The sequence below is a fragment of the Histomonas meleagridis genome (genome assembly GCF_020186115.1).
Source record: "Histomonas meleagridis strain 2922-C6/04-10x chromosome Unknown contig_111, whole genome shotgun sequence".
In the NCBI taxonomy this organism is placed as follows: Eukaryota; Parabasalia; order Tritrichomonadida; family Dientamoebidae; genus Histomonas; species Histomonas meleagridis.
This window is the reverse complement of record NW_027150756.1, coordinates 135138-263078: the sequence shown is the minus strand read 5'-3', so window position 1 is coordinate 263078 and position 127941 is coordinate 135138. Positions and strand designations below refer to the sequence as shown.

The window sequence follows — 127941 nt, the reverse complement described above, 5'->3', positions numbered from 1 at the left end:
CCATTTCAAATATTTAGAAAAAGCTTCCATCAAATATTGTTCCATCTTTTACACTCAAGCAGGGTTCTCAGATTTTCAAGTTTAAAGCCATTACTTTATGCTTAGCCAGACATGTAATGTATAAGGACAGCAACCAATTATTGTAACTGATTTTGGTATTATAATATTTATTCGAATGTATAATCTCAAAAAAAAAAATGCATTTGCAAATTGAGTCAGCGACAGTATGAATATAATGTTGAACATGTGGATGGAATTGGTATTGTTTGAATGCAAGACATTATATTTTCAGTAACTTTCTATTTCAACTTAAAATGTTGGCTGAGAAGGCCGTTATGAACTCAAGTTCAATGAACTTTTTTTATATTTATCTTTTTCTTCATATTCATTTGAATTAGCTATAGTAATGTTTTTTAATTGTTGAAAAATATGTTTTGGTTATTCCGTTAGAGACTTACCAAGAAGATCTTCTATAAAATTGTTAAATTTACAAACCGAATTCTTAACGGTCAAAGACGCTTCACCACCCGCGAAAACCAACCGTTTTGCACTCATGTCTGATCCAAAACAGGAAAACAAGTCCAAAACAGAATTAAAAGTTGTTTTTCTGGGATCTGCTGGCGTTGGGAAAACATCTATAATAAATAGTTTTATGTATGGACAATTTACGAATCAATACGAAATTACAATAGGTGTAGACTATTTCACAAAGCCAATAAAAGTTGGTGAAGAAACAGTAAATTTACAGATATGGGATACAGCAGGACAAGAAAAATTTCATTCTCTAATTCCAACTTATATTCGTGACACATCAATTGCAGTTCTTGTTTATGACGTGTCTAAACCACAATCTTTTGAGTCAGCTAAGGAGTGGTACGAAAAAGTTTTAGAATATCGTGGAAATGAAGCAAAGTGTGTTTTAGCAGGAAATAAAATTGATCTTGAAATTAAAGTAGAAGAATCATCAATACACTCATTCACTGAGTCTACTCAAATGGAACATATACAAGTATCGGCCAAAACAGGTGATCATATACACGAACTTTTCGAAAAGATTGCAAAAGAATCAAAGAGTATTGTTCCACAAGACAAAGGAGAAGTTGTCACTGTAAACGCCAAACAAGTTCAAAATGATGGTCAAAAGATTTGTTGCTAGTTATCTCATTAAACATTAACTTGTATAACCTAAAAATTTAAACTTAATATTTTAAACCATAGCATTTCAGAATTTTTACTTATACAATCTGATAGTATTAATAATGAAATTCTTTATAATTTATGAATAGGTTTTAAAAATTATGATATTCCGATTTCACAAGAGATAGCAGTCTTTATAGAAACCTTGCATAAGTTTGGAATAATATTCACATCGCAAAACTTGAGCAAATTATAATCATTTTGGTATGTCACTTTTTTATTTAACTTCTTTTAACGTATTCAAAAAAGTGACTTGACTAAAATGAAATTGATTCATGACCCATTAATTCCAGAAAATTCAATTAAACATTGTTTGGTATTAGAACTTAGATCTCAAGGTATTGTAGACATGATAATATTTTATGAAAATCGTGCAATTATTGCATCATTATTAATCTCTGATAAGCAAATTTCATTTCAAAACCATCAAACATTCTCCATAGAAGTTCCGCTTCTTTGGGTTGAAACTCTAAGCAATAACTATTTAGTGAGTTTTACAGAATCATCAATACTTACAATTTCAGAAATTGGGCTATCATTAAAAAAAGTTTCTTCCTTATCAATAGGGGAAATTACTAAAAATTCACCAGAGGAATTTACTTTTTTTTCAATTACAAATTCCAAACATTTTATTTGTATCTCCTCAAAATCAGATCATTGTTTTATTATTAATATCACCAATATTACAAATCCACAGATTGCCACCATTTTTTTTGATCAACAAATCATTTTGAACCTTACAAGCATCAATGATAATTATTTTATTTTATATACTGAAAGCGCAGATAACTCACATAATCTTATAAAACTTGATCCAGTCACAATGAATGTTATTGAGCAATTTCCAGCACCTGAAGGTTTTAAGAATTTTATTCATAATTCACAAGAATTATCATTTTATTCATCCAACTCATTAAATATCTCTGACATAACAATCCAAACCAAGTCAACGATCACATTAGTTTCGCAATACCTCGAAAATTTTGTTTCATGCTTATTAGAAGATAATTCACTTTTTGTGTATGACACACAAACCAAAAACACGATAACGATTCAAGAAGTTCCTAATTTTAATCGACTATGGCTTTTACCAAATAAATTTATTCTTTTAAGCGGAAACAATTGTTGTAATTCTATAATTTCATTACCGAAATCTAATTCAAATCGATCACAAAAGAAACAAATTTTTTATAAGTCGTTATCTATTAAAGAAATTGGAAATTGTTTTACATTTATTAATGGTATAACAACTAATGGAAATTTATATGGATTAACGCCACAAAAAGAGTTATATCAAATAAGTCAAATCGTTACATTTGATAATTTAGAAAGAGAAAAAATTCAAATTCAAGAACAAATCACTGAAAAAACAAAAGTATTATCATTAAAGTCATTAATAATTCTGTCTTCTAAAAACATTACTCAAATCATAAATGGGAAACAAAAGATTACAAATAAGAAAACAATTTCATTAATTACATTTAATAATCAAAATTTACAGATATGTAATGATGGAATATATTTAATTGATGGAAAACAATTAATACAATTTGATCAAAAAGTTGTTTGTCTTTCATCAAATAAAAATGTGTTAGCAATCGCGTTAAAGAATTGCAGAATTATATTTTTCTTACGAAACATTGAGACTAAATCTGAGTTTTCATGTGATTTAAATGAAATTAATTCGATCGATGTAAGTAATAATTTCATTTGTGTTGGTTCTAATACAATAATTTCGTTATATGATTTTTCTTTTATTAAATTACAATTGTCATTTGAGGTTCCTTCGCCTATAGTATCGATATTATTTATTAATAATGGAACTGAAATATTTGTATCATTAAAAAATGGCGCAATTATTCAATATTTCGTTTCATCTTCAATTGGATTTTTAAATGAGTTTTCTTATGTATATTTCGGTAAAGAAAATTTGGAATTAATTAAAATTAACAATAATTCGTTTTTAGTTTTGGATGAGTTTTTATATGTATATAAAGATAATAAATTTTATAAAACAAATATTACTAATTATTTATCTATTTGTTTAACTAATGATGAAAATACTAATTTAAATTTAGTTATTCTTTATGATAATAATTCGATTGAAACAATTCCTTTTGATTTAGATAATATTGGATTTAATGTTATAAAAATACCTTCAATAAAAGCAACAAAATTAATAAAAAATGAATTTTATACATTTGTAATTAATGAATTAGAAAATGAATTTGTCATAATAAATGTAAATAAAAACATAATTTCTAATACGCAAAATGGAAAAGTAATTTCATATATATCATTTAATGATTATATTATAATTGGTTGTATTAATAAATTATATTTATATCATTTTACTGATACAACAATTGATTTAATATATACATATGAATTAATTGATAATAAAACACCTTTAGCATTAACATATTCATTAAATAAATTAATAATTGGATTTGAAAGTTCAATCCAAATTGCTAAAATTATTAATAATAAAATTGTTCTTTCTGATTCATTTATATCAATGCCATTTCCAACGACATTATTATGTTCGAATGGTTATATTTGGGCTGTTTTAGGTAATAATTTATTAATGACATTAATATATAATCCTGAAACAGAACAAATCGAATATGTTTCTTATGGTAAATATTCATTTATTACAAACATTTGTATAATCGATGATTTAACTGTTGCTATTGTTAATGATAAAAATAATATTATAATTGTCCGAATTAAATCTGATATAGCACATGGATTTTATAATAATTGTCATATGAAATATGAAAATTTAATTGAAATTAATATGAAAAATAACATTTCCGCATTAATGAGAATTAATGACATTTTATGTTATATGAATATAAATGGTAAAATTGGTGCATTTATGGTATATAATAATTATGACAAATTTAATATGTTAAAATCAATTCAAGATAAAATCCGTCAAAATTATAATGAAATTGTCGGATTTTCTTGCCTAAACAAAAATTCATTTGCACAACAAATGGATGTGTTGGATTTGGAAGTGATGGACTTAGAATATAAATACACTAAAGAATTACAAGAAAATGATACAATACGATGTGTGTATCCAAGTCTGGTAATAAGACAAAGAAATAAATTTATTTTTTGATTATATAAAACTTAGAATTTGTTATTTTTCATTTTTTTTAGTAGATAATTTGGATAAAAGTTAAAAATAAAATTCCACTTTTTGTGAATAATTGATTTAAATCGACTTTTGAATTGAGGAAACGGTTTTTATAAAAAAAATTAGACCGATAACCAATGGAATTATCAACAAAACAACTACAAGAATTACTTCATAACTCATTCAACGTTGAAGGAGTAGACCAAGATTCCATTGAAATTCCACAAATTATGAATGATTTTATATCAACTTTAAATCAAGATCCAACATTAAATGATTCTACAAGAATTCCTTCTGCTTACATTGAAACGCTTGCTAGTATTCTAAATGTAGCTCTCATTTCATGTACAAGTACACTTGGTAAAGTCAAGACAAATGTTCAAAATGGACTAATACAAACTTCAATTTCTGGTTGCTCCCTTTCCATTTTCCTTACGCTCTTAAAGTTCCTTATGGATATTGTTCCTGTTTGTCTTGATGACATGAATCAAAAACTTTTAGCATTACGCTTGAATCCAAATCCAGATGCATTTCATTCGTTATGTTTTAAGTTATTCAAGTTAATGCAAAGCATTAAGACCTGTGCCTTGGTTTGCGATGTTGAATCCAGTCGATTTTCCTCAGTTGTTCAAGTTCCACCGATACGATCAGATATGGAAAAATTCTGCAACGACCTCATCAGCATGATCTCCTTAGCCGATGCGATCAAAGCGGGCATTCTAGAGCGTCATTCCACTGCTTTGAACGAAGTCCAATTTTCACAAATGTTCACAAACATCAAAAACTTAACGCCACAATACAGCAAAGTCTTTGAGAACTTAAACAATGCCGTCAAAAGTAATTACGTCACTACACTTACAGAAGTACCTTTTAGTCAATTTCAACATTTTATTCATATTCAAATTCATTACATTACATTATGTATCTTCTTAAGTATTAACACCATTTTACTTAATACGCAACAAGTTCAATTACTATTTACACCATTATCAGACTTGGCAACGAATGTATTTAATGTTGCATCTTCTTTTTATAAAATATCTCGATTTCGAAGTAAGTTCCAAGAAGAACTTTTGGTAATGAAGAATTCGTATTCCAAATTCGACGAAAACTTACGAAGTGTTAAAAAGATATTATTTGAAAGTTTTGTAAATGATTATGTACCAGCGCAAAGCTTTTGTAACATATTGTTTGGTGAAGAACTCGAAAAAATCGGAAAAATTTCAGTGATGTTTGAGCCGAGTTTGAATAACTTTATAAAAGGAGTCGAATCAGATAAGAGATCATTGATATATAAAAGTATTTCGATCGAAACAATTATAAACGAAGTTACAATACTTGGAAAAGATTTGTTGGATTCGATTAATTTGATGAAAGAAATTTTTATGAAAAATGAAATCGACAAATTTAATGAAAGTGTCAAAGTTATGAAACAAAAATTCGATGAATTCATTAATGTTTTAGCAAATGAAATTACAAAACAAAGTAAATCATCTGAAAAGAAACGTTACCAATTGATGATCGACATATTAAACTTCGCAATGAAAGAATTCGATTCGTGTGTCGAGAAATTAAATGGAAATAAATCGAAATATTTCCATAATATTGTCGAGTTATCAATTATCAACTTACAAATATCATTTTGTTGTTTAGATATTGATTATATTTATTTGCCGACTTTAAAGGAATTGAAATATGAAGTTTGGAATAAGTTTTTAAAGTTCGATGAATTATATTACAACGAAATCAAAGAAATTTTGGAAACCGTTACAAACGATGACTTAACCGACGAACAAATTTCAATCAACAAAGAAATCATTTCAAATATTTCAGATATCTTAGAAAATCCAAACAAAGACAACACAAAAGAGTTTTACAACCAAATTTCACAGGTTTACATTTTGTTAATCACACTTTATACACAATATCAAAACGAGAAAATAGATGAACAAATTAAATTCATTTCATTCTTCTTATGGATCTTAAAACGTACAATCCGTCTTAGCTTTTATCATTGTTGTGAAATCTTTGAAATTTTAGGGTCAAATTCAATTGTAATGTTGAATCAATTAATTGAATTACAACCGACAAATAATTTAATCAAAATTCAATTCACTGTTGTAGAGCAAACAAAGCTATTGAAATCATTTGAATTAAAATTGAACGACCATAAACAACAGCTCACTTACTATTGTTTTGATTATGAAGACCTCTTAAAAGACATAACACAAATGAAGAACACATTTCTAGACATATTTAAAGACAGTTTAGAGTTCAAGAACATCACATATCTTCAAGATATTGTTGAATCGAATTATCAAAATGCACAAGAAATCATCGAAGAGTTAAACACATTCGATCAATATTCGAAACTATTCTCAGAATATAAACCAGAAACGCCTAACAAATTCTTTTCTGGTCCATTCATTACATACATATTAAATGATGTCACACAATTCATTTCGACGTTTTTAAGTATATCACAGAACAACAACAAAAAGGAGATCTCGATTCAAGGTCTAATGTTCTCATATAAGTTATCCGATTATTACCAATATTTCCCACTCCTTCAAGAGACTATTGATATTTCGCGTCTCTTCAAAATGTATTCGATGGAAATACCGAAGTCTTCAGCAGGTTTATCAATTGGCGAACTCAGTGAGAAGCAAAACATTAATTACATGTTACAAAAAATAGTGAAAAACATACAAAACTTATTACCTATTGCTGAAATAGTTACGAATCAAATGAAGAAATATTTCGCTGATGAAATTAAGGCACAAAATACTAAAGCGAATGAAAAACAAATCAGTTTCGATGAAGCAAATGAAGTTCTGAAGAATACTTCTCAAGATAGTCTCGAACTTACGCTACCTGAACTTGAAGAAATGTTTAAGCCCGAAATCAAAACAACTACAAACGCTTTCGATATAGAAATAGAAACGAAAGAAGAAGAAGTGAAAGAAGAAGTGAAAGAAAAAGAAAAAGATGTTGAAGAAGTTGTTGTCGAAAAGGAAGATAAAGAGAAACCTGTTGTTCTTGATATCCAATTCCCTCCTTCTTATGATGGATTTTTGAAAGTTCCATTTCAATTTGTCCCATTTCTCGCTAACGATGTCGAATCTGATATTAAATCATTCGACGACATTCCTGGTTATATCATTACCCCTCCAATTGAAGGGTTCGAAGACGAATATGAAGAAAAGGAATTTCCTCATTTCGATGATGTACATTTTGATGTGCAGTTAGAACGTAAACCTCTCAAATTTACGGCTATGATTGAAAGTGAAATGCCACCGAAAAATGTGTCACAGATTAACATACCTCCGCCTTCTTATGCTCAACAACCTGTTTTTGATCAAACGCCGAAGATCACAAGAAGATCTTCTCAGCCTAATAATGCTTTGTTGGGTCTGCCGCCTCCTGATTCTCCAATTAGAAGAGGTTCATCTCCAAAGTTTTCAATACTACAACCTCCAGAACCGCCAATTAACCACCAAAGAAATAAGTCTCAAATGCCATCGCCACTTTTTGACGATGGAGAAAATTTGCCACTGTTCAATAAACGGTCGTCGCCTCTTAGAAAAAGTGACGACTTATTCGGAGCGAGAGCTCCAACACCGCCAAGTGAATTTGATGATTCTCCACAAAACCCAATCTTTGATTTTGGTGGCTTGAATAACAAGACAAAGAATGATGAAAAAGTATCGAAATTTGACTTTAGTTCCGCATTTTCTGATTTTGGGAGTGGAAATTCTAACAAAGGAAACACTGAAGGAAAAGTCTCCAAATTTGATTTCGGTTCTGGATTTTCTGATTTTGGTAGTGGAAATTCGAATGATAAGGGAAACACTGGAGGAAAAGTCTCCAAATTTGATTTTAGCTCTGGATTTTCCGATTTTGGACATGGTAATTCTCAAAACAAAGGAAACAATGAAGGAAAAGCATCAAAATTTGACTTTGGCTCTGTATTTCCAGAGTTTGGCAACAACGCTGGAGGAAAATCGACGGTTAATTTCAGAGAGCCATTGAAAGTTCCGGCCGATTCACCTTTTTCAAAGTTTTTGATGAATGGCAACGACAATTCAATGTTTCTGAAAAATGGCAACGATAATAATAACGGTGTCTTCTTTATCCCACCAGGAGAAGATGACGAATACAATGAATATGACTACGACTATGACTATGATACATTCGACGAAGACTCTGAAGGTGAATTAGAATCAGACGGATTACCTGTTGAAGTTTCCAAAGATTTGTCATTAGTCGGAATTGTTCAGGAATATTTGCACTGCTTAAAGGATGACTTGAACATAATTCGCACCAGTCTACAGGATTATTCGCCTGATGAAGATAATTCATATTCGATACAAAAAGCATTGGATACTTCGCTTAGAGTAGAAACGTCAGTCGAAAACATCGAAAATTCAGCAGAGTAAACGAAACCAATAAGCAAATTATATTTCATGATTCACAACTGATAGCCAATGACTGATGATGAAAAAAATATTTTTATTACACTATTTTTTTTGAGTATATATTATAAATATAGCATTTATTAACATTTTGGATAAAGATAGATTCATTCTGCTCACCATTTCAGTTTGTGCGATAGGACGATCGGAATCATCAGAAATTTCTGTTTGAAAATTTAAATGAAAGAAAACTTTTCATGTGGATAAGTTGCTCATTAAAGAAATTTATTTCATTGATCCATGTTTGGCTTTGCAAAAGAACTAGATGTGCATGACCACAATGAAGGTTTTTTGTAATAATATAGCAGAAAGAGTCAAATTCATTGTCAATGATCTATCGTTATATTCAATTTTGAATGATTGGACGTGTAAACTTCATAATTTACATCGTTCTCTCACTCATTAATCAATTAAAGTTTGGCCGAATGAAAATAAACATCAGAAATATTGTGATAAAAGTGACACTTTCAGAAATGAGCAAAGTTCCACGTTCCCAACTCCATGCAGAAACTGCTACACTTACTTTTCTTCTATCCTCTCAATACTGGAAAAACTTCAAAAGAAACATAAAAGTAGAGCATACTTTAAATGACGGTATATATTGCACCGATTTGGAAAGAAATCCAATAACAGAAGAGATGTGCAAAAAACTAACAGACTCAATCAACGAAATACTTAAGAGCGATCAGCCCATTGAAATTGTCACAGTGAAGCATTCTAAACTTTGCAAATATTTCCAAGAACGAAATCAAATCGATAAAGTTAATGTGTTAAAGACATGGCAAGATCATGAGATTTCATGCATCAAGTACGAGGACTTTCTTGATTATATCATTGAGCCATGTTCAACTGATAAAGATCGACTCAAAATATTCGAAATCAGAAAGTATGCAGATGGTCTTGTTTTACGTTCGCCAACATTTTTCGCAGGAGATGTAATTCCAGAATTCAAAGATCCAGAAGTACTTCATCAAATGTTCCAAGAATATTCAGAATGGGCCAAACTTCTCAAGTGTGAGTATGCTTCAAATCTCAACCAACTGATCTTTGATCGTAAAGTAGATGGAATCAAATGGGTTGCTGAAGGTCTTCATGAGCAAAAACTAGCCACAATTGCAGATCATCTTGTAGCTAATTTCGACAAGAAGAAGATCATTACCATTGCCGGTCCATCATCCTCTAACAAGACCACATTTGCCAAACGTCTTGCAATCTCACTTCGTGTTGTTGGCTATCAATCAGTCATCATCGAAATGGACGACTACTTCAAGGACAACTCCGAGATCCCATTCGGCCCCGACGGTCTTCAAGATTTTGAGCATGTTTCCACTCTCAACATCAAACTTTTGAGCGAGCGAGTTAACGATCTCCTCAATGGCAAAACCGTTCCGCGCCGCAAATTCATATTCAAAAAGGGTGTTGGCGAAGACAGCACCACTGAGTTCATCACTCTTCCACCGAACTGCTTCCTTATACTTGAAGGTATCCACGGACTTAACCCTATACTTCTTAACGCATTTGGAGCAGATAGAGTTTGTCCAATATATGTATCTGCACTTACCCCAATTAATATAGATGCTACACATAGATTCCCAACAGCATCATTACGTTTGATAAGAAGACTTGTCCGTGACTTTAAGTTCCGTGGTCATTCACCACGGAAAACTCTCCAAAGATGGGTAAGCGTTCGTAGAGGAGAAGAAAATAACATATTCCCATTCCAGGCAAACGCAGAGCTGTTCTTTAACTCGGCATTGGTTTACGAGCTGCCTGTTTTGTCCATTTACGCAAGAGGTCTTTTGGCTGAGGCTTCAATTCCGGGGCCTGACGAGGACCCAGATGACCCACAGTCGCAAGAAGTAACTAAGGAGGCTTTGAGGCTACAAGGATTCCTAAACTTCTTCTACCCACTCTCAGTTGAAATCGTTCCACACACTTCTTGCCTTCGCGAGTTTGTTGGCGGTTCTGATCTAAAGTACTAATAAATGATTCAATGATTTATTATATAAGCGGACGTTTATTTTTGGGTTTTTGCAAGAACTTTTTGTGTAAAATACTCAAAAAAAATTTATGGATCTTTTCAATATCAATGAAGGAGTTATCACCAAACTTTGGATAATTTTGTTAATATTTAAGTTCTGAGATCTGATATCATTTTCTTATTATTGGAAGAAGAGGAAAGTGAATAGAACAATTAGGAAAATGTAAATTAATTCTAAATGAAATGCTATATCAGACAGAAAGAGTTTACACATCTGGAAATGAAGCTGAGATTGCTGAGAAAAATCATTTCACTGAAATTGCTGAATTAATTAAAAATCATATGAACACACACGATAATCAACACAGGAACACTGAAGAAGTTCCTTAAGTTATTTACAAAAAATTAAGTATGTTCCATTATGATTGAAAATATATAATAAGCTGAAGAAAAAATTAATGAAAATCGATTTTTAATTACATTTTTCTTGCCATGCATTTTAAACAAATGCATTTGTTTTATCTTCTCAAAAAAAATGAGACGTAACACCAATAAATTTTCCCACAAATGCAAACAAAATAAACAACTATCAATAAAGTTCATGGAATAGAAAACCATTGATTCAGAAGAAATTTAGTTCAAAGTAATGAAAAAAATGAAAGAATTTGATAAATTTATCAAAATTGTAGAAGGAAAATGCAAAAAATTTCCCAATTGTTGTTTAATAATTTGAGGTTGATAATTATTTAAATTGACATTTAAATCATGAACGAGATATTTGTGAAAATGTGACACTTTTTCATAAACCGAATATACGTTATTCAATGAGCTACAGCACTTATGCACCAATTTTCAAAATTCCTGATGGATTCCCAGAGTTGCTCGCTGAACTCACAACAGAAATTCTAAGAGAGCAACCCGAAGATGCAGTTGGAATTTATAAATTTGCTTTACAATTTTTTGAAAAGAAGCAACAAAGTGAGCAAGAAGAAGCAGCAGAAGGGGATAGCCAAGAAAATGAAAACAGTGGAGAATGATAAATGTATCACATCATTATTATTTAAATCATATTTTAAATCATAATTTATTAAAATTCTGAGTTTATGTTGCAAGCAAAAACTTTAATAAAGACATTCTGTTGTAGTGTTATTTTTTATAATTTTCATAAAAAATTCTTTTTTTATTCGATTCGAATGGAACTAATAAACATATTGTCTTCCACATATATAACTTTAATTATTATGCACATAGCATTCCGGTGATTTACCTATAAGTTGATAACAGTTGGTTAATGCAAACGATAATTTTATTATTAGCAAATAATTTAGCATTAATTATTTTTTTAAATATTTGACAATTATTCTATCCAAACTTTCGAAGATTATAACAATTATGAGTAAACTTTTGCTCGAAATTTAAAGTTCGAAAATTTTGTATTAGAGATATTTCAAAAAAGAGTTTAATAATTTTCATGTTTAAGCCCGATGATGCAGCTTTTTTGAGAGTTTGCAAACTTCATTCTCATTCAGTAACATCTGTTGTCCATAGCCGATACGATCCTTAGTCTTTGAATTTTTGAGTCAAACGATAATTTTCTGTAGCTGTTCAATTCAACATGCGATAATATTTGAAAGGACGAAAATTATGATTTTTGTTTTGTTCACTTATGAAAAATACCATCAAGCTTAACAACAATGTTGAAATGCCTCTTTTAGGATTTGGTGTATACTTAGTCACAGATCTAGAAGAGTGTGAAAAGTCCGTACTCTTTGCTTTGAAATCAGGATATAGAATGATTGATACAGCCGCTGTTTATGGAAATGAAAAAGCTGTTGGTAAAGCTATAAAAGAAAGCGGCATTCCAAGAGAAGAAATTTTTATTGTTTCTAAAGTTTGGATTCAAGATGCAGACTATGAAAAAACCAAGCAATCATTTGCTAAAACCTTAGAAAATCTTCAAACAAACTATCTTGATTTATACCTAATACATATGCCTTATGGTGACTATCATGGTAGTTGGCGAGCAATGGAAGAATTATATTCCGAAGGAAAAATTAGGGCTATAGGTGTTTCTAACTTCTTAGAAGACCGCTTAGTTGATTTAGTCTTGACCCACAAAATTGTTCCAGCTGTCAATCAAGTTGAGCTTCATCCATTTTTCCAACAAAAGTCGCTTCGAAAAGTTATGGAAAAGTATCAAATTAAACCAATGGCATGGGGGCCATTAGCACAAGGTAAAAATGATATTTTCAAGAGCCCAATACTTAACTCCATTAGTGAGAAATATCATAAGACGCCTGCACAAGTCATTTTAAGATGGCTTATTCAAAGTCAAATCATTGCGATTCCAAAATCAGTTCATGAAAATCGAATTCAAGAAAACATTAATATCAATGATTTCAATCTTTCAGATACTGATATTGAACAAATTGAACAAATGGATACAGGTAAATGCCTTATCTTAAATATCACAAGCCTTGAAGAGGTTTATAGACTTCATGGAATGCATTTTGAACAATAAACAAAAACTCGAATTTTTTAAAAATTTAATATATACAAACAAATGAAAGTTTTATTAAGGTTCTGTTTGATGGTAAATTTTTGTCTTTGGTTAATTGATAAGTTCGTTAAACTTCGAATTCAGAGATTGTGAGAAACAGAATAATCTTAAATTGAATTTTGGATTAATGACTTCTTTTATGTGCACGTATATGTAACTCAAAAAACATATAAACATAACCAAAATCAAAGAATCTAATCTTTGTAATGTTCTGTATATGTTTATAAAGCCAAATACGCATAAGTACTTCATTGAAACTTCATGTCCGTTTACGTTAATATTTCGATGAGTGTTCTTCTTAAGCCAATATGTAAAAATATAATAACAAAAAAATTCATTAAAATAAACAATGGAAGGCAAAAACAATGAACATGATATCATTCCCACAAATCCCAAAAGAAGAAATACAAAGTAATCAAATGGCTTATTGGCAAAATCTGTTGATTCAATGGAAAATGAAAAAAAGAAAATTCCTGATATTATTGTAATAACTTGAGCACATGGAGGTCCGATATAATATAATGATGTAAATATTCTCCACCATTCTTTATGTTTGAAAATTAAATCAAAATTGAAATATAATTGAGTTGGTGTTAAAACTTGGAAGTAAACCAGAAGTGAAAAAGCAATGCTGATGATCATATTTATCTTTGAAATCGGAAATGTTGAATTTTTCCAAATCATTTATCATATTTGGGGTACCCTAAAGAGTTTTATACAACAATTTATAATTTTTTATTGATTACATTCTCTATTCATTCTCTTGAGAATTTGATTTCATATTTAATTTTTGTTCTGATACGTTTGCTGTGGAAGAAACATATTTTGAATCTTTCATTGTACCTGGTTCTGAGGTGCCTTGACCGATAGCCAGAATTGAGAGCATATTTGGGGTGTCCCTATTACCTCCAATGATGTCTGAATCTTTGAAGTTTTTAATTGGAAGAAATTCTGGATCAACATGTGGCCTTTCTCCCTCTAACGTATATAACGATGATTCAAGGAGTTCTGTTGGTTTGGTAACAAGTTCGGTTGATGTTAATTTTGTTAATTCGCAATCAAAATTAACAGAAGTTTGTGAATCTGTACCTTTACCTGAGAGTATTTGTGCTAGTGCTACTTGTAGAGAAGCTTGATCAATTTCCCTTCTTTTAATAATTTCAGGCTCGTCAGATAATTGAGGATCTGGTTTAATGGTATGGTCATACGTAAATGGATCAGGAGGAGGAGCAAAAAATGGTGGAATATGATATCGTTTACCTTGTCCTGGATTTGAAACAACAAATGATGTATTAGCGCGAAATGGATATGTTGATTTTTGTTGTTGATTAGATGTTGAAACTGCAAAAAATTTAGATGGAACTGGAATAGGGTAAGGTTCAACAAGAAAATCGAATTGAGGAACACTACTTCCAGCATTTAAAAAAGAAGAAAGAGAATCAACTGTTTCTTGAAACTTATTGAGACCTACAAAAACATCATAACCATTTGAATCTGTTCTTCCGCAAAATGTTGTAACATCAGCAACAGATCTTCCATAATCAAAAAGCCTGTCTATCACAATTTCAACAAGAATTTCTAAAGATGTCTTGGAAATGGAAGTAAATCCTTTGTTTTGAGCTGTTCTTGCAATTATTAATTTCACTATATGTCTTGTAAACTCGTCCGACATTAGTGTTCTAACTGAAAAATTACGACCGTTTACTTTGGAAACAGAAATTCATGAACAAAAGAAGGTATATAGAAAATTTAAAGTGCATGTTTTAAAATTTAAATTTAATTTTTGTGTCTATCATTTGTTATGTGTTAAAATAGATTTGATTGATTTAAGATCTGATTTAATTTTTCAAATTAGGTCTATTTCAACAGAAAAATATGCTTTACCATGAGTAAATAAATTTATTTAAATTCAACCAAACAAATTTTTTTAACCTTATTGCAAAATTTTACATTTTTAATATAAAATTTAAAAAGGAAAAATGATAATTATTTTTAAAGTATTGAAATCAATTCCTTCTTCTTATCCAAATTGTAATTTAGCTATTTCCATCCAGTAAGTAATTTTCATAATATCCATTAAATTATCAACAAAAAAGATGGGTGGGGCTCCGATTAACGTGCGAAAAAGACGTTAAATCATTTCACATTGTGCACAAATATCAAACGGTTTTTAGTATTTGTGCAAAATTATGAAAATCAAAGTTTCAAACTATTTGTTTACTGATTTACCTGCCCCATGCTGGTGCATGTTGTGAGTATTGGAAGGCTACAGTACAATTGCATCTTGAGCAAAAATTTCCTGCACGAAGACGATTACCATTAGCATCACGACCACAGCTATTGCAGTATGTTGTTCCGCAACGAGGACATGTCTTCCAATTGTTACCAGTGTGGCAATATGGGCAACCCATTCTAAAATATGAAGTGACAAAAATTCAACCGTTGTAACCAGTTTTTGAATGGGTGGTTGTGAACTCATAATTCTTTTGGCATTCAATTTTCAATATCATATAAAAAAACAATTCACCTGTGATACGTTCGAAGTTGTAAATCAATAATTATACGCTTATAAAAGCAGACACTCAAGCCAAACACCTGATCAAAAAATATATATATCTATATACAATATTATAAAGATCAAAAAAATCAAAATTCGTGTGCAAAATTGTGTTTTGAGTCGTACTTGCTTTCGAAAGCAAGATATATATATATATATATCGATACAGAATTATCGTTTTAATTATGATGTTCAATAAGAACGAAATACATCGTTACGATCTATTATATTTTTAGGAAGAGGTGGTGAAAATATGGATGGCAAACGAATAAAATATGGTGATGAAAAAAGAAGTTCTCTGTTAATTTCCAGATAGTGATCGATTGTTCAGAAGATGCAAGAAGATATCCTCGCTCATCAGAAGCTTGTAGTGCAACAAAGCTAAAATCTGTATGTATGATAAGTTTTTTTCGTCGTCATCAAACATATCATTAAATGAAGATCTTTTGCTAGGAGAAGCAATAGTTGTGTATTTGGAACAGAAATAGATGCATCTGGAGGTTTAAAGGTAATAGGACGAATTTTTTCTAAAGGATGAAATAATGTAAATAAAATTGGAAAATTCAAATTCTGTGACATGGATGATTCAGGAGACCTAAGGAATAGAAGTGATTTGTGGAGTGGAAATATTTTTGCAATTTGAAATGGAAGAGGAATTAATTTAATTGTTCTCCTGAAATATTAAATAAAATAAAGCCGCTCTTGTGGTTCCGACTCTTGGAGATGTCCCTTCAGAAAATGTAATTACTTTTTCGAGCATATACACTTAAAATATAAATAAAATTTTATAGCAAAAATTATTTGGCTAGATTCGGATTATTTGAGTATATGACTCTTATTCATATAAATTGAATATTTCATAATTTTTTGATGATTTATATATATTGATGTGCACAATGACATCGTTAAGTATGCTATTAGGTTTTTTCTAAAACAAATATTATTGATTTTGAGAAAAAAGTACATTTATTATAAAAACTCACATGCCAAAAGATCATCAAGGATTTAATAAACTCACCCTCTTTTTTTCTCTCAAAAATTTTATATAAGCATTTATATATACTAAATTTAATTAATTTGAAATATTTAGAGATTTCTTCTGCTGAATTTCGAGAAAAAGTAGTATTTTGCTTGACGGTTTAAAAACCGTGATTTACCATTCAAATATTTTACGGTTGCAAACTTTTTAGATGGAAAATAATCGTCGGTAGAAGAAAATATGTTATTCATGCATATTCTAACAACTTTTTCTCATAACTCAGCAGAAGAATCTCAATAAAACTTTGATACCATTTCAACCAAATCATAATCATATTTGAAAATAAAGAAGAAAAAAAAGGGTCAATTTTTTTTTATACTTGATTTAAATATTGCTTTTTTCGTTAAAAATGAAATGTGCATCTTTTGGTGTACTAAGAATAAAAGCAAGAAATCATGATTCCATATATAAATTTATCAATGCCACTAAAAGGTTTAACTTTGTTAGGTTGCTCAAAAGCGAATTCATAAAAACAGTGATCAGACACAGGATAACTAATTTTGGAAAAATTATAAAGCTTGATGGCACTTTTTATGAAAAATTTAAATGGTTTATTATACTCAATTTAAATATATTCATGATCATAAAAATATTTGAAGATATCATTTCGATGAAAATGTGAAATATTTTCATTTTTAGTTAAAGAAGGAATGAAAATCAATGATGATATTATTAATGAAGCTGTATTAACAGGAAATTTATTTCGTTCAAAATATTTTCTTAAATTCAATTAAATCTCAAAAAATATTTTAAAATTTTCAATGGAACTTGGAAGTGTTGAACTTGTCAAAACTATTTTAGAAAAAGAAGGAATGAAAATAAATGCTAAATACAAAATAAATTTTAATAATTTTTTATTTCCAAATAATATTTGGAAATTATTTAAATTATTTAGAACAGCACTTATAAAAGCATCACAAAATTGTCATACAGAATAAGTTAAATTACTTCTTGAACAAGAAGGAATTGACAATGGAAATTCATATAAATAAATTGAAAAACGTTTTAAATTTATATGTGCATATATAGTTTATATTAAGCAAAGTCATCATATATTTGAGTTCTATTTTTCATATTTCATCTGATAGTTTGGTATTTCTTTACAGGAGAAACTTTTTGTCTTCGAAGACAACAATTAATTGCCACTGTTTTTTGGATGACAGCGCATAGAAATGAATATCTTTGAATTAAATTACATTTTTATTACCAAAAACAACATAAAGAAGATACATTTATTGTAAATATTATGTTGCCCGCCTCTTTGCCCTTGGCTTTGTTTTCTTTTTAGTTGCTGCAGAAGCTGCTATTCCTCCAAGCCCAGCATTTCCAGCCCATTCGAATTTCTTAATTGCCGAAACACCGATTGATGTTATAATAATGATTAATATGCAACCGACAAATTGTGATAACATCAACATATCCAAATTGTCTTTCATGTAGGAACAGAACAAGAATTTTTCACCTCTCATTTCGTTCTTTGAGAATTCACATTGTTTCATTGATTCGAGATTTGCCAAATTTGTAGATTTGTTCTTAGCCTGCGCATACAATGCATTCAGATCAGTCCTGTTGGCACTAATTTGTTGGTAATAAGGGTCTGTGATGTTGAACCAGTATGCCTTTGATGCGTTTGTGATGGGATAATATTCGACCATTTTGTCATTGAATTCATTGACTGAGTTAACCGCTAAAATTACATAGTGGTCCTCAAAAACTGGGTAAAGCGGTGAATTCACACATGGGACAAAGAACTGAAGTCGCATAGGGATGTTCTCAACAGTAGAATCATCAATGTAGAATGAGATTTCATCACAGTATTCATATATGATTTTGCTGCCTGCAAAATGGATTCCGGTTGAAACAAAGAAGAAAACACATGCAATCGCATTCAAAACGACCATAATGATCATGAAACATCCACGGTAAATACTTCCTGCAACAATACCAAAGGAACATGAAACTGTGGCAAGAATAAGATTGATTAAAATGACAGCCATACGAGCATCTTCAAATTTGTTGATAAGATTTCCCATAATTTGAGATTGACCTTTGGCATAACGAACTGAAAAACGAAGATCTTGTTCGAATTCATTACGAAATTTGTTATAAAGACTATTACTTGTTGTTTGTGGAAGTGTTGAAATAAACTGTGTCATGTTCTCTTCAAGCTTTGTTGGCACTTGATCAAAGACATCAAAAACTTTTCGTAAAGAGACATGAAAATCTGTATTTGCAAAATAACCATAAATAAGAATGCCTTCGAAAAGGAATGTAAAAACAATGATTCCAATACGTGCTGAGTTAACAACTGTTTGTGAAAATCCTCGACGTGGTAATTGTTTTCCTCCACAACAATTGCAACAATATCTAAAAATCAAAATAAGAATATAAATCAACAACAAAAGCACTCCAAGAACACTGAACAACAAAATGTACATAACTGATGAGTCAAGATAATCGTCGTTTTCTAGATCAAAATCTGGGTTGATTAAACTGAACTTACGAGTAAATCTTGGTATTGATGATATTAACCAATCTGATACAGAAGTTATAGCACCGTCGGACGGAATTCTCCAAGATTCTCCATGTCTATCTACATAAATATCACCAGGTTTCGAATGACCGCGGAAAACAGCAATAGCTATGAAACCAAATACTATAAAAGAATAGAAGAAAAGAAAGGGTTTTAAAGGCAGCTTCATATTATTGTATTTTGAAGTATTGAGGTTTTTGAGATAGTTTTAATTTTTCATTGAGTTTATACAAATTAATTTAATGAACCGGTGACGTAGATTTGACAATGTTTGTTAGGTCTATGTTCTATTGAAAATTGACAAAATGTAAAAAATATTTGCCACGACGATAACCGTTGTCATCCTTAATGTCGAAGCCAACAGAAACTCAAATCGATGAAGATCTTTATAGTCGCCAAATTTATGCTTTAGGGATTGAGGCAATGAAGAGAATGTCGAACTCTTCTGTTTTGATTTCTGGAATGGGTGGTTTAGGTGTTGAAATCGCTAAAAATGTGATTCTAGCTGGTATAAAAAATGTAACGATTCATGACACGGAAAAAACAACAATGGAAGACCTCGCTTCCCAATTTTATTTGACTGAAGAAGATATCGGTCAAAATAGAGCAATGGCTTCATTATCAAAATTAATCCAATTAAATGAATATGTTTCTGTTTCAGCTTCTACAGTTGAACTTACAAATAGTTTCTTGCAACAATTTAATTGCGTAGTTTTTACTACACCAATGAAAGAATCTCAAATTATTGAATACTCTAACTTTTGTCATGATAACAATATCAAGTTCATAATGACTGAAACAAGAGGTGTATTTGGTTCTATCTTTAATGACTTTGGAGATAACTTTTTCGTTCAAGAACCATCCGGTCAAAAGCCAACCAGATTTCTTTTATCAGGTGTAACCAATGATAAAGAAGGAGTTGTTGTCATCGGTGATCATGAAGAACATGGTTTATCTAATGGTGATCATGTTATATTTGATCAAGTTGAAGGTATGACTGAATTAAATGGACGTGAATTTCCGGTTAAGGTGATTGATCAAAAGTCTTTTTCCATTGGTGATACATCATCATTTCATCCATATACATGTGAAAATGGCAACGGTTATGGCAACCAAATTATCTTACCAGTTACAATGCATTTCAAGCGTTATACCGAAGCCATTAAATCCCCTGAATGTATTAACGCAGACTTCACAAACTTCGGGAGAGAAAATCAAGTACTTTTGGCATTCACAGCTTTACACCGTTATTTGGACCTAGGCAAAAGTGACATCGATTTTGACAGCTTTATTCAGTGCGCAAAAGAAGTTAATAATGAATATCAAATAGTCGAAATAATAGACACAACATTACTTAAAGAATTTGTCCGTGAAAATGCAGTCATTTCACAGACATCATCAATTTTCGGAGGTATAGCAGGTCAAGAAGCTATTAAATCAGTATCATCTAAATATACACCAATCCAAATGTTCTTCGAATATAGCAACATAGAAGCATTGCCACCATTAGAAGATATCCAATACATCCCACAAAATGATCGATATGATCCATACCGATTAATTTTTGGAAACGCACAACAAGAGAAAATACAAAACTTACGATACTTTATGGTAGGCGCTGGTGCCATTGGTTGTGAAATCTTAAAGAATTGGGCATTAATGGGATTATCAACTGGACCAAATGGTAAGATCTATGTAACAGATATGGACCAAATCGAACGCTCTAACCTCAATCGGCAATTTTTGTTCCGGAATTCTAACATTGGTCAATCCAAATCAATGGTTGCTGCAAATTCTGTCCTAAAGATGAATCCATCTCTTAAAATCGAACCACAACAAAACCGTGTAGGTCCTGAGTCTGAAGATATCTATACTAATTCATTTTATGAATCATTAGATGGAATTTGTAACGCATTAGATAACCAACAAACTCGTCTTTACAATGATTCCCAATGTATTTATTACCAAAAGCCATTATTAGAAAGTGGTACATTAGGACCAATGGGACATTTCCAAATCATTGTCCCATTTTTAACTAAAAGCTATGGCAGCTACATAGATCCCCCGACCAAAGGTATTCCTGAATGTACATTACATTCATTCCCCACAAACATCAACCACTGCACCATGTGGGCCAAGGACACATTCTATGGTTTATTCACACAAAAACCGTCGAACATTAATCAATACATCAAAGACAAAGGCTATGTGAAAAAAATGTTAAAATCTGATCCAGGCACATTGTTAGAGACATTAGAGTCGGCTTATAAATATTTAGTTGAAGAGAAGCCTCATAACTTTGATGACTGTATCAAAATTGCGCGAATCAAATTTGAAGAATTATTCAACTTTTATTATCGAGACTTATTATACCAAAACCCACCAGATAAAGTCGAGAACGGACAACCATTTTGGACTGGTAGTCGACGTATTCCAGAGATTCAAAAATATGATGCCAACAATGAATTTCATGTTGACTTTATTAAATCAGCAGCATTCTTGTACGCCAAAATTTATAACATTAATGAAATTGATTTTAATAATATAAATATTAAAGCAAATGAAGTTGAAGTACCTGAATGGAAGCCAAGTAAAAACATCATAAATACTAATGAAAATGATGATGATACAAAGAAAAAGAGAGTTAATTCCAACAAGGCATTTCTTAGTAAGGTACAATCATTATGCAAGAAATTAACTGACGTTAGAAACAATGATTCCCTGTTAAATGTCCAAGAATTTGAAAAAGATGATAACACTAATGGTCATATTGACTTTATTAGTGCAGCTGCTAACTTAAGAGCCATTTCATATCGGATACCAACAAGTAATAAACTTGAAATTAAGGGCATTGCTGGCAATATAATCCCTGCTTTGGCCACGACAACATCAATGATCTGCGGTTTTGTAACCTTAGAAATGCTAAAAGTGCACAATATTTCTAAGAAAAACTTGGAAGATTTCAAAGACGGTTTCATCAACATTTCAACGGCGTCTTTTCAATTTATTCAGCCGATGAAATGTGATATGAAATACATCAAAGAAATTGATTACCACTTTTCTATGTGGGACAAGTGGATAATTGAAGGCGATTTGACGGTTGGAGAATTCAATGAAAGATTTGTTGAAAAGTATAAACTAAGGCCAATGATTATAATGATTGGTACAACAATTGTTTATGCAAATAATAACTTTTTGTTGTCGAAAGAAAGACAAGAGGAATATGCAAATAGAAAAATTACAGATGTGTATGTGAAGGAAGCTGGAATGAAACTGCCTGAAGAAAAAGGTATGATACAAGTAGGTGTTATCATGGAAAGTGATGAAAACAGAAGAAATGTTGAAACGCCAACAATTTACTTGAAGTTTAAGTAAAATTTTGATAATATTTATCATCATTCAAATTCGCTCCTATCGTCACTTATCGTTGTTGCTATCGTTTGATATAAACCATGCAAAAGTCGATTTTTGTCACTTTTTGGAATGAAAGAATAAATTTATCTCGTGCTCATCATGATATTATTCTTAGATTTATATTAATCATAGATGTAACTATGTACATATATTATATATTCATAATATCAAGATCGTAGGATGATCGCTATATACGATGGGTGGAAATCGCAAGTTTAATATATAAACTGAATTTATAAATTTGGGCTGTTCAAAAAGTTATCAAAAGTGACACTAATAAACTATACAAAATATAAGTAAAAAATGCAAAACATTTTTCCAATGTCAATCAAATATAAAAAAGATATCGATTTAAAAAATAACCGAATTCAAGCAATAGCAGCGTTTAAAAGTCTAGGTATGTCGCAACATGAAGCTAGGCAGCAGAATTTTCATGGAAAACATATCAGTCATGATTTGATTATAAAAGTTCATACTTCTATTGATAATGGCCAGGATTACATGTGCCATGCTAAATTTCTAGGAAGACCGAATTCAATGAATGAGAATAAATTATAAATTATTGATGATATACTCAGTAAAAATGGAAGACATACTTTAGTAGAAATAGGGGATGAAATTTATTCGCAAACAAAAACACGAGTATCAAAATCCACATTATCCAAAGCTTTAAGTTTTATTGGTTACAAATATAGGCCGCCAAAAAAGGGCTCAAACTTATACGAAATTCAAAAATAAAATCGTTTAAAATTCTGTCGGTCTTTGATTGGAAATCAAATTGAAGTTGAAAAATTTATTTTTTCAGATGAGAGTAGATTTTGCCGAGAATCAGATAAAAAATACGTCTGGTACAGATCTGGGAGGAATAATGAATCATTATATTCTAATATCTATTGTTTGTAACTTAAACGGAGAATGCATAAACGATCAACTCCGAATGAGCAAAGAACATCGCTTCACGAATGATCCTGTCATCCTTGATGAATATTTATCGTATTCTAAGTCTGAGATGATCGCAAACTGGGACCCAAATCTTCCAAGCTTCTACGAAATAGAAGGTAAGGAATTTACTGAATCCGAACAACAATATATTTCGAAGAAATTAGCGAAGTGGAACAAAAAAACCCCACCACCATATGGACGGTGGTGTACTAAGTTGGGGAGACCGAAAAATGAGATTGAATATCTTTGATCGAATTTTGTGTCAAAATTAACAAACTCTGTCAGCATGTAAAAGCATTTTAAAATATTTTTAATATTAAAATTTATTCACCAGTTTGACGAGAATTGCACATCTTAGTTAGGTAAAGTCATTATGTGTTTGTTTATGAATTTTTGGATCAGAGTTTGAGATTAAATCAAATTCACGATGAGCTTAATTCAATGCCTAAACATCAGACAAATAAAAGCAATTTTTTGAGCATTGGGTAAATTTGTTGTTTATTTTGATAATACAAGTGATTTTAGTGGATAAAGTTCGAGTCAAATGCAATGTAAAACTTTTTGAGTATTTTACAAAACTAAAATGGATACAGAAGATCCAAGCGGAAGATACAGAATTCTCGAAGAAACACCAATGCCAGGTCCATACGTACGCAGAAAATTGGTTTCAAAAATTGGTAGTAATCAATGCACTGCACACTGCGTTCATAGGAAAGCAGTTTTATCAACAAGATTTATCGATAAACTTCGTGCCGAATGTGAAGTTCTTGGATCTGTTCATCACAACCTTATTCAAAGTTTTATAGAGTCTACTTTTAATTCTGTTTATTTTCAAATTGTTGAATCTGAAGATGTTAATTTAATTCATCATTATAGATCTCAATTCCCTCTGAAGGAATCTTCTGCAAAAATCATCTTTAATGACCTACTTGTTGCTGTATCACATTTGCATTCTAATCAAATTGTTCATCTTGATATTCGTCCTGAAAATGTGTTCATTGTTGATGGAAAATTCAAACTTGGCTGCTTTTTCAATGCTAAGTTTCTTCCTGACGATGGTTTTGTTTCAGGTGCTTATGGAACTCCAAATTTCCAAGCACCTGAAATTTTCACCAGCGAAAAATACGATGGCAAGAAAGCAGATGTTTGGGCATGTGGCATTTTTCTGTATAGTATTTTGTCTGGTCATATTCCTTTTATTTCCAAACCAGATGATCCTCCAAACCTCCAAATTGCGAGTCTTGGGGAACAAATTGTTAAGCACAGCATCGAGTTCCCACCATATTTCTCCGATAAAGTTAATGATCTTCTTGAGAAAATTTTGGTACATGATCCTGCAAAAAGGCCATCAGTTGACGAACTTTTGAATCATCCATGGCTCGCACAAGACAGAGATGAGAATGACATTGGATTAGGAGAAGTTGAAAAAACATCAAATAAATTCATTATTGAGTCGCTGAAGACACTTAACGAAATCGAAGAAACAATTCGCAGATTCTTCGATGGGCCTGACACGAACTTGACTTCCGCAGGCGGGAAATCAAGGTTCAAAGTCTTCGTAAGAAAACCGTTTCAAACCGGCTTTTCCATTCAACTTTTGAAAGACGAAGTTTACGACGTCTCAATCATCGAAATCAAAAAACTGAGAGCGGACTCGGTCGAAGAGTTCGAGAACATATTGCAAAATTTCGCGCGTGAACTTGCAAAAGATGACTTAAAATAAATTCATAAATCATTGCGAAATAATTCCAACTCTCAATTGATATGTAAACAATTCGATAAAATTTTTTCTTGGTTATTAATAACAAATCTTTGGATTATTCACTGTATAGTGTTAAATGACATTTGTTGCGCACAAATTTAATTTAAGATTTCATAACGTGTAATGCAGTAAGAAAAAACTTTTTTACCTTTATTATACCATACAAGAGAATAATGATGAAGATAATGAATTTAAAATTTCGGAATTTTTTGCTAAATTTAGTCAGTGTGCTCTGACTCTAAATTTTTATTGTAACAATATGTGTCTCAGTTAATTGCTGCTTCAGTAGGAAGTTATAAACATTTAAAATGAAAATGGATAATTATTTATTTATTCACCTGTGACAATCCTATTTCCTTCGGTTACGAACAACAATGAGTTCCTTGGATCTTTGCTATAGTTGTCGAAGTGCCATATCAAATAACCAGATAAAGCTGCTGCAATGAAAATTATCCATACAACTATATTCACCCAGAAAGTACTCATTTGACTAAAGGAAGCTGCCTTTTCAAGAAAGATGAATTTAACTGTATATCCTTGTTGAGTATAATCGGAAATATTTGAAATTGGATCAGAAATTAAGTTCAATGAAGCTCTTAATTCTGCTAATTCTTGTGTAGTTCCAGTAACCTTGTAAGATGTATAGTTAGAACCATCTTCTCTTTCACCACTCTCGCGCATTACATAAACAGTTTTATTTATATTGTAATTAGAAGGTTCAACAGCATATGATGTACCTTGTGTGTTCATCTCGTATTCCATTTGATAAAAGTCGGACACAGAAATTGTTATGTATTTGGGTGCTGTGAGGCTTGCAAGATAAAGAAAAACAGTTAGCATTGGTCTAAAAAGTGTCAAAACGGTTTTTATCATAAACGTTTGTCACTTTTCATTGGATGGAAGAAACCAAAGAAGAAGGAAGAGAGACAAGATTGGAATTATTATCGCAGTTAGATGCTTTAAAGGAATTAAATGATTGTATTCGCGAAGAATTACAAAATGTTGATAAGATATCTGACACAAAAATTGATTGGAATGGATACATACCTCATTTGTTTGTAGTAATTTGCATTGCCTGCTTAGTGATAAAGCACTTGTACATATGACAATTGTTTTGTTTTATCAAAGAATTTTTTTGTATATTTCAAAATTTCACAACTTTTTGCAAAACATTTTTGCAAGATTATTTGTGATAGGGATATAATATTTTGTAAATTATATACATTAAAAGCTTGTTATTCAGTTTCATTTTCATCATTTTTTGCACTTCTGTGTTATTTTTCACATAACATTTCGAATCACTGTCAAAACCGCAAAATGTTTGTTGTTGTTTTAGTGTTTCAATGTGTTTCTAAAACAACTGCAGACTTATCACCACCATTTGAACCAACAGAGGAAGGAAATATTGGTTATTGGGAAGTTGGTGGCTCTTCAGTTATATACAAAGACATGATTATGCTCACTCCACCAATACAATATAGAAAAGGCTTTTTATGGACTAAAGTGGAAGTTCCAGAATTTCCTTGGTCTATTTCATTTAAGATTGAATTTGGCGAAGGAAATGGTGGAGGTGGATTTAACTTTTTAATAGTTAACAAGTATGGAACTTCTGGTCCAATTTGTGGTGGGCCTTCAAAATTCAGAGGCATCTCCTTTGTAGGTTTAATAGATCATTCAACAGAACAACAAACTCTTCAAATGAGTTTAATTCAATCTTCTGGAGAAAAAGCATATTCTCTTGAAAATTTTGATCACCCAGATATATCAATTCCTTTTCAAGACAACACTCCAATTTTGTTTACCCTTAATTTCAACGATAAAGAAGTTTCCGTTAATATTGATGGTAAACAATATTTTACTCAACGCCTTAATGTCAGCCTTTATGAGCACTACATTGGCCTTACTGCCGCGTGCAATAAATATTACACGCAAATTAATCTTTATGAAATATTATTTAAAATCGACGACTTTTCAAGCAGAGTATTAAATTTTGAAGAACATCAACACACACTTGGGAACCATAGAAATCATGGACATGTCAAACATCCACATAAATCAGGGTTCCGAAATCCAATTTTCAACAAAACCACATCTGAGCTTCAATCCTTCAAACGCTTGAATCCGTCAGGTGTTCCTAATGTTACGGAAACCCCAGAATCAACAACAGATCGCGTTTTCGATGTTGTCGATGAGGTTAACCACGCGTCATTTGACGTCGCATCGTTCTCAGATTTGACTGAGTTTGTTCAGGAAAATCTTTTGATGTATTCACAAAAGTGGCAGAAGCGAACGATCAAAATTGTGGAGCGGGTACAAAGTGCGCGCGACGTTGCAGGCGCAGCAATGAATTCGGCGCAGAAGATGTTGGACTTTTTTAACTCGACACTGAAAGAAAAGTTTTTCAAAACTTATGATCAGATTCTGAACTTGAAAGCAATCTTCGAACAAATGGATGAAGAAGGAATTGACCATGAAAATGTAATATCATCGATCGCTAAAAGCGCTGATAAATCTCCCGCTATGAAAATTGTTGTGTTCGGATCTGTTGTAGAAATGGTTCTGTTGTTTGGATTTTTGGTGATTATGAATGTCCCGTCAATAAGAAAGAGAATAATTGGATATGCGTATTGAACTTTTTGTTGTTGATAAAGGATATATTATAATTTTTTATAACAATTGTTATAAATTATTTGTGAATGTTCTATCGTCGTGCTTACAAATGATGTAAACTATTCAATGTATGACTTTTTTATAATAACGATAAGTATTTTAGCTTCGTGACTTTTTATAATTCTTTAATGAACATTGGGATTAATGTATGAACTAACTTAACCCATAAAATATATCATTAACACTAGCAATTACAATGTATTTCAATAATATCTTTTAACATAGGTAAATCATACCATGCAAATTATGTTCCACAAATCATTATTGTTTACTCTAGTTCCTCTCAAGCATTCCCAAATTCAACAATGTTGGTATGATGAATTCGAATATGTAAATACTATTGTGCATCTATTTTTCCATAGACATATTTTAATTTTTTGTTACTCAAGAATTAGGTATGAATTATTTGAACTGACTTTTTTTATATTCCTTTAAAGACAAACATGAAATAGAAAACATATTTTATTATGAACATTTTTACATGTATTGCCCTAAGCATGCTTAGTGACTAAATGGGAAGCACATGTTTCCAAAGATATCATAGAAATTAATTAGGAGCATAAAAATTATATCATTGATTGTGTTTAATTCAAAGAAAAATATGGAATTAATTCACTTGAAGAAGTATCAAATGTAATAATTAAGAGAATATCATTTTAATTTTGTTCCTTCATCACGATATGACAGTGTTATATTTTCACATGAAGGAGATCTATACTTATATAATGTTTTTTGGCATTTTAATAACTACCAAAATGAATGTGAAATGTAATTAAACATTCCAGAACTTATTCATATCATTCACTGCCTCATATAATCGGTTTAAAAGATGTACCCATAAACTTTATCAAAAAGTAATTTTACTATTTCCATATTATTATTTCTAACTGCTATATGAAGTGTTGCTTCAAATTATTAAAACATATTTTAAAGACAAAGATAAGCAATAGTAATTCACGCATAGAAACATCACAACAATCAATTGAAAGTAAGGTAAATAACAATAAAACAGTTCCTCTTGTAGAAGCACAAAACTCTATGAAACCAAGGTAAATAATAACAATTCACAAAATATTTTAAAATCACTTTCCTTTAACATGTTTATTTTTTGATAAGAGATCTCTTTTCGCACAGCAAAACAAATTTTTCTTTCAAACCATTTTGACAAGCAGCTTTAACCGTAAAAATTTCACTGAAACAGTTCATCTTCAGAATTTTGAGATAATTACAAATCTTTTTGTATGTAGATTTCGGTTGAGTCACTTGACTGTTGTAATCATGATTGTTTCAAAGGACAAAACCAAATAGACATTTAAAAAGTTTGTTACATCACCTCACCCCGGCCACCTATTTGAGTAGTTTACATATTCACATATTTTTTTGGAGAAATGGGTTTTATGTTCTCATTGTTTTTGTTTCACACATTGCAAGCATATGATGAAAAAACACAAACACTAACATTGTCATTGTTTGGTATATCTATAAAGCAATATCGAGCAGTAGCGAAACATATAATAATAATGAATAATGTCACTGAGATTCCAAGTTATGCATTCTCTTTATGGAGAATTATTACTGTAGATCTCAGTGACTCAGTTACATCGATTGGTTTCAAAGCATTTTATCACTGTTCATTATTAGAATCGATTAAGTTTAGTAATAACTTAAGAACAATTGAAGAAAGTGCTTTTGAAACATGTTGTTCCTTAAGTAATCTCACATTACCAAATTCGATTATTTCTCTTGATTCCAATGCATTTCAGAGATGCGAATTATTAAACACAATCACAATTTCAAAATCAGTTACTTATATTGGAGAAAATGTTTTTTCAAATTGTATTAAACTTCAATATATAAAAATATCAAATGAAAATCAAAATTATAGCAATTACAAAGATGATGGAGTCATTTATAGTAAAGATATTAGTTCAATCATATGTTATCCATGTGGAAAATCAGTAAATAATTATGAATTGCCAAAGTCAGTTCTATATATTAAAAGTTATGCATTTAATTCATGTAATGAGTTCAAAACATTTGAAATTTCAAATTCAGTTCTTTCGATTGGTTCAAATTCTTTTAGTTTTGTAATGAATTTGGAAAATGTTTTAATTGGAAATAATGTTCAAAGAATCGAAGATAATGCATTCGAATTTTGCTTCTCATTAAAAAATGTTACAATTCCAAAATCAGTTAATTACATTGGAACTAATGTATTTATTCATTGTGATAAAATTCAATTTATTAAAGTTGACAAAAATAACTTAAAGTATTCTAATTTCGAAAATGATGATGTTCTTTATGACAAAAGAATAAAAAAATTAATTTTATATCCAGTCGATAATCCAAGAAAAACTTTTGTAATTCCTAATTCAGTTATTTATATTGATGATTATTCTTTTAATAGTTGTAGCAACTTAATAAATATTATAATTCCAAATTCAGTTACATCAATTGGAAAAAGAGCTTTTATGAATTGCAATCATTTAGAAACAGTTGAAATCGGAGAAAATGTTAAAACAATTAATGAATCAGCATTTACGGGCAGTTATAATTTGAAAAATATTCAAATTCCAAAATCAGTTACTTTTATTGGAGAAGAAGCATTCCAAAACACTGGATTATATTTCATTAATGTTTCATTAGAAAACGAAAAATATTCCAATTTCAAAAATGATGGTGTTCTTTATGATAAAGATATAACAAAATTAATTTGTTATCCAATAAAGAAAGAAAATGAAGAATTCAAAATACCAAATACAGTTACTTCAATTGGAAAATACGCTTTTAAATATTGTTTAACATTAACAAAAATTATTATTGGAGAAAAAGTAAATTCAATTGGTGATAACGCTTTCTTTCATTGTAAAAACCTTCAAAACATATCTTTTTATGGTGAAGTTGAACCAAAGTTTGGAGATAGCGTATTTACAAGAATGAAAGCAAAATATGTAATAACAACAAAAAATTATAATGGAACAAAATTCGGTCCATTAAATGTAATAAAAGAACTTCAAGTTGAAGAAGGGAATAATGATATTACAAATAATTGTAATAAAAATAACGCAGTTTTTGCAATTACTATGGGATGTATTGCAGCTTTGACAGTAATAATTGTGGTTACTGTTTTGGTAATTAAGTATAAGAATAAAAGAAGCAAGATTCCTGAAGAATCGCAATTGATTCAAGAAGGTCAAATGAATTCATTTACCAATTGAAAAGATCAGTAAAAGGATTCCTTTGACCAAACATATTTTTGAAAACTACTGTGAGAGAGAATGTAATTTGTTGCATTGTTTTTGTATAAGAAATCTTTATAATGATGATAATGTGACCACTGACATGTATTTTTGTTTTGTCTGATATTCCTCATATATGCTAGCAACGTTGGAATGACATTAAGGATCATTTTCAATTCTTCTGAGAGGAACGTGGAAATTTGAGTGTCACTTTTCCCAAATCGTTTAAAGAAGTTGTTTTTTTCATGTATTTTCACTTTTTCTCAAATTTCAAAAAATGATAAAAGATAATTATCTAGATTTAACGATTAAAATTTCATGACGATGGTATTTTTGTATCTCCAACAGATACCATTATCAACATAAAATTATCGATGAAAAAATATCGTCGGATTTGAAGTTTGAGTCCCTCTTATATTAAATCATTAAAAAATTGTTAATTTAAAATTCAATGAATAAAAACTCACTTCGTCCTCATAAAAGAATTAAGGGAAGATTAAAATTATATATATATATATATATATATATGTATATATGATGCTAATATTTATTGGAGCTCGCTGTTGATATAGCGCGAAGCGATAGCTTCAATTCTATCAAAAAAAAAAAATTCACGAGCAAATTTCGCCTCAAAATTTCAATTCATTCATAAAAAGTGAAAACTTTTAAGATGTTTTTGATCGTACTGCATTTTCGAAGTTGTTGATATCCAACTCCGAAGCTGATGAAGACGTTTGTTGTCCCATCCCAAATTGGCAAATACTCACTCTTAGAAACGATTGGCGCAGGTGCATTTTCATATGTGAAGCTTGCATTGCAAAATGAATCAAAGCAACATTATGCCTGTAAGATTATTCCTATAAACACGCTTATAACAAATGACTTATGGGAAAGGACTGAAGAAGAGATACGGGTTAATCAACAAATGTACCATCCAGGGGTTGTTCAAATAATTGATCTTCTTAAAGACGAATTTAACATATATATTTTTATGGAATACTGTCCAGGTGGTGATTTGTATAAGTTTCTTATTGATCGTGGGAAAATACCAGAGCCAGAAGCTGCAAATCTTATCTATCAATTGCTAAATGCTATACAATACATCCATTCTATAGGAGTAGCCCATAGAGATATCAAACCAGAAAACATTCTGTTAGATCAACAAGGAAGAATCAAAATATCTGATTTTGGATTATCAAAATTTGTCGGAAAAGATGGCTTAGTCACAACGCCGTGTGGTTCATTATGTTACACATCTCCAGAATGCCTTACAGGTAAACCATATGATGGAAGAATTTCTGATCTTTGGAGCATTGGGGTTATTTTATATGCATTAGTAACAGGTCAACTTCCCTGGTCGAACCGAAACCAAGCACAGCTCATCGAGCAGATAAGAGCAGGTGATTACAGTATCCCAACATCTTTAAGTCCAGAATGCTCAGATTTAATTTCGAGACTTTTAACTGTTGATCCAGCCAAAAGAATCACAGAATCGGAGGCCCTTTCGCATAGGTGGCTCTGCAATATCGAATCTAACGCGATTTCGCCAGAATCAAAATCAATAATTATTTCGATGAGAAAAGTCGACAACTTCTTTAACAAACCAGACTGGGAGGAAGATTGCAATGTAAGCGAAAGCGATATCGAACGAAGTTACACCCAAAAAGAAATTGAATTTAATCGAACCGCAAGAACCCTTCAACATCAAAAAATTATCACTTTAGACAGAAACACTGATCTGAAAAAGAGAGGGAAATCAGGCATAATCCGCATTTCGGGAAGGAAAGGTGGAACGTTAGGATCAAGGAAAATCGGTTTTATAAGACGAAATAATGCAATTACAAAGCCAACAATTGCAAAGAGTTCTATTTTTTACTAAATTTTTGTTTGTAATCAAAAAGATGATTTTTTTTTTAAATTAACTCAATTTGATGAGAAAAATTCTGTTCCAAAAATCATTGAGTATCATGTAAACATTCCAAGACTCACAGAGATGCTGAAACATCTTATCTAAACGATGAGAATTGAGTTGAAATGAATGATATATTGGAAAGAAACAAAGTAAATGATATGGAAGAAGAAATATAGTTTCCAAAATAATTACATTGATGACCAAGCTTAATATAGCATTTCTGCATTTTGAACAATGGTGAGTTTATCTCTCTATTGATTTTCCACTAATGCATATGAAATTATTTCAAAAATTTATATATGCTTTAAATAAAAATATGATTAATACTTAATGTTAGTTGCCTTGAAAAGTTGTTCCTTTTCTCCAACTTTGGTTCAACCAACCTTTTTGGATTTCAAAAAAAAATTACTTGAGTATGATGTACTTGCAATAGAATAACTTTATCTTCTATTTGTTCTAGTTGTTGAATGGAACATTATTCCATATCAATCTCTTTTAATGATGTGATCTGATTTCATTTCATCACCATCATCGATTAAATGTTAATAATTAAATATATATAATCAATTACTAAGACGTTATCATTTTATCATAATTATTTCATCAAAATATTTTCTAAATTAATTAATTTCATAAATAAGTATTTATTAAAGCAATCATTCTTATTTTTAAATGTTTTTTGCATCTATGCCCGAACTTTAAAACTGAAAAATTTCGTAAGAAAGGTATAAATTTTGAAAAAATTAATAAAATTTTTAATGTATTTGAGTGTATTTATTCTAGAATAAAAACAGAACTTCTAGAAGTTTGAGTCAAGACTTCAACAAACGCTCATTCTGCACTTTTGATATTCTATCGGCTTGGTCAAGAAGGAACAGCGCGCCATTTTTTCAATAATTTTTGATCGTGTTTCTCTTTGATCGGCAATGACCAAAAAACTGAAGCAATATGATTCAATGCACTGGTCTTTCATTGGATGATGAAGCTGGATTTTATCTATCCACGTTCTTTCACAAAGTAAATGTTATGCCTGGAACTACAATTGTTCAACCTAAAATCCAAAGATCAAAATCTGAAACACTGACTTTACCAAAGACAATATGTTATAGGTGTGGAAAGCTTGGACACATGTCATCTTCTTGTACAGGTGATCTCCCTAAATTAGAAGATCTTGAAAATGAGCTTGAAAAAGATTTCCAATATGTATATAAACGCGTTATAGAAGAAGGGCAATACTTAGAAGATGAGCTTGGTGTATATTCCGATGTTAATATCCAAAATTCAATTCCTGCAGATTCAAATTGGAAAAATGGAACATTTTGTTTAAACTGTGGCCAAAAAGGAGGACATCAATACGGAAAGTGTCCTCACATCGGCATGCAAGAACTTGCTGATGAAATGAAGCACTGTATTGGTCCTGGATCAAATTATACAGAATCAGAAATTGAAGAATTTTTCCTTGATTTGTGGTAAAATAGAAATGTTTTTATATTAAATAAAGTCATTGTTTATAATTTTTGTTGATAATTCTATAGATTAAGAAAAAAATTACATTTTAGAAGTTTCAAAATTTTAATAATGAATTCATTAATGGATTAAATTTAATCTATTATAGTTAAAATAAAATTTTATCTATTTATAGTCCTTCGCTTCTTCAATTTATGTAATGCAATACTATTTTTTTTAATGTTTTCGTTTCAATAATATGGTTATAGATGGTGAAAAAACAAACAATATTATTTATAATTCTAAACTAACGCTAGTGAAATTTAGGTTTTATAATACCATGTACTCGTACGAGGAATGATCGGTGTCATTCAAGACGTTAGAAATTGTTGGGTTTATTTTTTATTAAATAGCACTTTTGTATTTATGAAAAAATTGTTAGATGAAAAATAATGCCATATGGCAACGATTGTCCCCGGTTGAAAGAGTTCAGAAAGAGTTAAAGATTTTGAAGATGTTTGCGATTTAACATGCAAGATAGAACAAACATATCACAGATAAAATTTTGAAAAGTTGTTTTGATATATTAACGTACAAAAGTCACCCCACCACGTTCAAAAACTAGGTGGCCTTACTTAATTCAAAAGTGGTTTTGGATTTAATGAACCCTATTTCAGAGGAAATTAAAGAGTTTACATTTAACATGCACTGAAAAATTGAATCCTCTATCTTATTCACAAAGGAGATCTTGTTTCCACATGCAAATCTCATCAGATGAACTTCATAACATAGTTAATTCCAATAATGTTCGTAGTATTCAAAGCAATGGCGGCGTTGGTAACATAGGAAAAAGATTTCATGTAAATTTAAGTGAAGGCATTGACCCGAGTTCAATACCGCAGAGAATTTCACTTTACGGGAACAACGAATTTTTTGATAGAGATTTTAAACCTTTTTTTACTATAGCAATACGATACTTTTTTAGCATCAAAACAATACTTTTAATTTCTTTAGTAGTATATTGTTTAATAACAGACTACCGACTTGCTTCTTACTCAGACAAAGAGTATTCGGTTTTTGATGAAATATTCATGTTAATTTCAATCATTGCAATAATATTTATTCAATCCTATATAGATTACAGAGATCACCACAGACTTATATTAGCCAAAAAACAGCGCGAAGTTTTTGATGTAAATGTTATTCGAAAAGGAGTATTAACAAAAATCAAAAATTATGATGTCGTAGTTGGTGATATTATCCAACTCCAACCTGGAAGTACTGTTCCTTCTGATGGAGTTCTTATTGATTATGATCAAATTTTTGTTGACCAATTATCAATTAATGGTGAATATATTTCAATTCCCAAGGATGAGCATGATCCATTTCTTATATCGGGTTCAACTGTTACCAGTGGGAGTGGCCAAATGTTAACCCTTTGCGTTGGCCATCAACCACGATATGATATATCATCACATTCTAATTCGCTTCAAAAACGCGTTGATTCCTTTGGTAATCGACTTGGCAAGAAAGTTGGTGTCATTTCCTTTAACATTTTACTAGTTCTTATAGTCATTTGGATAATCAATATTCGATACAGTAAATTGCCATGGGGCTATGTTCGAGAGCCCATTAATTTCTTTGTTATTTTCCTATCATTTATAACCTGTAGTTCCCAAAAATGGCCACATTTTGTATATTCATTATCACTTGATTATATGGAACGAAAATTATCAAATGAGGACTTCTCCAAATATTGTTTATATGAATCTTATGGCCCTATCAACATTATCTGTACCAACAAAACAGGTATTTTGACCAAGAATCAAATGAATGTTGAACAATGTATAATTAACAATCGAATTTTTCGATGCAAAGACATCACAAATTTCTCGACCGAAATCAAACCACTTTTAGCTAATACATTTTCATTAAGTTGTAACTTAAACGAAGAATATTTAACGCAAACAGATTATTCATTATTAAACTTAGTTAATACTTTTGGATTTGATTCAGAACAAATTCGAAAGAATGCGAAAGTTGTAAAATGTTTTCAATTTGATAAAAGTCGAAATTTATTTTCCACAATTACACAACAAAATGAAGGATATAATATATATGTTAAAGGTACACCCGAAGACATCATTAAGTTATGTACACATTATTATAATGAAAATGGGAAAGTCGAAACAATCACAAAAGATTTCATTGAGAAGTTAACACAAATTAATAACTCGAAATGTGAACAAGGATTTACCACAATGTGCATTGCACAAAAATACATCAAAAGTTTACCAAATGAATTAACAAATGATATCATTGAGTCCGATTTAACGTTAGTGACAATCATTTGCGTTTATGATCCAATTCGTGATAATTCACGTAAGGCAATCATCGAATGTCAAAGCGCAGGAACTAAAGTTATCATGATAACAGGCGATAGTTTAATAACATCTAAAACTATTGCTAAGAAATGTCATATATTAACCAAAAACAAAATTGCAATTACAGCTAAAGAATTCTTTGGTCTGAATTATCAACAACAAATGGAAATCTTAAATAAAATTGCAGTTGTAACTAATGCATCAACAAATGATAAAAAGAATTTCATTAATTTGTTATTAAAAGAATATAATGAAAACATTGGAATCACTGAAAATATATCATTAACATTTCCTAATGTTAATAATATTCATCGAATAGTTAATATGGGGAATGACATTAATTTCATATCGAATTATTTCAAATGGAATTGTTGTTTGTTATATAAAATTCGTTGTTTCATACAGTTCCAATTAATGATTGTTACGTCAACACTTTTAACATCGATTGTCACATCGTTTTTCATCTCCGAAATGATATTTAATGGCTTCCAAACACTTTATACAAATTTCGTCATTGTAATTTTGGGCGCAATCATTTATAGCATTGGAAAGCCGAAGAATTATATGTTACAAAAGAAGAAGTTAAATAATAACACTTCTTTGTTAACTCCATTTATGGTGAAGAATATAACATTCCAAGTATTATATCTATTCGTTGTCATTTTGTTGATTATAATATTCCCTCCAATGAACGCATTTCCTTTCGGAGATTATCATTACTCATTCATATTAAATGTTTTCGTATTCGCCCAAATTTTTAACATGTTTAACGCAATGGCCGTAGAAAGAAATAACCCAACAACGAAAAACTTCAATGAAAGCCCTTCGATTATAATGATAATATGCGGAATTGTGTTGTTCCAAATATTGCTGCTGTTGTGCGGTACTTACGTAGGATGTCATCGCTTGGGATTTAAGGATTGGATGCTGTCGGTGGTAATCGCTTCTGTCGCACTCCCATTGGGTAAAATATGTAGAAATGGAAAATCACCAGAAATGTTACGTGATAAGTCGATATACAATTTTTTGCATTCTATACTTGAGTAAATATCCTTATACATAAATAAAATTTTAAATATTTGGATGCAATTTTGAAACAGTTTGTGCTTTATTAAATACATTATCAAGTTTTGGTATAAAATTGATTGGATTGCAGAAGGTGTATTTTTAGAAGGAGTTAAAACATCACAATTACACTGACTGAAAAAGTTCGTGTTCGTGTCTGAAATAATCGAAAACAGCTAACGTCAAGACCAAATATATTCTCAATTCAGATCTGATCAAATCGCATTGAAAATTTCAATTTTGAAATACCTTAAATACCATTTTACAGTACCGGACACGAAAATCTGTCCACCGGCCGGAAATTTCTGTCCACGAAATGATCGGCATTTGAAGTAAACGATGGACAATTTTTTTGGCTCGCTGCAAAACCGTTTTAGCCCAAAAGACTTTGGACAGAAATTTCCGGCCGATGGACAATGTTTTCGGCTCGCGGCCGTTTACTCTAAACAGCGGTTATTTTTTGGACAGAAATTTATGGCCGATGGACAGATTTTCGTGTCCGGTACTGTATATAAATTTATATTGTTGGGGAATTCCAATATACAACCACATTTAAAAATCATTTTTATAAATAAAAGCATCACTTTGCAGATATTTGCATAGGTAAAAACTTAAATTTGACTTTAAATTTAAAAATCTTACTTAACGGTCTGAAGCACAAAATATTCAAAAAAGATATAAAATTTCGAAATAATATCACATCATATTTGGATAATGATCTAATGTCTTTAAAAACCATTTAAGTTCTTCAACTGATTTATTTTGTAGAAAATTCATAACAAATTAAATAATATATAAATTTTTAGTTTACTAAAACTTATAGAATTTAAGATATATTTTTTATTTATTATCAAAGTGATCACATCAAATTTCGAAACTTGACTTTTCCGGCAGCCATTGCTCCAGCCATATCTTTGCATATTTCCTATAATCGTCTATAGTTGATCCTCCTGTATTTACGCAAACAGACAAATAGTTCTTTGCCTTAATTTTCCTGAACGGGTTATGGTCGACGTGGAAATTAATTTCTTTTGCGTAATAACTCTTTTCTCCATGCGAATACATTTTACATAGTTTCGGGTTTTTGACGCACGCCAAAATCGATGACAATTGGAACATGATATCGTTATATTCTCGGAAATGATGGGCAATTGTTTGGTTAATAGTTTCGCCAAATATTTTATACGCTTCGCGCATTATGGTGAGCGTACATGGGAATACACTATGGAAGTTACGACTATATGGATAGACGCCTGTTAAATTGTGGAACAAACTTGCGGTATAATATAACGAGGCAAAATAATTCGTTTTATCTGAGTCACTACGGTTCGGATGCTGCGATAATTTATAGTATTCTTCGTGAACATCTTGCCACCGTTCATTGATGACATGATATTTCGGTACTCCTTTGCGGACAAAATATTCTTTCTTGGACTGTGGCCGTGAAAAGAAAAAGTCATCGTTGAGATATAAAAAGTTTTCTGAAAGACCTGGAATATTGGAAATGGAATGTTCAATGGAATTGGAATTAAAACATGGTAATGCTTCCTTGGGAAATATGGTTTTATGATCAACATAAACAATCTTGGGATGGTCACGTTTGATATATGGGATGGTTTGATTATCTGTTATTATAAAAACTTTACGAACCCATGGAACAAACTTCTCAACTGAACGAAGTGAATACCTGATTTCTTCAAAATTGATGAAGCGCCCTTTGTCTACATTTGGTCGTGTAAGATGTTTAAAATCTAATTCGGCTTTGGTCTTTTTTTCTTGCCAGTACTTATCTTCACCATCAACCCATGAATATACTACATCAACGTCATAATCAGTTATCCATAACTCATCTTTTGGCATTCTGCGGGGAAAAGAAATATTAATAAAAATCAATGCAATATCACAAATAAACAGGAAAAAAACAACTGCTATTGGGCCACGTCTTACGATCTTCTCTCTAAAGAAAGTATTGATTAAATTTACCATTGGTTTGAGAACTTGGTTGCTTCCTGAATTTGGTTGTTTTTTAATTAACGGCTGCCAGCGCAATTTTTAGTAAATTATTCAAAATGGGAATATGGCCAAAACCGTTGACGAAGGCAGATTCATATCTTTTTATTAGAGTTCTATAAAACGGTACCACTAGATACACAATCCTTCCAATTGTTTTATTAGTAAACTACTGTAGTTGGCAAGCCAGAATTCATAAACACTCCTTGTTCATCTATAGATACCCAATTTCTATTCAAAATATATGGAGTATTTATGTTTTGTTCATATTTGTTTACTGAGTTTGTCCAATATATGTATCTGAATAAAAGTTCATTCTTTTGTTAACATCTAGATAAAGATCTTAAATAATTGCGTTTTGTGTATATAATAGTTGATTTTAATATTGGTGCATTAAATTTTCGATCATAATTTCAATTTCAGATGGAAAACAACCAATTTCACACATTTCTGATGAAAATTTGAAAGTTCTTTGTTCGAGTTTAAATCGAGAATATATCTTCCAATTGCAAGCATCAAATTAATGAAAAATAATGAAATACATCTGTTAATTACTTTCAGCATTTATTTTATTGACTTTATTTCCAACATATTTCATGATGAAAATATTCTTCATAAAAATATAAAATATATAAATTTCAAAAACAAAAATGAAACAGCAAATAAATATATTCAGAACGAATATACTCATTATTTGTTAAATAATATCAAAAATCAAATAGCAAAATTTTATTTTTCTCATATGAAAAGATTCATAAAATAAGTTATAAATATTATCATTTATTAACTCATTTATTTATAAAACTATTTGATACATAAAAAAATGTTTACGAATTAATTTCTTCTTTGAAATTTAAAAATCATTTTATTCTTTTAATCAATATATTTTGATATTTATATAATAAATAAAGTAAAAATATTTTATTTTTTGAGGAATTTCTTTTGTGGAATATTTAAATCGACAATTAACAATTTGTATATTATTTCATTTTTAATTATTTTTAATATTCTTTTTTTTATTATAAAATATTTTATAAAAGTTATTTAATTTGTCACAAAAATAAACAAAATTTCAAAATTTTTTTGATTTTGATGATAATATTTTTTGTTAATACAAAGCAATCATATGAAGCAGAGACAAAAACACTCACAGTATCTGATTTGAATGATCTTTCAAAAGATTATATGAATATGAATAATGGAGCATTTGCATCATGTAAACAATTAGAATATGTGCAATTTCCAGAAAAATTAATGAGTTCAATTGGAGACGGTGCATTTTATGAATGTATTTCATCAAACAATATTACAATTCGTTGTAATAACATTGGTGGTAATGCATTTTATAAATGTACAAGACTTGAAACGATAACTTTAGATGTAGGCGTACGAAGTATTGGATCTGATGCATTCAGAGGATGTACAAACCTTGTGAATATTTATATACCAATTTCTGTTACTTCGATTGGGAATCCATTTTTAGAATGTACAAAACTTCAATTTATTAATGTTTCAGAAGAAAATATTGGATATTCGAATTATCAAAATGATGGCGTTTTATATGCTAAAGAAATTACACAAATTATTTGTTATCCAAATATGAAAAGTAAAACATTTACAATTCCGAATTTAGTCACTTCTATTATGGATTATGCTTTTGCAAGTTGTAATAATTTAGAAAGAATTTTTATTGGTGCAAATGTCAATTATATTGGTTTATATGCATTTATTAATTGTACATCACTTCAATGTATTCATTTTAATGGAGTAATTTCACCAGAAATAAAAAATGATACATTTGTTAATATAAAAGCGACAACAGTTATGACATTAGAAACATATCAAAATGAAACATTTGGAAATATGAGTGTTACTAAGGGAACAACACTTGACGAATGTCACCAGCCAACACGCACATTCACACAAAGTGATACATTCACTAATTTAAATACATTTGTTAATTTAAACATTAACTAAGTTAAGTACATTTACGAGAACAAAAAGTAATTTTGATTCAAATACTTTTGTTAATACATTTTCGATGAATTTTTCATTCGTTAATACTAATACTTTAACTTATTCTTCATCATATACAAAAACTTTATCAGTTTATCATTATACTTTCTTAAAATTTTATTCAATTACTTTCATTGAATCTGAAACTAAATATATTTGTTTCGATTATATATATTATTTATAATATTTTACTTATTATTCGAATTTCTTTTATATTTCTTATATCGATGTAATAATAAACACTGATGATAATAATACATTAATTATCATTATAATTGTTATTGTAATTGTAATAATTATTGTATTTGTAATGATAATAATAATATTTATGATTAAATACCAAAATAAGAAGCGAAAACAAAATGAAGAAGAAATGAATATTTCAGATGAAAATAATAATAAAATTAATGAAATCGATAATACATTTTCAGTTGGGATTAATAATTCAAATATTGAAGAAGATCAATTTGCAGACGATTTCAAAGAAGAAAAATTTATCAGTCAGATATAAATAAACATATTTTAAGAACATAATATTTTAATTTGTTTATTAATTTAATAAATACAAACTTTTTCGTTATTTATCGAATCTCATGCTTTCTAATATATATTATATGTTTATTATAGCAAATCCATAAAAACATTAACTTTTCATAGTTTAATATGTGTTTCAATCGTTTGTGTAAAAAAAAATAAATCAAATAAGAAAAAAATTTGGATAAATTTTTCTTTGTTATGTTATAAATATTATGATAACTTGATTTTATAAAATAAATAAAGAAAAATATTAAAGTTTTGAATAATAATTAAATCGACATAATCAACGGGGTGCTCCAAAGTTCAGAAAGAGTTCGTTTAAGTCTCACATGAATAGCACATACAAACTGAGAAATCCCAATGATATTCGCCAAATGCAAAAAATGCTTATGATTACAACGCCTACCTTTAGTGAACAAGAAGCTCCACTGTCATTTGCAAATCAAACATACAATTTTGTTGGTGATTTAGAAATACTTGTTCAAGCTTATGAATCACAAAACTATCCTGTCCTTAAAGCAAACATTAATACTATTTCGAAATTTGTTCAAGTTAAAAATTGTGATCATCAATTAATTCTGAAAACAAATGCGTTACCTGTTATTCTGAATATTGCGTGTTCCAACTTTGAGTTTTCCACACGCGAAAATGCTTTTCAAACTCTTTTATTTAGTACATTGCGATCAAATGAAATAGCTTATAATTTAATATCACTTGATATTTTTAAAAGTTTTTCCATGTTACTAACACAAAATGACACCATTTTTTCTGCCCGCTACATGGCACAAATATCAGGTTCAATATTATCATTTTCGGATGATTTTTATCAACCGTTTATGACTTCGTTATTACCTATGCATTTTCTTACTGTACTTGAAGCGAACTGTACCGCAATACCAGAGCCAACTCTTGATGTTGTTAAATCTGAAAAAGCAATTCTTCATTTCTTCATAGCTTTTTTCGAATTCCAAGACAATACACCCGTTGAAATCATTGACAAATTTATATTATTATTTATCGATTTATTAAACAAAAAGCAGTATAAATTACTTATTGAAATCAATAGTATATTATTTTTACTCATTGAAAAATATCCATTTACGCCAACACTAATTGCAGAACATGGTTTAATTGCGTATCTATTTACATTTTTAAAAGATGTAAACCAAGAAAAATATTGGTATTCGATACTTAATGTAATATATCTATTAATAGATAAGTCGCCTCCCGAAATTGTTAATGTATTATATCGAATTGTAAAACCTGAAACTATTTGTGATTTAATTTTATGGAATATGAATGGGAAATATTGTTCGATATCTATCAAAATATTATTAAAATACATTGAAATCGATAATAACATTATAAAAGTTTTACCAATTATACCAATTTTACAAAAGTTTTGTCAAGAAAAAGAAAATTTGTCTTTCGAAAGTAAAAAAGAATTATGTTTATTCGCTTTGATAATTGCTACAATAACTTCCGATATTAATTATATTCAGGAGTTATTTAATAGCGGAGTAATGTATGTGGTAACTGAAGTGATGTCTTCGTCGAATGAAGATTTCGTAATCCAGGCATTGGATATGATAGGAAACATATACTGTGTCTTGAAAAATGGAAACCAATTGTCGCAACAAATTGATGAGTTCTTTTCAAACGATTTAATGGATATTTTAAATGACTTGGTCGTAATTGATGATGAAAATATAAGCGAAAAGGCTACAAAGGTATTGGATTTAATATGTAAAGAATGAGAAATAGAATAAATAAAAACGATTTAATTTCTTAAGATGTAAAATTTATATAATGAAATCACGTATCGTGGAGGTTTTTCAATGCCCGATGTGTCCGAGTCTTCGGCTTCTTGCTGAGGTCTTCTGTTTCGTGGCTTTGGGCTGAGCGCCGATTAAAATTAGCCCACTTATCTTGCTTGGATTTGATTGGTTTGGATTCAATTTCTTCTTGATATGGTGGGAGGTTGTGAACAATCATGAATTATTTCCTTGGGTGATGGTGATTGAGATGGAATGGGACGCTCAGGTTTTGAAGGTTTGGGCTGTGGTTTTGTTTTTGATATTCTAGAGGAATTTGGTATTGATGAATCAGGGAAGGATTCGTATAATGAAGAAACCAAAGTTTTTGTGACTTTTGGTTTCTCTTGTTTTGGTGTTGGTTTAGGATTTGCTATTTTTTGCTCTGTATTATCAGAAGTTGCTGATTTGGGTTTTAGTGCTGGAGTTGGTTTTGGTTTAGGTGCTGATGTAGGTGTAGGTTTCTGTTCTGGTGGAGGTGGTGGTGTTGATTTTAGTTATGTTTTTTCTTCTTGAAATGTAAAATCGCACTGTACAAGAAGTTGCTGTAATTTTTCAACAAAGCTTTCTGTAGAAGTACCATAAAATCAGATCAAAGGGATTGATTTAAAAAAAAATATTTGTTATATAAAAATTAAATTTCGTTCTTTTACTCCTTATCAAAGAAAAATCATTAAACTAGCATAATCAAAACAACTAAATTACAAATTAAAAAAAATCTCAAATCAACATCTTTTTTGTGAAGATCTGGTTAAATTTTTCTTCGATCTCAGGATTACATTTTATAAGATTAAAATTTAAGGAGAATTTCTTGTGCGAACTTCAAGTCGCATTTTATAACAGGGGTGCTCTGTCATAAAATGATTATTTGCCGGTTAAACGTTTAATTTCTGAAAACAAAGCATTTTGCCTTATGAAAAAGTCAAATAATCATTCAAATTTTGTCATTTCACTTTCTCATTATTTTTACAAAATAACAATGTTTCTCCCAGGCAATAAATAAATTCATTTAAACAAAACAAACATTAAATTCATAACACTTCTTTATTTTTTACATTATCGAAATAAAATATGCGATCAAATTTGCTGTTAACACAATAAAATAATTATTTTTATTCAGAATTATCCACCTGTTTTCCAAAAGTGACATTTCGATAATGATATCCAAAGCAAGTGCAAGTAGAACAATTTTCTATTTATTCAAAACAAACAATGGAAAAAACTACTTTCATGAACCAATTAAAAATAAGGTATATTGGAATGTTCCAGATAATTCAATTATTTATGATGGAACCACAAATATGCAGATTAGTTATAAGCAAGCAAGCCATAATTCGCTGAGGTCTTTAGTACGAAATGAAAATGGCAAACTTCGATCAACTCCTTTATTAACTAAACATACAAATTCACAACAAAAGATCATTACACGCCATAGAGGGCGAAAAGCCACTCTCTTTTCATGTGAAACCAAAATTAGCTCTGATTTACCTCCATATTTGCCTCTTTCAATTCTTACTGATAAAGATACTGTTTTGTTCCAAGATTTTGCACAAAAGAACTTCCGTAAAGTAGGCAAGAAAAAGTCTAACGCACGTGCGGACGTATTATCATATGATGAAAATCCAAATATGATGCCATTATTAGAAATTTCCGATTCCAAACTTGCCAAAAAAGCTGTGCTTACCTTTACCTATATTGTCCATTATATGAATGATTCTGAGACAACTCCAATTTCACAATTTATCCATATTGCCAATGAGTCACCTATATTAATTGATGAAACGTATGTAGAATTACTTCGACAAGTATACACATGTAAATCCAATGATGCTTGTTATAGAGGGTGGGATTTAATCTTAGTTATGTGTACAATACTCATTCCTTCACAAAAAGTTCAATCATTAGTTCGCTCATTTCTTTCCACATATTCATATGACATCAACAAAGTCATTGCACGTATCTCACGTTTGTCATATATCCGATTCGTCACGCTCATCAAAGGGAAACCGCCAAGTGACCTGAACGATACGTACATTGACACAATTATTGAGAACAAACTCCGCCATTTGTTTGGATCGTCTTTGTCTGAAATTTTGTATGTGCAAAACTTTTATTCATACAATAACTCACCATTACCATTATTTTTGCAAAAGCTTTGTGAAACATTAATCGCACGTGGTGATGTTGAAGATATATTATTTAATACTGATTCCGAAAGATTAAATTCATTGGTGGTCGATATCGAAGCAGGTAAAGATGTCTTACAAAATGCAACGGTAAAAGAATTAGGCTCATTGTTAAAACGATTTCTAAGTAAGTTACAACCTCCTTTGATATCTATTAACGATGTTAAAGATGTTCCGTTGGATGACATCCCTAAAGTAATTAACAACTTACCAAAGATCCAAAAAGATACTTTAGCTTACTTAACACAATTTATTCGGAAAATTTGTAAAAATGGAAATAAAGATGTGGAACCGTATGCTCAGATAATCAGCTCAAACATCGTACAAATACAAGATTTACCAAAAGATTGCATCAAAGAATATGTTCATTTGGCCAAAGTTACTATGCTAAAACTCATAGCTGATTGGAATGTGGATTCAATGGATGTTACTAGTGGCAATGACACTAATAAAGAAAGTAATGTAGAGTGATATTGTAAAAACTTTCGTAACAATAGCAATGGGAACCGTTTATTTTTGTAACGATGAAAAATTATTAGTAAACTTTATCCTTTCACTATAGCTCGGAATTAATGCACATGAAAATGGTTCGTGTACCTATCGTTTTCCAAGAATTTTATACAGGAAAAGATTTTGTTCACGAGAATGTAATAATTTTTTCCCCTTAATTTAGAATAATAAAATTTGTCAGGCGGGTTTTTGTTTTGCTTGAAAATTCTCTTATATAAATCGAAACAAATTATTATTTTGATGGTGTAAAGTATATTAGCTAAGCAAAAATTTTACTATGAATGAGTTTTAGAGGCATTTAAAACTCAAAAAAAATCAAATCGGTTAGCAAAGGATAATTATAATATAGAAAGATAGATTAGAGAAAACAGGAGCTTTGTTGAATAGGATAAGTTTTTATTTATCAAGGATAAAGCTGCAAGCAAAAAAATATTCCCTTAACGTACAGATTTTCGACCGTTTAAAATCCACGAACTATTTTGCCACATTTTTTTATAAATGAAACAAAGAGATAAAACAAAAATGAACAATTGGGAAACAATTCAGTATATTCAAAAAATAATATTTTCATTAAATAAAGAAAATATTGTCCAATCAACTCTTTCAATATTTGATATATTTGATAATAATTACCATTATTCATTTAACTTACTTATTAGTCAAATAATTTATTCATCATTTGTATCAGGTATGAATGATTTTGAAATCTATATGAATTTCATTAAAGAAATAAAAAATTTTGAAGATAACAAACAAATTCAAAGTAAAATACATAAAGTTTTTTTACAAATGATTTTAAATATACATTCTCAAGAATCAAATTATTTTCTTGAGAGAATGATTCAAGAAAATTTATGCGAATCAAACATAGTTTTACAGATGAGAGAAGAATCGTATTTTATACATTACATGTCCAAAAAATTTCTAGAAAAAAAAGAATATTTGAAACAAAAGATAGTAAACATTGAAAAACTTTCAAAGAATGATTGGGAAATTCATAAGAAACTTATTAAAGAAGGACATAATCCTAATGAAATTTCGAAAATAATTCGAAATGATGAAATAGAAAAACTTCAAGAAATATCATCACAAAATGAATTCGATTTTAATCAAACAATTAAACCATCACTTTATGAGAAAATATTTACTTATGAGTAATGCAAAAGTAAATAATACAGGTAAATATGCAGTTGCAGGTGGAAATGAAGAAATCATTCATTTATGTGAACAAAATCATTCATCATTTGAAAGTGGATATGAAGCAGCAATTGAATTTCATCGAAATAATATCTTTAAATATCTTTATGAAAATAAAATTGCTGAAATTAATAATTTAGAAGAATTTGGAAAGAAGTGTATTTCATCTCATAATTATGAAATTTTTATATTTTTACAAAAAGAAGGGATGCCAATTTGCGAATACATTATTAATGAAGCAGCAAGAATTGGAAACATATTTCTCATTAAACATTTTCTTGAAAGTAATCAAATTCCGAAAGATATTTTAGTATTTTCATTAGAGTCAGGAAATATTGAACTTATTAAATATATTTTAATACAAGAAGGAATTGATATTAATACTAAAGATATTTATTTGTTTTAATTAATTTTTATTTTTATAATTTCATATTTCAAAATAATATTTGGGAAATATTTAAATTATTTAACACAGCACTTATTAGAGCATCTTCAAAAGGTAACACAGAAATAGTTAAAATACTTCTTGAACAAGAAGGGATTGATGTTAATGCTAAATATATTATTTATTTTAATAATTTGATAAATCAAAATAATATTTGGAAATTATTTAAAATATTTTGGGCAGCACTTATGAAAGCATCTGAAAATGGTCATACAGAAATAGTTAAATTACTTCTTGAACAAGACAATATTGATATCGATGCTAAAGATATTTATTTGTTTTATTTATAATTTATTTTGATAATTCGATATTTCAAAATAATATTTGGAAATTATTTAAATTATTTGAAACAACACTTATGTTAGCATCTGAATATGGTCATACAGAAACAGTTAAATTAGTTCTTGAACAAGAAGGAATTGATATTAATTCAAAAGATATTTATTTATTTTATTTATAATTTATTTTGATAATTCGATATTTCAAAATAATATTTGGAAATTATTTAAATTATTTAAAACAGCACTTATGTTAGCATCTAAAAATGGTCATACAGAAACAGTTAAATTACTTCTTGAACAAGAAGGAATTGATATTAATGATAAAGAGTTTTATTTATTTAGTTTAAAATTTATTTCAATAATTTAATATTTCACAAATAATAAAGGCAACTTTTTAAGACGATGAACTTTGGTCATCGTCTTAAAAAGTTGCCTTTATTATGTGTAATTCTCATCGACGCTTTTTGAAATGAAAAAATTAAAAAAAGTAATTTCGTTCACAATTTTCAATATTGTTTTTAAGTTTTTTTTTATGAATCATATTTAAAATGTCATTGATGGAGCAATTACTTGCTGAAGCTGATACAATATCAGCCGCAAATGTTTCAGCAGGAACGAAAAGTACATATGATAGGCTGATTCATGCATATGCCAAAGTGATGATAAATCTAATACACGAAGAACCATTTCCTATTACTCATGACAAAATGGTTGCATTCATTATATTTAAAAAGAATCAGAATATGAAATGTTGTACGTTACTAGCTTACATTAATAGTTTTGCACATTATTTTCAGTAGACATGAGCAGAGCTGGTATGGAAATTGCAGAGGCACTTTCTTATAAACAATAAAATTTTTGCAATTTTAAATTGAATTGAAAATTGTGAACGAAATTATTTTTTTTAATTTTTTCATTTCAAAAAGTGGCTTGATGAGAATTCACAAATAATATTTGGAAATTATTTAAATTATTTTGGACAGCACTTATGTTTGCATCTAAAAATGGTCATACAGAAATAGTTAAATTACTTCTTGAACAAGAAGGAATTGATGTTAATGCTAAAGATGTTTATGTATAAAGCTTAATGTTTATCCAATTTTTTTTGGATTTTATTATTATATTTGAAAATTATATAAAGTACAGCATACATGTATGCAAAAAAAAAAATGAATTTACCGAAATAATTAAAATGTTTAGTAAAAAAGAAGGAATACAAGATGAGATAACAGATGAAGCAAATGATCAAATGGAATTCTTTCCATTTTGGTAAAGAATTGTTATCATTCTAAAACCTTATTGAACAAATCCATTCAAAGTAGAAAAAGAAAAAAATTTAATCCTAAGTAGATCTTGCCATATAGCATGACAATTATATATATATATATATATTTACATGTTATAAATTTCCTAAAACATTTTTCATTAATCCGTTTAAATCAGATTTCATTGTAAAATATTTCATATTTGTACAAAAGATGCACTTTAACGAAAACATCACATTTAAAATGAGCTTTTTTTAAAACCTTCAAATGGATTGGATCAACTCCATTTCTCGTTTTTAGATCTCCAAATCAGGATCCTGATTCTAGTGGAAAGCAAATCTTATTGCCATCAATAACAATTACTATTACGTTTGATACAAATATAATATATAGTAGTTATAAAATCATTAACATGTCATTTAAGTTAATGATAGCGAAAAACATATAGTCCTGATGAATAACATACAGATTAGTTTTAGATCAATATATTTTGAGATCATAATCGATTTTAAAAATTATGGACAACTTTTATTAAATATTGAATTTCTTAAAAAGGTCATTTTAACCTCAATCTGCTTTGCTATCACAGTAACATAACCTGTTCACAACAATGAAGTAAGATTTACCTTTTGAAAAGAATTTGTTTCTGATGTTAACATATGTTCAAGAAAAGGAGAAATTTCCAAACTCAGAGATATGCTTGACTCAAATAATAGTCACCAGCGAAAGATAGCGGCTAATAAAGTTGTTTCATTAATGAGCGGTGGTATCCCACAATCATAACTTTAGTTTATAATCTCAGGTTGAAATTCAACCTGTCACTTTTAATTATAAAGTATCCAAAATTCCTCTCAAACCAAATCTGATTTTTCTTTCGTAAATATAATGATCCAAGCCATGTAAAATTAGAAAAACTTGATATTATGGTTCATGTTATAACAGCTAAAAACTTTACGTATGGGTTAACTTGAGGAATATTGTAATTCAGTTGATGTTCACTTTGTTCGAAAAGCCATTAATTCTCTAAAGAAGATCGCTATTAAAGTTGAAGTAGGAGCTCGTCGTTGTGTAGATGTACTTGTTAAACTTGTTGAAGCTGAATATGCCGTTGAAGAAGCTATTACTGTTATTGCCGATGCCCTTCGACATTTCCCTGGAATGTTTGAATCCATCATTCAAATAGTTTGTTCCAATCTTGAAAAAAACAAAGATTCTCGAGCGAAAGCAGCTGCCATATGGATACTTGATGAGTACAACACCATCATAAAGAACGTTGATGTTTTATTAGATTCATTTCAAGATGAAATTCCAGAAGTTAAATTACAAATTTTAACAGCTTTAGTCAAAGTTTATGTACGTAATCCCGAACAATCGCACGACCAACTTTAATTTGCTCTCAGCGCTGCTACGAAAGAGAGCGCAATGCCATATGCAGAATTGGGCGATAATTTACTGGCGGTTATTATCGACCGTTGAAAATTCGTTATCGGCGCTGACCGTTAACTTCATGATCATAAAGTGCCAAAACACATGATCCAGCAATTTTAGAATGGGAAGTATTTCCGGTGTATTACATGTAACCACAGCTAATTCTGTTCGACGTATCAAATATTTACTTGATGAAGATTCCATAATTGGTCACCTGTAAACTTATTAGAAGATCTCCTCATTATCTTCATGATTTTGGTATAGCTTTTAATAAAAATTGGGCGGGCATCACATTAAAAGAATAACCATATTTTCCAGAATCTTTTAATTTTGTGTTCGATGTGGCCGTTTAGGTCTTAAAGAGACCGTTTAAAATAACGGAGAACGTTAAAAATTGGCGAAAAATTTTGGTTAGAGTTCATCGAGAAAATCAAATGCATTGAAGCCAGAACTATCACCAATAAATGTGAAAGGATCGTCCCGTATATCTGGTGGAGGTGTTGTTGTGGTTTTTGGTGGTGGAATTGGTGGTGCTGAAAGTACAGCACGTTGACCTTTTTGTGCAAGGAGATTACGGACAAACTCTGTGAGTGTCATTTCGTTGGTATTAGTTGAGTTATCTTCTTCGGGCGGTGCTGTATTCTGAAGTTTTTGGAGAACAAGTTGACTGATTTTTGCTTTTGGTTGGTTATCTGTTATCTTCTGCCGAATGGTCCATTGGCGTAATTCTGAAAAATTAGCACGCATGAATGGAAATGTTGAGAGAAGCTCATTAGAGGAATCTGAACCAGTAGGAATTGTACCATATCCAAGAGATTGAAATGAACCATTAATAGATGATTTGCATTTATGAATAAGTGGGCTTAATTGATGAGTATTTATTGCAATGCCACTTTCAAGCCAAACAATACCACAAACAAGGGATCGTTTAATATCGCCTTCATCACCTCTTACAACATAATTTTTGATTGTGTTTAACACTTCAATAAAAGTTTCATTTGACTTATTTCGACGATTTTTGCATTCTGGTGAGGCAAGAGCCTTTTGAAGCATCTCGTACCCATGTTGATCCTCTGGGGTGAGAAGCTCCCAGTGGGCTGGAGTTGATTTTTGTGGGGTGTTCTTCATTCTTGGAACAAGTAAATTTCTGAATTCAAGCGGTTATTGTGAGACTCAATTAAAATTTTCTATAATTTATGGACCATACTGATTCTACGGTTATAAATCTGGGTAATCTTTTCTCACTAAGAACAATTTAATAGAGAAAAAACTTTGTTATTAAAGTTCATTCGCTTTTATCAATTTATTTTATCTATTTTTTTTAATAGAATTTAAAAACATTATTCAATCTAATTATTATCAAAAAATCGAGTATAACAATGCTTTTTAGATATGTTACACTAGCATTTAAAGATGCACAAAAATAAAACACAAAAATCTTTATAAATTAAGATTGGTTCTGTTCATTATCATTTTCAGATATTTGCTCAATCACAGATAGATCATGTCGCTGTTCTGGTGGCCAAATTGTTTCAAACATTGGCGTCCATTCAATAGGCTCATCATATATTTCAAGATATTCTTCGAGTGTTGGAAGTTCTGCATTCTCAGCAAATCCCAAAACGCGGAAGTCCGCTGGGAGGCATTTGAAATAGTCTCTAATTAAATTTTGCAAAGAGTCATTTCTTGTATTATCTGGTAATGAGGATAAACTCTCACATAAATAAAGAAAAGAATTATAAACTTCTGCAATAGATATTTCAAGAGCTGCATTTGCTGTAAAAAAATCTTGTTTCATTGAATCAATTTGTGAAACATCATAAAATTTGATCGTGTCTGGAACAACATTATCAGTAGAAATTAACATCCTTACAGGCCACATACCATGAACATCTTTGTCTTTTTTAAATGCCCTTAAAAACTGAAACATTCTCTCATAATTTGATTGGATGAAATGAATTGTTGATCCTGGATATAAAAGTGAGAGACCATAAATAGAATCTGAGTCTGATTTTCCAATCCATTTCGTGAGATAAGAACAAATTTTATCTTTTGAAGATTCCTCTGTAACTTTTGTAGTCATAAATATTCTCAAATTAAAAATTTTGTTCATTGATTCTTTTGGGTATTTTTTAAGTGTTACATCTAAAAGGGTTTCTTCTTTCTCATCAAAATGGTGGTGCATTTTACTTGAAGAAATAACGTACTCACAAATTGACTATGTTTGTTCGACTTTCCTTTGGGAAAATGACTAATTGCTCTAATTTTGTAGCATACGTGAAAAATTCAAAATATGGTGAAGTTATGATTCCAATCCCAAAATACTATTTGGATGATTACTTTAACTATTATGGTCTGAAGAAATATTTTACAAATATGGATGATCTTTATGACGTTCTCAATGATCCTAAAGTATATGCCAAATATGAAGAGAATGAAGAGATTATTCAACAAGCATTTCTACTCTATGGGTATCTTCATGCACGTTTTTTATCTTCTGATGATGGAATTGATTTTATGAAAGATGTTTACAAAGGCAATAAATATCCTAAGTGTCCCAGAATTTTTTGCAATGCTCAATGTCTTCCATATGGTATTTCAGATAGATTAGGTCTTTATAGTGTGATGTTTTATTGTCCTTGTTGCCACGATGTCTATGACCTAAAGATTGATAAGTACTCAGAAATTGATGGAGGATGGTTTGGACCAACTTATGTTCATTTATTTGAAAAAAGATTTGGTTCCAATTTCACCACAAAGAAATTTGTCCTCAAGGACTATGTTTCTGAAGGAATGTCGAGTGACTCTGATGACGACGAAGTCGATTACAGTGATGATGAAACAGATTCAATGGAATCAAGTGAAAGTTATCATGAAGAAGAAGATTTGATTGAAGAAGAAAGCGACCACGAATCTAGCAAATCTGATACATCAAGTAGCAGTAGCGGTAGCGCTGCATAAACTTAAATTGTTTTAATAAATCTTGTATACTATGAAACCCATTTTTTTATGAAACTCTTAATATTGTTACTTGTTTTATACAGGGAAATAATTTCTTGATAAGTTAAACCAATTAAATTATTTAAAATCTCCATACGATGCGAAATATTACCTGAAACTAAATATCAAATTAATTCACGAATGACAGATAAAAATGATTTCATATTTTATTTTTCACTAAGATAAATAGACGAACGATTAATTTCATCAATTTCTTTTGCCACACTACAAACTTTTTGAAGCGATATTTGTTTGCTTCTTTTGAATCGCCCGGCCAAACCGAACTTTATCAAATTTCCCACTTAAAAAATGAGCCCAGCAAAAGCTGCTCAAAAGAAGGATAATGGACCAGTTCCATTAACACCATCTGAAGTCAAATCGAAAGCTAGAGTATTCTTTAATCAATTAATGGCCGAAGGTAAAAGTCCATGGCCAACAAAATTCTTATCTTCACAAGGATTCACAAGATTACAATGCAAGAAATGTCACAAATACTTCTGGTCATCTGATCCTACTCGTGACAATTGCGGTGATAGCATTTGTGCTGGAGGTTATTCATTCATCAATCAAGAAAACACCAATCAAAAGATTACTTATTATCAAGCTTGGGAAGACTTCCAAAAATCGTTCACCACTACTCGTGTTCCTCATACAGTCGTACCCCGATACCCAGTTGTTGCACGATGGCGTAGTGATGTTGACTTTGTAGCAGCTGGTATTTATTGTTACCAACCATTTTGTGTTTCTGGTGAATCCGAACCACCAGGTAACCCACTTATTCAATGTCAATTTTGCCTTCGTTTCAATGATCTTGATAACATCGGTGTTACAGGTCGTCATTATTCCGGCTTTAACATGCTTGGTATTCAAGTCTTTAACCATGCTGATCATACACATCCACCACAACCTCCATATGACGAAATTGAAGAAATCTATTGGAAAGACAGCTGCATTGAAAACAACTATCGATGGTGCATCGAAACTCTTCATCTTAAGAAAGATGGCCTAACATTTATTGAAGATGTATGGCAAGGTGGAGGTAACTGTGGCGCTTGTGTTGAGTTCTTTTATGGTGGCCTTGAGATTGGTAATATGGTTTTCACGGAATATGCTGTTTCACCTGATTATAAATTTACACCAATTGATACCAAAGTTATTGATGTTGGTATTGGCTTAGAACGAATTCCATGGCTCATTAATGGAGGCTGGACATCATATATCTATGTCTTTGATTACATGTTACCTGAATTAAGCGCCAAACTTGGAGTACCAATTGATACGGAACATTTCCGTCAATTTGCGCAATACACAGCGTTATTTGATGTAGATGAAAATGATGACGTCAGTGGCTCATGGCTTAAAATTGGCGAAAAGATGGGACTAAATTGTCCATGCGAAGATGATCCAAACAAGACGAAACTTGAACGTTTCCAAGAAGAACTTAAACAATTTTCAGATCTTATCATCATCTGCGATCATACCCGCACATGTTTGTTTGCAATTGAAGATGGCGCATTACCATCAAATGTCGGCGGCGGTGGTAATATCCGTAATGTTCTTCGCCGTGTATTTGCAATCTTAAAGAAACGTAATTGGCTCGAAAAGATTGGCGGCGTCGAAGGAATCATTGGCTTATTTAAGAGTCACATTAATGGACTTAAAGGATTTGTTCCTGAGTTTAAGAACATTCGCTGCTTAGAGACAGTTATTAAGTTAGAATATGAAAGATGGACAACTGGTAAAGTTAAGAGCATTAGTATGTTGAAGTCATTAATTGATAAAAAGAAAGGTGATAAGACATTAACAATTAATGACTGGATCTTAGCAATTGAATCATATGGATTAGATCCAGCAGAAATATCCGAATTTTCAGGGCAACAAGCGCCAGATGATTTATGGTTGAAGTTTGATGAACATCGTATTCGTACTGGAAAAATGTTACAACAATCACAATATGATGTAAGTAATTTACCAGCTACCAAAGAGTTATATAATTTACCGGAATATGAACATGTATATACACATACAGCTAAAGTTCTTAAGGTAATTAACAAAAAATCATTTGTTTGTGATTCAACAATATTATATCCAACAGGTGGAGGTCAACAACATGATGAAGGATTTATAACAGTTAAAAATGTTAAATATGAAATCTCCGAAATCGAAAAAGTCCGAAATGTAGTAATCTTCATAATGAAAACAGATGTTGATCCAAACATTGAAGGAGAAGAAGCATTCCAAGAAGTCGATAAAGAAGTTCGTGAAATATTACGTGTACAACATACAGCTACACATGTAATTGCTGCAGCAGCACGTCGAGTACTTGGTCCACATGTTTGGCAAAATGGTGCCAAGAAAACTAAATATGGTGCACATATTGACTTAACACATTATGAATTACCATCATATGAACAATTATTAGAAATCGATCGAGTAGCAAATGAATTAATACTCAGTGGTTCAAAGGTTTATAAAAAAGTGTACTCCCGAAAAGAAGCAGAAGGACGTTGGGGATTTGTATTATATCAAGGAGGAGCTATACCAGGTAATGCTATCCGTGTTGTCGATATTAATGGCATTGATACTGAAGCATGTTGTGGTACACATTGTGATTCATTATATGAAATCGGATCAGTTAAAATTGTTCAAGCTAACAAAGTCGCAGATGGAGTTTTCCGTATTGAATTTGTTGCAGGAAAACTCGCAATCGATTCACATCATCAAGATATGCGTATTATTCGTAACTTACAAAACTTATATGGAGTATCAAAAGAAGACCTTGAAAAGAATTGCCAACGATTCTTCACAGAACGAAACTCATTTATGTCACAATCAAAGAATTTACTTGTTGAGAATTTATACTTAAATGTATCTTTAGGTTTAGCAAAGAATAATAAGAAGTTCATCATCAAAAGTACAGAACAAAACGCCACAATTTACTTGTCTGGTTTGGATAACGCAATTAAAGATAAAAAGAAAGAAGAAGTCGAAGGAAAGTCAATGATGGTATTGTCCAATAAGTTCTTTTATGGATTGGTAACAAAAGAAGTCGCCGACGAATTAAAAGATGCATTTAAACCATTGATCGACCAAAAGAAAATTGCACCACTCAAAATAGATAACAACCCAAAGAAGCCAAAGCCATTCGGTTTGGTTGGTTTTGGTTCAATGAAAGTAAACGATGACGCAGCAGCTGCCGTAAGTGAAATATTTAAAGAACATCAATTCATTTAAATAAAGAAATAACTGCAACTGCAATTTTTAATGAGAAAACTTCAAAATGAGCGATGACATGTTACAAATGATACAAAATTTCAAAATAATTTCATTATTGCAATCATCATTACAAGAAGTTGATTCATTATTTAATGAAATCTCAATATTAAAAGAACTTAAAGGTCATAGAGATACTATGGAAGATTCATTAGTCGTGTTTCCTAATATAATTCCAAACTTTGATTTGTTTTGTGTATTTGATGGACTTGGCCGAAGTTATACTTCTACAATTTGCTCATATGAAATTATAAAATATTTTCAATCATTTGATTTAGCAGAAGATGAAATCATTAAAAAATTCAATGAACAATTTTTCAAATGTATATTACTGAAATTGCGGTGGATTCGCAAAAGAAAAAGAAACTATTTAATGTATTTGAATGTGTAAAAAATTTGTTATTTTCTGTTTATATTATATATATAAATTTATTCTTTAATGTTAAAATATTTATTTATTATTGAATATTCGAAACACATCGCATTCTGTAAAAACATATATTTCAACCTTTTTGCTTTGCTCATCAAACAACACGAAGCTTATTCTTGTATAATTCCGATTCTAAATATTCAATTGAAATTGTGAAATTGTTAGCGGAAATGAATTTATGATTATATGTATTTCTTGGTTGATTCAGTACATAATTGATAGCAAATTATTAGTTCAAGCAAGCTTAATCCAGTTGGTTTAAAAAAAAAAACGTGGCCGTTTATAGGAGTCCCCAAAACTTGCATTCAAAATTCAATACTTCATTTCTGTTAATTGAAGCGAACTTTTTGAGCGTTTTTCTTTCATAAGTTACCGTTTGTTGATGTCGAGCGACACCACTTTCTTTCATTTTTTTTTGTTGTTTTGGCAATTGAAATGAGGGAACTTTCTGTCACTTTTCAATAAAAACATTACGTTTTCAGTTTTGTAAACAGCTTCCGATCGCAAAAACAACAAAACATGCATCAATTAAAGTTAAACCAACGAACCGACGAAAACGCGGCGCGGTTGAAACTCTATGTATCGTTTTTGACTGATTTATTAGCAAGTTTCTCAAGTTTTCTCGCAAATGTGTTCTTTCTTTCTGGTTTTACCCATGTATTTCTTTTGCTTGTTACAAACCTCTCCAAAAAATTCAGGTTCAAGGATTTTTAGTGATCAATTATCTAGTTCTCAAACTCTCAAACATTCTCCTTATTTCACTTTAGAATCCAAAGGGTATACATGCTTACCTATCTCAGCCCATAACAAAGAGTGTGTATCCATTAAAATCACAAAATTTATTATGCAAACAGCGAATGAATCAAATACATTTAATTATATCACAGAAGAATATCAGCATCATTCCTATTTATTAAAGTTACCGATATCATATGTTAAACATTATTTCAAATTCTTTTCTTTGACATTTAATCATTTTTCATTAAAAGCTCATTTACCAATTTCAATGAATAATAATTTCATGAAAAAAATGTACAAATTCAATGAAAATGCTCAAGTTCTAACTTATAACTTTTTTATTTTGGGATTTTTTTTCTTTTATGAAATCAAATTTTTAATGAATAAATTGAAAGCAAACGAAAAGAAAAAAACTGAAAATATTTTAATTTTTGTTATGTTTTTCATGAACTCTTATCAAATATATAATGAAAATAATTTAACACTTACAATCAAAAATTCAAATGAATTTAATGAAATTTCTCAATATAAAAATATTGTGAAATATATAATTATCAGTGAAAATATTTATTCAATTCCAAGTGGTTCATTTTCAGGATGGCCTTCAGTTGTTTCAGTTGATTTTGGTAATTCAGTATCATCTATTGGAGGTTATGCATTTTCGTCATGTTCTAAATTAGTTACGATTATAATTGGAGAAAATGTTACAGAAATTGGTGGTGGAGCATTTTCATTTTGTTCATCAATCAAAAACATTACAATTCCAAATTCAGTTACAACAATTGGAAGTTATGCATTTTCATCATGTTCTAATTTAACTTTATTAACACTTGGCTATGGAATAAAAAATATTGGAAGTTCGGCATTTGGTAATTGTTATAATCTTCAATGCATTTATTATTATGGAGATTCAGAACCAGAAATTGGAGAAAGTGCATTTTCTAATGTTTTTACAAGTGTTATCACATATCCAACATATGTAGGAAGTAAATTTGGAAATTTAAATGTTGCCAAAGACAACACAGAAGGAACATGTGAACCACTTCCAACGCATTCATTTAATCAATCGAATACATTTACTGCATCACTTCAAAGTGATATTTCAATATCATTTTCATACACATTAACAATTACATTATCAATTACACATTCATTAACTATTTATGAAACACAAACGAAAAACATTTTCATTATATATAAATAATTCGACATTTTCATACATTGAAACAGAATTTATTTATTACAATTATACGATTGTTATTTATTCGACTTATTATAATTATTATTCCAATTTCTTTACAATGTTTTACACTTCCAATGAAAATTCGCCAAATGGAATTACGACGAATGCTTTGATTGGAATTATTTGCGGATCATTTGCATTTGTTTTGATCATTGTTGGAATTGTTATATTTTTAGTGAAAAGTAATAACAAGAAAGAAAAATCGAATTCAAAGTTACAATTTAAGGACACGACAACGTCAAGTACAAAGCAAATTGAAGAAGTAAATAGTTTAGTTGAAGATATTGTGAAAGAAGATGAAGACAATTGGCTATGAATAAAATGTGTAATAATGAAATTTTTTAATTTAATTTTTATACAAATTATGTGTTGTCATATAAAATAAAATGAAATCATATTAAGGATAATATCATTTTGACTTTAGAATGCTTTGAATTCGTTTATTTAAATATGAAATTTTGAATTTTATGATGTTTAAATAGTATCACTGACTTTAAATATAATAAGGTAAATATTGTTGAACAACGATCAATAATTTTGAATTATAATTGTCAATACATTAAATGTTAGCTTTTGAATGAATTGGGATGAACTTTACTTGAATTCATTATTCTCAAAATCAAAAAATATCTTTTAAATTAAAGATACAATGTAATTGATTTCGGACATGAAGAACTCCTTATATTTTGTTTATTATATATATAATAATAAACTTTAAAAGCAAGAAATAACAGAATTGCCAATGTTTTAAAAAAGTGTTAATTTTATGATGATGGAAACATCTTAGATAAATGAACAGCACACCAAATTAAAGCATAAATTCAGTTCTATAACATATATTCATTATGTTATTTAAAAGTGAAAATATAATGTTATAAAGCTGTTTCTTTGATTATCGTCTTAAAAAATCGATAGAAATATTTCAAAATTGGTTTGAAAAACGACAATAAAACAACAGGTTTTTAAAAGTTTAACCGTGAGATTTTAAACTTTTGAGATAGCCGATGTGTAATTGGTGAAGGTCTATATATATATTACAAGCTGAAACATGAGGATCTTTCTTTTATTCAGCATTTCGATCATGATGAAACGATTTATAACCGATACAAAGCTTATTACACCTTATATCATTCAAAAAGAAATATTACAAATACAAAACCACGAAAACAAGAAACCTATGACTTACAAATGTGATGAGGATGTATCAATTAATGAAATTATGAACAAAAAATTTAAAAGATTTAACAATAATTATAAAGTTTTGATAAACAAATTATTTTTAAATTTGATACCATATAATGAATCTACAATAGTTGTACATCAGAATTTTAATAACAAACATAAAATTCAAAGAACATATTTTTCAAACATTTTGAAAAAATCCTTCGAAATTGATATATTTGTCAAAAATGGTATATTTGAAAAAACATGTAACAAATCTTATGAAGATGTATATCCTATAAAACGTGAATTTTCACATTTTTTTCTGATGCAAAACGACAACGAAGAAGGACCAAACATTTTGAATGTTTTACTTCAATTAACCGTCATTTTTTCAATTACATTTCCGGTTATTTATATCAAATTTTATCATAAAAACACAATTTCAGTTCAGAAAATATTAACGACCAAATATACATTGAAAATAAAAGATAAGAAAAAAACTGAAAATATTTTAATTTTTGTTATGTTTTTCATGAACTCTTATCAAATATATAATGAAAATAATTTAACACTTACAATCATAAATTCAAATGATTTTATTTATGTTGATCAATATCAAAATAACACAAAATTTATCATTATCAGTGAAAATATTTATTCAATTCCAAGTAATGCATTTTCAGGATGGCCTTCAGTTGTTTCAGTTGATTTTGGTAATTCAGTATCATCTATTGGAGGTTATGCATTTTCGTCATGTTCTAAATTAGTTACGATTATAATTGGAGAAAATGTTACAGAAATTGGTGGTGGAGCATTTTCATTTTGTTCATCAATCAAAAACATTACAATTCCAAATTCAGTTACAACAATTGGAAGTTATGCATTTTCATCATGTTCTAATTTAACTTTATTAACACTTGGCTATGGAATAAAAAATATTGAAAGTTCGGCATTTGGTAATTGTTATAATCTTCAATGCATTTATTATTATGGAGATTCAGAACCAGAAATTGGAGTAAGTGCATTTTCTAATGTTTTTACAAGTGTTATCACATATCCAACATATGTAGGAAGTAAATTTGGAAATTTAAATGTTGCCAAAGACAACACAGAAGGAACATGTGAACCACTTCCAACGCATTCATTTAATCAATCGAATACATTTACTGCATCACTTCAAAGTGATATTTCAATATCATTTTCATACACATTAACAATTACATTATCAATTACACATTCATTAACTATTTATGAAACACAAACGAAAACATTTTCATTATATATAAATAATTCGACATTTTCATACATTGAAACAGAATTTATTTATTACAATTATACGATTGTTATTTATTCGACTTATTATAATTATTATTCCAATTTCTTTACAATGTTTTACACTGATAATAATGATAATCAAAATAACGACAATAAAACAACAATTATCATCATTTCTGTTTGTGTAATTGTTATAGTAATAGTCATTATCATATTATTAATTATATTATTAACACATATTCGAAATAAAAAAGAAGAAATTTATGAAAATGATAAATCAGAACAAAATGAAAACGAAACGACGAATACATTTACTACAGGAATAAGTAACATAAATATTGAAGAAGATCCATTTGCCGAAGATTTTCAAGAAGAAAAATTTATTGAACAAATATAATTTTCAATATTAGATATTTGTAAATTTTGTAATGATAATTATAAATATTATATGAGTCTTATGAAATAAAATATTTCGATGATACATAACATTAATGGATTACATCGTCTTAAAAATAACTTTAAAACTTTTATAATGATATTAAATGGATATGATCAAATATCTTTAATACATTCAATACGATGAATAATGAGGTATAAACATCAAAGAACATATGGCTTATTTACATCACAGACTATAACTTTCACACTTACACTTAATTAACATGGAACTAATTATTAATCAATAAAAAAAAATAAGTGCCAATGGTAAAATAACATATTCAAATTTAAAAAGTAAAGCGAAAGTAATAAATCAATTCATAAATGATGAAGAAAATTAATGCTATAAATAAAAATGAATATAAATTTAAAAATGTTTATTTATTGTAAAACTATTTTAGAAATGAGTGTTAAGAAGCATAAAACCATTTTACAAAGATGTTAAATTACTTCACATGTTTTATTTACAGACATGTGACATGAAACATTTTCAAAAAAAATCAAATTAAAAATTTGTTAAAACAATAAGATGAAAATATTTAATCGAGGAGGTTTAAACTAATGTTGAAGAACAAGCGTATCATGAATTAGTTGATAAAGCCAATTCTACGCCACGTTATGAAGATAATGACACAGCAGTTTCACACGTAATGCTTCCCAAATATGAAGCACTTAAAGCAGATCCAGTTCCGATTGAATTGGATCAAAATGAAAAAGAAATGTTAGCTGTCTAACAATTTTAGTTAACTTTCATTTTATGTGTAATTTTCCATTCATTATTATTAATTGTGTTTTAAATGTTTAATATGCTTTAATATGATTATCTTGAAATTGTTTTATTAAAAATTAGTTAAATTTTTCTTATAAATTTACAAGTTTCATAAATGTCAAAAAACCAATTTTTTTAATTCAATAATTATTAAATACCATGCGTTTAATGATAATTCCATATTAGTAAGATAAATAAAAATAATCCTTATTTAATAAATATTTATGCATAAATAGCCGAAGAGTTGTTGAATCTCTTATTAAAAAGTGACTTTCATGTTCCTATCGTCACATGGATGGAAAACACAAAATCAACAAAAACTCGAATTTTACTTACACTATCAATAATTTCATTTAGCATTGTCGTTGGTAGCCAAATATAAAGATAACGAAAATGATAACATAAAGCCACAAATAGTAACTAGTAAACCAATAACAAATCCAGCATTATATCCAAGATTTGATAACATCCCATCTGTTCTAACAGGCAACTTAACTTCATAATATTGATATAATTATTATTGCAATTTGTAAAATTTCAAGAGAATGGGCTAATTATAACAAAAACCCTCAATCAAATAATAACAACGTTGAAAGCGGTGTATAAATAAAAAACATATATTGATATAATTTTTTATATTAAAAATTTATTGTTTCAATATGATATAATGTATTTTAAGTTGTGTTGAGTAAAAATTTTATCAAACAACATAATCAATTATCTAGAAGGCTTCCAAAAGTTCAATTGTATAGCATCTTTTTATCGTTGAAGGCTTAAAGGATTTTAATATTAGTTAGTAAATTATTTTGCTAATGTGTGATTAAATACAAACTCACCCATAAAAATAAATTTTAGAAACACAAACATCACAACAGACTTAAAGATTATGAACACAAGCAACTCGTTTTTGCTTGAAAATAATCAAATTTTCAAGGAACCACTAAAAAGGTGAACAGCCTTTCTTGGAGGATGATTATAAAACCGGCTTTCATATTGAAAGTTTCAATTCGTGTTATTCTGGTTCGTTATTGTTAACTTTTTAACCTTTTGATTTTTTAAGTCAAAATTCTACGTGAAATTTCTGTTGTGTAGCTGTTTAGCACAATTTAAAAACAAAAGAATTTCATCCAATTTTATTCAACGGTTTATCATAAACAATGTTTTTTGACCAAAAAATAAACTTTTTCCATAAAACCGTTAAAACAGTCTTCGTTATGGGCGGCAAACAATCTCTTCCAAAAGGATACACAAAGTCACAAATCAATCAATTTAGGGAAACATTCAAGAAGTATGATAAGGATGGAAACAAGGTTCTCGATCACGATGAAATGAGTCTTTATCTTCATGAAATTGGAATGCCTCCTCTTCAGCACAGAATGTTAATGTACATCGCTGACCGTAATGGCGATGGAGGTGTTGCTTTCAACGAATTTGTTAAGTTTATTGATTCTATTAATAACCTTAAGACACCAGATGATCTGACGCATCTTGTGTTTAATGCTATTGATTCTGACCACTCTGGAACAATTTCGAGAAAAGAATTGGACAAATTTTATCAGTTTATGGAAATTCCTCCAAGTGATAAGATACCTCCAGATCTTCAAAAATTCGACTACGATGAGTTCTCCGTACTAATCGACTACTAAACGATGAGGCAAAGAAATTTTTTATTGAATTTTAGTTTAACAATGCGTTTTTTTCGCTTGAATATGTTTTAACAAAAAGTATTACAAATTCTTTAGTTTAATCTACGATTCATTTCGCATTGTTTGCTAATGACGGTGGACAATTTCTGAAAAAATCAAAAATATTTCAATTTTTCATGAATCCATATAATTTATAAACTTGTAAATATAACATTAATCAAAAACTCTTTATCATATTAGAAATATTTCGCATTTTTTTTAATCCTTAAAATAAATTTTATACAAAAAATGCTTCAAATCATTCTAATTATCTCCATTTAAAAGTTATAATTTGGCATGTAAAACATCAATGCTTTAATCAATATAGGATGTCAATGCCTCAAAATGGAAATTTTTTTGAATTTTATTAATCGAATTCATTTTATGTTTCATTATATGACTTAAAAGGAATTTTCTATAACCATTGATATCGCAAAGAATAAAATCGACTTTTCGAAGTAACTTTACTTGTTTACACAATCAGAAAGATGACTTGGAATTTTATCCAAAACATCTAATGAGAGAAAACGTTTATTGTACAATTCGAAGTTCATTTATGTGCGTGTGAATTTGCCCACTTGCAAGGTTCGATGTCAGCTTCAGTGCAGCCCTTCCTGAATCTGTGCTCGCTGTGTATAAGCAATCTCACGTTCTCAAAGTCCACTCCTGTCATGTCTATTCCAGGTGGGCAATATTTGGCTGCATCGCCTGCGCCGATTTCGAAAAATCCATGTGAAGGGAAGTTGCCTTGTTGGTGGAAAAGTGATCCATCGATGGACTTGATGCCCAAAAGACGGGCAAAAACTCTTTTGTCAACCCTTAAGATTAATGGGGTGAGCCATCGAACACCTACAAATTGTGGATATATGGGCGAAAGCTCACTAAGCTTAAGGGCGTTGTAGAGCTTGTGTGAAAATCTGCTGTTAGCATTGTTCTTTTTTTGGAAAAAGTTGGATACAATATCGCCAAATGTAATAACACGGTCAGCCCATAATGTTGAGGGTATGAAACCAATCATGTGGGGATTAAACGTAAGATTAGGGTCATTACAAGCAGCTATAAAGGCAGCATTGGAAATATCATCAAATGCATCAGGTGGACGACGCAAAACTGGCTGCGGAGATGCTACTTCTCGTGGAAAGCGTTGACGCTGTGAACCAGGAACGAGTTCGAAAGCAGATACGGCCACAGGAAGTTGATTAATGTAAGATTGTTGAGGAGATTGAGATTCTTGTGATGGCATTGTAACTATCTTCATGGGTGAAGATACTGCTCTCCTGTGTTGCTGTGGAATGTCCTGCTGTATGAAATTTGGATGGGAAAAAGGATCATTAAAATGGATTGATGAATCTTTGTCTATTTCATTTAGAGCAAGTGTAAAAGCATCATCAAAATCTTCTTTGGTAGTGTCATCGTTTAACCCAAAAAGCGCGAATGGATCAAATGCATCGAATGGATTTAGATCGCTCATGAATATTAAGAACGAACACAAATCAAGTAAACCTATCAATTCCCTTTCAAAATATGGAATTGTAAATTTATTTGAATTTGGCATAATAATAAACTTCTGAAAAAGTATCGATTGACGTTAAATTGAATTTTAGATCAAACGGTTTTCCCGAACGTTCGCACAACTGCTGAAAAAAAATTTAATTTTTTCGACCACTCGGAGATAGTTAAATCTGTAATTAAAATTACTATATGCGTACACAGATCAATGTCAATACAGTGATGATTAATATTCCGTAATTATTTTTATAATCGAAAAATTACAAATTTTATAATGCGAAATTTTTCTTTATCATTCATGCATTTTGATCTTAAGCATATGTAATTTGTCGGTAACATTGAAATTTTATATAATTATAATTATTTCGCATGATACAGCCTCGATAAAATAGATGACGATAAAATTCCAGTTTTATCAATCAAAATAAAACGCTCATTAGCATGGGTAACAGTATAATTCACACAAAAACAATAAAATTATTATCAACACCATATTCTCTACATATTTATAAACTTTTTGGTTTCAAAGAATTGTATATTTAAAAATATTTTATGTCAAATCAATATAACATAAAGCTATTGTGACAAATCACACATTTTCAATTAATATTTCAAAACATAAAACAAAAACAAACAGTAGAAGGACTTCTTGTGATTCAAAACTATCAACTAACGTTGGTTAAATGCACAAACGGTGGAATAACCAAAGTATAACCGTTACAGCTATTGAAACATCTAAATAAAAACATCATAAATAATGTTGATATTTTATCTATTAAAAACTTTTATCCTTAACTTAAACATCAAAGTTATTCATTTAAATTCTTTTCACATGAATTTTTATATTTATGATTCTGCTTTAAATTACTGATAGTTGTTTCGAAATAATAAAATAAAAAATAAATGCTATAAAAAATGATGTTCAAAAAATTGACTTTTTTACGAATTAAAATATATTTTCACTCTCTGAGAATTATAGCAAATCATTTTTAATAAATTTGAATTCCTGGATCACACCCATAAAAACTCACCGGAAACCGTGAGGATTTTGACGTTAAAACTGTTGTGCAAAAAATTCTTATAGTTAATCAACAAACTCACCATTTTTGTGGAAACATCATCATAAATTATAATAATAATCAATAAAATCAAAAGCAATAACTTAATTTTATTTATAGCTATTAAAGTTTGATAATGTATAAGTTTCTAATGTCTGTTTTTCTTCATCTTTATTTCTGACTGTTTTTGAATTGAAAACGATCCGTGACATTTTTTTCACAGTTAATTTCGAATTGAATGAAATAAAATAAAAGTAAACGTATTCGACGATAGATTCTGACATCTCACAAAAAGTTTAATAAAGCCAACATTGCATTGAAAAAGTTCAATACCACAATCCCCAATTCATCCAAACACAAAACCATCAAATGATATCCATTCCAGAAGCACTTATTAAACCATCTGAGCCATATGGGAACAATAGAATGGATAATATAAACGGAGATTTGATACTTTTTCCGAACCAAAAAATTAGTGATCCAAATGGAAATGTCTTTGAAATACAAAAATGGCTTGGTGCAGGACAATTTGGTCAGGTTTATAAGTGTGTTCAATGTCATGCAGGTGAACAGACCAATCGTCAATTTGCCATTAAAATTTCAAAGTCAACAACAGAGGCGCACTGTCAATTCCAATATGAAATTCAAGCTTTATTATGGGTATGTTTCAATGCTTAGAGATATATCTCTAAGCATATATAGAATATCACTAACACATAGTTAAAAACATATCTAAGTGCTAAAGACCTTTCAAGGATCTCTGTCATCGAGTCAGGGTTTTCTTATCTTAATCATTTTTGTATCGTTATCGAACTACTCGGACCATCCGTTTTAGATGAGATAGTTCAACACAAATATAAAGGCCTTTCGCTTAAGTACGTTCAATCTGTTTTAAAGTCAGTTCTTCCTGTGCTCTATACTCTATCGACATACAATCTAATACATTTAGATGTAAAGCCGGAAAACATTCTTCAGGCATATCCGAAGTCAATGGAACAATTTAAGTTAATTGACTTTGGGAGTTGCCTTTTTGTAGGAGATTGTATCGATGTACAATATGTACAATCTCGCTTTTATCGAGCACCAGAAGTTCTCTTGCGTTTACCATATGACAGCAAAGTCGACGTATGGTCTATTGGATGCCTTGCAGCTGAACTTATGTTAGGTCTCCCATTAATGCCAGCTCAAACTGAACTTCATCTTGCAACTCTAATAGCACAAACAATTGGCCAATTCCCTAAAGAAATGGTTATATCTTCACCAAGATATATCCAATTGTTTATGCCAGATGGTACATTAAAAAGTCAACAATTACTTTGCGAAGAGAATGGAGAAGATTTCGTTACTACATTTCAACCTTATTTCGTTCATCAGAAGTTGGAGGATATAATAATGAGTTATGAACCAGATGAAGATAAACATAATGACATCGAAAATCGAAAAGTTTTCTTGGATCTGCTGAAAGGGTTGTTGCAGTTGGACCCGAAGAAAAGAATTTCGGCAGAAGAAGCTTTGAACCATCCATTCATGAAAATCGATTTTGGTGAGGATTAACTTTAATTGAATTTTGTTGAGCATCAAAAATAACCGCTAATTGTGACGGTTGTATTTTGAGTTACGACTGCTTAAGTTTTTATGTATTTGTTCTGCTTCAAAGGAATTAATACATAGGAATTTATTATAAGACATAAGAATTATGTCTTAGATATTTTATTTTAAATACTTAAAAAAAAACAAAGTTGAAAATTTAAAATTCTCGCATTTACTACGAGCTGAGAAGTGCAATGCACAGATTTTATGGATGTTATATACTGTACTAATACACACTAATTTCCAATTATTTAATAAATCAAGATTTCAATGTTCTGTTTTCAAGAACTTTCAAATATTTTCAGCAACTCAGAAATAAGAACCGCAAAATATATCCATGCGCATGTTGAATGAAACAGAGAAACTTCCCTGTGACTTTAACGGTGAATGTTCATTCCAGCGGTTTTGGACCACATGGTTAAACATGTTTAATTTTAAAATTTTCAACATTGAAATTTGTGTGTAGGATTTTACGAGATTCTGATTTTTAAGTGGTTTATTTTATCAAAAAACGAATTGACAAAAGTTCCTTCACTGGGCATTCAAACTTCTTCACCCGCAAATTCTATCATTGCAAGACTGGAATTCTCTTTTAGATATGAAAAACCTAATGCCATTAATTATGACTTCATTTCATTGTTGCCATTTCTTGGGTATTCTAAGTAATTTTCTTGTTTGTACAATATTCACCATTTTAAGATTTCCAACTGATTTATCAATTCCCAATAGATTATACGTTGCATGTAACAAAATAATTGTTAATAATTATTTCTTAATTTTTATATTTTATTCACAATTAAACTATTTAACTATATTACTTTTCATCAAAATTTTTGTTATTTTGTTAATTTTCTTGAAGCAAATTATGACCAATTTATTAAAACGATATTTTAATCAAAAAAATTCGATCAAATTTAAATACAAGAATGAGCATATTTATTTATTTTTTATTATAATATTTTTCACGTGTACCTTCCAAAAATATGATTCCACAACATCTACAATCACAATATCTCGTGATATTGATTTTGATGATATTAAATATTATAGAGATTCAATTAAATATGCCATTATTGAAAATGTTGAACATATTCCAGATGAAATTTTTAAATCATGTTATAATTTGTTAAATGTTACTATTGGCGAAAGTGTCAAAGAAATTGGATCATCAGCATTTGAATCATGTTCTCAATTGTCGAATGTTATAATTGGCGAAAATGTTGAAGAAATCTGAGCATCAGCATTTGAATCGTGTTCTCAATTATCAAATGTTATAATTGGCGAAAATGTTGAAGAAATCGGAGCATCAGCATTTGAATTGTGTTCATCATTACTCAATATAATACTTCCAAATAATGTTAAAATCATTGGATCATCAGCATTTAAATTCTGTGAAAAATTAACAAATGTTACCATTGGAGAAAATGTTGAAGAAATCGGAGCATCAGCATTTGAATCGTGTTCTTCGTTACTAAATATAATCATTCCAAATAATGTTAAAATCATTGGATCATCAGCATTTTACTATTGTAAAAATTTAACAAATGTTATAATTGGCGAAAATGTTAAAGAAATAAGAGCATCAGCATTTTATTCATGTACTTCGTTAATAGAAATTATCATTCCAAAGTCAGTTTCATTAATTGGATCAAATGTATTTTTTGATTGCACAAATCTTGAATGTATAAATGTATCTAAGGATAATTTAAATTATTCCAATTATGAAAATGATGGAGTTCTTTATGATAAAAATATAACACGAATCATATGTAGACCTGCAAAGAACAACAAATCATTTACAATTCCAAATACAATCACAACGATTGAAAAAGAATCATTTTATAAATCAACGATAACGAATATTATAATTCCAAATAATGTCACAATTATTGGAGAATCGGCGTTTAGATTATGTGAAAAATTAATCAATGTTACTATTGGAGAAAATGTAAAAGAAATCTGTGATTCTGCATTTGAATCGTGCACTTCGTTAACAAATATTATAATTCCAAATAATGTTACAATTATTGGGGAATCGGCATTTAGATTATGTGAAAAATTAACAAATGTTACTATTGGAGAAAATGTAAAAGAAATCTGTACATCTGCATTTGAATCATGTACCTCATTATCAAATATTATAATTCCAAATAATGTTACAATTATTGGAGAATCGGCGTTTAGATTATGTGAAAAAATTAACAAATGTTACTATTGGAGAAAATGTAAAAGAAATCTGTACATCTGCATTTGAATCGTGCACTTCGTTAACAAATATTATAATTCCAAATAATGTTACAATTATTGGGGAATCGGCATTTAGATTATGTGAAAAAATTAACAAATGTTACTATTGGAGAAAATGTAAAAGAAATCTGTACATCTGCATTTGAATCATGTACCTCATTATCAAATATTATAATTCCAAATAATGTTACAATTATTGGAGAATCGGCGTTTAGATTATGTGAAAAATTAACAAATGTTACTATTGGAGAAAATGTAAAAGAAATCTGTACATCTGCATTTGAATCGTGCACTTCGTTAACAAATATTATAATTCCAAATAATGTTACAATTATTGGGGAATCGGCATTTAGATTATGTGAAAAATTAACAAATGTTACTATTGGAGAAAATGTAAAAGAAATCTGTACATCTGCATTTGAATCATGTACCTCATTATCAAATATTATAATTCCAAATAATGTTACAATTATTGGAGAATCGGCGTTTAGATTATGTGAAAAATTAACAAATGTTACTATTGGAGAAAATGTAAAAGAAATCTGTACATCTGCATTTGAATCGTGCACTTCGTTAACAAATATTATAATTCCAAATAATGTTACAATTATTGGGGAATCGGCATTTAGATTATGTGAAAAATTAACAAATGTTACTATTGGAGAAAATGTAAAAGAAATCTGTGATTCTGCATTTGAATCGTGCACTTCGTTAACAAATATTATAATTCCGAGATCAGTCCAAAATATTGGATTACAAGTATTTCGTTATTGTACAAAACTTCAATTTATAAATGTATCTGACGACAATTCAAATTATTCCAATTATGAACATGATGGAGTTCTTTATGACAAAACCATTTCACGAATCATATGTTATCCAACAGGACATTTAAACGATACATTTTTTATTCCAATTTCTATCATAACGATTATTTCGTATTCATTTGCAGAATGTTCTAATTTAATATCTATATTCCTGAGAGAAAATGTCAAAACTATTGAAGACTATGCATTTTATGAATGTAATAAACTCGAATGCATTTATTATTATGGTAACACAATTATTGATAACACAAAAGCATTTAATGGTGTTGGTGCAACATCAGTAATGACATTAAATTCATATTCATCTGATAAATTCTGTAACTTAAATGCATTTAAAGGCACCACGATTGAAGGCTGCAACGGATATATTACATATACATTTTCTAAGTCGAACACATTCACATATACACAGTCGAACACATTCACACAATCAAATGCATTTACGGTATCAAACACATTTACCAAATCAAATGCATTCACTACTTCAAGCACATATACAAATCTCACACTCACATTCACACTCACCATTACACACACGTTATCACGTGTCATTTCTCTCCTCAATTCATTTACGCTCACGCAGCATGGCTCCGACTATGCGCACATCACAACCTATTTCATATACTACGAATACACAGTGATTATATATACGTTTTACATCAGCTTTTACACCGATTTCTTCACCATAATGTACACAAGTGAAACGACAGCAAGTGCACTCACTCAAACTGAGCTGATTGGAATCATTTGCGGTGCCATTGCATTTGTTCTGGTCATTGTTGGCGTTGTCATATTCATTATCAAACGAAAGAAACCGCATCAAAGCGAAGAGATAATTGAAGATGAAATTTCGTCAATGAATGAGCAGAAAGAACTCATTGATGAAGATGTGCACGAACTCGTAAAGCACGAAGATGACAAATGGCTTCTTGACGACAAAATATAAATTATTTATTAATTTAATAAATTTCGTTTAAATTCCGTATTTTACTGTATAACTTCGATATTTATTTTGATATGTTCGAACTTGTGGAGTTACATGATTTTAGTGTCTTATTGTTCCATGGAACAGTGCGATAATTATCAGTTATCGCGTGGGAACTTGTGGAGTTACATGATTTTAGTGTCTTATTGTTCCATGGAACAGTGCTATAATTATCAGTTATCGCATGAAAACTTGAAGTAAAGCTTTTGATCGAGTTTTTTTTTGACAAATTTATCAAATATATATAATCATTCATCATTCGGGGTGTACATAAAACAGCAATTTGGCTTCACCGGTGAAATGATATACAGATATATTTTAAAATAAGATTGTCCAAATTAATGATTTTTGAAAAATTTATTACATATAGCAAAGAAAATGAAGTGACTGTTAGTGGCGATATTGTCATAGAATCAGCAAGAATTAAAAATGGTTTTCTTTTGTGAAAATAGGAAGTTAAAGACCCGCCATTAAATAAACGTTCTTATGTATCCCTTCTTGTTTCATCACGTTCACGATGAACCTGAGTTCAAGTTATAAATTACAATTCAAAAAAAGATCCAGTAGAAAAAATGTAACTGAAGAAGTGGATGGTGAGTTTGAAGGAAAAATAAATCCTCAATTCTCTTTAATGCTGGATGATTTATGCCAAAAATTAAGCCAGCAGATGACAACCAATCCAGCAGATGACAACCAAATCATAAGTTTATTAAAAGCATTAAGCACAGATTTTAAAAATAACCAAAATGATATTTTATTTAATGTTTTTTTGCATTTCAATATTTTTTCCATTCTCATTAACCTCATTGCTAGTCCAAATCAAGAAATTAGTAATTTGGCATTTAAAGCAATTATCAATTTTACTGTTTCAAATGTTGACTTAGTTCAACTTTTCATTGAAAACGGACTTTTTTTAGTTATTTCCGATATAATTAAAAAAACGCAAAGTGAAGAAGTTGTTGTTAATTGCGTATCTATTCTTTCGAATGTGATCAAATTCAATATTGAATTATATCTTCGTCGATGTCTTCAAGTTCTTTCCAATGACATATTTCAACAACTTGCAGCTTCAACATCACCCAGACTTATCAAAGTATTTGTAAAATTATGCATCAAAATTTTCCAATTTTCAAGTGGCTGTGATCGCCATGGGACAATTCTTCATTTTTTTTCACTTCTTCTTTCATCTGACGAAGAAACCATCATTGAGTATTCGATCTTTGGAATTGAAAGATATATTCAATCAGATCACTTTGAAAGTCTATACATTATTCAAAACAACATACCTCAATCACTATTAGCGTTACTACAATTTCCACCTAAAAGTTATACAAATCAACTTTTGAAATTGATTGGCAGATTTCTTGAAAAAAAGTTAATTCATTCATTCAATTTCAACTCGCTGAAGCCTTTTATGCTATCAGATATTTCATCTATTCAATGTGAATCATTTTGGTGTTTTTATTGTGCAATCAATGCGAAGGCATTGATGGAAAAAGATGAAATAGTTCAAAATTTATCGGATATGTGCAAAGAGCAATTAGCTTTTAGTACTTATAATGTCACTATTGAAGTGGCATATGCTGTTATAGCATTTTTAAAGACTTTAGAATTCGAAGATTTAATGGTATTTTTCGAAAAGGATATATTTCATCTATTAATTAGATATTTGGGATTGACAAACGAGCCAATAGTTATATCGAAAACATTGGATGTCTTCGACAAGTATTTCTGTTTGGGAAGTTCAAACGAAAAAATGGGTGAAATGCTCGAAAAATTTGTGGGTTTTGAGGGCCGTGAAGCTTTGGAAGAATTGTTTGAATGTGAAGAAGAAAATATTATGAAAAAAGCAAGGTGTTTACATGAGAAATTGTTCATTCATGAAAATAATGATGAAGAAGAAGAAATATGAAGTGAAGTTACCACAAAAAAATTCTATTTTAAAATTTGTCAGTAAAAATCTCATAAAATTATTTAATTTTATTAACATTTGCTGTGTTTTTTACAGTCTGTTAGATGGATTTTGGGTTACGATGTAAAACGCCCTCCATTTTTCCTGTTTATGAATGATAGAGGATTTGAAAGATAAAAAATGGCATTAAAAATTTGTTTAGAGCAATGCATTGCTTTATAATATATAAAATATTCAAAAAGCCAGATCACCCACAATAATTTGTGTAAGATCGAAGAATAGTTTACACATTCATAAAGTATTCAATAAATTATTGTGAAGCGCACCACTTTTTTAATATTTTTTAATCGGACCGTATTTTGCCAAACCGTTTTTCATTTTCAGCTTTCATTTAAAATAGGTGTAATTTATATTTTTATTGAAAATCATATCTAGAAACCAAACATGTTTACATTTTAAATTGTACGATAATTGATTGTGGTGAAAAAATCGTTTTTATTGCTAAATTTTTGTTCCATATATATGGAATCTTAAGATCACGTCCTTTCTGATTCTTGATCCAGCATTTTACATATAAGCTTTTGCTAGCAACATTCTAGAATGTTTTTATAATGAAATGTCACCCTAACGAGGCTAAATCATTTTGTTGTGGTTTTTGAATTGTTTATGAGATATCTCAAAAATTTGGTAGCGGTTATTAAATCGAAAATTCAGAAAATTGAACGAGGTAGCTAAAAACTTCTTGTTTTCAAACGACTTGATTGTAATAAGGAAAAGTTTACATTAACCGTTCATACAAAATAAACTCCCTTTTAAATCACTTCAAGTGCAAAAAATTCACTAAAACCGCTAGGCTTTAAGACCGTTAAAACCCCGCCAATCTCTAATTTCTTATGGAAGACCCTCAAAATTATTCCAAAGCATTTCATGAGTTACCCTTAGAAATCCAAACAGCCTTACGCCGCAAAAGTAGTCGTGATCCGTCATCTAGGTTTCCATCAAAGTTGCATTTATTATTATCTTATGTTGCTGAAAATCCATCTTTAGAAGATAAAATTGGAGTTGGATGGATAAGTGATAATGAGTTTAGAATGAATAAGAAGACTCTTGGATCTATAATGGGAATAAAACTTAATACTCTAAATGTAAATCTAAAAGATCTAAATTTTACACAAACACAGCGTGACAGGAACGGGTGGACTCATTGGAAGCGTGATGGCTTTAATAAAAAGGATGCTGGGATTCTAATTCCACCTACAAAACAAGCAAATATTTTTTCAGAAAATAATCAAATCATAATTCGTTTTCCGACCAATGAAATACAAGAAATTTCAGCTTCCATTGAATTCAACAACCTTGCACAAAAAACATGGCAAGATATTGTTGGAGGCAATTTTAATTCATATCAATCAAATCTTTTTATCGAAAAAGCTGCTCAATACCTTAAACATAATGAACAGCCTCAAGATAATGCCGAAAGTGTTCTTAAAGCATTAATTACGCCTTGTCGACTTGGAATTCCAAGTGTTAGCAAAAACGACTTTTTCCGATTTCTTGCGATGTTTGGTCCAGCTAAAAGCTCAATGGTGAAAATAGCAGGCCTACTTGAGCATTCCAACAATACAGGAAATTGGCTTTCGTTCGCGCCAGAAACACAAGATGGATTTTACGCAGCATTCGATAATAATGTTCAAAATTGTTTGGTGTTCCACAAAACTAATGGCACAACATTTTGCGTTTATAACATACCAACTGTTGAAGCAAGCCAAGGTAATTATTTGGTTGACCAAAATGGTCGTTTTTATGATTGCTGGGGAAGCTTTTTCAACGCACACCCCGAAATCATCGAAATTAACCCATACAATAATTATTCCTAAACATAATGTCAGCATACTTATGATTATTTGTTTATTTCTACAACATAAAAAAGTACAAAACGATTATTTCTCATAGAATTTCAAACCGATCAAATCCCATGATCGAGATTAAAAACCATTAATTTTGCTGAAGATATATATATATATAGATAGATATATTATCTTCAAATAAACCAGCTTAAATGAAACACTTATTTTAATTCCAAATAAATCTTATTTTATTTGAACTAATTTTGATTCAAGAGATCTTTTGAAAGATAATTAAAATTAATGAAATTATCAATTAAACAAAATTAAATTTGATTTTTTATTTATATTTTATAAGAATTGATTTTACCAAAGAAGAATTCACTCAAATATGAAAACGTTTTCTGTCACTTTTATGATTAGTCGTGTTCCCACAAAATCGAAGAAAGCACTCAAAAATTGAGAGCTTAATTTGAGAGGTGTTGACCACTTCACTTTTAGATGCTTTCCACAAGCTTCTCTCGCAAGTTCAACATCCTCGAATATCAATCCAAGGAAATCTGCGCCAAGTTCAATGTTTCCGCCGGTATCAACCAAGTTGCTTTCACACCAGATGAAGCAGCTGAGGCATTCAAGAAGATCGGTCTTCCAGCAGTCGTCGTCAAGGCTCAAGTATACGCTGGTGGCCGTGGAAAAGGCACATGGGTTGAAGATGGCTTCAAGTCAGGTGTTCATTTCGTCAAATCAGCCGAAGAGGCTAAACAAGTTGCCGCTAAAATGATCGGCAGACATCTCCGCACAAAGCAAACAACAAAAGGAGGCGCCCTCTGCAAGTGCGTTATGCTTTCAGACCCAGTTGAGATCAAACGTGAATTATATTTCGCAATTCTCCTCGACCGTGCTTCACAAGCACCAGTCGTCATCGCTTCAACACAAGGTGGTGTCGAAATCGAAGAAGTTGCTAAGAACCAACCAGATGCAATCTTCAAGGAAGTTCTTGATGGTGTTGATGGAATCACAGAAGACGTCGCTAAGCGTCTTGCTAAGAAACTCGGCCTCCAAGGTGCTGCTTTCGAGAGTGGCGTTCAAGAAATGCAAAAGCTTTGGAAATTATTTGTCGGATCTGATGCTACACAAGTCGAAGTTAACCCACTTGCCGAAACAGTAGACGGCCGTATCATCACAGTCGATTCCAAATTCAACTTCGATGATGCTGCACATTATCGTCAAAAGGAAATCTTCAGCTATCGCGACCTTAAACAAGTTAACCCAATGGAACTTCGTGCCGAGAAATATGGCCTTAACTATGTCCAACTTGATGGAGATATCGCATGCCTTGTTAATGGCGCTGGTCTCGCTATGGCTACAATGGATGTCATCAAATTATCCGGTGGTGATCCAGCTAACTTCCTTGATCTTGGTGGTGCTGCTTCTGAGAAGGCAGTTACTGAAGGATTCCTTATCATCAGTTCAAATCCAAAGGTTAAGGCAATTCTTGTTAACATCTTCGGTGGTATTGTTAAATGCGATATGATTGCTAAGGGTGTCATTGCAGCAGTAAAGAAGGTCGGACTTAAGATCCCACTCGTCGTTAGACTCGAAGGTACAAACGTTGACCTTGGTAAGAAGATACTCAGAGAATCAGGTCTCCCAATCATCCCCGCTAGCAACCTTACAGAAGCTGGTGAAAAGGCTGTTGAAGCTGCTCGTAGTCACTAAACATCAAATCTGATTTATGTTGAACGATAGAGAAATTCGATGTAAAAATATCGTTTTCATCTGAAAAGTGAAATTTTATTCTCTGTATAAAGTTAAAGCATTAAGACATTTTACTAAAGACGCCATGAAAAACTGTCCTCACTAAAAACTGTCTACCTTGATAAGAATGTCATTCATAGAAGCTTTTTTACAACCTATATAAAAAGTATATATGCATACCAAGTTTAATGAATAAATGTTAAATAATATCATTGTATTTCACTCACAATTCTTTTTTGAAGAATCTATTGTTTAAGGGATTTTCATTTTTAACATATTCAATTTGGTGCAATTGTAAAAATTAAAATCTTCTGTATTTTTGGCAATAAATATCTTCATGTACAAGGATCATTATTTATTTTTTTCCATGCAGTTCTTCGTAGTTGTATGAAAGTATATAGTTTTTCGCGGCGTCTTTAGTAAAATGTCTTAATTTATATGATGATTTTCTAAACTATATATACTTGAAACGAATCAAATTTTGAATATTGAACCAAAATTACAGTTATTTCAAGATTTACTAACCAGTAAACAGTAATTAATTTTTATTTTTCCTTAACATATTTTTCCAAGTATGGGAATTTTTCGAATATTTTTTCATTTCTATTTCTCACGCACCAATTTTCCAGCAATATATCACTAATATTTTCAATTCCTTTGACGTCTTTCATTTCCAATTTCGCTTCGTCCAAAATTTTTTCTATTTTCTTCTTATTCAAGAACTCCATTGGATTTATTTCCACTCCAAGTACAACATCTTTAACATCGTATGCTAATAACATTAACGCTACTACATCCAACGGTATATCCTTCGCAATGTCATCGACCATATTTGGATCCTTACAAACATTTGGCGCTAACAAAAATATCGAAACGATTTGTCGCGAAATCGGAAATGAAACATTAATATCCGATTCAACAGCTGTGATTAATGTGTTCCATACCATTGCATTGGAGAAAGAAAATCGATTTTGATTCGAAAGTATTCTATTTGCCATTCGTAAATCGAAATCATTAATGAATTGGTCGAACAAAAAGTTATTTATATCATTTGTAAAATGGAATGTTGACTTCAGATTACTGATAAAGTCTTTGTAATCTGCATATAATATATCGAAATCAAATTTAGCAGTAGAAAAGCGATTTGTTAATATATCAGATCGTGTAATTAACGCTGAATATATTTGTCGTGTACAATTGTTAAATGTTGGAATTAATGAATTCACAAAAATTGTTTTGCGTTCATTGGAAATATCGGAATTGCTTTGTATCAAAAGAATTAGAATTAATGTTGTAAGAAAACGTGTGTCCGATTTGTTATCAGAACAAAACTGAAATGTGGAAAATAGTTCATTAAAATGTTCGATTAATGAATGATAGTTTTCATCTGTTACTTTAAGCGGAGAAAAGATTTGCGACTCGAGAAGCGATGAATATATGGGGAATATTGGTGTGGGGAATGCGCGCTTGCATTTGGTGTTGAGATTTGATATAGTGGTGCTCTGTGGATATACAAAGGTGAGCGATGAGTCTATGTAATCTATTGGCGTGTTGAAGGAAAGTGTCTCATCGCTTGATGAGTAATCTTCTTCAGAGGAATCTTCGTCATCATTGGCTTCAGCTTGCTGCTCTTCTTTCCTTAATCTTTCTCTCTCTTCCTCCTCTTTTCTTCTTCTGTTCTCTTCCTCCTGTCTGATTCTTTCTTCCTCTACTCGCTGCTTTTGTTCTTCTTCCTTTCTTAGTCTTTCTTCTTCTTCACGCAGTTTTTGTTCTTCCTCTTTTCGAATTCTTTCTTCCTCTTCTTTCCTTAATCTTTCTTCTTCCTCTTTTCTCAATTTTTCTTCTTTTTCCTTTTGTATCCTTTCTTTTTCTTCATTTTCTTTTCTTAATCTTTCTTCTTCTTTTCTTATTCTCTCCTCTTCTTCCTTTTGTAACATTTCTTTTTCTTTTCGAATCCTTTCTTCCTCTTCTTTTCTTCTTCTTTCTTCTTCGTTTCTGATTCGCTCCTCTTCTTCCTTTCTTAGTCTTTCCTTTTCTTCTTCTTCCTTTCTTCTTCTTTCTTCTTCTTTCTGTAGTTTCTCTTCTTCCTCTTTTCTAATTCTTTCCTCTTCTTCCTTTCTTATTCTTTCCTTTTCTTCTTCTTTATTTCTTCTTTCTTCCTCCTTTCTTAGTCTTTCTTTTTCTTCCTCTTCTTCTTTATGTTCTCTTTCTTCTTTCTCTTTTCTAATTCTTTCCTCTTCTTCCTTTCTAAATCTTTCGTTTTCCTCCTCTTCTTCTTTGTGCTTTCGCTCTTTCTTTTTTCTCTTTTCTTCCTTTATTTGTTCTTCTTCCTCTTTTTCCTTACGTATTCTCTCCTCCTCTTCTTTCCTTATTCTTTCCTCTTCTTCTTTTCTTCTTCTTTCTTTTTCTTCCTCCTCTTCTTTCCTTATTCTTTCCTCTTCTTCTTTTCTTATTCTCTTTTCTTCCTCTTTACGTATTCTTTCCTCTTCTTCCTCTTTTCTTATTCTCTCTTTTTCTTCTTCTTTATTTATTCTTTCTTCCTCTTCTTTACGTAATCTTTCTTTTTCCTCTTCCTCTTTACGTATTCTTTCCTCTTCTTCCTTTCTTTGTTTCTCTTCTTCCTCTTTTCTTATTCTCTCTTTTTCTTCTTCTTCTTTATTTATTCTTTCTTCCTCTTCTTTCCTTTCTCTTTCAAGTTTTTCTTCTTCCTCTTTATGAATTCTTTCTTCTTGCTCTTTCCTTTGTCTTTCCTCTTCCTCTTCTTCTTTAAGAATTCTTTCATCTTCTTCTTCTTTTCTTCTTTTCTCTTCTTCTTCCATTTTAATTCTTTCGTTTTCTTCTTCTTCGTTATGTTTCTCTTCTTCCTTTTCTTTTATTTCTTCTTCTTTAGTTTCAACAACTTTTTCTTTCTTCTTTTTCTTTTCTTCGTTTCCTTCATTCGCCAATATATCAATTTCATCATCGATTCTTCCCGATTTTCTTTTTACTCTTTTCTTTCCCTTTTTCGATGTATTTTCATCTTTACTTTTACGATGATGTTTCTTTCCTTGCGAATTTTCTTCATTTTCTTCTTTCTTCTCTTTTTCTTCTTCGATTTGTACATTATTTGTTTCTTCTTCGATTTGTTTCTTTTTGTGTTTCTTCTTTTTGTCTTGTGAATTGGCTTCTGCATTCGCTTCTGCATTGCTTTGTTTGCTGTGGTGCTTCTTTCGCTTTCCATGCGACTTTTGCGATTCGTCATTAGTTAAAGAGTTTTCAGATGTGGCTTCGGTGAAATCCCATTGATCAAGTCCGACTCTTTTGTTTTCAACGTCGCCTATAAATGACATATCATTAGAATCAACTGATGATAAATCCTCGGAGCTACTGGTTATAACTCTATAAGAAACGCTCATAATAACAGAATGTGAATGAGCTGTTTCCATTTCGGATTTTTCAGATATGGTATGAGAAGAACTAAACGCTTTGGATACATCAATAAATAAGCTGCCAAATATTTTGTTGGATCTTTTGAACTTACGATAACAAACTAATTTTACTTTCTTAGGGCGATACGATCCATCTGATTTGCTTTGATATATTGTGCACCTGGTTTCAAAATTCGAATTAAACTGAATTTGATTGTGTTCATCAAGAGAAAAAGAATCTGTTTTTCCTGAAGATGATCCACGAGTCCATTCAACATAAAAATGACCTTCATATGGCTGCCTAGCTTCAATGCTACTGATAGTAAAGCATAAAATACCATTAAGTTTACGCCATTTTCCCCACATCCGAAAATTTTTTGAAACTTTATTTCATATCACTTATTTTTTGTAAATCATAGAAAATGTCGGCTTTTTGTCAGGAATCATGAGCTCGTAATTTACAATACTTTTGATTATAAGCTTAAAATCAGCTATTAATGGTTGGTATAAATTTATAGTCATAAAAATTAATTTTCGAATCAAGATTCAAGATTTGAAATAAAATTAAAATACTTAAAATAACTCAATAGTTTATTACTCCTCATACCTTTTTCTCATTTTTAATATTATTGCATTATACATGCTTTATTTTATGGAAAAAATAAATAATAGATATCAAACACATGGTATTTTATTTATATTTTTTCCATTTAATCAATTTATTTGTATTTTTTCATTGAATTAATATAAGTTATTTCAAGTATTTTTCTTTTTGGAATAGATTAAAAATCTTCATTTTTCAATGAAGAGCAAAATATGTTATTTTATTTATAACTCTTCGACATTTTGGGAGAAGTCATAATCTCCACTTGATGTTTGGTTGAATGGATTTGGTTCAGTGGGTTCTTCATTAAAATCCCAATGCTTAAATTTCCATATATAATATATCATTGCAAGAGATGTAAAAAATGTTCCACCTATAGAAATCGCAATTGATGTTTTTACATAAAAAATCCCCCAAGATAAATCTGCTTTTGAAAAGTTTTTAATAAAAAGGATTACAACACTTGAAAGGTAACCAAAAGAGTCACATAAATATGTTAAAAAACCTGAGTTAGCTTTATATTTATATGTAGCAAGAAGTGCATCAAAAATAATACTGTTGAAAGTAACATATCCGATATATAATCCTGCACCTGTTGCAACTATATAAACTAAACCATTTATTATTTTATAATTAAATAAAATGGTAAATATCCCAATCATAATTGTACTAAATATTATCATAATATGATAACCAATTAAGATCATAAAATTTGATTTTACCATTATTAAACTTCCAACAAATATTATTACCACTAATGTTACAATTATTTCGGAAATTGTAAATAAAGAAGTTGATTTATGATAACCAAAAGCAGTCCATAATTCAGAAGCAAAATTATCTCTGAAATCCCGATATGCAGTAATGAGCATATGAAAAAGGATCATAAAAATTAACCCAGGCCAAAAAGTCAAAATGATTTGTTTTCGATCATTTGAATTCATTTTCACTCTTTCTGTTTTAGATAACATATCTTCTTCTGATGGATCTGGTATTGATTCAAGCAAAAATACACTAAGAAGCATTAATGGATAAAAAATTGCACCAACAGCTGCTGGCATCCACCATTTGTTAATATTTTTTTCTAGAAGAAATGAACCAATTGATTTCACCATTCCTGAAGAAATAATAAAACTTACACACATTCCACATCCAATGATTCCTGATGCTTTACGTCCTTCAATATATGAAAAGGAAAGTCCCCAAATTGGTCCAAGTGGTAGCCCATTAACAAACATTAAGAATGAATTATAAGGTGGTGGAATAATTCCAAACAATATCAAAGTTATTTCAGCAATTGATATTGAAATAATAATCCAAATTCCTCTCTTCTTTGAATCCATTTCAGCTATAAACTTAATGCTAACGAATTTAGAAATTGTATATCCTATAACTTGTGCTGTAACAGTAAATATTTTATAATCAATTTTAAAAATAGTTAAATTTTGATATTGCGCTGCTGTATAAGGTTTTCGGAATGCATACATTGAGAAATAACAAAGGAAACCACTTATAAGTGCAAAAATATTTAAAATTATATAATTTTTTTGGAGGAATTTTGTGATACAATTGTTAAGCACGCCCATTAAAGGTGATACTTAATTTTTAATTATGATGTCTTATGATATTGTGTTTCAATGTGTTTAAGGTTTTTAGTCAGTTTCTCAGAAAACAAAATAAGTTTCTTACTTTCAATTAAAATTAAATGACTTTTAATCAACTAATATTTATGTAAAGTTTATTTACATTCAAATTCATGAGAGGCATTACAATTGCAATCGAAAATAGATAGATATTATTGAAAGAATTCTCTCAAAAATTTCGAAACATTGGTCCAAAAATCAACATTTAAAAATCAGACATGTATTGGTTTATCAAATTTCGTTTAACATTTTTAATCTGTATTTCAAATGTTTTTGATCATTATAATTGTTATTAATTTTGACCATGAATAAATGATTTTTTAAAGTTATTGAATGTGTATGTATATTAACAAATAGACAAAAATATGATTAAATATATGTGCATGAGACTTATGATTATTTTCTTTTAAAAAAAGCATTCGAATAATTTGTTTTAGAATATTTACTTAAACGTTAAAGGATTTAATGATCTCAAGTCCTCAGAAGTGCATTTCTTGAATATCTTACAGTTGAATTTCTTGAACTTCCCGGAAATGTAACAAGAGATAATAAGAGAAGAATTTCACCACATCATATCATACTTGCAATTCATCAGCAGGTGTTATTCCACATATATATTAATGCTTTATTCATGAGTAATAGTAAATGTTTAAACAGGGAATTTTTAGTAAAAAATTAAAGAAAAATTTCAATTAAATTTAATTGGAAAAACAATATTTTATTTGAATGAAGATGAAAATGTTTTTGAGTCAGCACACTTAATTATTGAAAATAATTATTTGCATACATTTAATTTAATTCTTAGCCAAATGTTATGAGTTATTAGTTATAAAAATGAGGGATAATGAAGAAGAAATTCAAATTAAAGAATTATTAATGTATCAGCAAAAACCTGTAATTTATATCTTGTTAAATATTTCCATAAAAATATACAACTTCTCAAAAATATATTAATATATATATATATATATATATGTCCAAATATTTGGAAGTGAAACAGGAAATATTGAACTTGTTAAATATATTAATATATATTAATAATAATAGTAATAGAGTCAAAGGAAAATTGATGAAATTTTAGGAAACATTCAAAGGACTGAAATTTTCATTAATAAAAAGGAATTATTTCCAAAAATTGAATAAAAAACAATCGTTTCTCATTGAATAAAATTTAAATTCATTTTTATCGTTTTCATTTTCCATGTATTCTCGATGCTTGAATGAAATAGAAACATTCAAGTTTATCAATAAAGTTATTTTTGAATTGAGTAAGGAAAATATTTCGAAAAGTATACAGTAATTGAAATATTTGATTATGAATTTCCTTACACTTTAATTTAATTATTCTCCAAATGATATGCATTTTATTTATTGTCACAAAAAATAATTACGATGTTGAATTATATTTATATTTCGTCAAAGAAATTGAAGCATTTGAAGAAGCGAAAAAAATTCAATATAAAATATTTGATTAAATCACTAATTTTTATTTAGACAAACATCCAGAATTAAATTATTTTGCAGTGAAAATGATTGAATTAGGTTTTATTGATTCGCAAAAATTTAATGGACATCCTTATTTTATACATCACATGTCAATAAAAGAAATTAATCGTTTGAGTGAATCTATAAATTTTACGTGTACTTATTTTAGCTTCACAAAATGGTCATACAGAAATAGTTAAAATACTTCTTGAACAAGAAGGAATTGATGCTAATGCTAAAGATAAAATTTATTTTAATAACCTAATATTTCAAAATAATATTTGGAAATAATTTTAAATATTTGAAACATCATCACAAAGTGGTCATACAGAAATAGTTAAATTACTTCTTGTACAAAAAGGAATTGATAGTGATACTGGAAATTCATATAAATAAATTGAAAAAACGTTTTAAAAAGACCGCCTCAGATAATAAACGGTCGTTTTAAAAACTTAAAATTTATTTTTCTTTTTGATTTCGGGAAATATTTAAATTTTAGTTAATATTTTAAATTTATCTATATAATAATAGTAATATATTTTAATGGTACGGAATAATTTTGATGAGAAAAATTCTGAATGATCAAATAAATATTATTATCTCAATTTTAATCCAACCAAATTACTCATTAATTTCAATTTGACACAATAAAAATTTTCCAATTTTAATGGCGGTTATGCCACTTTTTTCAACATTGTGGAATTTTAATCCCCGTGTCTAGAGGGATTGATATTAATTGTGATGATTTCATTTAATTTCTAAACTTTCTCTTTCCCTCCAATCATTTGACTAATTAAATTATATAATTATATGTAACGTTTGTTGGGTAATAATTTCAAGTGTTATTAATGTGTTTATTGTTGCAGCAAGTTTAAATTCAATATTTTGCAAATGCTGGATTTCTTATTTCTAATTCATGTCGAATTTAAGTTACTATTTCAGGAAAATTATGAGAAAGAGAATTAAGAAGAAATGTTTTGGAAGTGTTCTTTCGCTTCAGAAATGCTTATAAGAATGTTTAGTTGTCGGAAAATTGCAATTTTATATACAATTTTAACAAAAAATGAAACTGAAATTTTAATATGGAAATATTTAATCATTTTGATACATCATACACGCCATTAAGATGATATAATTAGAGATAAAAAAATACTAATTGTAGTTTTGATAAATATGTAACTAAAAATTTTGGGTATTGATGAAACAACATATGTGGAATACACAATCAGGTCAAGGAAAAATTGTCTTTAACATAAACCAAAATTAAACATAAGACATCCACATGTGGATGCATCATTACAAGAATACTTGTAATGGTATGATTTGACAAGCTGGCTTAAAGTCATTGTATATATCAACAAAGAATCAAAAGTATTTCTCACTCCTTGAGGTCTGAATATGAAAAACATTTAGAATAGTCTTCGCTAAAACTTGAATATTTTATCCCAGGTTGGCGAATGTCTTTAGAAGCATTGGAAAATTTGAAAGATGGAAGATATCATATCAATTATTTCCCATGAATCTTCAATCCATAAATAATCATACTTTTTGTTTGTTTTCGTTTTTGCCATAATATTTTTATTGAATTAGTAATAGTCAAATTTTATGAAAATCCCTGATTCTATCTCAAAAGAAATTCAGGCAGCAGCAGAAATACAGCAACAGCTTTTTGCTTTGAAAGAACCACAAAATGAAGAACTTTCAAAAAAAATATTTTCAATAATTGATGAAAAATTACTTCCACTTTCACAAATTGTTCATTCATTTTTAGTTGCTTCTGAACACCGCATTCTTTTAACTCCACACCTTGTTGGTTTTCTTAAATCTCTTATATCAATACGAAATGAAATTCTTCCTGAAGTCAAAATACATTTACTTCATTCATTTATTCAACCTGCTTTAATTCACAATCCCCATTGTTTCTTTTTACGCCAATGTATGGACAATGGAATTTTAACACCCGAAGAAGTTGTTCAACAAATCCGCTATTTTTATATGATGCGGCCTTCCAATCCAGAGCGATTATTTACTTCTATTTGTTGGTTTGCACCAGAAATTGAATCTCTTGACAAAGAATTATTTGATACTATAATGACAATGATGGCCATTTGTGCTCAATCTGGAATGCTCCATGAAGTCTTTTTAAGCTTTTTTAACATATATGGCCCACTTCATAGCAATAATTGGGAAATTCTTAAAAGTTGTTTATCATTTGGGTTTAATCCTGATAAATATGCAATTATAATTGCACATGATGATGTAGAACGTCTTAAACAAGACAAAGATTTAGATCCAAACTTCTTAATTCCAGTTTGTATCTTCGATTGCACCCGAATGCTTGATGCCAAACCACCTCTGATTCATGTTGCTGCATTTTTCGGTGCAGAGAAGTGTTTTGATTATTTAATTTCGAAAGGCAGCGATCCTAAATTAACAACAAGTAAATGGATGACATTAGCACAATACGCATTTGCAGGAGGAAATTCTAACATCATATCTAAAGTATTGAAAATGGACATCAGCTTTAACGGCATTTATGAAATTTGTGCTAAATTTCATCGTAACGAACTTTTTGACTACCTGGTACAAAATCACATTAAATGTTGTGATATTAACCCATATCAAATAGTTTTTACACAATGTGCTGCATCTAATAATATTTCATTGATGTTAAAATGCTTAGAAAAGGATATAAATATAAATGAAGCAGATCATATTTATTATTAATTTTTAGTATTTTTTTGATTTCTTTGGAGTCTTTTTATAAATTTTAAAACAGCATTACTTTTCGCAGCTCAAAATAATCATGCTGAAGTCTTAAAATTACTTTTGTCTCTCGATGGAATTGATACAAATGTAACATCACAAAGCGGATTAAATGCATTAGATTGGTGCATATCATGTGATGATTGTGAAAGTATTAATATAGTACTTCAAAGTCCGAAATTTTCAATTGGTGAAAATTGGAATGAAAGTAATTCAGCATTAACTGCTTTGTCTAGAGGTAATGTTGATGTGATTAAGTACTTCATTGAGAAAGAAATGATTTCACTTGAGAAGAAATTTAATGGTAATTCAACAATTCTTCATGAAGCTTGTAAAAATGATTCATTGAAGTTGGTTGAATACTTGCTAAGTTTAGACAACATAAATATTAACGCACAAGATGAAAATGGTCAAACACCATTACATTGTGCTGTTGTTGACGATAATATAGAAGTTGTAAAATTGCTGGCTTCTAATGAGGGAATAGATTTGAATATTGAGGATCTAGATTTGGTTCGTTTTGATTGTTTAAAACACCATTGCAAATTGCATTGGAATGGGAAATGGAGGAGATGGTTCAAGTACTTAAAGAAAAAGGAGCACGACCTTCAAATCATACAATATTGGAATATTGTAGAAATCAAGAAGAAAGAAAAGCTAAAAAAGATGCACAGATTTAAAAATAAAAAATTTTTAACGATAAGAAATTTGAACTAAGAACGATCGTTTTCCTTCAAATTTTTGAATTATCACAACGATCATAACCGTAAAATGGTCTTATCCCAAAATCTTTTCTTTTTACCCCATGTTAAAGACTTCAATTCCAAATTCTTCAGCAAAGTATAAAAACCAAGAAGAACTTTCAGTTGCAAGTGAGGAGTTTAATAAAGAAATTTTTGAACCTCCCAAATTTCTTTTAATTCATCGCATATATCAAGTTATATGTTTTATATTGTTTTTTGGAATTGCAAAATTATTTTTAGCAGGTGTTGCTTTTATAATTTGGATTTTATTTATCACAACATTATCACTTTTCAAAAATCGGTTTCAAAATCGTCGTTCATATAAACTTTGGTCTTATTCAATTGGCCGTTATATAATTCAATTTTTCTTGTTTAGTCTTGGGATATTTCGTGTCCGCATTAATGGAGAGATTGATCGAAAAACCAGAATTTTTGTTTCAAATCATGTTTCTATTATTGATTATCTTGTGCATTTCTATGGGAATCTAGTTACATTTGCTAAGAAAGAGCCAGCATCAGAATTTGAACATCTTTTTTATTCTTCAATTTTTGATATATTTCGCATAAAAAACAAGAAAATTTCATATCAAATTGAGAACTGTGCTTCAGATCCGATGCTTTCACCTCTTTTATTGTTTCCTGAAGGCGAACCAACGACTGGTGATGCAGTTGCTCATTTTGACGAAGAATTATTTTGTGCCAAATATCAAATTCAGCCGATTTCGATTCAATATCATCTATACTTAACACCTCCCGGATTTAATAGCGTTTATGGGAACAAGAATTCGATTTGGAAAACATTATTCCGAATTGTTTCGATTCCTTTTATTGTTGTTGACTTAAATTATTTAAGTTCACAACAAATTAAATACGAACAAACAGGGAAAAAACAAAAAGCAGAAAACGCTCAATTACAAATTGCTAATAATATTGGAGTGATTGCAATTTCAAATTTATAAATTATATTTGTTAAAATAGAATAAAAATTGTTTAATTTTTTTTTACTCATTTTGATGGTTTCTTGATTATAATTCGTGGTGATAATCTAAAAATTGGATAACGTAATCCTAAAGTCTTAAAATACCTTTTCCTTGGTAATTCATTATTGTCTTCATTAACAGTTGGAAATGGAGCTGGTGGCTCACAACTTGGGGTTGGTTTTTCTTCTAAGAGTGCTGGAGAGATTTTAGGTCCGATTTGTGATGTTGGTGGGATTGTTTCACTTTCTGACTTAAGTGCCAATGTCTTACCAAAAAATGAAAACACAATAAAGAACCACATGCAAAAATGAAGTGATTTATGTCGATGGTATAAAAAACTTTCAAAAAGAGCTCTTCCACACTCAATATTTTCAATTGAAAAACGTTAATTTTGACCGGTGTTTGAAAAATTTCACAAAATGCTTGACCCTAAAAATCCCGAAAAATACTTTAAGGTAATTTCAAAACTAAAAAAAGACTTTAAAAAACAAAAAAAGGAACTCACAGAGAAAGCAAAACAAAATTATGTTGATACTCCAGCATTTTTCGAGAAAATTCATCAGCAACAACTTGACTTGGCTATTTCACAAAGCGGAATTCATTATGGTTTAAATAACATTTCAAAAGAATGGAGTCATTCAAAATTTAAAGAGCAACTTCAAACTCAATATCAATTATCAATGAATTTTTTTGAGTCAAATGAGGAAAATATCAAAGAATCATCGAAGAAATTACAGGAAATAACTCAAGCTGTCTCTGAATCACCATTTAATCTTAAACGTTGATAATTGCAAACTTTCCAAAATTACTTGCCGCCACGGTCTTTTTTATCTGGTTGCTTTGCTATTTATTGTATTTATAAAGATTCTTTCCAATTTTCTTTTCCACAAATTTTTATTCAACGATAAGTTTTTGAATGTTTTTTGATACGAAATACTCAGAATTATCTATCGTCGCTTCAAAAGTTTTCTCATGAATTTTTATTCTCTAATTTTTGATAACAGTCTGCATACAGCGTTTCTCCACTTCATTGCCTCTTCTACATCCATCCACTCTCCTATACAATGTGCCATGGGTATTGATGGACACACAGAGATCATTTCTGCATCGTAACCAAGCACATTGAACTCAGGAGGTTCAATAGTTACATGTAAAAGTCCTATTTCCTTTCTCACTCCGTTTTCTTCACTATAAGCATCTTGCATCATCTTTGCGAGTTTATTATTATCATCTGGCGGCCAAGCAACTGAAGCTCTTTTGTAAATTACAGTATGTTGTAATGGGATATAACGAAGTAAATTGTTAGTTACTTGTGTGTTTTCTATGATTTTTGTTTGCGTTGCACTTCGACAAAACAAATGAACAATACAATTATTTTTTTGAACATCAATCCGTACAACACCTAAATTTTGAGATGTATCAACAATTGTTGGAAATAGAGGAGACATTCTTAATGGACCAACAGAAACTAAGGTTAAAAATGTTAATAAACTTCTTGTGTCATCAACATTAAAAACTTTTTCATCGTTCATTGCTTCAATTTTCTGTGCAGAAAAATCGGGGTTTTCAATTCCTTTGAATTCTTTTATGATTTCATTGTAAGCTTCTGAAATAATAAAAAGTGCATCAGAAACGCTTGAAGAGTCAACAGCAATAATGGCTGTTGAATGTGTTGGAATGAGATTCATTTGAACTCCACTCTGGAAATTACTTAGTTGGAAACAAATATCTTTGTCAATCAGATTGTTCAGGAGACGAACAATAAGTTTGGTTCCATTTGCCCTCCCCAAGTGAATACAACCACCAGAATGACCACCACTAAGATTATCAATGTCAATTTTAATAAGTGATTGCGATGAGCTAAGTGGAGATGATTTTAGAGCAAATAAAATTTCTGCAATCTCTCCACCAGCAGCACCAATGTATACTTTATCACCACTCAAAGAATCACAGTTGATAAGATATTTGAAAGAAAAAGGTCGAATTTGATCTGATGAACCATTTTTCTTTGGAAGCTTTTTTACTCCTTGCAGACCTTGCTCTTCATCAACAGTTAAAATAAGCTCCATTGGTCCGTGGGGAAATGAGTTACGTTCTTCAATGAATTGGAGAATCATTGCAACACCAAATCCATCGTCTGCGCCAAGTGTGGATTTCTTTGCAATGACTTTACCTGCTTCATACGAAACATCAATTCGCCCATCAACATATTCTCCAACCCAAACCATATCAATATGAGCTTGGATTGAAACAACTGGTGAATCGTCAGGGAGTTCATGCGCATTTATGCGAACACAAATATTGCCAAATAAATCTTGTTCTGGTGAAACCCCCATTTTTTTAATCCATTCAACAATTTTATCTGAAAGATTTTTGCAGTCAAAAGTTGGATGTGGAATTTCAGTAAGTGCTAAGAACCATTTCATATACCGTTGTGTTGAGTCATCAAACAATGAAAGAATCTTGAGATTTTGCTCAGATTTTATCAGTTCGTTGAGTTTCATTATGAAAAGTGACATAAAATAAAAAAACGTTTAAATGATCATTTTCTCCAAACAAAATTAAGACATAGAAATAGTTTTTAATTCGTGCTTTAATGTTTATTAGCATAGAATGAAGTAACATTGTCCTTAACAATTCAGTGTTAGCATGAAATAGTAAAATTTATTTGATATATGGAGAAACACCATTTGATAATTGAAGAATTTATTCAAAGTACCAAAAATATTTGTAGAAGCTCTATATTTTGATAAATTAATTTTATACTTATAGTTAACAATTGTTTATTAGTAAATAACATTTTTAATTTATTCAACATTTTCTGCATTCAAATAACTGATAATCTCTTCACGTAAAGTATCAGCTGCATTAAAAACATCATCACTCAACAGTTCGTCCGGTGTACTTAATATATCCTCAAGCTCATTCAACAATCCGTATTCTAAAAATGTGTCCATTTCACAAGGCATTTGTGTCACCACATGATGAACAGCATTAATTATATCTTTTGCATTTTCATCAGTTGCTCCACCTAGTGCAACTGAAATTGCAAGTAAGCCGCCGCAATTTTTAATATGTTCAATCATACTTACAGAATGCCTGCATTGTATAAACTCGCAAATTGTCGAAACAGCTTGTTCTCTACTTTTAAACTCACTATCAAGTGCATTTTTACAAATGATATCAATAAGATCTGATGAAAGTGCAATCTCTTCAAACTGCTTATTGGATGCCACAAGCTTTACAAGTAAGTAACTTGCTGATGCTTGAAGAGTACTATTTTCATGAATTAATGGATTTCGAATAAATTCAAAAATTTTCGTGTGTATAAGTGAGTTAATAAGATCTTCATTGGAAATACGAAATACGTCAAGAAAAACCGAGAGAGACCGGCCTATAAGAATGTCTGAATCTGTGCTAAGGAAAAAAGATGCGTGATTGAGAAGGTCTGTTTGAATTTCAATGCCATCGTTACAGTCAGATAGAATTAATCGAGAAAGTGATTTAAGGGCTGATTTAACAGGAAGAACAAGTTGACAATCAAGAAGTTGGTTGACCATGGATGAATATAAAGGAATAAGTGAATCATTAGCAAAACAAGAAGTTACTCTTTTGATAAGATTAGAAATTAAAAAAAGAATTTTCTCGTTTTTTTCTTGTTGAAATTTGGGAATGATTTCGTTGATGTAGTTAAAAAGACCTGAATTAAAAAATGCTTCAAACATTCCATCGTCACATGAAATGTTGTAAAGAATCCACCATCCAAACACTACTGCCTCCGAATTGGTGCTGATTACTGTGAGAAGAGCTGAAATAAGATCAAAAGGAATGATATCAGTATAAGATCTTTTAAATAATGTGATAAGAGCGCATACATGAAGGGTTGGATATAAGGATTCATTGGATAAAAGTTGTTGAATATTATTTATTATAAAATCAAAAAGATTTTGTGGGAATTGTGAATTAAAAATAGCAAAAAATGGAATCTGTGAATTATCAAGCTTCGCCAGAATGTTGTATACGTTAGTAATGGAATTTATGGGATCTTGATGAAATCTTTGAAAATGAAAAAATAAGTTATTCGTGATAGACTCTCTATCACGAAATGGTAGCTCTTGTTCTTGTGTCCCTTCCTCCTTATATCTTTCAATTGAAGATTTTCTGATGACTTGCTTGAATTCAATGCTGCCTAGCATCTAGGAGAACGTTTATGATTAACGGACAAAACCGATTATTTTCATCAGAAACATGAGCTAAAAAATCACTGGAAACAACATAATAAACAAGTCGAAACATCATTGAAGTTGTGTTTTTGTGGTTATAACACAAACTTTGGATTATACTTATAGTGGTGATGAATCAAAACGCAAACAAAAGTTTTCAATATGTAACTCATCATCTTCTCATTAAAATATATAAATAAAGGCAAGGAAATAACTAAACTATTTCCCAGTTTATTAACAAAATAAAATGGGCAATTATTGTGGGTATAGATCTCATCCATTTTTGCTGACACCAAACAAATTGAAGAAAGCCATTCAAAAATGTAGGAAGAGCTAACGAAACTGCCTAAAGTAATAAGCAAGGAAAAACAATGAAATGTCAATTGTTACAAATATATTTGCCTTCAATGACATTTAAGCAACCCAAAGTAACAGAGAGATTCAGAAAGGCATCAAGAAAATTTGAAGGACATTGATTGGAGCGAGTTTAATGAATAAAAAATGAGTTTGATGAAGTGTTTACATAGATAACAACGAACAACAAAATGTTTTGCACAAAAACGAAACATTCACTTACGCATATTTCCAAAGAGTGATGGCTCCCTTACTTTCACATCTCTAATTGATTTCTAACAGTAAATAATTTGAACAATTTTCCATTTTCTTATAAGAAATACCAAATGATTCGAAACTATTTAATGGATTCACCAAATGATTGTGATGTAAAATAAGATAATTAATCAATAAATAATAAATTATGACCCAAAAGACAAAGAGAATAAAAATTTTGGATGATATCAATATAACAAATAAAAATGGGTTTATTATTGAATTTAACCAGAAATTGTACTTCGTTTTCTAATGCTTTAAAAGAATTATATGTTATTGCATTTAACTCTCTTAAAACCATGATGAAATCGGTGATTGGAAGGAAGATCTTCCTAATCAAATAAAGAAGAAACCCCCATTAAACGCTTGTAGATGTTGAATATAATTACAGCACTGACATTAAAAAAAAAAGTATACAGGTTCACTTTTTAATGAATAATTTTGGTTGTTATATTTTATAAGTCACTTTATAAGATTATTTTTACATTTCGATTGGTTATATAAAGATATTACTTCAATAGTAAAATATTATAATGCATTTTGTGACTTTGATGGTTTTCAGGAGTTTGAGTGCTTATATCAACTTTTGTTTTAATATTTTCCTTTTTATTGTCTTTTTCATGCACTTGAAATTCGAATTGATCTTGGTAATCTGTAAAAAATGATTCATTTTCATTACTTATCGAAAGCCAAGAAGTGGAATTCGTAGGAGAATGTTCTGAATTAGAATTTTCTTTTACACCTTTTTCACGAAGTAAATTTTCGATTCTGACATAGCCTTTTTGTTGTGCGATTTGAATTGCTGTATAAATTTGTTAAAATAAATACAAAGTTGTGAAAACAAACACAAAATTATTAAAATTAACTTTAAATTTTTAAAATAAATATAAAATTATTAAAATAAATTCCAATTTATTAAAACAAATTATAAGTTATTAAAAGAATTTTTTTTTGCATCCAGATCAATTCCTTCTTGCTCTAAAAGCAATTTTACTATTTCTATATTATCATTTTCAATAGCTATATGAAGTGCTGTTTGAAATTATTAAAACAAATTCCAAATTATTAAAACATATTCTAAATTATTAAAATAAATCCAAAATTATTAAAACATGTATCAAACTATTAAAACATATTACAAATTATTAAAACATATACCAAATCATTAAAATAAAAAGTTTTTGCATTAACATCAATTCCTTCTTTATCTAAAAGTAATTTTACTATTTCTATATTATTATTTCTAACTGCTATATGAAGTGCTGTTTCAAATTATTAAAACGTATTAAAAATTATTAAAGCAAATTCTAAATTATTGAAACATACTCCAAATTATTGAAACATATTTCAAATTATTAAAACATATATAAAATTATTAAAACATATTTCAAATTATTGAAACATATTATAAATTATTAAAACATATTCTAATTTATACTAATGAATTCCGAATTATTAAATTAAATTCTTTTTACATTAACATCAATTCCTTTATCTAAAAGTAATTTTACTATTCCTATATTATTATTTTTAACTGCTATATGAAGTGCTGTTTCAAATTATTAAAACATATATCAAACTATTAAAACATATATAAAATTATTCAAACATATTCCAAATTATTAAAATGAATATATTTTGCATTAACATCAATTCCTTTATCTAAAAGTAATTTTATTATTTCTATATTATTATTTTTAACTGCTATATGAAGTGCTGTTTCAAATTATTAAAACATATTCCAAATTATTAAAACATATTCCAAATTATTAAAACATATATAAAATTATTCAAATGAATATTTTTTGCATTAACATCAATTCCTTCTTTATCTAAAAGTAATTTTACTATTTCTATATTATTATTTTTAACTGCTATATGAAGTGCTGTTTCAAATTATTAAAACATATTCTAAATTATTAAAACATATTTCAAATTATTAAAACATATTACAAATTATTAAAATATATTCTAAATTATTAAAACATATTTCAAATTATTAAAACATATATAAAATTATTAAAACATATTCCAAATTATTAAAACATATATAAAATTATTAAAACATATTTCAAATTATTAAAACATATATAAAATTATTAAAACATATTCCAAATTATTAAAACATATATAAAATTATTAAAACATATTTCAAATTATTAAAACATATTCCAAATTATTAAAACATATATAAAATTATTAAAACATATTTCAAATTATTAAAACAAATATCAAATTATTAAAACATATTATAAATTATTATAACATATTCTAAATTATTATAACATATTCTAAATTATTAAAACAAATATCAAATTATTAGAACATATTATAAATTATTAAATTAAATTCTTTTTACATTAACATCAATTCCTTTATCTAAAAGTAATTTTACTATTCCTATATTATTGTTTTTAACTGCTATATGAAGTGCTGTTTCAAATTATTAAAACATATTACAAATTATTAAAATATATTCTAAATTATTAAAACATATTTCAAATTATTAAAATAAATCCAAAATTATTAAAACATATTACAAATTATTAAAACATATTCCAAATTATTAAAACATATTCCAAATTATTAAAACATATTCCAAATTATTAAAACATATATAAAATTATTAAAACATATTTCAAATTATTAAAACATATATAAAATTATTAAAACATATTACAAATTATTAAAACATATTACAAATTATTAAAACATATTCTAAATTATTATAACATATTCTAAATTATTAACACAAATATCAAATTATTAGAACATATTATAAATTATTAAATTAAATTCTTTTTGCATTAACATCAATTCCTTTATCTAAAAGTAATTTTACTATTTCTATATTATTATTTTTAACTGCTATATGAAGTGCTGTTTCAAATTATTAAAACATATTATAAATTATTAAAACATATTCCAAATTATTAAAACATATTTCAAATTATTTAAAAAAATTCTTTTTGCATTAACATTAATTCCTTCTTTATCTAAAATATATTTCACAAGTTCAATATTATCTGTTTCTGAAGCAAAAAACAAAATATCTTTTGGAATTTGCTTATTTTGAAGAAAATATTTAACGAGACATAAATTTCCATTTCTTGCTGCTTCATTTATAATATTATTATTAACTTTAATTCCTTCTTCTATCAAAAATGATAAAATTTCATAATTATCTTTTTTAATACAAAAACTTACCAAATCATTATTTTTATCTTCAAACATTTTCGATATTGATTGTGTTTTTTCTAATTTATTCTCATAAATATATTTAAAGATATCATTTTGATGAAACATAATTGCAGCTTCACATGCACCTTCAAATGTTGAATGATTTTGCTCACATAAATGAATGATTTCTTCATTTCCACCTGCAACTGCATATTTACCTGTGCTAATTACTTTTGCATTATTCATAAGTAAATATTTAAAACATTTAACTGCAGAAAAAAATGCTGCATAATCAATTAATGTAACATTTTCTTTATTTATAAATGTACATCTTTCATAAAGCGATGGTTCAATTGTTTGATTAAAATCAAATTTTGTTTGTGATGATATTTCTTGAAGTTTTTCTATTTCATCATTCCGAATTATTTTTGAAATATCATTTGGATTATGGCCCTCTTTAATCAATTGCTTATGAAGCTCCCAATTGTTCTTTGATAGTTCTTCATAATTTTTTAAAAAAGCATCTTTAAATGGATCGTTATAATGTTTGTCTTTAATTTCTTTTTCTGTCTTATAATTTGCAAAATATATTGATTTGATGTTTTTCGTGATGTTTGCATCAATTAAATTTTGTTCAATCATTCGTGCTATCATATAATAAGATTCTTGTGTTTTGATTTTAGATATATACTTAATAAAAATCGATATTAATTTGCCGATATTTTGATTAATTTCATCATATTTTTTTTGAAGTGTTTTTAAAAAATTTAAGTATATATCACATGTATTTCTTTGTGATGAAAATGCATTATAAACTAATTTACATGTAATAATATTACATGTATTGGGAAGATTTGAATCGAATATTTTCATTGTGTCTTGAGTAGTTGCCTGAAAATTTTCTTCGGTTAAATTGAATATAAGTTTTTCGAGTTTACTCAAGACTGGGTCGTCGAAATTTTTATCATCTGTCATTGCAACTCCATCATCAGGCATTTTCTATGCTGTGTTAAGATTATTAATCTTCTGCCAGATGACAACCGTTTATTCATAATCGTTATGCCAAAATTTGAATCAAAAATGGAGTTTGGGGCCAATTTTCTATTATTTACTTTTTGATTTGTTTATTTTGCAAAATTGACATATGAAAAAAGCTGTATATGGAAAAATAAAAATTTAAACTAAATGAATTATAAAATGCATATCATTAAATAATAAACAAATATTCAATTAAAAATCTTTAGAGAAATTTACAGCATGGTTGCCAATTATTTTTGAATGAATAGCGGTCAGTTTAGTATTCTCTGATAAAATTCATCATAATAATGATATAATGTAGGACATAATGAATGAAATATATTTAATATGTGTATATTGGCGTAAAATTAGTATTTGCAAATATATTTATGTATTTTTTTAAATTAATTCAATATGAATCAATCCGTTCAGATATTCAATGATTTACAAGATAATCTTTTTCAGAGGTGGTGTCAACTCCAAAACATGTCAACTCCAAAACAGATTATTTTTTTATTTTTTTTTCATTTCATATGTAAGCATTCCATGAATTATACAATAATTTATATTTTAAATCATAAAATTTTATAAACTCATGAAATATATTTTTTAATCGATTTTTTTGAAAAATTTATTTTTCATGATTTTTTTATTATGAATTTCATTGTATTAATTTGAGAACCTGAAATTCATCGGGGGAAAAAAATTCATTCAAATTTTTAATTTTTTTTCTCCTATTTTTTCAAAAATTGATGTAAAAAATTATATAACGTGGCAACCTGGTTTATTATTTTAGATATTTATTTTTGACACAACTTAGAATCGTTGCTTGATGAATTATATTCATAAATTTTATTGAAAAATGAAAATAAAAATATTTTATTATCGAAAAAGTGCTGCAAATATTAAATAACAACAAAGAAAAAAATTTTTGATGTTTAAATTTACATTGGAGACCTTGAAGGGTTTTATTATTCCAAAGGATTTTTGAAAATTTTAGGAAAAAGAGAAAAATTGATCAGATCTCAAAATTCAGCAGTTGAAATTGCCCAAAAATTTATCTTTAAACTCAATACCCGAAGTTGCCCATACATTTTGATTTTCAACGAAAAACTATTGAGGATTTCGAGTTGAAGCACCTCTTCTTTTTCATTTTTTTCCAAAATTTAATTACAGGAAACTAAAACAGTCTTTGATAAATCTCAAAGGACCAAATTCCTCAAACAAAAAAGAAAATGGTGAGATATATGTTTCTTTATATTCTATATTTACATGAAATCGATTTCTTCATGCTTAAGAATAAATTTAACAATTTTTGCATCACCAATATGAAGAGATATCATATTTTTTTTACACCGACATCTGAATCAAAATCAAGGCATTCTGCTCTCCATCAACAATTGTTTTTATCTGATAAATAGCCATAAATTCCTTGTTTTACTTTTTTTTCTGCTGTAGCATTTGCATCGATTTCTTTATGTTTTAGAAGTAGTTTAAGAATTTCTATGTAACTGTTCTCAACAGCAACATGAAGCATTGACTTTTCTGATTTCTTTTCACAAAATTAATTTTCATTACTTCAGATTTTTTTTATATATTTTATATTTGCATCAATCTTTTCTTGTTCAAGGAGTAATTCAACAACATTTTTTATATACACAATATAATGGTGTCAATATTTATCATATTTATAATTTCATGTGAATTATTATCAATTGCAAACATAAGTGGAGTCCAGTTAAGATGACGAATATCATGATATCCACTATACCAACTAACTGAGGCATTTACATCAATTCCTTCTTGTTGCAGAAGCAACTTAGTGATTTCATCACGCCCAAATCATAAAAGTGGTGTACTATTACTTGGTTCTTTATCACTATATTCTTTGTTGTACCTTACATTAATATCAATTACATTTTGTTCAAGAAGTAATTTAACCAATTTAATATTATTTTTTTCAACAGCGATTGCATGTGCTGTTTTAGAACCTGAACGGATTTCAAAAGAAATTGTCCGATTAACATCGATACCTTTTTGTTTTAGAAGCAATTTTACTATTTCAATATTTCCTTGTTCAACTGCTATAATAAGTGATGGCATTTCCTTTTCACCTCGTTCGTTTTTTTCATTAATATTAATACTATCTTTCTAACGTATTTAGATCAACTCTTAATGAACTCTATATTGTAAATACAAGGGGAAAATTATTTGCAAATTAAAATTTTAATTTGACTTTAATCATAAAATTATTGAAAAAATCATAGATCATTTAGGAGTTTAAGAATTTTTGGTTCTCTATTTATGAACAAAATATTCTATCCACCAGCTGGTTCGATTTTTGTGCAGATGAGGTAGACCGTTTATTTCATGTCAGCCTTAAAATTAAACATAGTTTGTCAATTTTAATGATGAATTGGAACTCTGGCTATGGAGGCTACAATCATATGGGACGCTATAACCAAATGGCAAAACAAAATTACGAAGTTGGAGAATTTATTATGAACCACCAGATTAATAAGTTTTTGGATTATTGCTCAAAAAATCCAAATGAATTAAAATCATCTATATATGCATTAAAGTAATTTTATTTTCTAATTCATAGTACTAAACGCTCAAGCGATATATTTTCCACATCCACAAGTCATTATGTAGATGAAAGTATTTCATCCATGATCAAAATGGATAATCTTTCATTAATTCACATAGCAGCATTAGCTAATTGTTTAGAAATCTTCCTTTATTGCGAAAACGCTATTGGTCTTTCCATTACAACTCAAAGTGCTGAATCATTTACTCCGATATATTATGCAGCAATTAATAATTCACTTGAAGTGTTTGCTTACATTGTCTCAAAAGATCCAAGCCAAGCAAAAGATCCTCCTCGAAACCAATTATCATTGATTAAATGCGCAGTTGTATCAAAAGCGCCCGAAATTTTAGAATTATTATTTTATTATGGAGCTAAACTTGGACGAGAAAACGTAATACAATTGGCAATTCAAAAACAAAACATTCGTGTCCTTAAATTATTATTATTAAATAGTGAAAGTCAAACATCAGAAAAGACGCCATTAATGATTGCAGCCTTCAACTCATATTCTGGCACTCAATGTATCAAACTCCTTTTAGAAAGTGGGGAAAATCCAAATGAATTTCGAAACAATAAATGTGCGTTTTATATTGCATGTGAATCTGACCAAGTTGATGTTGCAATGCTATTAGCGCAATGCACACGTAAATTTGAGACCGATTATTTAGGAAAGAGTGCGATCCATTATTTGTGCATCTTACATAACATTGAAGTCATGAAAGTTGTATTAGAAAAAGGCATAAATGTCAACAGAGAGGATGAGAACGGTAGGCTAGGTCCCTTTTATATGATCGACATCGTCAGCACGGATGAATTCATCAAGATCATGGAATTGTTAATGAAATACGGTTTTGACATCAATACAAAAACCTCAGGTGATCCGTTGATCGCCTCCATTGAAAATTCAATTATGAAACCGGTGCAGTTAGTTCAATGGTTAATTCAACATGGTGCAGATTTGAATATGATGGTTCCGTCCAAGAAAATGACGTTGTATAAGTTGTTATCTAATAGTCAAAAGTTTAAGAATCTTCCTGAAGTTGTAAATTGGATACCTGAGGAGAATGAAGTGCCTAAAAAAGCTGGTAGAGGAAGGAGGAAGAAATTGAATTTTTCATAAAAAATTTTAAATTTTGGAATTTTATAAGGATATATTTTGTTGTATTGATAAAATTTGGTTTTGTTATTGCTTAAACACTTGATACAAAATTGTGAAAAGAACTTCAGAAATACTTCTCAACGATAAGGAGAATGAATGAAAAACCATCGTATTCATATTCAAAAACGAATTTCAAATGGACCATTTTAAGGAAATTTCAGAAAAACCGTACAACTGAATTTAAAAATTAACGTCTGTGTTGACAATGTACAACGTTGTACTGACACCGGTCAAGTTTTCAATGATGTTCACTCGACCTTTATTAGAAAATTTCATGATACATTCAAAATTGTTTGCATAAAACTGACAAATTCCCTGTCGTTTATTTAAAACGCTTTCTGCACAACAATGGACCATGGAATAATCATCATTCATAACGGAATCAAACATACAGTAAAGGGTGACATATCCCAAAGCCAATACTTTGCATCAAAGATGCAAGAAACTTCTAACCAAATAATAACTTTGGAAGACCAATTTTCAGAAGAAAGCTTTTTTAACTTACTTGCATTCATTGAAACACAAAGATATCCTTATTCTGAAGATAATGCTGTTGAAATGTTAATGATAAGTGATTTTTTTCAGATGCCAAAATTATCAGAATTTTCAACTAATCAACTATCAAAATTAGAAAAAAGTAAGATCATTAAGCAAATTCGACTCCTTTACCCTAAGAATTTCCCAACCTTATCAATCGATAAATACATTTCAAGCAATTTAAATTCTTTTATAATTTGTTCAAATTTTAGTGAGCTCCCACCACAAAGAATATACAAATATTTATCTAATATTAAAATCCCAAAAACCAATTTAATTGAAATGATAATAAATTCCATTAGCATATACGGTGAACAATCATTATTACTACTCCAACTTGTAGCTCTTGATAAGTTAGATCAAGATCTTATGGAACGTCTCGTTTTTGCTTGTAAAGACTTGCCTCAATCCCTCCAAACGAATCTACTCTTTCAAATGTTCAGAACCCGTCTCAATTTTTCAGAAGCACAGTCAAAAGTTTCAATTTCGCAGAACGATACAAACCGAAAACTGTGTAAACTCGCCAAACTTATTAATTCCACTACAGATGATTCTACAATCAAAATCAAATTAGAAATAGCTAAGATGAAAATTAAAGGCAAGTATCTTGAGAAAGATATTGCAGGAGCATTTCATATTTGTGAAGAATTATCCAATCAAAACAATTCACATATTTTATATTTATTAGGCAAATGTTATGAAAAAGGAATTGGCACTGAAATCAACTTTATAAAAGCATATCAAAATTATCGTATCTCGGCTGATTGTCATCATAAAAAATCATTGTTTCGACTTGCCGATTTAATCTGTAATAATAAAGTACAGCAACGTATCGAAGATGAAAAGATTCGATATTTAAAGCGAGCAGCAAAATCGGGACATCCAGGCGCACAATATGAAATCGCGAAACGTTGTCTAAAAGGAATTGGCGTTAAACTAAATCCAGAACTTGCGCGAACATATTTTGAAAGTTCTGCTTTAGAAGGTAATCGTGAATCTGCCAAAGAATTTGCAAAGATTGTTGTTAGTAAGAACAGCAAAGAAATATTTAATCAAATTGGAAATAGTCAAACAGATTCGGAAGCTAAATATATCATTGGCACTATGTATCTTTATGGTAATTATGTTAATATTAATTATGATAAAGCATCGAAATTTCTAAAAGAATCAGCAAATGATTCATATGGAAAATCGGCCACGTTATATGGAAAAATGTTATATGAAGGAAAAGGAGTACAAAAGAATTATATTGAAGCCGTCAAATATTTTAAAATAGGATTTAAAAATGGCGATTACTTAAGTGCATATGAATTAGGTAATCTTTATAAAGATGGAATAATATTAAAGAAGAACATCGAATTATCAATTCATTATTATAAATTAGGAGCTATAAACGGAGAACCGAATTGTTCATCTAAATATAAACAAATGATATTACAAGGTATAATTCATGATGATTATCAAAAATATCTTAAAATTACTGCTGATAAAGGTGATTCAGATGCAGCTTATGAATATGGAACATTACTTAAGAAGAAGAATAATGATAAAAATAATGAAGAATCATTAAAATATATAAAAATTGCTGCAGATAATGGTAATGCTAAAGCTTGTTTAGAAATGGGCAAATTTTATTATGATAATAAATATATTGAAGAAGCATTAAAATATTTTGTTAATGCTGCTGATAAAGGTGATGCAGAATCTTCATATATCTTAGCGAAATTATATGAAAAAGATAATAAATATGTAGAAGCATTTAAATATTATAATATTGCAATTAAATCAAATCATAATGAATCATTATATTCATTAGGTTTATTATATGAATATGGTAAAGGTATTAAACAAGATATTAATGAAGCAATTACATTATTTAATGAATCAATTAAATATGGTAATATAAATGCTTTAGTACATTTAGGTAAAATTTATGAAGAAGGAAAATTCATTGAAAAAAATGAAGAAAAAGCTTTAAAACTTTATCAATTAGCAGCCGAGAAAAATCAACCACAAGCTATATATGAAATTGGTCGAATTATTTATGAAGGTAAATTATTACCAAAAGATATTAAGAAAGCTTTAACTCAATTTATTTTTGCTTCTACAAACGGAATTATAGAAGCAAATTATATGATTGGGAAGATATATGAAATAGAAAATAATGAAAGTTTAGCAATAAAATATTATTGGGAAGGAGCAACTAAAGGAAATGCTAAATGTAGTTATGCGTTAGGTAAAATGTATTTGAAAGGCAAAGGTGTTGAGAAAAGTATTGATATATCATTGAAATATTTTAATAATTCATTAATTCAAGGTTATATTCATTCAGGTTATGCAATGGGTAAAATATATTATGAACAATTAAATTATAATGAAGCAATTAAATACTTTAAATTAAGTGCTGATAAAGGTGATTCTAAATCACAATTATTTTATGGGAAATTATTATATGAAGGCGATAAATTACCAAAAGATAAAAATGATGCTTTATATTACTTAAAGTTAAGTGAAAGAAATGGTAATGAAAATGCTTCTTTAATCCTTGGTAAGATATATGAAAATGATAATAATATGAAAGAAGCTTTTAATATATATAAATCTTTAGCTGATAAAGATATTCCAGAAGCTTGTTATGAAGCAGGAAAAATTTTATTTTATGGAACTGGTATACCAAAAGATGAAATTAATGGTATTAAATATTTAGAGAAATCAGCAAACTCCGGATTTAAAGAAGCGAAATATTTATTAGGTACTATTTATCAAGAAGGTTCTAATGTAGTTAAAAAAGATTCTCATAAAGCAATTGAGTTATTGAAATCAATACCATTAACAAACTCTAATGCTATTTATGAATTAGCTAAAGCTAATGAATCAATTGGTAATATTGATGAATCTAAAAAATATTATAAAGAAGCAGCTGATAAAGGACATCCACAAAGTTCTTATGAATATGGAAATTATATCTATCAAACAGATAAAGAATTAGGAATTAAATATTTAGAATTTGCTGCTAATTCATCAATTAAAGAATCATGTTTATTCTTAGCTAAACTTATGTCGAATAAACAATATGAACCAAATAATGAAGAATTAAAACAAAAGATATTAAATATATCCGCGGATAATGGAGATCCTTATTCATGTAATATCATTGGAATTCATTATTATAATAAACATGATGATTTAGCAGCTATTAAATATCTAAAAGTTGCATCTGACGCTTATATCGGTGAATCAAGTTATTACTTAGCTTTAATGATGGAAGAAGGTCGTGGTAACATTGAATTAAATAGCACGAAATTATTTGATTTATATTTACGCGCATATGAAAGTGGTATTACTGATGCTACTTATCATTTAGGTAATTTATTAGAAAATGGTATTGGAATAGCACAAAATTTAACATTAGCTTTACAATATTATAAAGAAGCAGCAGATAAAAATAATGAAAAAGCAGCAACACGTTATGGCATAATGTTATATTTAGGTAAAGGCATTGAAAAGAATGATGATGAAGCCATAAAATACTTAAAAATATCCGCAGATAATAATAATGAATCAGCAAATTTATTAGCGGAATTATTAGATAATAAAAATGAAAAAGAAGAATCCGAAAAATATTATAAAATTGCGGCCGATTTAGGTAATATTAATTCCACTTATAAATATGGATTAATATTAAAAAACAAAGGAAATTTAGATGAAGCATTAAAATATTTCGAAAAAGCTTCCGAAAAAGGTAATTATAATGCTATGTATGAAATAGGTTTAATATTAGAAAACTCAAACCCAACAACAGCAGGAAAATATTACCGTAAAGCTATCGAAGGTTCAATTAGTGAAGCTGCTTATCGATTAGGTATGTTAGTGTTCGAAGGAAGAGGTTATCCTCATAATGATACTGAAGCAGCGCAATATTTCCAAATTGGTTCACGATTAGGTAATGCGCAATGTTTATGTATGTTAGGTTATCAATGTGAAACTGGTAAAGGAGTATTTCGTGATAATTCGGAAGCATTAAAACTTTATAAAGCTTCATTAAGCAAAGGTAATATTGATGCTGCATATCGAATCGGATTAATGTTAGAAACAGGTAAAAGTTCGAACTCATTATCTTTATTAGATGATAACAAAGCTATTAAAGATGCATTTGAATATTATAAAATTGCTGCTGATAAAGGTCATCCTAAAGCAGCATTTAAGCTAAAGCAAATGTTAGAACAAGGCAAAGGTTGCGAAAAGGTTTTAAACTTAGCGAATCAATACTTAAAGATCGCTGCTGATTACCACGAAATGAATGCAGCGTTTATATTAGCAGAGATGTATGAATACGGACGAAATATACCACAAAACTTCGAGTTAGCTGCGAAATATTATAAAATTTCAGCAGACGCTGGTTATTCTAAAGCAGCATACATATATGGAAGATGGCTCCAAATAGGAAAAGGTGTCGAGAAGAATGATAACGAAGCGATAAAATATTTATATAACGCAGCAAAAGATGGTTACATCGATGCTGTTTATTGCTTAGGATGTATGTTATTGGATGGGAATTCTTCTCTCCAAAAGAATATTCCGGAGGCATTGCGATACTTCGAAATAGCTGCTTCGAAAGGACACATCGAATCTGCATTCATCGCAGGATATTTGTATGAAAATGGTAATGAAATTCCGGTGAACGAAGTTAAGGCCGCAATGTTCTATAAGATGGCTGCGGATAAAAATCATAAAAAAGCAGCTTTACAATTATCGAACATGTATAAAACTGGTAAAGGTGTACCATTGGATGAAGATTTGGCATTGAAATATTACAAAACTTCACAATAAATGAATTATAGAATTAAATAATAATAAAAATAACTTTATGTAAAAAAAATTTGATCGAACTTTGAATGCTTTACTCACCAGAAAATATAATTCAAATCCAACCGATCGTTTTGTGTGGAAACCGTTACTTCCATTTTTGATTTCAATCGTTATCGATCTCAAAATTGAGCTCAAGTTCCCAGAAAGTGGAAACTTTTTCGAAGGATCAATCCAGAATCTTTAACCAGAGATCTGTCCGTCTGGAATGAGCGACGAATTAAAAGTAAAAATACAGTGGCTACCTGGCGCAGTTCTGCCTGTAGTAACGAAGTGTTCAGCTACAGCTGAAGATCTTTCAAATCTTTTGAAATTTTCTTGTTTCAATAATGAAAAAGTTTATTTGTTTCATAACGGAGAAGTGTTAACTCAATCAATGACACTTGAAAGTCAAGGTGTACATAAAGGTGATGTTATTGAATGTAAAATTGTAAGTCAAGTTGACTATGAAGAACGTAAAGTTTCGTTAGAACAACAATCACTGGCTAGAGAAATGGCTAGAGTTTTAGATATGAGGACAGAAATGTCAGAACCAATGGATTATGTTAACTCAGAATCAAATTCAACTGATTCCGATTCATATCACTATTTACTGGAAAGTGACAATGACTTAACAACATCCAATGATATATCATCAGAACCACTACCAATCATTTGGCAAAACGATGAACATGAAAATGTAATGTATAAAAATAAAGACATTACAAATAAAGAAAATCCAGACGCAACAAAAGGAACAGAAAAAAACTTATGTTGAATGAGTAATCCCAAGTAAAATGTACAAACTTCGACTTTCGAAATAAAAAATATAAAACTAAAAATGATGTAAACTAATCAAAAATTGATCGAATTTATGGCTTTTTGAATACGTATACAACATAACGTTGTAATGCACTTTTTCTATTATAAAAAATATGTCAAATATTTTCATTTAAAAATAATATGTCAAATTTCAGATGCTAAGTTGGAACATCCTGTTTCTTTTTATAATGCAAATATTATCTGTTAAAGACGAATTAAGCATAAGCAGGAAAAAGAATACTGGAAAATATATGAGAAAAGTTCAAGATAATTTTTATAAACAAATCAACCAAAATGACCAACTTGCTGAAAACTATGATGATATAAATGAGGGCATGGCAAAATATCAAAATCAAGTCCAGTACAAAATTTTACATGATGATGGAAATCCAATTATTGATGATAATCCCATTAATAAACATCATGATTTCTTCGACATGGATAATGATGAAGATTCAAAGTTACATTACATGAAACAAAAAAGTTCCAATAAAAATATCAGACACAAAATTATTGGCGACTCAAATGATTTTGCCAGCAAAATACATCGCCGCTCTTTGCGAATTCTTAAGCGCCTTAGTTCTGGCAATTACACATTGTTATATGGCCACAACGATGACAACATCCAAAACAAAACCGAAACGAATAAACATAAAGAAAGTGAATTCCGTAACAACAAAAACAATAAAACGCAAAGCGACACTAATACAACTGAAGTTAACATCAAAAAACATAAAAACAGCAAACCAACAGAAGAAATTGCAAACGAATTTTATACCAAAGAAGAAATCATCGATCAAAACGAAAACGAAAATGAAAATGAGCAAACAGAAGAAATTAAAGTTACTCCAACAGAAACAATCAAAAGTAATAAACCAAAAGAACACATAAAACAACAACAAAACAAAAGCGAAGATAAAAAGCAAATGAAATATCCAATTGCGTTATCGATATCGCCAACTCGCGGCAGTTGCAATGGCGGAACTCATATTTATGTTCGTGTTCAAGAATCGATTTCTCCGCTTGTTCCATTATATTGTATCTTTGGCGCGAGTGTAACTAAGTCAGTATCACGTAATGATACACACATCGAATGTATATCACCGCGCGGAAATGTCGGACTTGTTAACTTTAAATTGTCATATAATAATAACACGAATGATGCTTTGGATGAGGAAATACTTCAGTTTGAATATGTGAAAAGAAGTATTACACTCGAAAAGTTATTGCAAAATCCTTCGCCTTTAATGATGTTCTTCGGAATGAGTTTGACTTTGGCGATCATTGTTTTGCTGACGAAAAAAGTTTGCTGCAGAACAAAGAAATGTTGCGCAAATAGAAACGATCGAAGTGGAGAAATGGAACCCTTCTTAGACGATAACGGAATGAAGGTGCAGAAAAGAACTAAGGCGAAAAAAAGAAAGAATTTATATGAATAAAAACTGTGTTTGTGACTTCAAATTATTTAAAAAGTATTTCGTAAGAATTTGGATAATAATTGTGAAAATTCACTTGAAAAGTTTATCTTTGTTCGACATACAAAAGAGTATAATTAAAATTTTATATCCAATTTTATATTACTAAATTTCAAAATTCAAATTGGTTTTACATCTCGATGTAAGAAAATTTTAAATTTATCAAATATGTCTTCCATAAATAATTTATGTCTCAAACATTATTTATGTTTATTCCATATGCATGTTCATGTTCAATGTCAAACAAGAAAATTTAAATTTTGTGATTGTATTTACATCTTTATAAATTTAAAAATTATTTACTTATTACTTTCTTGCTCAAGTAGTTCATTCAGCCATGTAACTCTCATTTCCCATCCAGAAAAAGCATTTTGTTTTTCTCCCTTCATTTGAAGTTTGATATAATCAATTTCAGATAATGTAATAGACTTTAAAGCAATAATTTCAAGTTGGTCAACACATCTCTTACATTGGATCACTTGACTAGTTGTTAATTGCCAAATTTTTTGATATTCTATTACAGCATTGTGTAACATTTGTGTCTGTTTTTGTTTTTTATTTGTTGCATCGCCATATTTTTCTTTCAGCTCATTTAAGGTTCTTTTCTCTTCAACTTCATATGTATCCATCGATATGGCATATTATAATGTATCTCTCATGGCCTCACAAGACATTTTATCTTTATCTAATGGGATATAGTGAGGATAATGACATGTGTGCTTCACCAGGTTCAAGATTGATCTTTTTCGACTTTAATACTTTAACCTTGACTTCAAAGTTTTTATTTGATTTCCCTTTCACATTGTGACAGCTTGTTCTATTTCGTTCATATTTTCAATTCCTATTCGAATTTGTTGTGAAAGTCCATCAATTGAAGCATAAAGTTTCTTTCTTTCAGATAGGACTTGTTGAGTTAATGTTAAACGTTTTGGTTCCATTTTAATTATACTTTCAAATATATTTTTATAACCACTTTCTCCAATTTCCCAAAACAATTTGTCAATATTATCTGAACTTGATGTATTTCCAAAAAGTGCTGAATTATTAAATTTGCTTACATGATTAACTGGGATTTTTGCTTCTTTAATCGCATGTAAAACTTGTGGTTCATTCCTGCATCAGCAAACGTTGCTATGATGATAATATTATTTGCAATGTCTTTCCCAAACAATTTCATAATGGAATCAAAAATATATTGACCAGGATCAAGACGTGGCGAAGACGATTGAACAACAAATGCAACTGCATTAATTGAATATACACCACATTCATTCGTATTTTTGAAAAAATGTTCCAAATGTTCAACAAGTTCTTTTTGAATTCCTTTTGTATCACCAAATCCCAGAGAATCAATGACTGTAACTGTATACGGAACAGGAAAATCTGGATGATATGGAAATGTATAAGCTGTTATATAATTTGTTTGACTAATAGCATGATTACCATTGTTTTCTCCACCTCCATCATCACTTGTAACTATTTTGAATCCAAAATCATCTTCCCATTTAAAACCATATTAATAATTACTATGCTATTAAGAAATGTTGTTTTTCCTGTTCGTCCTACAATTAAAATTCGAATTTCATCTTTAATTCCCATATTATTTTTATAATCAACATGAACTTTACGAAGTTTTTGTTCATGGTATTCTTAAAATTTGTTGTGGAAATTTGTAATTTTGTGGATACCCTTCTTTTTGTTTCTAATTTTATACAATGTCTTTAATTACATCAACAAGTTTAGCCGAACAGGAATAGGTGTAATATTATCTTGTATATGAATATGTCGAATAAAGATATAAACTTTTTCAAGTGAATCTTCAATACTGTGATTAATGCTATGTGGCTCCAAATTGGAATCTAAATTTGTATTTGGTTTGGCACAATTAATATCAGTTATTGACCATATTTGTTCATTATTTAATAAAAAAAAGCAAGATATCTGAGAATGAGTCACTTAGTTCACCTAAATCATTCATATTAGTAGCAATATTTTGTGCAATATCAATATATGACATAAAAATTAATGTTTCATCAGAAAATGGAATTTTTTTAAAGATTTTCTCATCTACGTGATTAATAACCGCAGCACATGCAAGAAAAAAGACGGCAGCACAAGAAAAGCTTATAATTGATGAATTAAATACTTTTTAGTATCAATTCAGGAAGGATTTTTTTATCGTTTTATAATATCCAAGAAGCAATTCAAACATAAATGTAATTTAGAAAGAATCGAAAATAGATAAAAAAACGTTCAATTTCTGACTTGAGACTCAGAACTTTTGTATGGTTTATGAACTAACACTACGATAGAAAATTTAGCTTTACAAATTATGGTAAATCTATCAAAAACCAGACTGTTGAATGAATTTCACACAATTATTTTTTGTTTCGTTGACTTTTTTACAACCATGGTTTGATTCAAAATTTAATATTGAACGATATCGATTGAATGCTCCGTGGTTGTTATATAAAATATGAATATCTTCTTATCAAATAATTTTTTCATCATATTCTCAAAAACAATCTGTTTTATATCTCATATGTTTATTTAAAAGTTATGTATTTTTAGTATATCAATTCTATCTTTCCTTGAAAACTCTAATTCCAATAAAACGATGTCTATCGTCAGTGATTTCAAAACATGCTCCGTTCCATCCAGGGCATATCTCGATCCTCCAAATCATTCAAGCACTCAATTGAGTTTATTCTTAATGGCGAGAAAGTTGTGCTTGAAGAGGGCCAATTCAATCCCACCCAATCCCTTACACATTATCTCCGATCTGATGGCGTTGATCTTCGCGGAACGAAATATGTATGTGGCGAAGGCGGCTGTGGCGCCTGCACCGTCGTAGTTTCACAGTATGATCCCATTACCAAAAAGATAAAACATCGTCCAATTAATTCATGTTTAATGCCAGTTGGCCAATGCCATGGTCAATCCATCACCACGGTTGAAGCTTTAGGCTCCACACGCAAAGGTTTACATCCAATTCAACAGTCATATGTTGCACATCATGCAACACAATGTGGATATTGCACACCAGGTTTCATAATGAACTCATATGCATTACTCTTAGCGCATCCAAAGCCCACACTACATCAAATCGAATCCCAATTTGATGGTAATTTATGTCGATGTACTGGATATCGTTCAATCCATGATGCGTTACGTGAATTTTCATCCGATGGTAAAGTCAGTGACAATGAAATCAAAGATAGCACACCATATAAAACTATGCCACATCGAGAGCCATCACCTCCACCAGTTGATGTTGATCCCGCTGACGTATCGTACAAGGGAGTTCACTTTTATGTTCCAACTACATTAGAACAACTTATCGAACTCAAGAAACAACATCCAAAGTCCACATTAGTTGTTGGCTCATCAGAAGTTGGAATTGACTTAAAATATAAAGGCGCAACATTACCAGCTTATATCTCGACGCATAAAGTTCAAGAATTATATCATATTGATATCAAAGATAACAAATTAATATTTGGTGCATCTACATCATTACAAGATATCTTAGATTTCTGTGATTCTAAAATGCCAAAACTTAAAGAACATGAACGAAGATTATTACGTGAACTTCGACAACGACTTTCAGTCTTTTCATCAACACAAATCCGTAACACGGCATGTGTAGTCGGTAACATAGCAGCAGCAGGTGCAGTTACAGATATGTCCAATTTCTTATTAGCATCTGATAGTATATTAACAGTCATTAATGCAGAAACAGGTGAAAAGTTTAAGATGTCAATGGATAACTTCTTTACATCTTATAGAACTACGAAACTTAAACCAACAGATGTAATTACAGAAGTAGAAATTCCATTAATGAAACCAAACGAACATATCTTTGTCTATAAACAAGCACATCGAAGAGAAGATGACATTTGTATAGTATCAGCATGTATTAAATGTCGTATTAATGAAGTTACAAATATCATTGAAGACTTCAAAATTGCTTATTCAGGTATGGCAGCATATCCACAAAATGCTAAAAGTGTTGAGAAGTATATGATAGGTAAAGAGTTCACATTAAAGACAATTCAAGATGCTTATCCATTAATTGAAAAGGATTTACCATTAGCAGAACAAGCACCAGGTGGACATATACCATTTAGAAGGGAATTATCTAAGTCATTCTTATTTAGATTTTATCATCAAGTTGAAAAAGAAAGAAATCGACCTTATGATCCATCAGCTTCTGATATTATTCCACATCCGATAAGTAAGTTTGGACCAATTGCACATATTAAACATGGTGACTTTGAAGTTACTAGAAAAGATACTATAGGTAATCCAGTACATCATAGAGCTGCACGTCAACAAACTACAGGCGAAGCATTGTTTACACTTGATATGCCTACACCTTATAAAGGATTATATGGCGGCTTTGTATTATCTACAAAAGCACATGCGAAGATAATCAAAGCAGATTATTCCAAATGTTTACAAGTACCAGGTGTAGTAGATGTAGTTACATATAAAGATATCGAAGGTATTAATTTAGTAGGAGATGTAATTAAAGATGAACCAGTATTCCCAGAAGATGAAGTACAATTTGTAGGTCATCCAATAGCTTTAGTATTAGCTAAAGATAATGAAACTGCTTGGAGAGCAGCGAAATTAGCAGAGATAGAATATAAAGAATTACCAGCAATACTTAACTTAGAACAAGCTATTGAAGAGAAGTCATTCTTACCTATGCATCATATTTGTCAAAATGGTAACCCAGATGAAGTATTTAAGAATTGTCCTCATGTATTAGAAGGTGAAACTAATGTTGGAGGTCAATTACATTTCCAATTAGAACTTAATAATTGTATAGTAGAACCTTCTGAAGATGATAAATTAATAGTTACTGCTTCAACTCAAAACGTAAGTTTCACACAAGAAGAAATTCATAGAGTGTGTAACTTACCATTACATAACATCGATGTTAAAACTAATCGATTAGGAGGTGCATTTGGTGGTAAAGAAACTCGTTCGACAGTATATACAAATGCTTGTGCAGTAGCAGCACGAAAAGTTAATCGACCAGTTCGAATGCAATTAGATAGAGAAATCGATATGTTAATAGCAGGAGGACGACATCCTATGAAGACTAAGTATAAGATCGGATTCGATGACAATGGAAAATTATTAGCTTTAGATGCTAAAGTTTATAGTGATTGTGGTTGGTCATTTGATATCTCACCTGCTGTATGTGATCGAGCTATATTACATTTAGATTCATCTTATAATATACCAGTCTACAAAGCAGAGTCAATTATGTGTAAGTTAAATCAAATGTCGAATACCGCATTTAGAGGATTCGGTGCACCTCAAGGCGTGTTTGCTATGGAAGCCATCATTCAACATATTGCAGATTACTTACATAAGCAACCAGAAGAAATCCGACAATTGAACTTGTATAAAGAAGGTGATCAATGTCCATATGGCACTAAGTTAATCGGATGTAATAATAGGAAAGCTTGGGATTATATTATCAAGGCAACTGATTACTGGAAGTTAAAGAAAGAAGTCGAAGAATTCAATCGAAACAATAAGTATAAGAAGAGAGGAATATCAATTAACCCGCTTAAGTATGGTATTTCATTCACTTTCGGTACTTTGAATCAAGGAGGTGCGTTAGTACAAGTTTATAAAGATGGTACCGTTCTGATCTCTCATGCCGGCGTTGAAATGGGTCAAGGCTTACACACTAAAGTTGCCGCCGTTGCTGCGAAGGCGTTAAACATCCCAATACAGTACGTGAGGATTGATGAGACATCAACTGCAAAAGTGGCAAACACATCACCAACCGCCGCATCAACAGGAACCGATATAAACGGTTGGGCGGTTTACAACGCGTGTCAAATTATTAACTCGAAATTAAATAAGTATAGAACCCCGGATAGAACATTCGCTCAAGCATGCCAAGCTGCTTACTTGGATAGAGTTGACATTTGCGCTCATGGATTCTATTCAACTCCTGGAGTTTACTTCGATTGGGATAAGGGTACTGGTAACCCATTTGCTTACTTCGTTTATGGAGCTGCTGCTTCTGTTGTGGAAATTGATACTTTGACTGGTGATCATGTGGTATTAAGATCTGATTTGGTATTTGATGTAGGTGAAAGTATTAATAAGGCGATTGATATAGGTCAAATAGAAGGTGCTTTCATTCAGGGTTATGGATTGTTGACTATGGAAGAGATTACTCGTGGTGATGGAAAAGATAACAAATGGTTGAAGCCTGGCGTGTTACATACAAATGGCCCTGGATACTATAAGATACCTGGATTCAATGACTTGCCAGGTGAGTTTAACGCTCACTTATTACCTGGATCAAGGAACCCGACTGGAGTGTACTCGTCAAAGGCTATAGGAGAGCCTCCTCTCATCCTGGCGCAGTCCGTAGGATTTGCTATCTATGAGGCAATAAGAGCTGCAAGACGTGATCGTGGATTAAATGAATGGATTCCAGTTAACTTCCCACTTACTTCTGACCGCATCAGAGTTCTCTCTGAGCCAAAGATTTAGTTGAATAAAGTTCATCAAACATCTGTTTTTTTGCTGTGTGAATGTGCCGCTACGAAACGTCAGTTCACATCAAACGTAAACATCACAAAAATTGAACGCAGAAAACTTCAAATGAAACCAAACGTTTAAATGGTTTTGTGGCTTAAAGAATTAAACAAATCAAAAAAGAGTTTAATTTTTTGATCAGATTTAAATCAAGAAAACATATTGCAAGATTAAAAATATGTAAAATACAACCATAAAGGCATTGACACGTTGATATTGCTTGATATTTCTTCATGTTTGTTTTTCACATATTTTCTCTCAAAAATTGTTTGATTTATGTGAGAATTGTGATAATTTTTTTATGCCAATAATATTGAATGCTTTTGACATTGGTCAACCATATGAAGAAAAGCTTCCAATATGAACTTTTTCTTGATGATGAAAAATTTGGATTCATTTTAAGTCCACTTCCTTTGCTTCGCAATCCACAAAGATCTTATGATAACTTATCATGGGGTAGATTTAATATTGGGCAAGCTGAAGAAATTACACTAACTTGGATGCAAAAGCGAAAACTTGGAAAAATAACAACTCAAATCATGGAAGCAATGGGTGTATCATTTGAATCTAAAGAAATTTTTATTGTTCCATCAAGTGGAAATTTAAATTCTGATGATTCACTTAAAGAAACAGAATTTTTAGAATCTTATGTTTCAGCAGTTAAATCTTTATCCATAAATCCGTTAGAAATATATGACATGCCAAAAAATCCCAACTCAATTCTTGCCAACAAAGTTACTCCTGAATCAACTCTTTTTTTTGAAAACCTTCATCTCCTTTATCAGTTGAAAGAAGTACAGCATAACCTTCCACAAGAAGGATTCCAATTTCTGGGCGAAACCATTCAAAAATTTCATAGTGATTTCGACGGTTTATTCTCAGAAAATTCAATATTCCCACAAATTCAATACTGTTCAATTTCGATGATTCGATTCATATCATATTTCAGATATTTTTTATCCAGCATAAGTTCACTTACTTTATTATTTAAAAGCTTTAACTTTGAAGATGTTTATTTCCCGGATTTCATAGAATGTTTTACTGTTTCTTATATCCCTTCTTTTACACATTATCATGATAGTATGGAAAAATGCGGCGATACAGTTCTTGGCTTATGCATATGTACTGATATTATCAAAGCATTGTATCAACATGATTTGCAATACATTAATCAACGTTATAATTGGGCCGTTTCTAATGATTTATTTTTGGCAATTGCCGAACATTTTAATTTTAATAATTCAATTATCGGACCAATTGATGAACGAAAAGTTCCATCCGATTGTTTCGAAGCGCTTGCATTTCTAAACTTTAAAGCTGGCGGATATGATAAAGTTAATGAGTTTTGGCATCAATGTTTATTTGCGATTGATCAAAAATATTTCGAAACAAATCCACAAATATCAAAAGCAATTGAAACGCTTAAAGTTGGTGTTCAAAACAAATTAATTGTTGAAGAAATTGGTGATAATGTACCTTCATATGCATTAAAATATTGCGAATCTTTAAAGCCGACATATAAAAATGTGTTCGTCGAAAAATCGCCACTTTCGCAGAAAAGTAAAATGATTGGAGCGAACTTCTTGAAGTTTGCTGTTTCGTATTATATATATCAAAGAATGAGAAAAGTTACAGATATGTTAGAGGTCGAAAGGCATTGTAAAAATGTGGCGTTGAATGAAACTGTGAAAAAATTTGGTTTTCCGAATGGAAAAGTCTTCAAGATTTTTTTGGGTGGTTTCTTTTTGACGAATGGATTCGAACCTGTGAATGACGTGTTCGTGAAATATTTCGTTGCGGCATTTGAATTGCTTCCAAAAAGAAGAAGACATCATCGAAGATCAAGTGAACAATGAATTATATTGTTAAGTAAAAATATATAATTTATAAATGTTTAGAGAAAACTGCTTGAAAGTTCACTTTTTTTTGGTTAGATCAGAAAAACTTAACACAAAACTAACTCAAAAATTTATTGGAGGTTCGGGAAACGTTAATTGGAAACAATAGATTATTGTCACTTTTGAATTATGGGAACCGTTTTCTATCATCATTTGGTCAACTTTTGAAAACTGACAATAATTCAGTACTTTCTTAGCAATGCTTTGGCTTCTCTCCTTCATTTCCTATGTTATTTACCCAAACCAACCTCCTGTGCTTTTAGTTAAGTTGCCAACAGGTGTCGCTGTTAATACAAGTCAACCTTTAGACACATTAATTTCTTCAATTCCTAAGTCTGTAAATGTTGTTGTGATGACAACTCAAACACCTATCAGAACTCATGAACAAATTACAACAGTACTTGGAACAGCTACTGATTTTTATGTTTATAAAAATCAATCTATAATAACTCTTCTCTCGAGGTCAGCAACAAATTACACAACAAACCTAACAATTACTGATGTTCAGGCAAAGGTACAAGCAACTCCTTCCACTGATTATATTTTTATTACCGAAAATTATCCACAGCTTGGTAGCATTGGAGTCACAAATCCTTTCACTAAGCCAGTTTGGAACTGCTTAATCTTAATCATATTCTTGATCCTTATCATGATTTGGGCAATTATTCAATACCAAGATATTCAAGTTCAAACCACATTCTCAAAGAAAATAAACTAAACATCTGATAATTGTCGAACTAATATTTGTTCTTACTTTTGTTTTTAATATTTTGAAATTTAGATGAAAATTATCTTAAAAATATATATTTGGATAAGTAACTGTATATCGCTTGCTGTATGTGTTCACTATTGAGATCAAACACAACATTTTTATATGAAAATCAGATCAATTGGTCTTCAATGAAAAAATATAAGTATTTTTTTAAGCAAAGCACACAAGTAAAACAAGACATAATTGAAACATTATAATATTTTAAAGATATTTAATGATGGTGTTGCATGTTCTCTTCTTGGATAATGTTTTCAAGATAAACCAACTTATGCATTGCACGCTTGTGAGTGCCAAGACGCTTCTTGAGGAATGTGCGAGCTGATTTCCTCTTTTCAAGTTTGATGAGATCCATAGCACGACGTTCGTATGGTGACCATCCTGCAAGTTCGTGGATAACTTCGCGAACAAACTTAGCGCGTTTACCGCTTGAACCCTTCTTTGTCTTTTGGGCAACAGCCTTCTCTGTACCTGACATGGATGAAAGGATCGACCAAACCGTTGTTATCGGCAACAAAATCAAAACGGTTATGTTAACGTACGTTTATTTTTATGAGTTCTGGAAAAAGAAACAGAAGAAAAAATGAATCCAAAATTTACCACAATGAAAATATTTCAATGAATGGAAACATGATGAACATGGATTCTTTTGCATCAAAGTTTTCAAAAAAATGGGAAAATATCAATTATAATTACCCAATTATTAATGAAGAAAAATCACATGAAGGAGTTGAACTCAATCACAATGAACCTGACCAATCCCCAGAAAATATTTTGAAAGAAATTGATAGCTTAGTTTTACGTGTACACGAAATTTGTAATGATATTTAAATAATATATACATTTAAATTAGTACATACATATGATCATGAATTTTCTTCTAATTAGAATTCATTTTTATTGTATAAATAAAACTTTTTAAAGTTTGGTAATGTTATTTTTGTATGATTGATTACCAAAAAAAAACATTTGCTAACGATTGATTCATTTTGAACTGATTCTTGTATATAAGTGTTGGTCAACAAAGATAAAGGGGTATTAAAATATTAATTGTAGAACAATGATTCAATCAAAAAAAAAATTCCAGAAAAAAGATTTAAAACAAAACAAAACGTAATAATGAAAGTGATTTATCATAGCGTGAGTATGCACTTACCCAGAAAGAAAAATCTTATTTGTTGATTTGCGTGTTGACAAACCAAACCTAGCATTTACAAGGCTTCTTCTCAGTAGTTTTGGTTTCTTTGATTACGACGCTTGTTGGTATTTGTTTTTCGCAGATTTTATGAACACATTCTGCAGCAGAGCAGAATAAAGCTTTAACACCATTTTGAGTTGATGATGATGTCATGTGAAATGCTTCTGCTTTGAATTCATTTACGTAGCCTTCTGAATCTTCTAGGATGTTTGGATATTGATCAGATGGAGTAAGATCCTCTTTTGTAAGAACCAAGAAAATCAAACAGTCTGGAGATTGAGCCCTGACGCGAGAAACCCATTTTGCTATGGTTTCATGATTCATATTTTCATAATCGAAACATACAAAAGCAACATCTGCGTCTCTATAATATGTTTCACAAATTGATTGAAACTTTTCTTGGCCTGCAGTATCCCAGATGTGTAATGTTACTTTGGAACCATCAGAAATTTGAATTGATTTTTCGCAGAAAGCAGGTGCAACTGTTGTTTGCATATCTTGTTCAAAAGACTGCTCAAATAGCGCGTTCATCAACGATGTCTTTCCAACACCAGCAGATCCAACTAAAATGAGTTTTAAAGGTCTAATCCCACCGTTGTCTTCCATTTGTTGTGGTAGCTTTTTGAATGGATTTCAGTCCGATCGTTTGTCATTTTTTGGTCTTGAACTCTCTTTCAATGGAAAGAATTGAGAAGAAAACGATCAAAGCCACATCCCCAAAAAACTGTAATATAACTGTTTTTTGTTTGGTTTATTTTTGATTTTCAATAGTTTATAATGCCTCAATTAATGCCAAAGTAAAACCCTCAAATCAAAGATGTTATTGGATCCAGATGTTGCTTTTGTAGCCGGCTTGACGATGCCCATTTTGAAAATTATCGAATAACGACCCACTGCGAACCGAATGTTTTTAATGTATATTTTTATCTTTTTTAATTTATTTTTTTAACATTTTTTTTAGAGGTCGTAAATCTTCATAAAATCAACCATAACATGACATCTGAGTTGTATTGATAAGTTTTTTTTTGATATAGATAAGTTTCTTTTTGGATAATCTATTAAATAGATGTGCTTGATCTGAAAAAAATTGCATATATAAGAAATTTGATAACAATTCAAAAATTTAAGTATATCAAAACACTCATCTGTATAAGTTATTCACTTATTTAATAATGCAATATTTAGTTAACTAAATAAATGGAGTGAATAAAACAACTTAGAAACAATTATACAAACAGGCCAAACCATTTGCATTTTAGTGAGTATATCTGATTTAGTTATTCCTGAAAAATATTTTATCTCAAATAAACTTAAATATGCTGAATATAACTTTCCAAGATATAGAACCACTCTGGAAAATCCAACATGATTAATGGTTTCACAAAATATTTCCGAGATAATTTCCATTTAGCTAAATAGATTTTACAAAATGCATTTCTAAATAAATTAAAAAATACAAACAATTTTTATTATTAAACATTAATTAATCCTTTTTTGTTAAGTGTTCCTCAATGTCTTATACAAAGACTCGTCCAATATTTGACCGATTTCTTCGATTTCTTCATCGAAATTTAATTCACTTCTAATTGCATTATTTACTGTTTCATCAGTTCTTTTATCCAATTCATTTTCAAACTCTGAAGTAAAATCAATTGCTTCTATTAAATTAGAGTCTTTTATTGATTTTTTCACACACATTTTTAATGAATTATCAAACAAATCCGAAAATTCATTTTTCAACAATTTTCCATAATTTATTGTGAATGGTTCAAATGATTTTAAGTTTTGTAATGAAAAAATACTCGAAACAAATGAATCAAATGAAAATATATAATTATATGTAACATGTTTTGGTTCTATGTTTTTGCGAATTATAATTTGATTCGTTAAAAATTGTTTTGATATAACGTTTTATAGCAAATTATGTAAATTAAATTCAGTTTTCAGTGAAATATTTGGTAACGATTGCGTTTTATGTGATAATTGGAAATATTTTATTAACATTTTATGTTGTACTAATTTGTTGAGGTTTATATGTGTTATATTTGGAGAGAGAATTATTTCTCTTTTTGGAATTTGTTTATGAGAAAATGAATATAAAAAAGAAGTTAAATACTTGAAATTTGTTGGAAATGTATTAAATGAAATGTGATAACGAAATTGATCATTAATGTTTTGTGTTGGAATTTGTTGTTTTGAATAATAATCAAATGATTTACATTTAACTAATTGCTTACAATCTAAATGAACAATGTTTTGTAATGAAAGTTCATCATCAATGTTTTGCTTTTGTGTTTGTTTATGAGAAAACAAATATAAAAAAGAAGTTAAATACTTGAAATTTGTTGGAAATGTATTGAATGAAATGTGATAACGAAATTGATCATTAATATTTTGTATTGGAATTTGTTGTTTTGAATAATAACCAAATGATTTACATTTAATTAATTGCTTACAATCTAAATGAACAATGTTTTGTAATGAAAGTTTACCATAAATGTTTTGTGTTGGAATTTGTTTACGTGAAAAATTATATAAAAATTTCTGGTGATTATAAACTTCTATTATGTTGGCATCCAGTGAGAATAACATTTTATTATATTTAACAAAAGTTGAACTTATTTTTGGTGCTTTAATAAAATTACGCAACGAATTTACATTATTTCTTCCTAACGATTTTATTTCAAATGATTTTTGATATTTTACATTTATAAATCTTTCTTCAAAATTCTTTTTAATAGAAATTGAAAATATATTTAAGAATTCAACTGATTTGTAAACATCTAATTTCAAATTTGTAGGTAAAAATGAATAACGAAAACTTTCGATATCAAATTTTGTTAACATTTTCTTGATATAAATATAATTAAATAAATATTTGTGCGCATTAAACATATTATTTATAACGAAATTGTGAAAATATTTAACATTAAACATTTTCGAAACATGAAATTCATCAAAATTATTTAACATATGAAATTGGTGCTTTGGAATTGTGAAGTTTCTCATTATTATTAGAGAAGGAAATCCATTAAAAGGCAAACCGAAATTACTTTGTGCGTTAATATAATGAAATTCTTCGTATTTAAATAATTTGCTGTTTTGTAATTCTTTTTTGAATATATTTATAAAATTGGGAATTGGGATATTAAAGATTTGTAATTCAAATTTATTCATATTTATGTCGGATGTGTATTTACTGATTATATCTGTATTAAATTCCTTTTTGATATTAATAATTGAAGAAATTGTAATGTTTTCTTTTACAAAATCTAAAAAATCAAATTTTAAGTTTTTAATTTTAATATTTTTGCTATATTCATTGAGAACAAAATTTATATTAAAATCTTTTTTAAAATTAAACATAAATGAAATATTATAATTATGAATAAGATCTAAATTGAGCATTGCATTTTGGTATTTAACATTTGTTACATAATTATTTATATTATTAAATTCTTTAATACAATAATAATAGGAAATAAATGATAAGCTGTTTTTAATTGTCAGATGTGAATAATCAAATTTCGGAGCTCTAATTATTAAATCAGAAAAATATTTACTTAAAATATCGTTATCAAATCCATTTACAAAATTATAGAGATATGAAATATTAAGAATATTGTTTAAATAATTAAGTTTTAGTTCTTTGTACTTATATTCACAGAGAATATTTTTGTTAAACACATGAATTTTATAATTAGATATAAATGAAATATTATTGATAAGTTCAATAGAATTAAATGTTAAATTTGTTTTATTTGTTTTTGACGAATATTTATTAAGAATATCTTTATGAAATCCTACAACAAAATTATTAATTGATGAAATACTAAATATTTTATTTAGAAGATTTGAATAAGTGAAAACATATTTTTGAGTAGTTATATTCGTTAAATTATTCTGCAATATATTACTAATTATGAATTTATTTGTAATATTATATAAAGAAAGTGAATAAAATTTTTGTATTGGATACGAATTATAAATCATTAGTTCTTTAATATTAATATATGATATATATTCACTCAGTAAATCTTTGTTGAATTCAAATTCAAAATTAAATATAAAAGAAATATATTTATAATTTATAAAATCAGAAAAATTGATTTTCGGTAGTTGAATGGATATATTTGATGGATATTCATTCAGGAGATTTTTACAAATGTCATTTTCATATTGATATAACGAAGAAATATTGATATCATAAATAAATTTATCAAGTTTGATGTAATCATTGATAATATTATTTAAATTAATTTCATATACAACATTTGGTTTAGATAGTTTTTCATAATTATACAAAAAAGAAATCGAATTATTATTTATAATGTTTAAATAATTAATTCTTGGTTCTTTAATAATGATATTTGAATTTTTATCAATAATATCATTGTTGAATTCACTGATAAAATTGAATATTGGAGAAACATTAAAACTTTTATTTATAATATTATTTAAATAATCAATGTTTACATTCGTAATTTTTGTGTTTAAAGAAAATGCATTAATAAAATCTTTAATAAACAATTTTGCAAAACAAAGAAGATAATAAACATTAATGCTTTCATTAGCAAAAACTAAGTAATTAGTATTTAGTTCATTAACTTTAATGTTTTTAATATATTCGCTTAAAAGATCATCATTAAAATCAAATACAAAATTATACAAAGAAGAAACATCATAATATCCATCAATAACTTTCAAAAATTTAATTTTCGGTGTGCAAATAGTAACATTTGCTGTATATTCATTCAGAAGGTTTTCATTAAAACTATTTTTGAAGTTAATTAAGAGAGAAATATTATAATTATTATTAATTACATTTAAATATTTAATTTTTGGTGTGTGAATCGTAACATTTGCAGTATATTCATTTAAAAGCTTATTATTAAATTCGTTTTCGTAACGGAGTAGTGCTGAAATGGAATAATATTTGTATATAAAATTAAAATCAATGTTCATATCTTTGATGTTTATATTATTGCAATATTTGTTGAGGTAGTTTTGTTGAAATATATAAAAATGATTTAATAACGCTGAAACATCAATGAATTTATCAAACTTTATGTATTCATTGATAACACTATTTAAATTGATTTCATTTATAACAATTGGTCTAGATAGTTTTTCATAATTATATATGAAAGAAATCAAATTATTTTTTATAATGCTCAAGTAATTAATTATTGGTTCTTTAATAGTGATATTTGAAATATATTTATCAGTAATATCATTGTTAAATTCACTCATCAACAAAGAAGAAATATCAAAAACACTATTTATAATATCTGCGTAATCTATTTGTAGTTTTATATTTGATATATTAGTTAAATATTCATTGAATACATCTTTGATATGAAATTCATTTGTAATATTATGCAAAAAAGATACAATGCATTTGTAGTTTGATATATTTAAATAATCAATTTTATACTCTTTAATTGCAATATCTTCAATGTTTCTTTCCATAATATTTTCATTAAAATGATTTTCAAAATTAAACAAATGAGAAATATCAAAATGATCAACAAATGAATAATCAAAATCTTTATATTTAATATTAACTTCAGATACATCAAATATATTTTTATATATATCTTTTACAAAATAATAAATTGGATAAATGAAAATATTTCTAACAATTAGTG

General features: G+C 29.3%; 37 protein-coding genes across 37 annotated transcripts; 24 read left to right on the top strand and 13 right to left on the bottom strand.

The window, feature by feature from the left end:
- Positions 1-553: 553 nt before the first annotated feature.
- On the top strand, positions 554-1156 carry GO595_000817 (small GTP-binding protein; the record flags this gene model as incomplete). Its single annotated transcript, XM_067921724.1, has 1 exon — positions 554-1156. The coding sequence occupies one exon, from the start codon at positions 554-556 to the stop codon at positions 1154-1156; it is 603 nt and encodes a 200-aa protein (XP_067779073.1).
- Positions 1157-6576: 5420 nt separating this feature from the next.
- GO595_000816 (uncharacterized protein) lies at positions 6577-8784 on the top strand (the record flags this gene model as incomplete). Its single annotated transcript, XM_067921713.1, has 1 exon — positions 6577-8784. The coding sequence occupies one exon, from the start codon at positions 6577-6579 to the stop codon at positions 8782-8784; it is 2208 nt and encodes a 735-aa protein (XP_067779072.1).
- Positions 8785-9293: 509 nt separating this feature from the next.
- Positions 9294-10802, top strand: GO595_000815 (Phosphoribulokinase / Uridine kinase family protein; the record flags this gene model as incomplete). The annotated part of the gene is made up of 1 exon (XM_067921702.1): positions 9294-10802. One exon carries the CDS (start codon positions 9294-9296, stop codon positions 10800-10802), a length of 1509 nt encoding a protein of 502 aa, XP_067779071.1.
- A 1701-nt stretch (positions 10803-12503) lies between these two features.
- On the top strand, positions 12504-13322 carry GO595_000814 (aldo/keto reductase; the record flags this gene model as incomplete). Its single annotated transcript, XM_067921691.1, has 1 exon — positions 12504-13322. The coding sequence occupies one exon, from the start codon at positions 12504-12506 to the stop codon at positions 13320-13322; it is 819 nt and encodes a 272-aa protein (XP_067779070.1).
- A 790-nt stretch (positions 13323-14112) lies between these two features.
- GO595_000813 (transcription initiation factor TFIID subunit 8-like) lies at positions 14113-15033 on the bottom strand (the record flags this gene model as incomplete). The annotated part of the gene is made up of 1 exon (XM_067921680.1): positions 14113-15033. One exon carries the CDS (start codon positions 15031-15033, stop codon positions 14113-14115), a length of 921 nt encoding a protein of 306 aa, XP_067779069.1.
- Positions 15034-18201: 3168 nt separating this feature from the next.
- GO595_000812 (uncharacterized protein) lies at positions 18202-19659 on the bottom strand (the record flags this gene model as incomplete). The annotated part of the gene is made up of 1 exon (XM_067921669.1): positions 18202-19659. The coding sequence occupies one exon, from the start codon at positions 19657-19659 to the stop codon at positions 18202-18204; it is 1458 nt and encodes a 485-aa protein (XP_067779068.1).
- A 179-nt stretch (positions 19660-19838) lies between these two features.
- GO595_000811 (Ubiquitin-like modifier-activating enzyme 1) lies at positions 19839-22865 on the top strand (the record flags this gene model as incomplete). Its single annotated transcript, XM_067921658.1, has 1 exon — positions 19839-22865. The coding sequence occupies one exon, from the start codon at positions 19839-19841 to the stop codon at positions 22863-22865; it is 3027 nt and encodes a 1008-aa protein (XP_067779067.1).
- Positions 22866-24429: 1564 nt separating this feature from the next.
- On the top strand, positions 24430-25569 carry GO595_000810 (CBL-interacting protein kinase 9; the record flags this gene model as incomplete). Its single annotated transcript, XM_067921647.1, has 1 exon — positions 24430-25569. The coding sequence occupies one exon, from the start codon at positions 24430-24432 to the stop codon at positions 25567-25569; it is 1140 nt and encodes a 379-aa protein (XP_067779066.1).
- A 369-nt stretch (positions 25570-25938) lies between these two features.
- On the bottom strand, positions 25939-26448 carry GO595_000809 (uncharacterized protein; the record flags this gene model as incomplete). The annotated part of the gene is made up of 1 exon (XM_067921636.1): positions 25939-26448. The coding sequence occupies one exon, from the start codon at positions 26446-26448 to the stop codon at positions 25939-25941; it is 510 nt and encodes a 169-aa protein (XP_067779065.1).
- Positions 26449-26925: 477 nt separating this feature from the next.
- GO595_000808 (Legume-like lectin family protein) lies at positions 26926-28239 on the top strand (the record flags this gene model as incomplete). The annotated part of the gene is made up of 1 exon (XM_067921625.1): positions 26926-28239. One exon carries the CDS (start codon positions 26926-26928, stop codon positions 28237-28239), a length of 1314 nt encoding a protein of 437 aa, XP_067779064.1.
- A 4002-nt stretch (positions 28240-32241) lies between these two features.
- On the top strand, positions 32242-33396 carry GO595_000807 (CAMK family protein kinase; the record flags this gene model as incomplete). The annotated part of the gene is made up of 1 exon (XM_067921613.1): positions 32242-33396. The coding sequence occupies one exon, from the start codon at positions 32242-32244 to the stop codon at positions 33394-33396; it is 1155 nt and encodes a 384-aa protein (XP_067779063.1).
- A 981-nt stretch (positions 33397-34377) lies between these two features.
- Positions 34378-34902, top strand: GO595_000806 (Zinc knuckle family protein; the record flags this gene model as incomplete). Its single annotated transcript, XM_067921602.1, has 1 exon — positions 34378-34902. The coding sequence occupies one exon, from the start codon at positions 34378-34380 to the stop codon at positions 34900-34902; it is 525 nt and encodes a 174-aa protein (XP_067779062.1).
- Positions 34903-39188: 4286 nt separating this feature from the next.
- GO595_000805 (Stealth protein CR4, conserved region 4) lies at positions 39189-40184 on the bottom strand (the record flags this gene model as incomplete). The annotated part of the gene is made up of 1 exon (XM_067921591.1): positions 39189-40184. One exon carries the CDS (start codon positions 40182-40184, stop codon positions 39189-39191), a length of 996 nt encoding a protein of 331 aa, XP_067779061.1.
- A 4733-nt stretch (positions 40185-44917) lies between these two features.
- Positions 44918-45217, top strand: GO595_000804 (uncharacterized protein; the record flags this gene model as incomplete). Its single annotated transcript, XM_067921580.1, has 1 exon — positions 44918-45217. The coding sequence occupies one exon, from the start codon at positions 44918-44920 to the stop codon at positions 45215-45217; it is 300 nt and encodes a 99-aa protein (XP_067779060.1).
- Positions 45218-46002: 785 nt separating this feature from the next.
- On the top strand, positions 46003-47358 carry GO595_000803 (RhoGAP domain containing protein; the record flags this gene model as incomplete). The annotated part of the gene is made up of 1 exon (XM_067921569.1): positions 46003-47358. One exon carries the CDS (start codon positions 46003-46005, stop codon positions 47356-47358), a length of 1356 nt encoding a protein of 451 aa, XP_067779059.1.
- A 5066-nt stretch (positions 47359-52424) lies between these two features.
- Positions 52425-53141, bottom strand: GO595_000802 (potassium/sodium hyperpolarization-activated cyclic nucleotide-gated channel 1; the record flags this gene model as incomplete). The annotated part of the gene is made up of 1 exon (XM_067921558.1): positions 52425-53141. One exon carries the CDS (start codon positions 53139-53141, stop codon positions 52425-52427), a length of 717 nt encoding a protein of 238 aa, XP_067779058.1.
- A 319-nt stretch (positions 53142-53460) lies between these two features.
- GO595_000801 (uncharacterized protein) lies at positions 53461-53811 on the bottom strand (the record flags this gene model as incomplete). Its single annotated transcript, XM_067921547.1, has 1 exon — positions 53461-53811. One exon carries the CDS (start codon positions 53809-53811, stop codon positions 53461-53463), a length of 351 nt encoding a protein of 116 aa, XP_067779057.1.
- Positions 53812-54260: 449 nt separating this feature from the next.
- On the top strand, positions 54261-54974 carry GO595_000800 (Casein kinase II regulatory subunit family protein; the record flags this gene model as incomplete). The annotated part of the gene is made up of 1 exon (XM_067921536.1): positions 54261-54974. One exon carries the CDS (start codon positions 54261-54263, stop codon positions 54972-54974), a length of 714 nt encoding a protein of 237 aa, XP_067779056.1.
- Positions 54975-55322: 348 nt separating this feature from the next.
- On the top strand, positions 55323-58247 carry GO595_000799 (alanyl-tRNA synthetase; the record flags this gene model as incomplete). The annotated part of the gene is made up of 1 exon (XM_067921525.1): positions 55323-58247. The coding sequence occupies one exon, from the start codon at positions 55323-55325 to the stop codon at positions 58245-58247; it is 2925 nt and encodes a 974-aa protein (XP_067779055.1).
- A 7310-nt stretch (positions 58248-65557) lies between these two features.
- On the top strand, positions 65558-65989 carry GO595_000798 (Calmodulin-like protein; the record flags this gene model as incomplete). Its single annotated transcript, XM_067921514.1, has 1 exon — positions 65558-65989. One exon carries the CDS (start codon positions 65558-65560, stop codon positions 65987-65989), a length of 432 nt encoding a protein of 143 aa, XP_067779054.1.
- A 589-nt stretch (positions 65990-66578) lies between these two features.
- GO595_000797 (uncharacterized protein) lies at positions 66579-67499 on the bottom strand (the record flags this gene model as incomplete). Its single annotated transcript, XM_067921501.1, has 1 exon — positions 66579-67499. One exon carries the CDS (start codon positions 67497-67499, stop codon positions 66579-66581), a length of 921 nt encoding a protein of 306 aa, XP_067779053.1.
- A 2086-nt stretch (positions 67500-69585) lies between these two features.
- On the top strand, positions 69586-70149 carry GO595_000796 (CMGC family protein kinase; the record flags this gene model as incomplete). Its single annotated transcript, XM_067921490.1, has 1 exon — positions 69586-70149. The coding sequence occupies one exon, from the start codon at positions 69586-69588 to the stop codon at positions 70147-70149; it is 564 nt and encodes a 187-aa protein (XP_067779052.1).
- Positions 70150-73542: 3393 nt separating this feature from the next.
- On the top strand, positions 73543-74205 carry GO595_000795 (uncharacterized protein; the record flags this gene model as incomplete). The annotated part of the gene is made up of 1 exon (XM_067921479.1): positions 73543-74205. The coding sequence occupies one exon, from the start codon at positions 73543-73545 to the stop codon at positions 74203-74205; it is 663 nt and encodes a 220-aa protein (XP_067779051.1).
- Positions 74206-77049: 2844 nt separating this feature from the next.
- GO595_000794 (39 kDa initiator binding protein) lies at positions 77050-78033 on the top strand (the record flags this gene model as incomplete). The annotated part of the gene is made up of 1 exon (XM_067921468.1): positions 77050-78033. The coding sequence occupies one exon, from the start codon at positions 77050-77052 to the stop codon at positions 78031-78033; it is 984 nt and encodes a 327-aa protein (XP_067779050.1).
- Positions 78034-78501: 468 nt separating this feature from the next.
- GO595_000793 (succinate-CoA ligase) lies at positions 78502-79719 on the top strand (the record flags this gene model as incomplete). The annotated part of the gene is made up of 1 exon (XM_067921457.1): positions 78502-79719. The coding sequence occupies one exon, from the start codon at positions 78502-78504 to the stop codon at positions 79717-79719; it is 1218 nt and encodes a 405-aa protein (XP_067779049.1).
- A 584-nt stretch (positions 79720-80303) lies between these two features.
- On the bottom strand, positions 80304-83531 carry GO595_000792 (uncharacterized protein; the record flags this gene model as incomplete). Its single annotated transcript, XM_067921446.1, has 1 exon — positions 80304-83531. The coding sequence occupies one exon, from the start codon at positions 83529-83531 to the stop codon at positions 80304-80306; it is 3228 nt and encodes a 1075-aa protein (XP_067779048.1).
- A 4971-nt stretch (positions 83532-88502) lies between these two features.
- On the top strand, positions 88503-89624 carry GO595_000791 (ankyrin repeat protein; the record flags this gene model as incomplete). The annotated part of the gene is made up of 1 exon (XM_067921435.1): positions 88503-89624. The coding sequence occupies one exon, from the start codon at positions 88503-88505 to the stop codon at positions 89622-89624; it is 1122 nt and encodes a 373-aa protein (XP_067779047.1).
- A 1787-nt stretch (positions 89625-91411) lies between these two features.
- On the bottom strand, positions 91412-91687 carry GO595_000790 (uncharacterized protein; the record flags this gene model as incomplete). The annotated part of the gene is made up of 1 exon (XM_067921424.1): positions 91412-91687. The coding sequence occupies one exon, from the start codon at positions 91685-91687 to the stop codon at positions 91412-91414; it is 276 nt and encodes a 91-aa protein (XP_067779046.1).
- A 679-nt stretch (positions 91688-92366) lies between these two features.
- Positions 92367-93812, bottom strand: GO595_000789 (aminoacyl-histidine dipeptidase; the record flags this gene model as incomplete). Its single annotated transcript, XM_067921413.1, has 1 exon — positions 92367-93812. The coding sequence occupies one exon, from the start codon at positions 93810-93812 to the stop codon at positions 92367-92369; it is 1446 nt and encodes a 481-aa protein (XP_067779045.1).
- Positions 93813-94193: 381 nt separating this feature from the next.
- Positions 94194-94946, bottom strand: GO595_000788 (uncharacterized protein; the record flags this gene model as incomplete). The annotated part of the gene is made up of 1 exon (XM_067921402.1): positions 94194-94946. The coding sequence occupies one exon, from the start codon at positions 94944-94946 to the stop codon at positions 94194-94196; it is 753 nt and encodes a 250-aa protein (XP_067779044.1).
- An 8150-nt stretch (positions 94947-103096) lies between these two features.
- On the top strand, positions 103097-104128 carry GO595_000787 (ankyrin repeat-containing protein; the record flags this gene model as incomplete). Its single annotated transcript, XM_067921390.1, has 1 exon — positions 103097-104128. The coding sequence occupies one exon, from the start codon at positions 103097-103099 to the stop codon at positions 104126-104128; it is 1032 nt and encodes a 343-aa protein (XP_067779043.1).
- Positions 104129-104986: 858 nt separating this feature from the next.
- Positions 104987-110327, top strand: GO595_000786 (chitin synthase regulatory factor chr2; the record flags this gene model as incomplete). The annotated part of the gene is made up of 2 exons (XM_067921379.1): positions 104987-109481; positions 109762-110327. The coding sequence occupies 2 exons, from the start codon at positions 104987-104989 to the stop codon at positions 110325-110327; spliced, it is 5061 nt and encodes a 1686-aa protein (XP_067779042.1).
- A 295-nt stretch (positions 110328-110622) lies between these two features.
- Positions 110623-111810, top strand: GO595_000785 (uncharacterized protein; the record flags this gene model as incomplete). The annotated part of the gene is made up of 1 exon (XM_067921368.1): positions 110623-111810. The coding sequence occupies one exon, from the start codon at positions 110623-110625 to the stop codon at positions 111808-111810; it is 1188 nt and encodes a 395-aa protein (XP_067779041.1).
- A 2679-nt stretch (positions 111811-114489) lies between these two features.
- On the top strand, positions 114490-118380 carry GO595_000784 (xanthine dehydrogenase-like; the record flags this gene model as incomplete). Its single annotated transcript, XM_067921358.1, has 1 exon — positions 114490-118380. One exon carries the CDS (start codon positions 114490-114492, stop codon positions 118378-118380), a length of 3891 nt encoding a protein of 1296 aa, XP_067779040.1.
- A 2142-nt stretch (positions 118381-120522) lies between these two features.
- Positions 120523-121041, top strand: GO595_000783 (uncharacterized protein; the record flags this gene model as incomplete). The annotated part of the gene is made up of 1 exon (XM_067921347.1): positions 120523-121041. The coding sequence occupies one exon, from the start codon at positions 120523-120525 to the stop codon at positions 121039-121041; it is 519 nt and encodes a 172-aa protein (XP_067779039.1).
- Positions 121042-121306: 265 nt separating this feature from the next.
- Positions 121307-121570, bottom strand: GO595_000782 (ribosomal protein L36e; the record flags this gene model as incomplete). The annotated part of the gene is made up of 1 exon (XM_067921336.1): positions 121307-121570. One exon carries the CDS (start codon positions 121568-121570, stop codon positions 121307-121309), a length of 264 nt encoding a protein of 87 aa, XP_067779038.1.
- Positions 121571-122296: 726 nt separating this feature from the next.
- On the bottom strand, positions 122297-122896 carry GO595_000781 (small GTP-binding protein; the record flags this gene model as incomplete). Its single annotated transcript, XM_067921325.1, has 1 exon — positions 122297-122896. One exon carries the CDS (start codon positions 122894-122896, stop codon positions 122297-122299), a length of 600 nt encoding a protein of 199 aa, XP_067779037.1.
- Between the last annotated feature and the right edge of the window lie 5045 nt (positions 122897-127941).